This window comes from Cervus canadensis, chromosome 23 (genome assembly GCF_019320065.1).
Source record: "Cervus canadensis isolate Bull #8, Minnesota chromosome 23, ASM1932006v1, whole genome shotgun sequence".
Lineage (NCBI taxonomy): Eukaryota > Metazoa > Chordata > Mammalia > Artiodactyla > Cervidae > Cervus > Cervus canadensis.
In genome coordinates this window covers 40,840,270-40,984,448 of record NC_057408.1, presented here as the reverse complement: position 1 = coordinate 40,984,448, position 144,179 = coordinate 40,840,270, and the positions used below count along the sequence as shown (strand labels likewise).

The window sequence follows — 144,179 nt, the reverse complement described above, 5'->3', positions numbered from 1 at the left end:
CCAGGGGAACTTCCCAACCTAGGGATTGAACCCAGGTCTTGTGCATTGCAGGTGGATTCTTTTCCAGTTGAGACACAAGGGAAGACCGATAAAACACCCTTTTATAGTAAATTCTTTATTAAAAAGAGAGACACATAAACACTCTACTCTGATATCCCCAGTTCAAGGCTGTATAAATGGTGCTATCTATCTGAATTTTTCATCTCAATAAATTCTGTGCCAAATATCTCTTTGTTTCCTTCTTTTATCATCTATTATCCTCTATTCTAAAAACAATTGACAATTTACTAAGCACTTTCTGTGTATTCATTCTCCAATATTAGTTTCCTCCTTTTCCAAATGCTTACTAAATTACAATATAAAAGGCTCTCTAATCTTTTTCTTCTGAGCTTACATTTGAAAGTGTGCATGTGTATGTGTGTGTGCGCATGCACATGTCTGCACACATGTGCCCGCACATGCATACACATGCGTGTGCCTTCAATTTTTCCCAGCATCAGTGTCTTGTCCAACTCGTGGGCTCTTTGCATCACGTGGCCAAAGTACTGGAGCTTCAGCTTCAGCATCAGTCCTTCCAATAAATATTCAGGGCTGATTTCCTTTAGGACTGATGGTTTGATCTCCTTGCAGTCCAAGAGACTCGCAAGAATGTTCTCCAACACCACAACAGGAAAGCATCAATTCTTCAGCACTCAATCTTCTTTATGGTCCAACTCTCACATCCATACATGACTACTGGAAAAACCATAGCTTTGACTATACGGATCTTTGTTGGCAAAGTGATGTCTCTGCTTTTTAATACACTTGTCTAGGTTTGTCACAGCTTTCCTTCCAAGGAGCAAGTGTTTTTTTAATTTCATGGTTGCAGTCACTGTCTGCAGTTTTTATATATACATATTTTGTATTGCGTGCTTAGTCATATCCGATTCTTTGCAACCCCATTTACTGTAGCCCACTGGTCTCCTCTATCCATGAAATTTTCCAGGCAAGATACTGGAGTAGGGTGCTATTTCCTACTCTAGGGGATCCTCTGAACCCAGGGATCAAACCCATGTCTTTTGTGTCTCCTGCATTAACAAGCAGATTCTTTTTTTTTTTTTTAGCAAGCAGATTCTTTACCACTTGCCCCACCTGGGAAGCCTTAGAGCCCAAGAAAATAAAGTCTGTCACCGTTATCACTTTCTCCCCTTCTATTTGACATGAAGTGATGGGACCAGATGCCTTGATCTTAATTTTTTGAATGCTGAGTTTCAAGCCAGCTTTTTCACTCTCCTCTTTCACCCTCATCAAGAGGTTCTTTAGTTCCTCTTCAATTTCTGCCATTAGAGTGGTATCATCTGTATATCTGAAGCTGTTGATATTTCTCCCTGGCAATCTTGATTCCAGCTTGTGAGTCATCCAGCCTGGCATTTTGCAAGATGTACTTTGTATAGAAGTAAAACAAGCAAGGTGACAATATACAGCCTTGACGTATTCCTTCCCCAACTTTGAACCAGTCCATTGTGCCACGCATGGTTCTAACTGTTGTTCTTGACCTGCATACAGTTTTCTCAGGAGGCAGGTAAGGTGGTCTGGTATTCCCACCTCTTTAAGAATTTTCCACAGTTTGCTGTGATCCACATTCAAAGGCTTTAGTGTAGTCAATGAAGCAGAAATAGATGTTTTTCTGGAATTCCCTTGATTTCACTATGATCCTATGAATGTTGGCAATTTGATCTCTGATCCCTCTGCCTTTTCTAAACCCAGCTTCTATATGTGGAAGTTCTGGTTCACATACTGCTGAAGCCTAGCTTGAAGGATTTTGAGCATAACCTTACTAGTATGTGAAATGAATGCAATTGTATGGTAGTTTGAACATTCTTTGGTATTACCTTTTTTGGGATTGGCATGAAGACTGACCTTTTCCACCACCTCCATTGCTCCAATACTAATACTAGTACACAAGATCCTTCACCTGGGTTTCTGGAATAACCTCCTAGATGGAATGTCTGTTGCTCTTCTCTCTCTCTAAAGTCTATTTTCCACATTGCAATGTAAGGAGTCCTTTGAAAATGAAAGTCAAATCTCATCATCACTGTTTACAACCCTGCAATATTTTTTTCATGTAACAGAATAAAAGTTAAATTACTCATGATGCCTTTAAGGTGGCCCCACATCATCTGTCCCGTGCACTATCTCCTTTCCCTCAAATCTATGTAAGGAATTTCTGCTTTAAGATATTTGCCTGTGTATTTCCTCCATCTAAGATGTTCCTCCAGCAGATATCTGCATGGACAACTCCCTTTCTATCTCAAAGCTTGGACTCAAAAATCATGTGTTCAGTACGTTTATCCTGATCATCTATTTAACTCCCCACTCTTAAATTACTCTTGTCCTGCTCTAATTTTTCCACACACTTAACACTTTCTTATGTATACAATTTATTTATTATTTTTTATACTTATCTTCTCACCCACTAGACTATAAATTCCAATAACCCAGGGATTTTTTGTACTGTTTGTTTACTCCTTTGTCTGTTTATCCCAAATGCCTAATATAGTGCCTAGCAGATGGCGGGAACTGAAGGTTTGCTGAATGAATAGATATGAAAATAACTACCCTTTCTCAAGCTCTAGCTTTCTAGATGGAATACATATGGTTGATCACATTAAGCCTACTTTCCAACATGAATAATTTTTTATGATTCTCCTCCAGATTTTCTCCATATTCTCAGAAGCTTATATGTTATGTATCCAAATGAAGTTTGGCACTTCAATAATGTCTGTAGTCTGAGGGTAGAAGAATATTCACAATGAAATTTGCCAACTATTCTTCCATATTTATCACAGAATTCCTACTGCATTTCTGATATTATTCCAAGAACTAGAGACAAATTTGTCCCAGAAGAAGAAACAATAAACCTGAGCTCTTTATTCAATGACAAATACACCTGGCTTCTGATAACCATATGATTTTAATGGCAGACTATTTGTTCTCTAGTAAAACATCTCCCTGACCTCGCCATGGATTCTTTCTGCTAGACTATGAAACCCTATGGTTTTATATACAATAGAATCTAGAGTAATTATCTACCAGCTTCATACATCACTCCACATTAGTACCATTTGTGCTTCAAAAGGACACATGACCCTTTTCTGTGGCTTTTCTTATTGCCAATGAGAAACAGCTAGAGTATTCTGGAAGATATACAAGGAACTCATTTGCTACTTGAGGGTAACGTGTTAAAGAACTGAATGTGACCAAGTTTCAGAGTTAATAACAGCTGAGAAAATGAAGCCTTGAATCTACCATGTTTACCTTGATGCCACCTTACTCTCATCTATCAAAATTTTTAAAAACATTCTTTTTTTTATTTGGTGGGCAGGTGGGTAGAGGCATGGGAGGGTGGTAGAGTTTTTTATTTTCATATTCTTGGTCTTTTCATGTATCATAGAGTATGATGCCTTGGCAGCAGAATTTGACTATAAATTTCTGTTTACTTGGCTAAAGTGACATGTTGGTTTTCCCCGTTAAGATTTTACAAGAGATCTTCTCAGAGATAGCAGCTAGAGCACAACTCCTTTTGCCTTTTCTGTCTCCAAGGGATTTCCTGACCCAGGGATTGAACACGAGTCTCTTATGTCTCCTGCGTCAGCAGGAGGGTTCTTTACCACTAGCACCAATGGGATGAGGTCAAAATATCAACATTAACAAGAAACAGGAAGAAATTAATTCCAACTCTTATGAATGACTTTGAGAGGTTCAAGACTTCAATGGAGGAAGTAACTGTAGATGTGGTGAGAATGAGAAGTGGTGCCTCAAAGTGTGATTGAATTGCTGCAATCTGGTGATAAAACTTGGATGAAAAATTAGTTTCTTATGGATAAGCAAAGAAAGCAGTTCCCTGAGATGCGATCTACTCCTTGTGACGATGCTGTGAAGATTGATGAAATGCCAACAGAGGATATAGAATATTCCATAAACTTAGTTAATAAAGCAGCGACAGGGTTTGAGAGGACAGACCACAATTTTGACAGTAGTTTTACTGTGGGTAAAATACTGTAACCAAGCTCCAAGTTATGGCTATGGTATAATAAAACATTATATTGAAACTATAGTTCTTTCTAGGATGTCAGGCAATACTGCAAAGAAGAAAAGCCTTTTGAGATGTATTTTAAAGATTAATAAAGAATTTGTCAGACTGAGAAATGAGGTGAGGGTTGGGGGAAAGAAAACCCAACAGAATGAAACCACATGAGCACAGTCATAGAGGAATGAAAAGGCTCAGCAACTGGAGAAAAGGTTAAGTAGTCCAGTGGAGCACATGTTAGTCATGTCTGACTCTTGGCAATTATATAGACTGAAGCCCGCCAGGCTCCTCTATCCATGGAATTCTCCAGGCAAGAATAGTGGAGTGGGTAGCCATTCCTTTCTCCAGGGAATCTTTGGAAGTGATGAGAGAAGAGAGGAAGATTTTGGTCAGATATTTAGACTTGAGATAGCAAGTGAAGAAAACTCTTCTAGCCAGTAACCTGCCCCCTCATTGGTCTAGAGAAATACAACTTCGTGTAAGCAAATGTATGGGGCCTGTGTAGGCAGTTCATTTATGTATTATATTATGCTAATGGTAAGATTCCAAGTTGTCAGTCTCAACTCATTTTCCTCAGGATGGGACCACAAGACAACCCAGAAGGATTCCGGTGCCGTTTTCAGCACTACCTCTGTTACATTGGGACTCTAAGACTGTTTGCATAAATAGCTCTCTTTCTCAGCCATCCTATGTGTTCTTCCTTACAAAAGATGTACGTGTGATATTTATTGTCCTACAGGAGATATCTGAACCCATTCGACTAATTTATGACTTATCTAACAGACTGAAAGACCCGAACACCCCTGCACACAGACCTTTGGTACACCTGTTGTGTTGGTTCTTGTTTCCAGCTGTTATGAGAGGATCGCCTTTCCCTATGAAGTTTATCCCGCACCCCAGCTATGCCTAGAACACCCAGAATTCTCAGGATGTCTCCTGCATGTTCCTGAAAGCGCTCAACTGACATCTGCCATTTTCTTCCTCTCCTCGCTGACCCCCTCAGGTGTTGCTTGCTCCAGGTATAAGCCACTTTTACATTATGATCATCACCTTCTGCCATGTGCGACTGTCTCCTCGTGGAATCCTCAACCTGTGCAGTCTACAGTGCATTCTGTAAAGAAGAGGTGTCACACTCTTCTTTCCTACCGGGAGCCATGTTTTAGGTTGCCAGTAATAGGTTTTAGTGAAGATATCATTTCAGTTTTACATTCAACCCCTCCTTTTCCAATAGAATCGGGTATGCATCAGAATGTCAAGAGACAGATCGATGTATGAACAACATGGTGTATTCATGATTGTTTCTGCTTCTCTGACAGTCAGTGCTTTGTTTCCTAGACCAAACTTGTCCTCCTGTCTCTCTTCATGGGTGAGAACCTCTCCTAGGTAGCTCATCAGTCCCTCATGCATCTCTAAATTTCTGATGAGCCTATACAGACATAATGAAGCCAGAGGCACATAACTGGGTGAGAGAAAGGGAACTTTACTTGCACTTCAGTTCACGCCTCTACATGTCAGCAGCCATTGTTTGTGAGGAAGTGCCACAAAAGGAGAGATATATAGTTGTATATTTATTCATTGAAATTACCAAATGCTAAAAGAGCTTTCTATGAAAAAAAATGCTTTAAAAGCTCTAAAGTGAAAGCAAATCATTTTATTTATTTCCTCTTAGCATCTTTTCAAGGTAAAAGGAGAAGGGGGTGGCAGAGGATGAGATGTTTAAATAGCATCACCGACTCAATGGACATGAGTTTGAGCGAACTCCAGGAGACAGTGAAGGACAGGGAAGCCTGGCGTGCTGCAATTCATGGGGTCACAAAGAGTTGGAGACAACTTAGCAACTAAACAACAACAGCATCTTTTGAAACGTGTTTCAAAAATATTCAAGTGGAGTTGTTTACAAAAGACACAGAGATAATAAGTATGAGGTCAGGAGAGGAAGTAGAGGCCTCAAGTACTGGAATGGGACCAGCATGGCACAGCCCAGGAGCAAAGCTTGTCCTGGGAGTGAAGCGCTCTTGAGAACCGGATGGTATGGGTCACTCAGAGTTCTTCCTGCCTTGCCCATGCCTGAGACTGGGGGGGACTTTGGTACAAAAACCTTCACCTTTGAAAGATGTTATAATGCATCATTAATTTGATGTCCCTCCATAATAAAGGGTTTCCCTGGTGGCTCAGGGGGTAGAGAATCTGCCTGCAATGCAGGAGACCCAGGTTTGATCCCTGAGTCAGGAAGATCCCCTGGAGAAGGAACTGGCAACCCACTCCAGTATTCTTGCCTGGAAATCCCATGGACAGAGGAGCCTGGCTGGCTACAGTCCACGGGGTCACAAAGAGTTGAACGTGACTGAGCAACTAACACATTCACCATTAGAAAAGAGGATGACATTCTTTTTTCCTCTCACCAAGACTACTGTATCATGGGATCCAACCCTCTTCAGTGGGAGACGGGGCATTGACTGGGCAAGGGAAGTGGTCCACTTGGCATCACCAGATCTGCTCAGGAACACTTTCAGGAAATCCTCCAAGAAATCTCAGAAATGCTTGAGGGTTCAAAGAGTGGTTTGTTCGCAATTGAGGGCTGGGTGTGTATTAGCAGATGGGTGCCCTGTCTGATGAAAGATCAATTTCAATTAAAAGGACCAGATCTATTTATCCACCCCTTTTCCCCACAGCCTGTCCTTTATTGCCTCTCTACGATTTTGTTTATCAGTTTTAGTACAACCATAACCTTTGGCAGGTTTCCTGGGTGGGTCACAACCTCCTTAGGAAAGTCTCTGAACAGATCGTACTGAAAAGCGCATCATTGCCCTTAGTGCTTCTTCAGTTCACTATGAACTCTACCATCAGACAAAAGTTCCTCACCAGCTACAGAAACCAAATTTGGGATTTTATGAATGCAGCAACAGCTTTTTGTCCTTATATACTGCATCCAGGCCAAATCAGTTCAATGAGCTCTTAATTGGCTTCCGAGCAGTGCCTGAACCACATCATCTTGAGTCATAAGGAGTCTAGCGTGTCAAGATTCTTATTCAAGTGACTCCAATCTTTCCTTATCTCTTTCAACTTCTTTCACACTTTCACTCCTCCCCCATCCATCCATTTTTCGCAGCAGGTTTTCAAGAGTGCTAACCTTCTCAGAACTGCATCTCACACCATGAAAACATTAGCCTACTTAACTTTTTTTCTCTCCCTTTTCTCAACCTGCCTCTTTTCAAGGACCCAACACGCCTAATCTCAGCAGAGCCTCTCCACCCCGCCTACTGCCCAACCCAGAGTCAGAGCACAGGTTGCTGCACGCTCTGGGCTTCTCCTCCTCCCACCATCCCTCTCCACCCACCGCCCCTGTCCCCCTCCCCGCCCAGTCTACACCTGGAGGCGATCCCCTGCTCTCCCAAGCTACTTAGACCATTATCTTCACTGCCCATCCTGAGAGCCAGTTTTACTGCTCATTGTTCACTAGAGGGAAAAAAAAAAAAGCAAAAACCACTGAGACAGCACCCAAGTAACTTTGAGAAGGCAGTTGAGGAGGAATACAGATGCTCTAGACAGTCACTTTCATTTCTTTTTTTTTAAAACCATAACTCATCACAAGAAATAGTACATAAAATATAGTTTATATAGTGATCCAGTTGTTGTTCAGTTGTTAAGTCCTATCCGACTCTTTGTGACCCCAGGACTGAAGCCTGCCAGGCTCCTCTGTCTGGAGCTCACATTCACATCTATCGAGGTGGTGATGCTAGATAACCATCTCATCCTCTGTCGCCTTTTTCTCCTCCTACTTTCAATCTTTCCCAGCATTAGGGTCTTTTCCAATGAGTTGGCTCTTTGCATCAGATGGCCAAAGTATTGGAGCTTTAGCATCAGTCCTTCCAATGAATATTCAGAACTGATTTCCTTTAGGATGGACTGGTTGGATCTCCTTGCAGTCCAAGGGCCTCTCAAGAGTCTTCTCCAGCACCACAGTTCGAAAGCATCAGTTCTTCAGCGCTCAACCTTCTTTATAGTCTAGCTCTCACATCCATATCCAGTACATACACATATACTGAAGAATTTATAAAGTAATACAACACACAAAAGGAAAGAATAGAATATACCAAGTATATCATCAAGCACAGGATTAATTTACATCAATTCAATCACATATTTTAAAAAACTGGAAACTTACATGGTATGTGCATAATGTTTATTATATTCTGTACATTTCTGTGTTATAATGATAATATTTGACACTTATTCAGTACTTGTTCTATGCTTGGCACATATATTAAATCATGAAATCCTTCTAACACTATGAGGCAGACACCAATATCAGACTTACTTTAGCAATAAGGAAACAGGCGCAGAAAGGTGAAAGAACCTTCCCAGGGTCGCAGGGGTTGAAAATCAACAGACTAGGATTTGAAACCAGGCTGCTACACTCTGGGACAAGCGCTCTATCCTCCTACACTAAACATGTGTAACTTTATGTCACTATGTAGGGCTATGTTCACAAAACAAAGTATATTGATGTTGATGGGTAATTTAAGGGTTTTTTTGGAGGTTATTATCAATGTGATTTTGGTTCCATCCACTTACTTTACAATAATCTAACTCCTTGCAAGAAGAAATTCATAATGGAATAAATTGATGTTAAGAATTAATATAGTGTTTCTAGTTAAATATAAAGCAGTTTTAGTAAACTACATTTCTAAATCTCAGGGCAGATTAATATTATGAATAAAATACAAAAATAGTAATTAACCAGTGCATCTTTCTATTATTCTTTTAAATAAAAGGGGTAAAATTTACATTAATGCTATCATTTTCAATCGAATAGCAAATAAAAACCTACCTCTAAAAAACATAACTATGTGCTAATGACCAGGCAATCTTAACATCATAAACCTTGGAAAACTGAACAATTCCAACTTCTATCATTAACAGAATGAAAACAATAATGGAATTTTTTTGCTATTTTATCAATAATAATTTTAACAATTATTAGCTAAATTTTCCATTCTTTTTATAACTGTGAAGATAATATAACTCTTTCGCTTCCTTTAATTCTAGGAATGCCTAAGGTCTATCTTTATCCATCATCTGAATTGTCACGATCAGTCAGTTCAGTTCAGTTCAGTCGCTCAGTCAAGTCCAACTCTTTGTAACCCCATGGACTGCAGCATGCCAGGCCTCCTTGTCCATCACCAACTCCCAGAGTTTACCCAAACTCATGTCCATTGAGTCGGTGATGCCATCCAACCATCTCACCCTCTGTCGTCCCTTTCTCCTCCCGCTTTCAATCTTTCTCAGCATCAGGGTCTTTTCAAATGAGTCAGCTCTTCACATCAGGTAGCCAAAGTATTGGAGTTTCAGCTTCGACATCAGTCCTTCCAATGAATACTCAGGGCTGATCTCCTATAGGATGGAGTGGTTGGATCTCCTTGCAGTCAGACTGCAAGGGACTCTCAAGAGTCTTCTCCAACACCACAGTTCAAAAGCATCAATTCTTCAGTGCTCAGCTTTCTTTACAGTCCAACTCTCACATTCATACATGACCACTGGAAAAACCATAGCCTTGACTAGGCGGACCTTTGTTGACAAAGTCTCTGCTTTTTAATATGCTGTCTAAGTCGGTCATAACTTTCCTGCCAAGGAGTAAGCATCTTTGAATTTCATGGCTGCAGTCACCATCTGCAGTGATGTTGGAGCCCAAAAAAATAAACTCTGTCACTGTTTCTGATGTTTCCCCATCTATTTGCCATGAAGTGATGGGGCCAGATGCCATGATCTTAGTTTTCTGAATGTTGAGTTTTAAGCCAACTTTTTCACTCTCCTCTTTCACTTTCATCAAGAGGCTCTTTAGTTCTTTTTCACTTTCTGCCATAAGGGTGGTGTCATCTGCATATCTGAGGTTATTGTCATTTTTCCCAGCAATCTTGATTCCAGCTTGTGCTTCATCCAGCCCAGCATTTCTCATGATGTACTCTGCATATAAGTTAAATAAGCAGGGTGACAATATACAGCCCTGACATACTCCTTTTCCTGTTTGGAACCAGTCTGTTGCTCCATGTCCAGTTCTAACTGTTGCTTCCTGTCTTGCATACAGATTTCTCAAGAGGTAGGGAAGGTAGTCTGGTATTCCCATCTCTTTCAGAATTTTCCACAGTTTATTGTGATCCACACAGTCAAAGGCTTTGGCATAGTCAATAAAGCAGAAGTAGATGTTTTTCTGGAACTCTCTGGCTTTTTCGATGATCCAACGGATAATGGCAATTTGATCTCTGGTTCCTCGGCCTTTTCTAAATCCAGCTTGAACATCTGGAAGTTCACTGTTCATGTACTGTTGAAGCCTGGCTTGGAGAATTTTGAGCATTACTTTACTAGCGTATGAGATGAGTGCAATTGTGTGGTAGTTTGAGCATTCTTTGGCATTGCCTTTCTTAGGGATTGGAATGAAAACTGACCTTTTCCAGTCCTGTGGCCACTGATGAGTTTTCCAAATTTGCTGGCATATTGACAGCATCATCTTTTAGGATCTGAAATAGCTCAACTGGAATTCCATCACCTCCACTAGCTTTGTTCATAGTGATGCTTCCTAAGGCCCACTTGACTTCACATTCCAGGATGTCTGGCTCTAGATGAGTGATCACACCATCGTGATTATCTGGGTCGTAAAGATCTTTTTTTGTACAGTTCTTCTGTGTATTCTTGCCACCTCTTCTTAATATCTTCTGCTTCTGTTAGGTCCCTACCATTTCTGTCCTTTATTGAGCCCATCTTTGCATGAAATGTTCCCTTGGTATCTCTAATTTTCTTGAAGAGATCTCTAGTCTTTCCCATTCTATTGTTTTCCTCTATTTCTTTGCACTGATCACTGAGGAAGGCTTTCTTATCTCTCCTTGCTATTCTTTGGAACTCTGAATTCAAATGGGTATATCTTTCCTTTTCTCCTTTGCTTTTCTCTTCTCTTCTCAGCTATTTGTAAGGCCTCCTCAGACAGCCAGTTTGCTTTTTTGCATTTCTCTTTCTTGGGGATGGTCTTGATCCCTGTCTCCTGTACAGTGTCACGAACTTCCGTTCATAGTTCATCAGGCTCTCTGTCTATCAGATCTAGTCCCTTAAATCTATTTCTCACTTCCACTAATTTCAATCTTATATCTCAGTGGTATTTTTTCAGTCAATAAAAATGGATCAAATTATGAAATCTTACATTGACAGGCTAGGCTGGTGTAGAAAAAAGCATTAAAAGAGTCTAAGACCTGAGGTAACCTTGGACAAGTCTTTCTTGCTGTCTCAGGCCCTCATGTGTCTTTTGTGAACTGAAGAGGTAGAGCAGGCAATAATCACAGTTGTTCCCAAAGATGTGATTATTCTAAAAATATATTGAGTTCATACTGTATGATAAGTACTGTGGCATAAAATAATAATAGTTTACAACTACACAGGATAGAAAAGTTTACTACACAAATTACACATAACCTTAACCTTGCAGCTTCACTTAATGCAATTCCAAAGTTCCCTCTCTCTTAAATTTATAACAAAATGTACTTATTATAAAAATATTTCTTTCATAGAATCATAAACTATTAGAATTAGAAGAAACCTCCTTGTACCCGGTACAACATAACATTTCTTTGTGGGAAAGAACTTTGCCACCCAGAAATATGTCAGCCTCATTCAAGGTATGACTTAAAAATGAGTGGTAGAAGGGCTTAATAAATAATCATAATTTTCCTTAAATATTTCCAAGGAAAACTCACTTTTAATACCACACAAATTTAAATAGGACTTTTAAAATACAGTTTATCTTCTAAATGTTTCCATGTCTTTGAAGTATGTGAAATGCTTTGTTTTCAAAACTAAGTTCTACATTGGACCATAATTAGAAAGTTGGTGGTTATAATTTCCAAAATCATTGTAAATTCCACTTCCATTATCTCCACTTCCACAGTTGGCTTAACCACATCTAGAGCCCACCCTGGTTGCCAAATCCAGGACCTCCATCACCATATCTTCCTCTTCCTCCCCATAACCAGAGAGATCTCCAAAATTACCACCTCCAGGTCCTCCTCCATAACCATGACAGCCATGTTCCTAGTAATCTTTGTAAGAGTGTTCATTGTGTAGTCACTAAATCGTGTCTGATTCTTTTGCGATGCCATGGACCATAGCCCACCAGGCTCCTCTGTCCATGGGATTTTCCAGGCAAGAATATGGGTGTAGGTTGCCATTTTCCTCTCCATGTAAGAGTACAGAAGCATTCCTTCTTCGATAATGTTTCAAACGACAAGTGAAACCTTTTTCAAGGTTTTTCTCAAAGTTTTGAAAAACTATTAACCAGGAATTTGGTGTAATGGAACATAACATTATTCCTTTAAAAATGTTAAATGTGTATGTAGAGTTAAGAAGCGGTTATAGGGAAAAAACCTAAATTCTATCTGAGTAATGTAAGTTGTTACAGAGAATAATGAGTATGCCTGTGAAGTTATATTAATTGGTCACACCCACCAGAAAAGAAAGTCTGAGTTCTTGCTGAGAACATACATTTATAAGACTTACTAATCTAGCAAAATAATATTAATATAAAGCCCCTGTGACAAATGGTAAGATAATAAGATAGCAACAGACATGAAATAATAGTCAAACCCACAAATTTGATTCTAATTCACCATGTACATCTCCTCAGGCTGAGTGAGATAACATTTACAGTTATGGTCAGAGCTGGGAGGTACAGCTCTAAAGGGACAAATATGGAGTTAGGCAATAAAAGAAAGTCCATTCCGTTTCTAGCAGTGTCCCTGTTGAGTCCATTGTCTCTACTGAGTCCATTCGGTTTTCAGCAGTTTCTCTACTGAGTTCATCATTTCTGTTGAGTCCATTCTGCTTCTAGTAGAGTCTCTATTGAGTCCATTATCTCTGCTGGGTCCATTCAGTTTTTAATAGTGTCTCTATTGAATTCATCCTCTCTGTTGAGTCCATTCAGTTTCTAGTAGTGTTTCTATTTCATTTTAAAATTAGAGTACTATTTAAATCAAATATTCACCCCAACTTAGAGAATCCGATGACCATACATCACCACTTGGTCCTGAGACTGCTTTCAGGATGGGGTCTGGGAGACTCAAGCGTGTATCAAACTCAATTTATCAACCATCAAAGTCTGAAAAGTCACAACCTAGCCAAGATTCCACAAATACCATCTTGATATATTAATAACCCCTAGTAAGCAACAAGCTCTTAATAAAGTTATCTACGCAGTTAAGTTGAAAAGATGGGTAAACTCTTTGACTCATTGCTAAAAAGAATCAGCTGACTCTAGACATAACTCAACCACTGGAGCACTCACATCTTTCAGAAAGTTTTGATAGCCTTTCATTTTAAGTGCAATACACCTTGAAATTCAGAGATAGTTAAATAAACTATGTATAAGATCCTTAAAAAGAAAGATGCTTTTAAAAATGGTGAACGATTCATTTCATTATGCCTGCAAAAGTAGTGAATGTTCATTTAAAATACACTTTAACTTTAGGAGTTAAGGAGGTTTTCAGTACTTTCATTAACTCTGAAAGTCTTTTGGTCTGCTATCTCTATTGCAGTAAAATACATGTAGCAGATAATCACACAGAATTTTATACTCAGTTTTTATTTTCAGTGCTTATATTCTATTACTAATTGTGAATATAAAACAATATTGGACTTCCCTGGTGGTCCAGTGCTTAAGAATCTGCATGCCAATGCAGGGAACACGGGTTCGATCCCTGATCCAGGAAGATCTGACATGCCACAGGGCAACTGAACTCATACACCACAACGTCTCAGCCTGCGCTCTGGAGCCTGTGAGCCACAAGTACTGAGCCTGCGTGTCCTAGAGCCTGTGCTCTGTAACAAGAGAAGCCACCGCAATGAGAAGCTTGCACACGGCCAACAGAGAGGAGCCCCCAGCTCACCGCAATCTGAGAAAGCCCACGTAGCAACAAGACCCAGCGGAGCTAAAAATAAAACAACTAAATTAAATTTAAAAAATACTACTAGAGACTATTTCAATAAATCTATTAAGTTTTGAACTTTGGAAAGCTTAAAACTATTTAATGTTTTTGTATCAAACATGTGGTTTAAGAAGGTAATTCAAGCATCAGGCTGAAGAGCAACTGAGAGGAAATCTAACCATATTTCCAATTTCTGTAATTTAAAAAAAATTTTTTTGTTTCATTCATTTTTTTTTGCATTCATATTGAAGACCATATTGCTTACCAGGGTCAATAATGTTTTATTTGAAACACTAACAACTTTCTGTAAATTTATGAGAAAAGCAAACTCATCACAAAAAAAGGAATTTATATCTTCTTATATAGTTACTCTCTCCAATATTTGTCAGGTTGTTGTGTAATATTTTGTGCTTGATACAGCATTGAGTGCCTAGATGCAGGCACTCAATAAATACTAGTGGAATAAATGAAAGCATAATATTAAATTCTCAAAAACTCTTGTGGGTACTGTTTTTTACCTTGTGGGTAAAAAAAAAAAGGAATATTAGGGGACTACTCAGGGTTTCCCAGGTAGAACCTGCTTGCCAATGCAGGAGACATAAGAGACAGGGGTTCGATCCCTGTATCAGGAAGTTCCCCTGGAGGAGGGCATGCAACCCACTCCAGTATTCCTGCCTGGAGGATCCCATGGACAGAGGAGCCTGGTGGGTTACAGTCCACAGGGTCACAAAGAGTCAGACATGACTGAAGTGACATAGTATGCAAGCGAGCGATTACTCATTATTTGTTTTAAAATAAACATGACTTAGGCTCACTCATGTTAACAGTTTAACGGTCAGTGGTTCTGAGTGGTTTCTGTTTTTAAAGTAGTTCTCCTTTTAAATATTTATATAGTTTGCATTTATATAAAAGCTTTTTATTGGATTGTAATATCACTAATGAATATCTGCCAAGAAAATACTCAATTACTGAAATTACAATTAATTTTATTTGTATTTCATTAATTTTATGAAGATAGTTTTATATTATTTGAAATATTTTATACATATGTGAAAATTTGAACTAATTTTTGGAATTACCACTGTTTAGCTAATAAATGGAGAATATATAAATTGGGGGTCTATCTACTTAGTCTACAGTGATGGGAAAATATAAGCTATCAGAGGTTCCTTGCAATAACTTTAGCCTGTCACATTCCTGGCTTGCAGAATATGACTTAAAGCAAAGTGACTCCACTGACTTAAAGGAAAATAGATAATACAAATATAAAATAATACTGTCATTTTTTTCCACAAGGGCACCATGCTCTTTGAACTGTGACCTCCATATGGATATGCTGACTAACATTGAGCATAGCATATGACATATAATCAGAACACAACCCAAGTTTATTGCATGAGTAAATTATTGAATTTCATTCACTGGCAGGCATCTATATATTCATTATCCATCACTCTCTCAAAATATTCCACTGACGGAACATTTTTTTTTTGTTTTAATAATTGATGGATATTCTTATGCCAAGTATTTGTTGGGATCTGAGTGTGGGGGGAAGAGGGACATTTTGAGGTGCAGGTGGAATCCTGGCTGGCTCACGGACCATAGCATGCTGTGGGTGTGGCCCTCTTTGTACCACCTGCCTCATCAAACAGAAGGCTTCTGGGATATACTCTCTTTAAAGAGAAAGTGACTACTGGAGGTCAAACCTCATTTTATGAAACATCCCATCATGGAGGAACCCCGACCCTAGCAGGTTTTATAAGTAAGGTCTCATTCAATGCCAAAAAGCCCCTATTTCTAGAATTAGGAAGAAAGACCTGTGGAAATTTCACAATGGAATATCTAGCCCCGTGAGACTATTTCTAAATCCAGAAGTCCTGACAATAAACAAAAGACAATGAGAGAAAAAGAATCTTCAGTATAGTGTGAGGAGTTTATAGCAAAGACATAGACACCAACATACATACAGGCTGAGGTCATCCATCCTCCAGAAAGAAGATACAAAACAGATAAGCAACCGTATTAATGGTTAAACAAATGTTTGTAGAGGAAAACCCAGCATTTAAGAGAGTTGTTTTAGACCCTGATTGTATAAATAAAATGGGCATGAAACTTTCCCATCCAGAGTCTCATCCCCAGCTTGCATGGAGGAGAAGCAACTTATCACAGGGCATCTTAAGATGCTTCACAGATGAGTAACATAAACCAACTGTTGAACAAACACCAGAAAGTATTGCTGGGCCTTCAGAAAAATAATTCTGATGTGGGCTGATGTGAGCAAGTGGGTGATGATTGCATAGACACCTGCTAGGGTGTGTCCCAATGAGGCAATGATGGAGGGAGGGGAGAATGATAACCCACGTGGCATGCCATCCCTGTAGGGCCTTTTGCAACCCACTCTGTGGCAGAAAGAGCTTCCCTGGTGGCTCAGTGGTAAAAAATCTGCCTGCTAATGCGGGACACTTGGGTTCAATCCCTGGGTCAGGAAGATCCCCTGGAGAAGGAAATGGTATCCCACTCCAGTATTCTTATCTGCGAAATTTCAAGGAAAGAGGAGTCTGGGGTTACAAAAGAGTTGGGCATGACAGCAACTAAACAACAGCTGCAAGAGAAAAAGGAAGTTCACCCATGTGTCCTCTTGGAGTAAACAAAACATAGCCAGTTACAGCAAAGCTAACCCAAACAACAATCACTTGTCAAATCCTGTCTCTTTCAGCTGTCTAGGCTTTGGTTCATTGTGACTTTGGCATAATCAGTTCCCTCTAAGATGATGCATTTCTCCTACCCCTACATTCCCTCTTCATCTTACAGACATCCTTCACATCCCATCAGTATTCATCTCAAATGCTAACTCCTCTGTGAAGATACCTCTCATTCTTTAAAGCAGATGAGTGTTTGCATCATTCTTTACCATGAAGCCACCAGGGAACTGACTCCAAAGTTTGTCTTCTTTGCAATTTCAGGCAATTTCTCATTAACAGAAACACCAGTTGGCATCCGGTCCCATCACTTCATGGCAAATAGATGGGGAAACAGTGACTGACTTTATTTTGGGGGACTCCAAAATCACTGCAGATGGTGATTGCAGCCATGAAATTCAAAGACACCTTCTCCTTGGAAGAAAAGCTATGACCAACCTAGACAGCATATTAAAAAGCAGAGACACTACTTTGTCAACAAAGGTCCATCTAGTCAAAGCTATGGTTTTTCCAGTAGTCATGTATGGATGTGAGAGTTGGACTATGAAGAAATCTGAGCACAGAAGAATTGATGCTTTTGAACTGTGGTGTTGGAGAAGACTCTTGAAAGTCCCTTGGACTGCAAAGAGATCCAACCAGTCCATCCTAAAGGAAATCAGTCCTGGGTGTTCATCGGAAGGACTGATGCTGAAACTGAAACTCCAATACTTTGGCCACCTGATGCGAAGAACTGACTCATTGGAAAAGACCCTGATGCTGGGAAAGATTGAGGGCAGGAGGAGAAGGGGACGACAGAGGATGAGATGGTTGCATGGCATCACCGACTCGATGCACATGAGTTTGGGTGAACTCCAGGAGTTGGTGATAGACAGGGAGGCCTGGCATGCTGCAGTTCATGGGGTTGCAAAGAGTCGGACACGACTGAGCGACTGAACTGAACAGAAACACCAGAACCTTCTCCACTGCTGAAAATGTCAGAAACTGGCAATAACAACTTAAATCAGGGAATACTCCCGGGATCATTGAGTCTCTATTCATTTGTGTAACAGTTGTGATGTCTACACCAAGACAATATAGGAATAAAATCCTTAATAAGTAAGCTTCTATATCAGAGGCTCTCAAATTTTAAGGCACATACAAGCCACTTTGGACACAAATTAAAAATATCATTATCTGGCTCCCCCTCTCTAGAAATACAATTTAGTAAATACAATAACCTGAGAATCAACATTTTAAGGACATTTTGAGGCACAGTTTTCTATGTATTCTTCACTTAATTTGCAGAGAATCAAACTTAACACCTCTGAATGGAAGTAAATATGTTTAATGGTAAAAACTTTAATAATATCTTGTAGTTATTCTCTGATATGATTAGTCCAAGATAAAGAGTTGGTGATGTGACATTGACACAATTTCTGATAGGACTCAGCATTTCTCTTATGCTTACTTCACAATCAATAGCTCTGAATGGATGCAGATTTTTCTTGGGTGTTCTTCTCACTGACTCTAAGATCACAGTTCTGTGACTCATAATGTACTAGTTTGACTGCTTGGATGTGCAGTTCCAAGGGTTAGTCATCAGCATTTCATATTAACTAGTTAATTATATCATGAAATTTTGATGAGGTCTGCAGTTGCTTGAGTTGAAAAATGCTCCCATGAACCAGAAGCATGTTTTAAAAACCTGTTCCCAGGTTTCTTGTTATGTTTGTCATAATTGCCAAAAAATATGCACTGCTCACTGACTGCAACAGCAATTCACTTTGGAAATCTCCCGTGGTATAAAAATAAAAATAAAAAAAATTAAAAAAAAATAAAAATAAAAATAAAGAAATCACTGCTTGAGATCAAGTGATGAAAAAATGAATACAGAAGATACTAATTTCTTTTCAAGATATGATAGAAGTAATTGTGGGATGAGTCTAGAAAAATGTTGTAACAAGAATGGCAGCATTTCTTTTTTTTTTAATTAATTAATTTATTTGGCTGTGCCAGGTCTCAGCTGCAGCATGCAACATGCAGACTCTTAGTTGCAGCATGTGGGATCTACTTCCCTGACCAGGAATTGAACCCAGACCGTCAGCATTGGGAGTACAGTTTTAGCCACTGGACCACCAGGGAAGTCCCCAGAATTTCTTTAAAATAGGGCTTTTGAATTCAACTTAACCTAAAATGTTTATTGGGTATTTATGGGGTCCCAGGCAACAATGGGGAAGCAGAAGTAAAAAGATGAGCTCCCCAACTTTCAGTTCAGTTCAGTTGCTCATTTTTCAAATTGTGATATATGTGCATCTTTATTGACTACAAAATCTAGCACTGGATCTAATAACTACCGTAACTTCAAAATAGTGATGAGCATCAGTCAGTCAGTTTGGTCACTCAATTGTGTCTGATTCTTTATGACCCCATGGACTGCAGAACACCAGGCCTCCCTGTCCATCACCAACTCCCCGAGTTTACTCAAACTCAAGTCCATCGAGTCAGTGATGCCATCCAACCATCTCATCCTGTGCCGTCTTCAATCTTTCCCAGCATCAGAGGTCTTTCACAATGAATCATTTCTTCGCATGAGGTGGCCAGAGCCTTGGAGTTTCAGCTTCAGCATCAGTTCTTTCAATGAATATTCAGGACTGATTTCCTTTAGGATGAACTGGTTGGATCTCCTTGCTGTCCAGTTCAGTTCAGTCACTCAGTCATATCCAACTCTTTGAGACCCCATGAATCACAGCACACCAGGCCTCCCTGTCCATCACCAACTCCCAGAGTCCACCCAAACCCATGTCCATCGAGTCAGTGATGCCATCCAGCCATCTCATCCTCTGTCGTCCCCTTCTCCTCCTGCCCCCAATCCTTCCCAGCATTAGGGTCTTTTCCAATGAGTCAACTCTTCACATGAGGTGGCCAAAGTATTGGAGTTTCAGCTTCAACATCAGTCCTTCCAATGAACACCCAGGACTGATCTCCTTTAGGATGGACTGATTGGATCTTCTTGCAGTCCAAGGGACTCTCAAGAGTCTTCTCCAACACCTTGTCGTCCAAATGACTCTCAAAAGTCTTCTCCAACACCACAGTTCAAAAGCATCAATTCTTTGGCACTCAGCTTTCTTTATAATCCAACTCTCACATCCATACATGACTACTGGAAAAACCATAGCTTTGACTAGATGGACCTTTGTTGGCAAAGTAAAGTCTCTGCTTTTTAACATGCTGTCTAGGTTGGTCATAGCTTTTCTTCCAAGGAGCAAGCATCTTTGAATTTCATGGCTGCAGTCACCATCTGCAATGATTTTGGAACCCAAAAAATAAAGTCTGCCACTGTTTCCATTGCTTCCCCATCTATTTGCCATGAAGTGATGGGACCAGATGCCATGATCTTAGTTTTCTGAATGTTGAGTTTTAAGCCAACTTTTTTTACTCTTCTCTTTCACTTTTATCAAGAGGTTCTTTAGTTCTTCTTCCCTTTCTGTCATTAAGGTGGTGTCATCTGCATATCTGAGGTTATTGATATTTCTCCCAGCAATCTTGATTCCAGCTTGTGCTTCATCCAGCCCAGGGTTTCTCATGATGTATTCTGCATGTAAGTTAAATAAGCAGGGTGACAATATACAGCCTTGATGTACTCCTTTCCTGACTTGGAACCAGTCTGTTGTTCCATGTCCAGTTCTAACTATTGCTTCCTGACCTACATACAGACTTCTCAAGAGGCAGGTGAAGTGATCTGGTATTCCCCTCTCTTCAAGAATTTCCCACAGTTTGTTGCGGTCCACACATTCAAAGGCTTTGGCATAGTCAATAAAGCAGAAATAGACGTTTTTCTGGAACTCTCTTGCTTTTTTGATGATCCTATGGGTGTTGGCAATTTGATCTCTGGTTCCTCTGCCTTTTCTAAACCGAGCTTGAACATTTGGAAGTTCACTGTTCATGTACTGTTGAAGCCTGGTTTGGAGAATTTTGAGCATTACTTTGCTAGTGTGTGAGATGAGTGCAATTGTGTGGTAGCTTAAGCATTCTTTGGCTTGACTTTCTTTGGGATTGAAATTAAAACTGACCTTTTCCAGTCCTGTGGCCACTGCTGAGTTTACCAAATTTGCTGGCATATTGAGTGAAGCACTTTCATAGCATCATCTTTTAGGATTTGAAATAACTCAACTGGAATTCCATCACCTCCACTAGCTTTGTTCCCCAACTTTAAGGAGATTTTAATTTCTCAAGATGCATGTACATAATATCTTGAGTACAACTCATACCGTCATAAACACCAGTTCTTGTGACCACCCCTAAGATTTGCAAAATTGTTCCACTTCTAACATTTAAATTCTAATGGGAAAGTTTTAGGACCACAACCTTCTATTCTTCCATTAATCTTATTCCTTTGCTCCTAATAGACATGTCTTTGATTTCATTGAGACCTCCAGATCCTTATACCCTGCATTTCTCCAAAACTATCAGAATGGTTCCCATTTTCATGGCTAGAACAATCCAGGGGTGAGGACTGAGAGTAAAATCACACAAATACATGTAAACTTGCAATTTTGAGACCTGTAAGGGAGGAGGTGTATGAGGGCCCTCCAGACTCCTTACAAATAGAAGGTGGTACAAGGTGAGACTGAAGAGTGACCAAGTGTCAGACAACTCAGGACCTTCCACCCTAAACTAAGAACTTCTGTTCCCTTTTATGATAAAAGCCATTGAGCATATTTGTAGGTTTGGTTTTTGCTCTTGAAAATACTTTTCCTTGCACTCATGTAGTAAAGAGATTGGAAGCTGGTCCAAATGGATGCAGATCTATTAGGAAGCCACAATGATAATAATCCAGGTGAGGGAACATTATCTCATACCTAAGATAGTGATGGTCAAGATGGAGAGAAGGGAAGGAAATTGAAAGATATTTTGGTTGTGAAGTCAAAAGAATTTGGTGACAGATCAGACGTGGAAGGTTACAGAAGAAAATGGTGTCAGTAACATCTCCTGGGCTTCAGTCTTAAATAACTGAATAGAGATAGATGGTGGTCTTATTAAGCTTGGGCAATGGATGCTGGTCAAAGTGAGAAAACAACGTGAATTTTCAACATTCTGAAATTGAGCTATATTTGAAACTTCCAAGAGGAGATGTCTAGTGGGTATTTGGTTACATAGGTCTGGAGTTCAGAGTAAAATAGGGCGGGAGGTTTTTATTGCATGAAATCACTCTAGAGATTACCAATAAGGAAAAGAAACATAGGACCAAGCTTAATGAAATATTGCAACCAGTGGGTTGAATTCAGAGAATAGAAATTGTTGCATAAAAGCGCAGGTATATTGAATGCTTTTGTTAATTTGTCAAATCACCTTCCCAAAACATTTACCAACTGGAGCTTCCGCTTTCACTCAAGGAGTTGATTTCCCATTTTTCTATTTCCTCCCCAACAATGGTGTTATCATTTGATTATCATTTGTTAGAATTTGATTTTGTTATCAAATGCTAATCTGACCGGTAAGATATTTTTACTTGTTTTTGTTGTCATTATTATTTATATATCTAATTCTGACTAAGATTGAGTAACTTCTGCCTATGAATCATTTTATGTCCTTTTTAAGTGAAAGATCTGTTTATGTAGTTTGCCTATTTTAGGAGGGGTTGTCAACTTTTCCTCACAGATTTGCAAGAGTTCATTACATACTATGGGAACTGAAATTTGCTACACATAAAACACATTTTTTTCTAGCTTAACTCTTTTTTTCTTTGCACATGCTATTTGCTATGCTCATGTTTTAATTTTTATATTGCTAAAATTCATGAATCCTTTACTCTTAAGGTTTAGATCGACATCCCCCAATTTAAGGTATTAATTTTTACTCAGTTCTTTTCCTCTATGATTAGCTTCCTTTATGTTTAAATGCTTTCTCCATCTGGAATTTTTTCTGAGGCAGGATAATTTTGTTCTAAGTGGCTGGCCACTTGCCTCAACACCATCTTTTAAATTATGCACAGACTTCTTAATGATCTGAGAAGCCATTTGTATTCTGGACCAGAGATCTTTATTAACTATATGTTAAATCTCTTCTGAAATTCTTAATCTATTTCATTGATCTTTTTATTCATTTTCAATCCCCAAAAGTGTTCACTACTGTAGTGCTGTACTTAATAGCTTGTCGGGCTCAGTTGGTGAAGAATCCGCCTGCAATGCAGGAGACCTGGCTTCGATTCCTGAGTTGGGAACTGCTGCTGGAGAAGGGATAGGCTACCCACTCCAGTATTCTTGGGCTTCTCTGGTGGCTCAGCTGTTAAAGAATCTGCCTGCAATGCGGGAGGCCTAGGTTGGATCTCTGGGGTTGGGAAAATCCCCTGGAGAAGGGAAATGCTACCCACTCCAGTATTCTGGCCTGGAGGATTCCATGGACTGTATAGTCTATGGGGTCACAAAGAGTCAGACACAACTGAGCAACTTTCACTTTCACTTCACTTTCAAGGTTTGACTTCATTCATTACTATACTTTATATATACTAGAATTTGTCAAATTCCACAAAAAAAAAGAGTCTTTTTATCATTGTTTTTCTGCACAAAAACAGGGTGTGTCTTTCCGGCACTTCATGTCCTCTTTATGTCCCTCAGGAAAGCATTAAAGTTTTCATCATGTAGATTCTGCACATTCTTCTCTGCTTCATTATGAGGTAGTTTACATTTATAGTTGCTACTAAAAACTAGTATATTATATTCCTAACTGATAATTGTTTAGATTATTGAATTTTGTTATTAATTAGGTACTCAGCCACCTGAATAAATTCTCTTGCTCTTTGCATTAATTTTTAAATTGATTCTCTTGGAATCAATGTATACTTTATGAATAGTGATAATTTTAACTCCCTTCCAATACTATTTGGCTATTAGTTCCAGAAAATATTATATAATAGTGGGATCATTTTCATGATTAAAAAAATGTGTTTTGGGACTTCTCTGCTGGTCCAGTGGCTGGGACTCCATGCCTCCAATGCAGAGGACCTGGATTCAGTCCCTGGTCTGGGAACTAGATCCCACATGCTGCAACTAAAGATCCCACACGCCCCAGCAAAGATTGGAAATCCTGCAACTAAGATCCTGTGCACTCACAATAAATAAAAATATATTTCTAAAAATGTGTTTAGCATTTGATGTCAAGAATAAATGGCAGACTTTTGTATGATACATTATTTTTATAAAGTTAATGATCATTCCATTTCTTTATTTTTCATTCTCTGACTTTAGAACAGGTGATAAATTACATCAAGCTTTTTATTTTTTTAATTTTTTTTAATTTTTTTTTTACATCAAGCTTTTTAAAGCATTTGTGGAAGTTATTTTTTGAGTTGTTACAATAGTTAAATATTGCAATAGATTTTTCTAACTTTGTACCATCTTACCATCTTTGTACCATCTTACATTCATAAAGAGAATTTCAACTGGTTATGACATTCTTTTAATGTGCCCCTCAAATTTGTATGTTAATATATTATTTCAAACTTCAGCAATTTTAGCAGTGAATAATATTTTCCCATTTGGTTTTGTTGTTGTATTGCTTTTTGTTTTTGTTGTCTTTGTCTAACTTATTTTCAGAATCATATATTTAAAATCTGTCAATGACTAAAAATATAAATTAAAATCTCTTAGTTCTACGCTTTCCTTTGCATTTTTTCTTTTGAGCATGTTATGCTATTTTACTTGATGCAACAGTGTTCATGATAATGATATCTTCACCACATTTAATTATTGTCTCCTTTAAAAATGTCTTTATTTTAAATTATGTCAATAATATTTATTGTTACTCCTGCTTTTTGTTTTGTGTATATTGGTGCTAAAATGATTTTGAAAACTGAACATTAAAAATACGATATTTTCTGGAGTTTAAAATGCCCCAAATAAAATTTTCCTCATTTGTCTCCTAAAATGCTCTTTATTACTGTTCTTCATTGCCATTGGATCCAAATAAGAATCAAATATTGTGTGGAGTTTTGATGTCCTTCAATATGCCAGCAAATTTGGAAAACTTAGCAGTGGCCACAGGACTGGAAAAGGTCAGTTTTAATTCTAATGCCAAATTCAAAATTAGGAAAGGAGTACATCAAGGCTGTATATTGTCACCCTGCTTATTTAACTAGCTTATCTGCAGAGAACATCATGTGAAATGCTGGGCTGGATGAAACACAACTGGGAATCAAGACTGCCAGGAGAAATATCAATAACCTCAGATATGCAGATGACACCACCCTTACGGCAGAAAGTGAAGAGGAACTAAAGAGCCTCTTGATGAAGGTGAAAGAGGAGAGTGAAGAAGTTGGCTCAAAACTCAACATTCAAAAAACTAAGATCATGGCATCCAGTTCCATCACTTCATGGCAAATAGATGGGGAAACAATGGAAACAATGACAGACTTTATTTTCTTGGGCTTCAAAATCACTGCAGATGGTGACTGCAGCCATGAAATTAAAAGATGCTTAATCCTTGGAAGAAAAGCAATGACAAACCTTGACAGCATACTAAAAAGCAGAGATATTACTTTACCTGCAAAGATCCATCTAGTCAAAGCTATGGTTTTTCCAGTAGTCACATACGGATGTGAGAGTTGGATTATAAAGAAAGCTGAGTGCCAAAGAATTGATGCTTTTGAACTGTGGTGCTGGAGAAGACTCACGAGAGACCCTGAGACAGCAAAGAGATCAAACCAGTCAATCCTAAAGGAAATCAGTCCTGAATATTCATTGGAAGGACTGATGCTGAAGCTGAAACTCCAATACTTTGGTCACCTGATGTGAAGAGCCTATTCAATGGAAAAGACCCTGATGCTGGGAAAGACTGAAGGCAGGAAAAGAAGGGGATGCTAGAGGATGAGATGGTTGGATGGCATCACTGACTCAATGGACATGAGTTTGAGCAAACTCCAGGAGATGGTGAAGGACAGGGAAGCCTAGCATGCTGCAGTTCATGGTGTCAAAAGAGTCAGACACGATTGAGTGACTGAACAATAATAAATCTAGCATAACCACCCACTATATTTTATGTATCATAACATTGGCATTTTTTAAAAGCTCAGGTGTTTTTTAATATAGAATATTCCCAAACTGAGATTTTCCTGATTGTTTTCTCGTTTGGAGATTCAGGTTAAGCATTTTGGACAGGACTATTACATGGGTGACATTATATAGTTTTGACTGCATCATGCAAAGAGCTGCATATTTTCAGCTTCTGCCACTGTAAACAATGCTTAGTTTTATTGACTGGTGAGATGATGTGATATATTGAGACCGTGTAAATACCTGGTTTCCCAGCAAAGCTTCACTCAGTAATATTAACATCCACTGATGATCTTTACCTGAATCACTTAGTATCTTACTAAGCGCAACATTAAAATTTTCTAATTCTACTTTTTTTTCTATATTTATTAGCTGACAATCTCCTCAAAAGAAGACCTTACCATCAGCACCATCATCCCTTCTGAGCAACACTGTGGACTCGCATATTCTTTTTTATTCAGTGTATCATTGTTCATTAACAACATTATTCTTTTTGATGCTTTTTGGTTCAAGGACACTAAAACTGATTATATAGCAGGGATCTTTGCTATTAGGAGATATATACGATAATATTTAGAAATGAAGTGTTGTAATATATGCAACTTTCAAATTATTCAAAATACACAAATATGCAAAATATACCAAGAAGATATTTGCTCACAATGAGAGAGCTAATGTGCCAAAATATTAACAGATTTGAAGTCTGGATAAATGTTTGAATTTTTTTAAGTAGAAGAGGGGAAAAAAACACAAACAAAATGTTAAAAACTGATCAGTTCTTACACCAAACCTCAGATAGGTTTTTTTTCCTTCCATTGCACCCAATTTCAAAAGGAGGGAGGTGGTGCTCTCCAGTCCCCATCGCCTATTCCTCCATCTTCATTAAATCTATCATTCAATACTGTCTATTTTACTCCATCATACATCCATTTCCTTTTTCCTTTCCCTGAAACCACACTATTTCAGGTTTATTACCCAAACCATTATGATGACCTCCAAATTTATCTTTCTGTCTCTATTATCTCTTCTCTATCATTTACCATGAAGCTTCCAGGACAAATTCCTCAAGCACAGCTTTGACTAGGTAAATACTGGTTCTTTGTCTGCAGTATAATACCATGCAAATTCCTCAACAGGGCATTCAAAGTCCTTCACATTCTGCCAGTTCATCAACCCTGCTACCTTCAACCTAAATAATATACTTAGATCTAATCTGACTCTTGTTTAGCCTGAAAAATACATATCCCTTTTACCTTCTTTGCCATCTACATCTCCATTTGTTGAGAAGGTAGTCATCCTAAAAATTTCAAAATCTACCATTTCCATGAAATGTTCTCCAGTTTCCTTAGTGTGGAAATTATTTCCCTTTTGCAGGACTCAGAACACTCACTATACACTTTCCCTACCGCACATACATCAGAGTGGCTTGAAATAGAGAGAAGCCTTATCATCCCTGTGGGAGCCAGTCAAGATTGTAGCCTTCTTAAAGACAGAAACTTCTATTATCCATTTTCACCTCTCCTATAAACTAGTACAGTTCCTAGTAGGGCTCAAGAATGTTGATGGGATTGATTTTTTTAAACTGCAGTCAAATAACTGTTTCTGAAAATGGTAAAGAAAAATTTTTACCATCTCATAGGCTATACACTCACCCTTAAATGGAAAATATTCTAGATAGCTATCAATGAACATATGTTGCGGTATCATCATCATCAAAAGCAGTCTCCCAAAATGAAAGGCAATGGTGGAAAACACTAAAACCATTGAGGCTGACTGCATTTTGTTTGTACCAGATATAGTAAGTTGGAGACACAAATTTGTTTCCAAGAGGTTGCAATATTAAGACCTTTTGACCTGGGAGGAAATATGCTTACTGCAGTTTCCAGAGAAGAGACATGGCATAAGGTACGCAATGCTGCAGAAAGAATATTCTGGAAAATGAATACAAAACTGACTAGAGAGAAGAAAGCAGAAGTGCAATTAGAGGTATGGCCTGGCAATGCCAGGTGAAAAGGGCCAGGAAGGGAGTTATGACAGCAACAATAAAGACAGAAAGGCACAGATGCAAATTTAAAGTGTTAATATAACAAGAGTTGATTTAGGTAAGCTACAGAAAAAAGAAGAAATCAAGAATTTTGTATCATAAACATGTAGGTTCCCAAAGTACCTTGTGTGCATTTCTATTTAACATGTTGGTAGAAAAAAAAAAATCTGTTTTATTTCTCATCCCAGCTCATTTGGAGCCACTTAAGGGCAGAAACCATGTTGCACCCATCTTTGTTAACTCCAGTCCTCAGTCTAGGCACATGCGTGTGTGTACGCATGCGTGCCAAGTTGCTTTAGTCATGTACGACTCTCTGAGATGACTCCCTGAGAGAAGACCAAAGAAAAAAAATGTCATAGAACTAAACTGATGACAATTTATTACAGGTAAAAGGGAGGACTGAACTTGTACATGAAGTTCAAAAGAGTACCCTGCAGTGGTACCTAATACACACATGTGTGAGTTGGAGAGTCACCCAGAAGGGAGTAGTAATACTTTTGTTTCAGTATAGATGAAATCTAGAAAGATGGTAGTGATGAACCCATTTGCAGGGCAGCAATGAAAATGCAGAAACTGGAGGCACAGTGGGGGACGGAGAGAATGGGATGAACTTGGAGAGTAGCATTGAAAGATATGTCTTTATTTTTAAAGACGCATGCTGAATTACGTAGGAACAAAATCTCATGATGACAGAGATTTTCTTCATGGTAATTTAGCAATAAAATGGATGAAGTAAATATGGCAAACTGTGAACTGTTAAATCCAAATGATGGCTACATAACTACTCAGCTCTGCTGCTCTACAGGGAACATAGCCATAGACAATACATAAGCCAATGAGCATGGCTGTATCCCAGCTATGGGTGACATCTTTAAGAACAGAGTTCAAAATTATTTTCTAAGTTCCACCTAGCACAATACTGAATATGCAGTCATGCAGTGGATGTTCAATGAGAAATTTTTTTTTAAGTTTGGGTCTTCCCTGGTGGTGCAGTGGATAAAGAATCTGCCTGCCAATGCAGGAGACATGGGTTCCATCCCTTGTCTGGGAAGATTCCACACGTTGCAGAGTGTCTGAACCCATATGCCACAATTACCGAAGCCTGCATGCTCTAGAGCCAGGAAGCCGCAAGTACTGCGCCCACGTGCTGCAACTACTGAAGTCCGCACCTAGAGCTTTTGCTCCAGGACAAAAGAAACTAGAGAAAGCAGCAATAAAGACCCAGTAGAGCCAAAAAAATTTTTTAATTACTTTAATTTTAAAAAAGAATTGACAATAGCAATCTCTTCACCACTCTTATTGTAAGATATTTCAGTAGGATCCAGTGTTTTCAGAGTCACATAGGATTCCCCTGCTAACGAATAATCTTTCCATATAGAGAAAACCACATAAAGATGTGATGATGTTGGACTCTCATTCTAGAACTGACTAGAGAAAAATGAAAAGTCTCCTTATATCTGATTTAAAGGAAAGGAAGAAGAGTTAGACTGTAGACTATTTTGATGAATTTAAAAAGTCCTTCTGAAAATATAAAGCTAAAACTATAATTGATTATAAAGATGTATCTTTTCCTCAATGATTAATTGCTTTAATTTTGGTGGTTATTTTCAGTCTTCCTGATTTCTGTTCATAATCTCCAGATTAATCTTCTGAATTCTCCTAAAATCAACTAATGTATTAATGAATCATATTTCGTATTACAAAATACAATCTATCCATCTGGTGCAGGAGTCAGCAAAATTTTCTGTAAAGGGCCAGAAAAGTAATTATTTTATGCTTTGCAGGCTACACGGTCTCTGTCATAACCACTCAGCTCTGCTGTTCTAGAGGGAACATAGCCATAGACAATACGTAAACCAATGAAAACGGTTGTGTCCCAATAAAATAACAAGCTAGTGAGCCAGATTTGGCCCATGGCTATAATTTGCCAACACCTACCTGTCGTTATTTTTAATTTTATTACAACAATTCTCAACTATACAGAAAGCAAAGAGAAAACCATAAGCCATCACTTAGATTCAACAGTTCACATTTTGCCATATTCACTTCATCCATTTTATTGCTGAATTACCATGAAGAAAATTTCTGTCATCATGAGATTTTGTTCCTATATAATTCAGCATGCATCTTTAAAAAGAAAGACATACCTTTCAGTGCTACTCTCCCAATTCATCCCATCCTCTCCTTCCCCAACTGTGTCCACAATGTCTGTGTTTCCACTGCTGCCCTGCAAATAGGTTCATCAGTACCATCTTTCTAAATTCCACATATATGCATTCATATATGATATTTGTTTTTCTCTTTCTGACTTACTTCACTGTGTATAATAGGTTTTAGGTTCATCCACTTCATTGTAACTGACTCAGATATGTTTTTTTATGACTGAGTAATACTCCATTGCATATAGGTACCACAACTTCTTTACCCATTCATCTGTCGATGGGCATCTAGGCTGCTTCCATGGCTGATTCATGTTGCTGCACGGCAGAAACCAGCACAATATTGTAAAGCAATTATCCTCCAATTAAAATTAAACAAATTTAATAAAAAACAGATACATTAATAAATATATTAATACATAGAGATATAATTATAATTAGCTAATTGGTATCAATTGCATAATCAATTGTATAATTTTATATAATTACAAAATATCATAACAATAAATTAATCAATATAACAAATTATTAAGATATACATGACTAATAAAATTTATAATTCCTTAACAGCCTATTTTTAAATTTTTCCAAATATCCCCAAAGTTATTTCTAGAGTTGTTTTGTTCATATCAGGAATCCAGTTAAGGATCAGGCATTGCATTTGACTATTATATACAAAAAGAAGTCTCATTTAACCAAATGCTGACTCCATCCCCCAGACTTTTTATGTGACTCATTGAGGAATAGTCTGATTTTAAACAACTTGAGCAAGATCTAGACTCAATACCTCTCATAGGAACACTAACATAGAGGCAAACACAAAAAGTTTTGTTTCTATTATCCTTAACATTTCTCTCAATTTCTTCTCCATTTTTAAGATTTTTAAAAATATCTTTCACCTGTTTTTTAAAACAATTTCTAGAGCTCATTAATGTAATTTAGATATATATGGCACGAGAGGCTCACATATAATATAAAAACATATTCCAAAGGGTTTCTCTGGAATGTATGAGTCCACCATGTAAATGAAGGGGGACAGAACAGTCGCTTACATGAGGCTTAAGAAATTCTAGATCAGTAGAATCCATCAGCTTCTGTGGAAAATGCTGATCACTTTGTCTTTCAGGAAGGTACTACAATATCCCAAGTTGTGAAAAAAAATAAAGAAATGCAGACACTTGGGATGACATTCTTGGGTGTGCAATGCCTTAGAAAAGAACAAAATCCTTTCCCCCAAGAATTTTGATCCTTGTGAGAAAATCTGTCCATTTTACCAGAAAACACCAGGAAAAAAACAAGACAGAAAAATCACCCCAGGTTTCATTAAATTCCCGTGAAGTAAGAACTGCTGGGATGTAAGTGGAAGTGCACATACTGAACATTGTTCATAGTAGAATCAGAATGTAACGAGACCAGGAAGATTAAGCAACCTTGTGCAGCACAGTTACGTCTTAGAGGGGTGAGAGTTACAGATAAGGGGACTGGAAGAAATGCTTGAGGAAACATGACCACAGAAATGAGAGTTGTGTGCTGTTGCCTCTGTTTTAGTTTCCTAGCTCATTGGCATTAGGAAATATGATCAGCAAGGAGTCAAATATAAGGGACTTGGCAACTGAGATAATAGGAAAAGAATCAAATGTGCTGAATGGAAAAGCAGAAAGCTAGAGTTCCCTCAGTTGAGAAAAAGAATAGGGTAGATTTCATTAGAAAGAGCTGAATTGATAAACAACAGGAATTAGGCTTAGGATAATTAGATAGAAGATAATAAAAACAACGATGCTCTAACCTCTTTGCACTGGGGCAACATGGTAACCACTGGCCGTATGTGGCTGAGTTTCTCTGGTGGCTCATGGGTAAAAAATCCACCTGCCAGTATAGGAGACGTGGGTTTGATCCTTGGGTTGGGAAGATCCCTTGGCGAAGGCAATGGCAACCCACTCCAGTATTCTTGCCTGGGAAATCCCATGGACAGAGAAGCCTGGCAGGCTACAGCCCATGGGGTCATAAAAGAGTCGGACACAATTTAGGAACTAAACAAGAAAAAATGGCCTCGTGCAGTTATTTAAATTTAAAGTTAAAAATTTAGTTTCTGAGTTGTTTCAATTGCTCAATAACCACATATGGTTAGTGGCTAGCATAATGGATCCACAGATCCACAATCGATTCAAGTGTTCTCCCAGATAGAGAACATTTCCACATTTCAGGAAGTTGTCTATTGAACAACACTGCTTTAAGGACATTAAGATGAGTAGGGAAAAAAAGGTAGAGAAGGAGATGAAGGAGGAGGAATGGTGTGATTCATAACCTCCCTTCTCCTAATGTCACTAGCTCTCATGTGACAATTAAGACAATCATTGCTCTGCAATATCCAGGTTCTCCCACACCTCCTCTCCAGAAAGCTCCTGGAGACACTGCTGCCTTACAGATGCTCCAGTTGGTTGGGATTGTGGAGCAAGTCACTGAGTTAGGGGTGGAGCCAGGGTTGGGTGTGGGGAAGAGTCATTCCATGGATGAAGAGGACCAGTGTACATCTTAGCACCATGCCCAGAATTCAAGGTGGAAAGAACATTCACTTGTCACTGGGAGGCTTGTAAATGTAGATCCTTCCATCTCCCATGCCCAGTGAGTCTTCAGCCATTTGTGGTCAGACTTTCCTACTACTAATACATTGCTCAGACTAAATCATAGGTCGATAGTTACATTATATCCTACTTGACTAATGAGAAAGTTGATCCAATTATTCACATCAACCAATTCCTATCATAAGTATTCTTATTCACTTTTTTTTTTTTTACCATTTATGCTAGTAAATATAGGCAGCCTATCTTCTCCTTCTAAGCTCCATGATGAAGAGCATGACATTTCCAAACCATTGAGGAGTAATCTTTTTAGCCACACACCTGTAATGAAATGACAGCATTCTGGAGAACCTCTGACCCTCAGAGATACTCTTCCTTTCTGGGATAATTCTTAACATCTTTTTGACCATAATCAACATCTTACCAGATAGATCTCTTGGTCCAGACTGCTACTTCCAGCTCCATAGACTTCCTGCCACTCACAATATTCATACTAGACATTGCCAGGTGAAGAGGAGATTACCCTTAGAACACTAAAGGCTTTCCTGCGACAGTTCACTATTTATTTTCACAGACTTCAGGGCTCCATTCAGTTTCCTATTTGCATGTGTGGGCAGCTTTTTCTCCAGTGTATTCCCTATGCTCTAATTGGCTCACTATACAGATTCTTGGCTCTGTGCTTGGGACTCATCACTGACTTTTAACCCACCTCTCCTGAAGAACAGCTTTCTGTGTTTCTATTAGTATTTCAGGCTCTGACCCTCACTTTTAAAATTATCACCGAGATTTTAATTGGTGGTTTTTATTGTTTATGTTTAATCTTCCCTAGTGATATTTTACATTTTATTTTACTCCATTTGCAAAGGACAGAACCTTAAAGAGAGAGAAATAATTGGGGAAAGAAGACATTCATTTAGAGAGACAATAGAGACGTCCCTGGACTTTGGCTAATCACTTAAAGGGAACTGTGATTTATTCCAGGAACCTTAAAATTGTAAGTATATACGTTTTGTTTGTTTGAATGAATGCTTAAAAAAAAAAAATCCTCACTCCTAACATTAGCAGAGTTTCTGTCTCTTAAAAATAGTTCAGAAAATGACTGTTTCCTAACGTCCACTGAAATGGAAAGTTTATAATGTTCTACTGTGACCTGAAGGTCTGGCAATGAACATGGGTCACATAATCCTCTTTGAATAGTATAAACATTCAGACTCCACTTCCCTTTTCAATATGGGAAGAAGTTGAACAACCTGTAAAGAGAGCCTAGGGTGAAAAACCCCTATCCATTGTACAGTTCTTCACACTTCTGATCATTCTAAATGCCTGCCACTGGAAACCCTCACTAAAGGAGTGAATCTTCCATGCCCCACAGAAAGCTGCCTTTCAGCTGGAAGAGGGTGTGTCCCTAAGTTTTTACCTGCGAGCAATGATGATCCTGTTAAGCATTTCAGGGAGACCAGCCCAAGTTTTTAGGGTGGGGATCTAAACAGGTTATACGTACCTTCAGACCTGCTCCCAGAGAAGGCAGAAACACCTCAAAGCCTGCATGTAAGAACATCTACTGAGAAATTATTTTTAAGCAGACACCAGCTGAGTGGGGGGAAGAGAAAGAACAGAGAAGCAAAAACAAAACTCCCTTGATCTTGGATGTAAGAGAACCCAGCAGCGATGAACTGGCCCTTCTTCGGAGCAGCTGTGGTGCTGTTCATTTTCCTGGTAAGTGAATCCTGTTAAAAACTTTCCATCATCGTTCTCATTGTAAACAAGAGAGAACTTTTAGGAAAATGTTATTTTGTGTTATTTCTAACCTAAACCCATTAAAAGTTTAGGTTAATGATAAGGTGATTTTTATGGACTAGATTTTTTAATAGTGTTTCTCTCCTTAATTGAAGACTCCAAGGTCATATTAGTGCATCAGTGTCAACTCACCATATCACATCTCTGACATCGAAGTCATTGCCAAGTCACCGGGGAAACACTGAACTTAGGAAAGTCAGATCACTACTTAATAGCATTCTGTTCAAATTCTCCTTTGCAGGTGGGCTTTGAAAACTAATCTCACAGATGTATCGATTTTTAATCCAGGCATTTTCCCATACTTTTGGTATCTTTGCTGGTAGATTCACTATAATTTTTAAAATGTAAAAGTAGGATCCCTATAAATTAACACCATAGCTGTTTGTAACTGGCTTCACCACCCAAACAGTCTCATCGGTTCTGTATGTGGTTGGGGATTCATATCCACTAATATCAGAAGCCCCACACTTCTAAACTGTAATTTTATTTAAAACATTTATTTAATTTCAAAAAGAATGGCAGTATGGGAGATTTATAAATGACATAGTAGGTGAGGGAATGGCTATAATTAAGGAATAAGTATAATTATTATGATAATGGTTCTTACTACTAGAAAGTCAGTAATGACCACGAGACTAAAGTTGCACATTTGATGATCAGAGAAACTATAACAAAATACTTTATTACTGCAACCCTACACTTTATTAGTCTTCTCACTTTAGAGACAACTTCTAAGTACAGCACTAGTGTGTTGCATCAGCTTCTCTTGTGTTGAAAAATTGAAAATTGTAGTCTCTCTCACAATAATGTTAATATAATATAAAGAGGAAAGTGCCAGGTAAATCGTGTCTTCCAATTTTGGCAGGATGTAGTGCTGTGGTGAATATTTGTCTCTACTTGCTTCATTTTTGAACTGGATTGTTGGGTGTCTACAGTAACAAGTGAGATCTTTGATTCAACATATGCTGGTTAACTTGAATTCACTTTATTAATTGAGAGGCCATAACCAGTGGGTTTATTAATAAATGAGCATCAGTAAGTGGTAGTTATATAGTTCCAAACTGCCCTTCAAACATTAGCCTTATTCCAGGGACTTGATACTGAGAATCTCGTAATTTGGGACATGGCAGGGATTAATGAGCACCACACAGTATGGCATTTGAACATAGGAGTGTTTGTTAACTATGAAATAAGAAAATACTTTTAATTTCATATAAATTTGATCTGATTCAGGTCCATTATAGTATCAGTTGATTAAAGTTTATTCGGATGCTTATGTATCTTCATTGAATCTATAAGATGCCTTTTTAAATTTTTATGATTATTTCTAATTAATTACATCCTATAAAATTCCTTTAAACAGCCATTTGTATCTAGTCATTCTTCAGTACAGCATATCATTTTATCAAACCCATGTATTTTCCTGTAACTTTCTCTCTTTGTAGAGAGAGTTCTGGGCCTTTGTCCTTTATTTTCTGAGTCTGGATAGTTTTTGCCTGTTTGCATGTGAATCATTTGTTTGTCTTTTGCCATATTTTACTTTGGAATCAATCATAAGTTCTCATACACATTAGGAAAATTATTTCTTGAAGAACTTATTTTATAAAGAATTGAAATCTTCCATTTAAAATAACTTTTTTTAAAAAATTTCACTTTCTAAGGTTTAGAAAAATCACAAGTTATTTTTACTACTGATTTTACCAGATGATCTGGATAAATATCCTTTGGAGTTATCCAATCTATTTTTGCTTTAAAATACTTTTTCTGAACGTGAACCAGCACGATATCAAACTTTTCTGCTAGCCTTATTCTGAATGTTTGCTTTTACCAATTTAAAAAAAAGAAAAGAAATCTATGTAAAGTCTTTATATTCTCTGCTCAAAATTGGTAAGTGAAAATTACATTAAGGAGCATATTTGGGCAATTTTGAAAACTTTTAAGACATTTAAACTGATACTATCTTTGATGCAAACCCACTGAGAGCCCGACAACCATATACTTAACAAGTATGCTGTGTAATCTGCTCAATGTTCCTTTAAGTTTTAAGACTACAAATCAGCGGGTTCAATCAAGGAGAATAAAGCTGAAGAAACTTCTTATGGAGGCCAAGCTTGCCACACGACTATTCCATTATCTAGGCAAGGTGCCTGAACAGACACTAGCTTACAGCTGTTATAACATTGCAGGCCAAAGAAATGTTATTAACGCTACATTTATTTTTCTTTCTTTCTTTTTGTTTCCATGAGTTTGGTGTGTATATGTGTGGCTAGCAAGGGGCTGGAGGTGGTTAGAATGAATTCTACACCAGAAAACAAGGCTAACTTTACATCAAATATAAGAAATCTCTCTGAGTGGCTGTAACTGTGGTAGAAGGGATGACATGGTGACTGTGAAAAAGCAAAGTAGAACCAGTAGAATTTTATAGTTCTGTTGATTTCTAAAACTCACTTTGCAACTTCACCAGGTCCAATCGATCAACTCAAATCAATACAGATATCAAGGTGTCTTTTTCTATAAAAGTCAACTTCTGCAGCATACACTCAAAGAACAAATACACCCATCTTTACTACCAAGAATGATTGATTTCTTCAGTTGATCATATCAGCCTCACTTCTCCTCTTTCCACAGTTAATACTTCCATTAAAAAAAACTTCTTCTGACCACCAGATAAACTAATTCTATAGTTTGAACTTAGCTGAAATTATTAAGTTGTTGAAATTATTATGCAGTTGTTTTTAGAGTATTTCTCAAGCCCAGAGCTAAAATATAATATATACTTTATTACATAGTTCATCAACTTATGTGAACCAGAATCTTAAATTTCCATAATTGTGTTTATTGATGCCTAAAGCAAGAGCTAACGAATTAGTACAGACACAACAGAAGAGAAGCAAAAGAGAGGGTTTTAGGCTTTCTTGTGCTCATATTATAGTGATACATATTACAGATATCAGAATTTCAGTAAAATATTTTCTAGAAGATGGAAGCAGCATTTCTGTTTACCTGTTAATTCAAATGTATAAATTGTATTTAAGCAAAGTCATGATGCTCTTAAAAGCTTTGGAATTTCACAGCAGATTTAAGATCAGCCTGTTCTTTAACTTTTATGAGAATAAAGAGTACAAATTTGTCATCATTTAATTGGCTTGAGTTGCTACAGAGTAAAATCATTTGCTGTGTCTGATTGAGGTGACAGAAAAACCTAAAGAACTAGGAAATGCTAACTGGAAAAATCTGATGACTTGGCTGCTAAAGGACAAGATTCACCAACTTAACAAGGCTCATAAATCTAGAAAAATAACACTGTCTATTCCCAGAGCATTGTATTTCTGATAACTCTTCTGCTACATATTCTTCAAGGACGTTGTTGTTGGCTATCTCCGTGTCCTAACAGACACGACATTGTCCTGACACTGGAAGCAGGATGGGCACTTAGTACCGCAGTTAGACTTACCGTGCTCCCCACAGTGAGGGAGCACCCTTCCAGAGCACTGGGTCATGTCACTCTCGCTGGCTATGCTTGGCATGCGATGACCTCTAATGGACTTAGGCAAGTCAAAGTGGTTCAAATGCCACCGGTTGCTGATCTCAGTTGGTCTACAAGCATGGAGCACAGCCTTGGCTAATAAACAACCACAGCTTCACAAATTAAGCACTGCCTGCTGCTCATAAAACTACCTGGCTGTAAGTTATTCGAGGGCAGGTTCTGTCTCTAAGTCACTTTTGTATCCTTCATAGTGCCTTGCACCAGTGCAAGATTGCTCAGTAGACGTCTAATTCACAAAGAAGAGGTGTCAATAGGGAATTTTAAGGTGGTTTCTATTTTCTCCCCGCTGCACACACACTCCAAATAATCATGAGGGTATTACACATGAAAACAGTCGTGATGAATTTTTCTGTTACTTTCATGATGCATCATACATTTACATTTTATCTAAGGCTTGTCATAATATTTCTAGGGCTTAGATCCTTCAAAAGTCTTAATAATAAAGCCTTGGTTTCACACATCAGATATGTATTTGTCAAAGAAATAAATAAACCAATCAACAAATAAGAAGAAGGACCTACCAACGTGCTGTCGACTCCAGCTATGGTCGAAGTAATACAAAGGAAAGACAAAACAGGAGGTTTTTTTAAAAGAAGCAATTTATCATATTTTGGCTTTATCTCAGGTTCATTCTTATACATAACAGTTAGACACAAAATGTGATGCTTTAAAAACTGTCATGTGACTGTTGAAGATTAACACAATTATTAAATGCAAGAAGTTGTCCTTATAAAAACTACTTATTACTTTCAAGACCATTTTTACTATATGTAAAGAAATGTAAACCTCGACGTCAAAAGAAAAAAAAATGAGCTTAATTAGAATCATTGAAATTAGCATGCAATTTTGTGTCTGTGGCTTTTAAATATATATATGTATGAATTGGCTCCTAAAATAGAGATGCAGGGAAGGTTCATTGAGGATGTGCTTTAAGTGAATTATTCACTGCTTTCTTAGAATATTTGAATTGGAAAGGGCTTTAGTCTCATATACAGAAGAGGAAACTGAGGCACCAAATGGCTAAGTGACTCACCCCAACACCCATATGCAGTGGGCAAAAGAGCTGAGATGTACTCAGCTTGACCAGTCTTCATTACCTAAGTGCATCTCCATCATGGTCTCCACGGAACACATCCCCAACACATCTCATAAACCAAACTAGTCCCCTGCTGCTGCTGCTGCTAAGTCGCTTCAGTTGTGTCCGACTCTGTTCGACCCCATAGATGGCAGCCCACTAGGCTCCCCCACCCCTGGGACTCTCCAGGCAAGAACACTGGAGTGGGTTGCCATTTCCTTCTCCTAGTTTTCCCCAAATAACCTTATCCTTGTTCTAGAGACAAAGTCTAAATTATTCAGGATAGTGTCCTTCAATTTACCTCTTCAACCAAGTGACTTTCATCTCCAACATGTCTCCCTCTCCAAAACTATTTCCTTGCACACTATTAGTAATCTAATTCTACTATCACATCTTTCTAACTTTTTTTTTGATCACCAAATTCCTTGGGAAAGTGATCATTTTCATGTCCTTTTTCCCATCTTATTCCCCAATTTCTTTCAGTCAGAAAGAGCCTGTTCCATCCAACTGAAGCATCCTATTCAAAGTCCTAGAAAACCTCAGATTTCTTCAGGAATCACTCTGTTCAGCTATTTTATATCATCTGATATGGTTCATGCCCCATCTGTCTTTCAGTTTTCCCTTCCTTTGACATCCTTGATTTTGCATGACATTTTCTTCCTGTTTTTTCAGCCATTTCTTTTTCTCCTTTTCATTTCTTATTTTTTGTCATTGTTCCCAGTTACATAGATGTAGGAATTCCCATGTTTTATTCTCATCCCCAGGCTGTTTCTTGGCTGTGTTCTTGAGGGATTTCAAATTCTCCCATGATTTCAACTAAGCAAACTGAGCAGTTATTCCTCCACATGTCAGGCCTGAAGCACCATTGTTCACCGTGCTGATGTGCTTTTCAAATAGCTAAGCATCTTCACCCAGGCCCTTCTCCGGCATCTTAAACTTGCCGTGTTCTAACCTGCTAAATTCTGCTATGCCCGTGCTCCGGATCTGCCTGTTTAAAACTGCCGTCACCTGAAATTCTTCCCTCTCTTGACTCCCACGTCCCATTGGTTCTCAAGCCCTGTCAGTTTCACCCTTGCAGTATCTCTCCCTTAATCTTTTCTGGTCTGTTCCCACTGCTCCTGTTCAGCTCTGCATCTCCGGCCTAATTTGATGTAAACACTCACTGCTGGTGGCCTGTAATCACTGCCTCTTCCCTGTGGTTGGCCTAATCTTTTAAACCTGCAATTTTATCATGCCTTTCCCAAGATCAAAAAATTTCAATATTTTCCTACTGCACACAGAGATTTATTGTTAACATTGAAAAGGTAACTATATATATTTAGTCTACCCCTGTCATTTCACAAATGAGAAAACTAAGCTAAGAGAATTCAGCAAGTACACTGAAAGTTCTCTGACCCTATGAAGTACTCTGTTTATTTCATTATTTTGCCTTTGAAAGTCCAAGAATGACAATTTCAGGGTTTGGTTTTTTTTTTTCCCCTGGACTCTGAGCAAATCACAGTGAGATTATGTTCACAAAACATAATTTTAAGCAGACTTGGCAGTTTTTTAATTACTAATCCAGTTGAGAGCCTGGCTCTGTGGTGAAACTTGCTTGATCTTCTGCCTGAGTTGCTACTCATGGGAAAAAGAATGACCCAGCTTCATAAAGTTGGAAGGTTTCTTAGTCATCTGGCATAGTTCTCCAAAACAAACAGCAAGCACTGACACCTTGGTGTGGTAAGGGAAGCGCAAGACAGATAGCTAATGCATACACAATTCTGTAACTGTGAAGAAATGGCTCCCAGACAAATAAGATACCCCCACACCCAAGTTCCACACCTACAAATTAGAGGAAAAAGTGTTCATGAGTTCACAGGTAGCAAGAAATACATACCTGCACTAACATCATTTCAATTCGGTGCCCAAGAGGGACTCTACAACAACAACTCAGTTACTTGTCCAAAGTAACTTGGACCATTTGGGTCATTTATTTTTCTTTCTCCTCCCACCCCATGCATAGCATTACTGTTATTGCTGTTATCATTGTATATAAGCATTCCTATTAATAATTCACAAGGATATTATGAGATTAGATTAAAATCAGAATTATTTTGAATTCTCAAAGTTGTAATAATGTCAATTCTTCATAGTATATTTTACTTAGAAATTTACATGGAATAGCCATCTTATATTACACATGCCACAAACACAAATTTAGGCTGAATTGTTTTGGATTGTGAGTGCGTGCTCAGTCACTCAGTCATGTCCAACTCTCTGTGACCAGCCAGGCTCCTCTCTCCATGGGGTTTTCCAGGCAAGAATACTGGATGGGGTTGCCATTTCCTCCTCCAGGGGATCTTCCCAACCCAGGGATCAAACCCCTGTCTCCTGTGTCTCCTGCATTGGCAGGCAGATGCTTTTGTATTTAGCTCTAAATTAATACCCAAACCTCAATTGCTTCATCTGTAAAATGGAAAGAATTATAGTATTGACCACATATACTACTGAAGACTGAGTGCATGGATTTCTCTAAACACATTTTCCAATATTTAGTTATCATTCAGTAAATTGTAATGGTGATTAATGATAATGATTAACATTTGATACCATGAGTATATAATTTCTATAATAAAAACATAATCTCTTTATACTACTGATATTAACCATTATGAATTATGGAAATTTTTTAAAAATATGTACTTGGAGACTAAAATTTTATTTTTATTTAAGGGTGAAATTGAAAGTGACTATAAAAAGTAATTATTATATTTTGAAATTACTATTGTTAGTATTTTTTAAAATACAAACTATAATTTTCTTTTATCAGTGGTCCAGATAAAGTCTAATTATGACAACATCTCTCATAATTAGCAATTCTGGAAAGAAAAAAACAGAAGTTAAAATTTTCTTATTTAGGGGTGAATAAAAACTAAGAGTGTATACCACCTTTAACTAATTCTAAGTTAAATTTAATAAATGTAGATAAATCCTTCAAATTCACACCTAATTTTTTGATATTTTACAATGTCTTTAGTATATTGATATAGTAGACTTAATATATAAATGTGTGTTTTTAGAAATGCCTTTGTCTTTAGAAAAAAATAATTTAAATTATATACATAATTTTACACTACAAATTATATATAAAGATCAAGGCCAGAGCTGAAATTAGGGAGAGTTCTGTTTGACTAGTTCATTTGTTTGACAGGGAAATTGTTTAATGCAGGAGAAAAGATTAATGAAAGTTGCGTACACAGCAATTTGTCCCTACAGTCCTGTAATTTATTTTCATTGCTGTGGAAGGATGCATTTATATCATCTGTTTTGTTTAATGCCAGCAATAAAACATCAAATATGAACTCATTTTTACATAAAGAAAATTGTTTTGATTTCAGCACTTTTATTCTCATATTTCAAAGCAAATTAAAGATTTATCATCTTAAGATTTTCAAGAATACTCAAAAATCTTCCATCTAGAATTGGACTGTGAAAAAGCAAATTCCAAAGTTTTCCAGATATTTTCTGCTCTATATGCTTTCTTTACTTCAGCTTTTCTTTCCTATTTCCATTTGTGGCTAGTCAGATGCCAAAACTATAGTCAAATATTTTAGTATCATTACGTACTATTGAAATCACTAAATACCATCCAAGTGCTTTCAACTCTTCAGACATAAGATTTACTAAGAGATCTTGAGTTCCCAACCCTCATTCTCCCCGGGTTCTAGTTTCAAATATCCTAGCTCATATGATTACAAGTATCTGTACAGGCTAAGAATGAAAAAGAAGTTAACAATAAAAAGCAATGAAAAGAAGAGCAAAATTGAAAGGTAAAAACCAAACATAAAAGAATCCTTAGTATTGTCCTCAGACCTTGAGAGAGAAACCAAATTCACCTGTTAATGACCCACAAGACTGTTTTTTTTTTTCAAGCAGTGGGATAACATGCATTGTAGAGCATTCAATTAAAAATTAACTATTATGATTATCTTATTTTTTATAGGTGGTGCTGGAAGTTAACAGTGAATTTAGAATCCAGGTAATATATAGCAAATTAATTTTTTTCCAAATTAAAAGTGAAAAAATATAGTTTGGGAGAAGTAATATATTTTCCAATAAAAATTTATCCTTTATAAGTAAAGTTAATGTTATGCTAAAATTAATGGATTATCAAAATTACCAATTATTCCAACTAAACATCCTCTCTTTCTGACACTGTTCTAACCCCTAACATCTCCAATGGAATGTGAATTATGAATAAATTATATTTATTAATAGATACTATTACTTTGTCCTGCCCACCCAAGGTCAGAGATTATAACACTAAAAATGGCACCATCAAGTGGCTTTCCACCAGGAGGCAAAAGCGTGAGTGGATTAAGTTTGCTGCAGCCTGCCGTGAAGGTGAGGACAACTCAAAGAGGAACCCGATCGCCAAAGTGAGTATCAACCCCAAAGCAAAAAACCGAACATCAGAACGGACAGAGTTAAAATTTCAAAACAGCCTATCTTTGAAATATTTTATGAGCATATCTCACTGAGAAGTTATGATACAGAACACAACTATAGCTATTCAGATTATAAAAATTGAAGCCATCAAAAGTGTAAATTAAGAAATTTAGCCACTTGGGTAGACAGTTGAACACTGACTCATCACATTAGTGAAATTAATATACACAATCATGTGTCACCCTAAACTCTAGACGAAAAAATATAGTGATTTAAACAATGAATTTAATGTTCAGCACATTCACAGGGACCATTTAAATGTGTGCTCTTTCTGCCTCATGATCTCCTAGAATTGACTTTGTACTTTTAGCTTTCTATGAACAATCACAATGTACCCTCTTGCACATTCTCTTTTCCCTTCATTTTCCCTTTTTTCCTTTTGTAAACACCCAGTCACATGCACATGTGCACATACACACACACATGGAAACATCTCCACACACAGATTCACACATACAAACATATATGCATACATACACACAGATTTACACAGAGATTCCCCCATAAGATTGCTTACAATCATACAATTTTTAATTTCAAAGAGATCCCTGGTTTCCATAAAATTTATTTGGAATGGTCTCTTTGATTTTTCTGCTAATACCACCTCCTATTTTCAGAATTAAAACCTTCTACAATAGAGTTGGATAACTCTCTCTTGTCACCTACATAAATCCACTTAAAACTTTCTTCCAAAACTTTACATTTAAAAAAACATTTAATCAAAAGATCAAAGTTATGTAATAACATTGAGAAACTCCTGAAGAGGGTAAGGAGTTCCCTACTGGCCTCAACATTAGCACAGACATTAAAAATAATATGATCCATCTTAAATGTTGAATGAGTGAATGCATGAATGATAACTATACAGATTTAGATTTATGAGAGTGATATTTTACTTTTTTCTTATTTGGTAGAAACTAAAATTGAATTTCTTCTATTACATTGTCATTTACTGCTGAAAATACTAGAGCTGTAATTATTCCACTTATCCAGGAAAATAATTCCTATTTCCAACATTTCTCAAAAGATAACAGGATAACTCACATTCAACAATTCTCAAGAACGATAGTTATTACATCAAACAGTTGTACTCTTGATTTCCTCTCTGTAATGTGCTCTCTTTGCAGATTCACTCAGATTGCGCTGCAAACCAGCATGTTACATACCGCATCTCTGGAGTAGGAATTGATCAACCACCTTACGGAATCTTTGTTATTAATCAAAAAACTGGTGAAATTAATATAACATCCATAGTTGATCGAGAGGTCACCCCTTTTTTCATTGTAAGTGCATGAATGTGTGTGTTCGGGCCTATATTACTTTTGAAATATGTTCAGTTCAGATCATATTTATTTGATTTCAAGAGTCTCAATATTGGGCATTTTTGGTTGTCTCTTATTTCATGGGCATTCAATGACCTGACAGAAACAAAAGGTTAAGAGAAAGAGGAGTGTTTGCTTAACAGCCTTAGCAAAAGGGCTAACCTCTCGTCAGTTCCCGTGTCAAGCTAGGTGTTTGTCAAGAAGGGCAAGCGCCTAACTTGCTTCTCTTTCTTTAATTCAGTTGAGAATATCAGTTCCTCTTCACTCCAATGCCAAATGGTGATTTCTGGAACTCCAGATGGAGCCTTTCCTGAGTGAACGTACTTGATGATAAATTCACATTGCTCAACTCCCCTGAGCTCAGAGTGTGCCTTGGAGAAACTTTAACTCACCCTTAATCTCACTCTATTCTTTACAGTCACCGTGACAAAACTTCAAACTCTCAACCTCATTTCCACTTTATGCAGTTGACCTGATGACCCGCTTCATTAAAAAGTTTGAGGCCTTCCATCACAAACTCCCATAATTAATTCTCTCTCCTCCAGTTCAGAAATGTTCTGAATTAAATCCAAAAAAAAAAAAAAAATGATCGATTTTCTGCTTTTTCCCAATGAATTATCCCAAGAGCTAGCTATTTTCCCATAATTATCTGTCCAAGAACCTTAATCAATTTACTTTGTTTTTTCATCTCTCTTCTGACTGCTCCATTGGCTGCTAATCGATTTCCATCTATCACTAGGGTCAACACTTGTTAATACTTGAAAAACAAAAATAGAGAAATTTTAATATCTTTCTTTGATCTTGTAACCTCTCCAATTCAAACCCCATAATTTTCCAAAATGCCTTCAAATAGTAATCTCTGCTTGCAGGTTTTCACTCATACTGCTTGTCTGTAATGCCTCAAACTACTTTAATTCCTTAGTCTACTATTCCATATCGGGTATTCCTGCCTTGTCTCCCACAATGTTTCCCTGAAAATTCTAAAAGCCAGCCTATTAGCTTCTCTTGAAACACATGCCTTTTTATATGAAACACAGTAAGTTCCCTATGGGCTTCCCACATAGTGCTAGTGGTAAAGACCCACCTGCCCCTGCAGGAGATGTAAGAGAGGCAGATTCGATCCCTGGGTCAGGAAGATCCCCTGGCAGAGGGCATGGCAACCCAACTCCAGTATTCTTGCCTGGATAATCCCATGGACAGAGGAGCCCAGTGGGCTACAGTCCATGACGTCACAAAGAGTTGGACACGACTGAAGTGACTGAGCATGCACATACGCACAGTAAATTCCCTACATACCAACGAGTTTCATTCTGGGAATGCATTCGTAAGTCCTGCAAAGTTAGCCTAGGTACCCAACTAATACAATTGGCTATGTAGTACTGTACTGGGATAGATTGATAATACATTTGCATCTTTAAAAGTTTGCAACTTGAAGGTTCATATGTAGGGGACTTACTATATATCACACAGGCAAAATAGTATACAATACACTTATGTAACACCCAATAAGTGAAGCTGGTATGCTGCAGTCCATGGGGTCACAAAGAGTCGGACATGACTAAACGAATGAACAACAACAACAAATAATAATATAAACACCCACATAGCCCTCACTTATCCCATGAATGCTATATTTCTTTGAAGCCCCTGTGTGACTCTCCTTTGAAATAATCTCAAACTCCATAACCCCTATTCCTAATTCCAAGCAATGAGTTTTTGCCACTTCACTTCCTTCCTCACATGAATCCTTTTCCTTGGAACACCCTGTCAATTATCTGCTTCACCTGTTGAAATTTTCTTTGAAGATCTCTCAATCATTACATCCTCCTATGAAGTCATAGCTATTTTGTTCTTCCTTTACATAACTTATCATGTTACCTTTTCTCAAATGGGATTTTGACTTTGTGTTTGCCTCCCCTTCTAAGTACTGCTTGTGCCTACCTTTGAGTAGGAAATCATATGTCTCACTGTTCTTTTAGTTTCCCACAATACCTAAGCATAATGCTCAGAGAAAGCGAGAACTTAATAATTACGGGTTGCACCATGTAATTATTCCTCTTTTTTCTCCTAGATCTATTGTCGAGCTCTGAATTCACTGGGCCAAGATTTAGAGAAACCTCTTGAGCTTAGAGTCAGGGTTTTGGATATAAATGACAACCCTCCAGTATTTTCTATGTCTACTTTTGTAGGAGAAATAGAAGAAAATTCTAATGCAAGTAAGTAGTCTACTTTGTTAAGTAAACAAGACTATTGGGTTTCCAGATCTGTTTCTTAACAGCCAGGCATCTAGAGGCTAAACTCTGTCAAGATACTACATCACAAATGTGAAAGATAAGTTTGGAGAAGCATGTAGAACAGAAAAGCATGAAGAAGGCTCCATCATGGCTTTCCCTTCAACCATGGAAGCAGCTCCAACTGTCATACACAAGAAGCAATGCTAACGAAATGGGAGGAATTTGCTCACACACCACCTCTGTAGTAGATTCCTAAGGAAAAATTCCAAAAGTATTTTGCACAGTGATGACAGAGGCACTGGGAAGAGAATTCAGCCTCCCAGTCTGACTACTATGAGGATGTCCATGGTGACTCAAACAGAAAAGAATCTGCCTGCAAGGCAGGAGACCTGGGTTCAGTCCCTGGGTAGGGAAGATCCCCTGGAGAAGGGGATGGCTACCCACTCCAGTATTCTTGACTGGAAAATTCCATAGACAGAGGAGGCTAGCAGGCTATAGGTTCATGGGGTCGCAAAGAGTCAGATATGACTGAGTGACTAACACACACACACACGGACTACTTGAAGGGGAATCTTATCCACTTCTATTCATACTGCTTTTAAAAAATTTTTTAACTACTTTAAAGTAACTCACAGAAATCACCTCCAGACAATCTATTTGGTGTTCATAATCTTAAAGAGCTTTTTAGGCAAAGAAATACAAAACACCTACAACGCGGGAGACCTGGGTTTGACCCCTGGGTTGGGAAGATCCCCTGGAGAAGGGAACGGCTCCCCACTCCAGTATTCTGGCCTGGAGGATTTCATGGACAGAGGAGCCTGGAGGGCCACAGTCCGTGGAGTCGCAAAGAGTTGGACATGACTGAGTGACTTTTACTAAATACAAAGCAAGCATTTTCCCCTTCTTATATATGATTTAATAAATATACATTTTGTTTGCTTTTTAGTCAAGGCACCGATTTTATGTATTTGAAATGTATTTTAAACCTAATCCTGTTTGGTCCTCCATGTGGATTTAAAGGTGACCATGTCAAGGGATGCCAGTGGAAGGGCACCAGAAAATCTAGAAACTAGATCCAGTACTTACTCTCAAGAGCTTTCATAATCTAAACGTGCAATTACTTCCTTATGGATTACTGTTAAAAGCAATATTTTAACTGCCAAATATTCAGTCCCTTGTGCAGATAGTGTATTAATTGCTTAGGGTACCACTGAAGATTGTCCTAAATATATTAAAAAACAGCAGAGACACTGTCTCATTTAAATTTAAAACTTCAACTAACCATAGTACTTTTAAGGAGTATAATTTCTTGTAAATTCAAATAATTCTTACACTTTAATTTTTATTTGTTAAAATATTATACCTATATTTTAAACTTTTAAAAATACTACTATAAGAAGGTTTGCTATAAAAATTTCACAAAATATGAGTAAAAATGGAATAAAATGCTTTCTTTGCTCTCCTTTGTACCATTCTTCAGAGGCAAATAGAATCACTAGTTACTTAGGTACATACTTTCTATAATCATGTAGATATATATAAACATATTTTCAAAGAAGGAACAAATGTGACCATATTTTACATACTAATCTACAGTGTGAATTTTTAAATATATTTTGAACACATTTTCATATTAGGAAATACAGGTTTCATCATTTCTTTTTAAGAGTTTCATGAGATTTTATTATATGAATGCACCATAATTAATGAAATAATTGCCTCTGAAAAACACTTAAAAATGATGAAATAAATCCACACAGATATTGGGAGAGAGAGAGAGAGGGACAGGAGCTGATAGTTTGTGTCTAAAGACAAATTGTGCTTGAAATAGAGTTGAGTATAGAAAAGTCTAGTTTATGAATGCTGGCAGCTCTTCACATTCTCCAGCATTCTTCATCAAAACTACCAATAAGATTATTGGAAAAGGTGAAGAACGGGTGCAGTATGTAATTAAACATGCATCTCTTTAAACCTACTAGACACCTAGTACTTTACTAGAGACCATGCAAACTAGAATAATAAAATATATTTACTGAATGCACATTATTCAATAGGAACTTCACATAATTTTATTTCATATAGCTATTTAATTCTTTCATGAATTCAGTGAGGACAATCCAATTTCATCCCCATTTATAGATGTAGAAACTGAGGCCAAGATCACATAGCTAAAAAGTACTATAGTTGGGAGAGTTAGTCTGTCCTTATATCACTTTGTTTCACCATAGAAGCCTTTTAAAAAAATAATTACACTAGAATAAGAAATGTAAAAGCAGAGGAAAATATTTCCTTGTTTTCTAAATATCAGTAATGTCTAAAGTTCCTGGTAAAATGTGATCTTTTCATCAAGACAAAGGTATTGAAAGGAGCTAAAATATTGATATGTTGAAGCAATAGAAAAGGAAAGTGGTGGAGTTCCCATTACATGGACTAACTAACCATAACACTTTGTTGGAAAAGCAATATACTATATTACAACAAAAATGCAAATTGTCCATTTGCAATCAATCTTTCTTGATTTCTAGATACACTGGTGATGGTACTCAACGCTACTGATGCAGATGAACCAAATAATTTGAACTCAAAAATAGCCTTCAAGATCATAAGACAAGAACCTTCAGATTCACCAATGTTTATCATCAACAGATACACTGGAGAAATTCGAACAATGAATAATTTTCTAGACAGAGAGGTAATTTTTGTTCTTTTGAGTGGGTTGTAGTCTCAATGGAACTGATTCTAAAAGCAAGAGTTCTAAGCAGAAGAAATGAAAAAGAAAACAATAGTTTAAAATTTTAATTACATAACCTTTTCACATAATGGGAATGACATAAGAAATATTTGTGAGATGAAAAAAATAAGAATTCTTCAAATAGATTTTATACTCATTTCTCATTTAATCTTACTGGATTTGTCTCAATTTGAGAAAACTACATTCTAAAAGTACATAAAAATACACAAGGTAGACGTAAAAGCTCTATTTTCTCTATTTTTCTATATTTTTTCTAAGTTTGTTCTACAATGAAATAAATTTAAGAAACAATTGCTGTAATGTCCCCCATCTTCGTGAGTCACAATGGAGGTGAACACAATAGAAGCCCCAAGAATTTTTACAGGTTAAGAAACTTGCTTATCTTTCTTTTTTTGTTTTGTTTGTTTGCTTATCTTTCTTTAATCTATCCTATCGTAGAGTCATTTGACAAGAGAATTCTTTTTTCCCTTTTCTCTTCCTATATCTCACATACTGATAGCCCACTGATTACTTTGGGAAATGACTCACAGAATCAGAAGGATGGAGAGGAATTCAGTAATATTCAGACCAGTCTAGTCACTTGCAAATAAAAAATAATTACTGATTTTTACCAAGTTGAACCATGTTTTTCTCCAGATATATGCCCAGGAGTGGGATTGCTAATCATACGGCAGCTCTAGTTTTAGTTTCTTAAGGAACTTCCATATTTTTTTTCATAGTAGCTGCAGCAATTTACATTCCCACCAACAATATAGGAGGGTTCCCTTTTCTCTATACCCTCTCCAGCATTTATTGTGTGTAGATTTTTTGATGACAGCTATTTTGGCTGGTGTGAGGTAATATCTCATTGTAGTTCTGATTTGCATCTCTAATAATTTGATTTGCATCTTTAAGTGATGTTAAGCGTCTTTCCATGTACTTTTTGGCCATCTGATGTCTTCCTTGAAGATATGTCTACTTAGGTCTTCTGCCCATTTTTTGATTGGTTGTTTGTTTTTTCATATATGGAGCTACATGGGCTGTTTATAAATTTTAGAAACAAATCCCTTGTTGTTCAAATCGTTTGCAAATATTTTCTCCCAGTCTCTAGGTTGTCTTTTCATTTTGTTTATGGTTTCCTTAGCCATGCAAAAGCTTTTGAATTTATTTAGCTTTCACTTGTTTATTTTTTTTAATTTATTTTTCTATTGAAGGATAATTGCTTTACAGAATTTTGTTGTTTTCTGTCAAACCTCAACATGAATCAGCCACAGGTATACATATATCCCCTCCCTTCTGAACCTCCCTCCCATCTCCCTCCCCACCCCACCCCCTAGGTTGATACAGAGTCCCTGTGTGAGTTTCCTGAGCCACACAGCATATTCCCGCTGGCTATCTATTTTACATATGGTAATGTAAGCTTCCATGTTACTCTTCTCATACATTTCACCCACTCCTCCCCTCGCCCCATGTCCATAAGTCTATTGTCTGTTTTTCCATCAATGTCCTGTTATTTTTGTTTTTATTTCCATTACTCTAAGAGATGGCTCAGAAAAAAATATTGCCGAAATTTATATCAAAGACTGTTCTGCCTATAGTTTCCTTGAAGAGTTTTCTAGTATCCAGTCTTACATTTAAATCTTTAATCTATTTTGTGTATCATGTTATTTTTGTGTATGATGTTAACGAATGTTCTAGTTTCATTTTTTACATGTAGCTGTCCAGTTTTCTCAGCACTGAACACCTCTTAATATTGAAGAGACTGTCTTTCCTCCATTGTAAAGTCTTGTTTCTTTTGTTGTAGATTAACTGATCTTAGGTGCATGGGTTTACTTTGGGTTTCTATATTGTTCCATTGATCTATGTTTCTATTTTTGTATCAGTTACATGCTGTTTTGATGACTGTACCTTTGTAGTATAGTCTGAGGTCAGGGAGTCTAATTTTCCTAGCTCCATTTTTGTCAAGAGAGCATTGGCTTTTCAGGATCTTTTGTGTCACCATACAACTTTTAAGATTTTTTGTTCTTGTTTTGTGAAAAACACCACTGGTAATTTGGTAGGAATTGCATTGAATTTGTAGATTCCCTTAGGTAGTGCAGTCATTTTGACAATATTGATTCTTCCAATTCAAGAACATGGTATATACTTCCATCTGTTTGTGTCATCTTTGATTTCTTTCATCAGCATCTTATAGTTTTCAGAGTACAGGTCTTTTGTCTCCTTAGGTAGGTTTATCCCCAGGTATTTTATTCTTTTTGATGTAATGAGAAATAAAATTGTTTAATTTCTCTCTCTGAGCCTTCATTGTGAGAGTATAGATTTCATTGTGAGAGCAACAGATTTCTGTGTATTAATTTTGTATCCTGCAACTTTACCAAATACGCTGATGAGCTCCAGCTTTCTGGTAGCATCTTTGGGATTTTCTATATATAGTATCATGTCATCTGCAAATAGTGACAGTTTTACTTTTTCTTCCCCAATTTGGATTTAGTTTATTTCATTTTCTCTGATTGTTGTGGCTAGGACTTCCAAAACTATGCTGAGTAAAGGTAGCAAGAGTGGATATCCTTGTCTTGTTCCTTTGTTCCTGATCTTAGAGGAAATATTTTCTAGCTTTTCACCACTGAGTAGGATTTTAGTTGTAGGTTTATCATATTTGGCCTTTATTATGTTGAGGTATGTTCCTTCTATGCTCACTTTATGAAGAGATTTATCATAAATGGGTGTCGAATTTTGTCAAAAGCTTTTCTTTTTGATGATGATGACAATGAAGATGATCATATGTTTTTATTCTTCAATTTGTTGATGTGATGTATCACACTGATTGATTTGCAGGACTGAAAAATCTTTGCATCTCTGGGATAAATCCCTTTTGATCATGGGGTATAATCTTCTTAATGTATTATTGGATTTGGATTGCTAGTATTTTGTTGAGGATTTTTGTGTCTATTTTCATCAGTGATATGGGCCTATAATTTTCTTTTTTGTGGTACTTTGATTTTTGTAACAGGATGATGGTGGCCTCATAGAATAAGTTTGGGAATATTCCTTCCCCTGCAATTTTTTTGAATAGTTTCAAAAGAATAGGTGTTAACTCTTCTCTAAATGTTTGATAGAATTCACTGGCAAAGCCACCTGATGCTTTATTTGTTGGGAGTTTTAAAATCACAGTTTCAATTTTAGTACTTGTGACTAGTCTGTTCATATTTTCTGTTTCTTCCTGGTTCAGTCTTGGGAGATTGTACCTTTATAAGAACTTGTCCATTTATTCCAGGTTGTCCATTTTATGGTGTACAGTTGCTTGTAGTAGTTTCTCATGATTTCTGTGGTGTCCATTGTTACTTCTCTTTTTTCATATCTAATCTTATTAATTTGAGGCCTCTCCCTTTTTTTCAGAGCAGATATTCTTAACCTGAGATTTGTGGAGAGCCCTCAAGACATCTCTAATTATGAATCCTCTAAAATTATATCAACTTTGAGTGAGGATACACACAAACATATATTTAGAAAAGGCTTCATGGCTTTTACCAGCTTCTAAAAATTGAAGCACCGTTGAATAGAATCAAGAAAATAGATCATCACTAACTGTACTGCCACATCCTGCCACTCCCCAGAAATGCAAACATTTGCTATCTCTTTATTCTACTTGCACATTCAAGGGCTAATAATTTAGGTACAGAATTTTCATTCTATAAATCCCTGGTAAACGATCTCTCCCCTCCTAACAATTTTGGTCTGCTTCGCCCTTTATATTATTTTTCAACATATAATAAGGAATGAGGGCTTTTAAAATTTTTGCTTCTTTTAAATAATGCTAGATAGGCATTGTTGGAAATAGAAGTGGCAGCTTCATATCGATTCATGTGAGATTTGTGAATTTTCAACATTCTGTGTTACTTCTATCTTCATCATAGATTTATGCAAATGTTGAGCCAACATTTTAAAAGATCTTTGTACAAAACAAAATAAGAACTGTCTACATCAACTGTGATATTGTTTGTTGTGTCTTTTTAGCAATATGGCCAGTACTCTCTAGCTGTAAGAGGCTCAGACCGAGATGGTGGGGCAGATGGTATGTCAGCAGAGTGTGAATGCAACATTAAAATCCTCGATGTCAATGATAACATCCCATACATGGAACAGCCAACAGTAAGTATTAGTCCTTGAATTTTTTTAAATTATTTATTTGGCTGCACCTGGTCTTAGTTGCAGCATGTGGGAATTAATACCCTGACCATGGATTGAACCTGGACCCCTGCATTAGAAGCTTTCAGTCTTAGCCACTGGACCACCAGGGAAGTCCCAAAGTTTGGGGTCTCTATGGGGGGGGGGGTCACCATGCAGCATGTGGGATCTTAGTTCCCCAGCCAGGGATCAAACCCCCACCCTCTGCACTGGAAGACGGAGTCTCAGCCACTGGACCACCAGCAAAGTCCAGTCTTTGAATTTAATAACTTTAATTTCTTTAACTTCTAAAATTTGTTCTAACAATTCTATTTAGAGATGTACATGTTAGTTATTTTTAAGTCATAACACAAAGGTACACACATATTTCATCTCGTGTTTGTTTATATAATACATATGAAAAAAACCCATATTTGAACAATGAAAAGTCAGACCACAAACATGGATCCCCTTTCTATATCATGAATAACTATAAACATTCTATATAAAACTAGTAGAATTCTCTTTCTTACATAGTTTGTGCTAAAATATTTTTACTTCTTGTTTCAGTATTCCATAAGCATTGAAGAAAACGCTCTGAATTCAAATTTGCTCGAGATTAGAGTAATAGACTTGGATGAGGAGTTCTCAGCTAACTGGATGGCAGTCATTTTTTTCATCTCTGGAAATGAGGGGAATTGGTTTGAAATAGAAATGAATGAAAGAACAAATGTGGGAATTTTAAAGGTTGTTAAGGTATGGTATCCTATTATAGTATATCCTATCCAATATTTTCTTTTCTTGGCTCTTTTTCAAAGTGGTAATCTTAAAATGATGTTAACACTTCACAAACTTGAGTGGGCAAAAGAATAAAAATTACTGTGTTTTAGGGTTATATATGATATAGAGCCTTTTATAGAGAGTTTTTCTGCTTATATCATTTCATAAAAATAGGCACTGAAGTTTTTACTTGAAACTCTTTCCTATCAATACAATATTCCCTCATGGATCATATAAAGGGAAAGCATTTTTAAACATAAATCTTGTTTTATGCTTGCAACAATAATTAATTAATCCTTTCAGTTTGAAGAATTTTATTTTTAACCAGATTCAACATGGCCTAAAAAAGGTGTCCCTGTCAATACTGTACATCAATTATTATTCACTAACAATATTCATCATATGAATTAAAACTTGTTAGTTTATCCAGAGTTTTTTTACAAAATTAAAATTAGACTACAGTCCATGGAATTCTCCAGGCCAGAATACTGGAGTGGGTAGCCGTGCCCACCTCCAGGTGATCTTCCCAACCCAGGGATGGAACCCATATCTCCCACATTGCAGGTGGATTCTTTACCAGCCTAGACACCAGCGAAGCCCAAGAATACTGGAAAGGGTAGCCTATCCCTTCTCCAACAGATCTTCCCAACCCAGGAATCAATCCAAGGTCTCCTGCATTGCAGGCAGATTCTTTACCAGCTGAGCTACAGGGAAGCCCACTGTACTTGCAGGATTATCAAATTCTCATCTCACATTGGCTGCTGACCCAGGCTTATTACAGGCATACATACACTAGAGATTTGGTCCATATCATAGAAATTTGGTCCCAGTCAACAGAGTTCTTCCGTGTCTCCACTACATTATTTATCCACCAATTTAACTGCAGTAGAATTTTCTCTGAGATTCAGAGGAAAAATGTCTGACTCCCAGGGGGTTGACAGTGAAAGTTTCACCCTGTGTTGTTAGACTTGTCAGTCAATTTTTTAAAATCTGCAACAGCTGTGCATGGATTGTGTCTGATGCACACAACACGTATTCCTCATGGTAAAATGCAATCCTCTTTTAACTATTTCCTTCCTTCAAAATTGCCCTGGGAAATGAACTCCTGAGGAATTGCATCCCTATAGGAACGTGTGATCATTTGTCTCATATGTCTTCATAAATGTCACCATACCTAGAGCCTCCATTCACTTAGTCATTGTGCACATGCCTTAGCTTATGCTCTACAGTATCCCTGCAAATTAGGCTCTATGCCCACATTACAAATAAATACACTGAGGTTCAGAGAGAGTTTGTAACCTGCTCAGTTCTCATCTCTAGTAAGTGCGACAACTGACACTCAAACCTCGGCTTCTCTAGCTATTAAGTTCACATTCTTTTTTCCACTATCCTACCTAGACTTCCATGCTGGGAAAACTGAGTCCTAATCTATTACACCCCAAACTATGATGTTACTGTAGAAAATCAATTTCTCTATCTGGCCTCAATATCTCTATCTGTAAAATGGGAATAATGTTGATTTTTCTCCCAGATGTGTGTGACATCATGTATCAATTCTTTTTAGGATTATATGCATGTAATAAGTGCATAGAGGTTCCCTGGTAGGTCAGTCAGTAAACAATTTGTCTGCAGTGCAGGAGACCCAGGTTCGATCCCTAGGTCAGGCAGATCCCCCTGGAGAAGGAAATGGCAATCTACTCCAGTACTTTTGCCTGGAAAATCCTATGGACAGAGGAGCCTGGTGGGCTACATTCCATGGGGTCGCAAGAGTTGGACATGACTTAGTGACTAAACCAGCACAATAAGTGCATATGATGTGTATCTATACATAATTTTATAACCATTCTTGGAGTTGCAAATTGAGATAATATTAGAGCAAAGACTGAAAATTTTAGCTAATTGGAGAGCTCAATGTGTGAATTGATGGTCATCTAATCTACTCTTGTGAAAATTTAGAAAAATGTAGTTGGTATTTATGTGCATACTGCATAGCTGTGGATTATATGAGTAGTGGATTTTGACATCATCTTTCATAATGAAAATTACTTTTTGATAATTTTATAATGTAAAATGAATTTTTTCCTAGATATATTGAATAAACTATAGATTTCTTATTATTTATATATTATATTCTATTATTTGATTTAGTGAAAGAAATCACATATACAAAATAAAATTTCTTATAAATAGTTCTTTATGGATAAAATCAGTCAAATGATTGAGACTAGATATATTTGGCCCATTCTTTGTAATAAATAGAGCTATTTTCTGAGAAACGTGAAATGATAGCAACTAGCATAAGCTCTCTTTGCACTACAAAATCAATGGATTTGACCGTCTGTATTATTTTAAATTTTTTAATTTGGTGGTCAGTTAGAACTCACATATTTTTAACTTTTTCAACAAAGGATCTAAGACAACTGGATTTTTTTCTTACTGTATTTCATGTGTTTGTATTGAATTGAACATAAAGTAAGAATAGACTGTGTATTTATATGTATTTATATTTTATTAGAGAAAAAGATATGAGAATTTCTTTTGCCTCTAATCAAAGAATTTCTCTTTCCTCTAGAATGCTTTTTTTCCTTCTAGTAAAACCATTTCACTTTGTATTTTCTAGCCCCTAGATTTTGAAGCTATGAATAATCTGCAACTTAGTCTTGGTGTTAGAAATAAAGCTGAATTTCATCAATCAATTATGTCTCAATATAAACTCACAGCAACTGCAGTCTCTGTGACCGTGTTAAACGTAATTGAAGGCTCAGTGTTCCGTCCAGGTTCAAAGACATTTGTAGTAAATAGTAATATGGGACAGAACTATAAAATAGGGGACTACGTAGCTTTGGATCTCGACACAGGTCGGCCTTCAACAACTGTTAGGTAAGACTGACTTTTTCCAACTAATTTTCACCACATATTGAACTGTATCTGAATTAAAATAGTTATCACTATTTTTGAAATTCAATCAGATAACATACAAACTGGTGAACTGTTACTTAATTTAGAGTGTTACTTAATTTACTTAATTTAACTTAATTAAGTTACTTAATTTAAAGCATAAATATCTGTGAAAAATGTAAGACGGAAAGTGTGAAGGTTTAAAATGTGAAAATAATTGTATCTTGAAAGTTTGACACTCCTGTGTTTATATATTTTATTGATCAGTTAGCTGATTTCCACATATCATGGTATTCCCCTTAGAAGATTTGATGGATTGATTTTCCCATTGCAAATCCACCCATTGAAATCAATTAGATTTAGCTAACTCGTATCAGTTACTTTCTTACTTTAATCAGCACTTAATATTGGTCAACAATAACCTTGATATGAAAAAGCTGGTTATATTAAGGAAAAAGTCATGCTTTGTATTTTTTTTAACTCTACATATCTGAATGTTTCTACTTGATCATGAAAAATCACTGTATTATATGTGCACACGTATTTTGAAAAGTGTCTGTAGTCAAGAACAATGGTGGGATGGAAAGACCTCACAAATGAGTTTTAAAAGTTTTTGCTCTGTAGTCACCTCACTCCATACGAGTATTATAGCTCTTACCACACTGTGCCATTACTGTTTGTTTGTTGGTTTTTAATGTTATTGGAATATAGTTGCTTAAGGCTTCCCAGGTGGCTCAGTGGTAAAGAATCCAGTTGCCAATTCAGGAGAAGCAAGAGACGTGGGTTCAATTCCTGGGTTGGGAAGATCCCCGGGAGGAGGGCATGGCAACCCACATTCTCGCCGCAATGGAGAATTCCGTGGACAGAGGAGTCTGGTAGGCTACAGTCCATGGAGTCGGAAAGAGCTGGACATGACTGAGCGACTGAGCCGGAGCTGGAGCATAGTTGCTTTCCAGTGTTGTGTTAACTTCTACAGCAAAGCGACTCAGCTAAACATATACATATATCCCTTCATTTTTGGATTTCCTCCCCACAGGTCACCACAGAGTACTGCCTAGAGTTCCCTGAGCTACACAGTAGCTTCTCATTAGTTACCCATTTTATACATGGTATCAATAGAGTATATATGTCAGCTCCAATCTCCTAATTCACCATACCCCTCCTTCCACCTTGGTATCCATACATCTGTTCTCTATATCTGTCTCTATTTCTGCTTTATAAATAGATCATCTACACCAAATTTTTTCAGATTCCACATACAGGCATTACTATCTACGGTCTTTGCACCACCATTGCTGATAAGCTCTCTTGTACTCCACAGACGTGAGTTCACTGAGGGAAGACTACACCTCTGCCTCCGACTCCTTTCTAAGTTCTATTCCCACCATTTAGCACAATGCCTGACACAGACAGTTATCTAACCAATGTATGTCTAACAAACATATAAATGGAAGGAAAACTTCAAAGATGAGGAGAGGAAAAGAATAGAGAATAGGATAGAGGTGCAAGACAAGGACGGAGTTTGGAATCCACAAGAAATTCTGTAAATTCACTGTGTATATAGGAAGGGAGTGGAAATAGGAAAGGGATGAAAGACAAGCTCTGAAGAAATAACTTCTTTGGTAAAAGAAAAGTTTAGAATTAGCAGCAGTCCAAGAAGTTCCACTATCTGGGTTGTCCAGGACAGTTCTGATGCTACCAAAATCAAATGAAAATGAGGCTGCAAGTATCAAGGGATTGTACAGACATCCAAGTGGGTATAACAGACATTCCATCACAAGTGGTTGCTTAATTCTTTTTCTTAAATTTAAATCCCCATCCTTTTCTGAATGTCCTCAGACAAAGTTTCTAATGATTGAAAATTATATTCAGGGGTTATATCTACTGGCAGGAAACATGTTTTAAAATCAAAACCATCACCTCACACCAGTTAGAAAGGCCATCATCCAAAAATCTACAAACAATAAATGCTAGAGAGGGTATAGAGAGAAGGGAACCCTCCTACATTCCCTTCTGTTGGTGGGAATGTAAACTGATACAGACAGATGGAGAACAGTATGGAGATTTCCTTTTAAAAAAATCTAGGAATAAAGCTACCATTTGACCCAGCAGTCTCACTACTGGGCACATACCCTGAAAAAACCATAATTCAAAAAGACACATGTACCCTAATGTTCACTGCAGCACTATTTACAATAACTAGGGCATGGAAGATGTCCATTGACAGATGAATGGATAAAATGTGGTACCTATATACAATGGAATATTCAGCTCAGTTCAGTTCAGTAGCTCAGTTGTGTCCAACTCTTTGCGACCCCATGAACCACAGCACGCCAGGCCTTCCTGTCCATCACCAACTCCCGGAGTTCACCCAAACCCATGTCTGTCGAGTCGGTGATGCCATCCAACCATCTCATCCTCTGTCATCCCCTTCTCCTCCTGCCCTCAATCTTCTTTTCAAATGAGTCAGCTCTTCACATCAGGTGGCCAAAGTATTAGAGTTTCAGCTTCAACATCACTCCTTCCACTGAACACCCAGGACTGATCTCCTTTAGGATGGACTATTACTCATAAAAAGGAATGACTGAGTCAGTTCTAGTGAGGGTGGATGAACCTAGAGCTTATTATACAGAGTGAAGTCAGAAAGGGAAAAACAAATACTGTATATTAATGCAAATCTATGGAATCTAGAAAAATGGTACTGACGAGCCAATTTGCAGGTAGGAATAGAGACACAGACACAGAGAACAGACTTGTGGACACAGCAGGGGAAGGAGAGGGTGGGATGAATTGTGAGAGAAGCATTGAAACATATACATTACCATATGTAAAATAGATAGCTAACACAGGGAGCTCTGTGAAAACCTAGATGGGTGGGACAGGATGGGGGGGTGGAAGGGAAGTCTAAGAGGGAAGGAATATATGTATGCTTATGGCTGATTCACATTGGATGGCAGCAGAAACCAGCACAACATTGTAAAGCAATTATCCTTCAAAAAAATCAAAATCAATCTCTTGCTCTCTCTACATAACTAACATTAATTTGTACCACTGTCTTTCAAAAACAGATACGTAATGGGAAGAAATCCAGCTGACCTGATCGCTATTGACTCAAAAACAGCAGTAATTACTTTGAGAAATAAAGTTACTATGGAACAATACAAAATACTTCAGGGAAAATACCAAGGAACAATTCTATCTATAGATGGTAAGAAATCAGCTTATTTTTTTCCCTTCTCATGGAATTTGTGTATACAGTTATATTATATAGACATGGAACTTATATATACATATACATTCAGAAACTAAAATTTTAATTATTGTATTTTGAAGTACCCTTTTTCCAACAAAAATTATCACACTGGGCATTACAGAATCAAATCCTGAATGATACAAGAGACATTATAATTTATGGTTAGGACCGTGAGCTCTGAAATGAAACTGGATTGGTATATTGTACTGTCATTTACTAGCTACAGATTTTAGAGAAGTTATTTAACCCATTTATCCCTCACATTTTTCTTCCATAAAATGGGACAGTAACATTATGGATTTAGAAGTACTTAAGGAGTTATTAAGTACTTCCCTAGTGGCTCAGACAGTAAAGAATCTGCCTGCAATGTGGGAGACCTGGGTTCGATCCCAGGGTGGGGAAGATCCCCTGGAGAAGGGCATGGCAACCCACTCCAGTATTTGTGCCAGGAGAATTCCATGGGCAGAGGAGCCCAGTGAGCTATAGTCCATGGGGTTGCAAAGAGTCAGACATGACTGAGCAACTAACACTTTCACTTTCAAGGAGTTATTACAGTAAAGTGCTAGACAAGTGCTGACTTTGAATAAATGTTAGTTCCTATTAATGTCGGTAATTGAAAATTTTTAATTATATTGTAGAATTATTTTCAAATAGACACAAAGCCAAGCTAGCTTAACTTTATATGATCCTTAGTTGATGTACAACTTCATGTAAGCAATTTGGAATTAGCAAATTTATTACTTTTCAAGATGAACAGCTTTAAATTAGGTTAGATCACTAGGAGGAAAGTTCCTCAAAGCTGATTCTAAGCAATATTTGCTGTGTCAGCTTCTCATTATTCATCTGTCTCTTTCTTCTCTTTTTCTTTCAATTGTCCTAAAATGGGATTGACAATTTCCACTTGCTTCACGGATTAAAAAGAAATAAAGGAGCACTTCTTTAAAGTCATTCATTAATTCAGAATTTTTACCAAGTTATGCTGGTCTTTTTCACAATCAGTCAAAATAAATGTAGTTTTTAAAATGTGTATTACAAATAGAAATGTTTATTCCATCCACAGATAAGCTTATTTCAGTGCCGAAATTGTCTTAAGCAATTGCTAGGTTACTCCTTTTCTTACACCCAAAATCAAGCTTAATTGGACACATGAAGGAGAAATTGAAACTTAAGCTTACCAAAACTGTAGGTTTATGGCAAGTAGGGAACAATACCTTTGTCATTAAAAAATACAGTTTTCTGGGGTAAACATTGGATCTGATGATAACAATAAAAATAACAAAAACAGTAACAATAGAATTGTTGTACTCTAACACAACAATAACAATAGAATCAGCTTAGCTTGACTGAAATGACATGGACTTTGATATCAGATAGATTAGGATGTGGGCTTCTCAGGTGGTGCAGTGGCCAAGAATCTGCTTGCCAATGCAGGAGACTCGAGAGATGTGGGTTCAATCGCTGGGTCAAGAAGATCCCCTGGAGTAGAAAATGGCAACCTGCTCCAGAATTCTTGCCTGGAAAATTCCATGGACAGAGGAGCCTGGTGGGCATTGCAAAGAATCGGACACAATAGAGCACACGCGCACACACACACAGACTAGGACGTAAGCCTATCTCTATTATGTACCTGCAGGAATTCCTTTATTCATTTATTCAGAAACTAGGTATTGAATTCTAACCAAATGTTAGCCACTGTGCCAGATTCTAGAGTGACAATGATGAACAAAGTCTGACAACAAAACTTAGATCTATAAAATAGAGATAATAATCCAGCTCACGGGGTCTCAGGAGTCTGACACAATTTAGCAACTGAACAACAATAATAGTAACTTGCTGAAACCAGCAGCAAGTATGGAGCCATTAAGTTGAAACAAATCACAAATATCTCTCCTCTTCTGTTTAGCCAACAAAGACAATAATTTACTGAAACTTCGAAGGACAAGAAGAAAGCAAATTTGAAATATCTGATAGTGAAATAAAAGTTCTTCACTTTATTAATAATGAAAATCCATCCCCCACCTCCAACAGTGCCAAATTCTCCCTCCTATGGGTTGTTTGAACTGACAGTTGTGAGTTTGAGGATATGATGTTTTATTAGTAGGTGATTTCTATACAAATGACAGACCAACCTGCTCAAAGTCTGTTGGTTTTGTCATCCTATAAAAGGAAAAAAAACAAAAACTGAAGATGAAAGACAGTAAAACAGCAAATAAAATATAGAGAAGTGTGCAACACATAGTCTAGAAATGTCTCCACACTGACTTATAACACACTGCTGACCAACACATAACGTGTTTACTGTGTATGTTTCTCAACACATGGAACAGTTTTTCTCAAGCACTAATATTTACTCATAATGATTTGACTGAAAAACTGAGTCGCAGACAAAAGACAATATGGGGGGTTACTGAATTGGTAGGAATTAAGACACTGAAATAAGTATTTATGCAAAGAGAAAATAGTTTCGTATCATCCAACAATTATTAAACTAAATGTATAAAATAATTCTTTCATTTTAAACTCTGTTACAGATGCTCTTCAAAGAACTTGTACTGGTACAATTATTATCAACCTTGAAAATGGTGGCTGGAAAACCGATCGTCCAAATTTGAATGGAAGTACTACCAGTGAAAATGGCCTTACTTCTGGCGATGTTACCACTAATGGCGATGTAGTTGGTGTCGGTATTACCAAAAATACTTTCACTGTTGGTGGCACAAATGATTATAATGTAGGTTCACCTAATGTTTATCAGCCACTAGGAGATAATGTACATTTTGGTCCTGCGGGCATTGGACTACTCATCATGGGATTCTTGGTCCTAGGATGTAAGTATTTGAACAGTCCTGTTTTTATGTGTCCCTCCAAAAAAACTAGGGAGGCAATTAGTTTCTGTCCCTTTGATGAAACATATTCTATACATTCTTATTTTGTGCAATTATCAAGAAATTTCTGTTTGATGTTGGGTTTATGACATGAAAAAAAATCAGTTTTGATTTCTTAGAGTGCAGTAGAGGATAAAAACTATTTTGCATTGAGTCTCAATGTAATAGGGAAGTACCCTAACAGGCTTCCCTGGTGGCTCAGTTGGTTAAGAATTCCCCTGCAATGCAGGAGACTGCCTGAAATGCAAGAGACTTGAGTTTGATCCCTGGGTGGGGAAGATTCCCTGGGAAGGAAACGGCAACCCACTCCAGTATTCTGGCCTGAGAAATCCCATGGACAGAGGAGCCTGGTGGGCTATAGTCTGTGGGGTTACAACAGTCGAACACAATGACTAAACCACCACCAACCACCACCATAACAGACAGATTCAAACTGCTGTTTGAGTGAAGAAGACAGTAAGAAACAATTGATTGCAACAATCAGAAAAGGCTACATGGAGCAAGCAAACTCTGAGTTGGGTTTTAACAGATGAATAGGAGCTAGCCTAGGACAAGAAAAGGGGAACACAATACAAAAAGAAGAAAAAAACATCCATGTGCACAATCCCAAAAGAATGAGAGTACAAGTAATCTCAATCAAGGACTCCAGCAGAGAAGAAATAAAGGATGTGTCTGACAGTGGGACGAGAGTTGATACTACAAACATAGGGAGGGGTTAGCCTTGAGGGGATTTCACTTCACTTCAGTTCATTCGCTCAGTCGTGTCCAACCCTTTGTGCCCCCATGAAGTGCAGCACGCCACGCTTCCCTGTCCATCACCAACTCCCGCAGCTTGCTCAAACTCATGTCCTTCGAGTCGGTGATGCCATCCCACCATCTCATCCTCTGTCATCCCCGTCTCCTCCTGCCTTCAATCTTTCCCAGCATCAGGGTCTTTTCCAGTGAGTCAGTTCTTCGCATCAGGTGGCCAGAGTTTGGAGCTCCAGCTTCAGCGTCAGTCCTTCCAATGAATATTCAGGACTGATCTCCTTTAGGATGGACTGGTTGGATCTCTTGCTGTCCAAGGGACTCTCAAGAGTCTTCTCCAACACCACAGTTCAAAAGCTATGCTAAAGCTGTGGAGTCTAAGAAAAGGAGAGCCAAAGAGAAGAAGGGGTAAATAAACTCCAGCTTCTAAATTCAATTGTCTGAGTCTTTCCAAGGTTACCCAACTTTTCTGAGCCTTGCTTTTTTTTTAGTATCTATTTTTTAATTTTTATTTTTTAAATCATGAAGGTATGATAACACATTTACAGGAGACTTGGAAAACACAGAACAAAGTTACACATAGTTCCACTATATATTACAATATTTTTAAATAGATAAGATTCTTATTTGGAGTTTCAATATCGAACTCTCCAGGCCTCGCTTTTGCCTTCTGTGAAATAATAAGACTTACTTTACAACAACACTTTGATAATGAAAAAGAAGTATCACGCATGGGAGCAATTAGAAATAGACCACAGGTTTCCCTGGTGGCTCAGTGGTAAAGAATCTGCCTGCCAATGCAGGAGACATGTGTTCAAGCCCTGATCTGGGAAGATCTCACATGCTCCCGAGACATGAAGCCACAGCTATTGAGCCTGTTCTCCAGTGCCTGGGAGCTTCAACTACTGTGTCCACAAGCCCCAACTACTGAAGCCTGTGGGCCTAGAGCCCGTATTCAACCACAAGAGAAGCCACAGCAGTGAAAAGCCCACACGCCACAGCTAAAGAGTAGCCCCCAATTGCCACAACTGGAGAAAAGCCCATGCATGCAGCAGTAAAAACCCAATAAAAAAGCCAAAAATAATAAATAATTAAGCAAAAAAATTAATTAAAAAAATTTTAAAAAGAGAGAGATCACATCCTATGGTCACTAGAGAGGACCTAGTCAAGGATCTAGATATGAGGGTGCAATGTTCAATGGATTCTCCAAGCAGTCTTTAACATTGCTTTAGAGGATGATAGAGTGGAAATGAGCCAAATGTTACAATCTCTGAGGAATATTTCTCCTTTAATACTTTCCTAAGTAATGACAGGGGGAAAAAAAACTCATCTGTTTTAACAGTATAATACCATCTGTCATCAGAATACTCTGTAACAAGTAAAAATTGACTGTAGTCTGAAGCTCACATTGATTTTGTTATCTCACCAATATTCAGTTTGTTTTCTGAACCTTTCATAATTATGTTAGAATCAAGTGGAGTTAAATTAGGGATTCAAATTTAATCATCAGGGTAGGTTGTTTTGTTTTAGTATGGTCCCACTGTTAATCCCAGTATTCCTGTCTTTTCCCCATCAGTGGTCCCGTTCTTGCTGATCTGCTGTGACTGTGGAGGCACCCCTAGCGGCAGGGCTGGCTTCGAGCCTGTTCCTGAATGTTCCGACGGAGCAATCCACTCGTGGGCCGTGGAAGGTGCACAGGCCGATCCTGGGGTAAGTGCTCACCAATAACAGGCGGCCCCTTCACAGTCTTCAAAACTCTTGAACCAAGACACAGGGAATCACTCACAGTCTAGACTGTTCTTTGTTCTGAGAGAGCCGAGAGGGAGAACGAAGAGAAATCAAAGGTGCGTCAAAATTGGATGACAGCAGCCAAGAAAGCCTTTCTCAATGAGGTTCACATTATTTTTAGTACTTTTTTTTAATGTCTCAGATAATTTGAGAACAAGCCCACTGTATAACCATTGAAAGAAAAGAATCATTACAAATGGGAAAATGTTTCCTGTCCTTTAGGCTCTGACCAATATTGGTGTACCATGCATACCAGCCACCAATGCAAATGTAATTGAGTATGTTGACAACTCAGGTAAGAAAAAATTTTTTTAAGTTTTAACAATTCATTTACTAAGAAGGAACTCTGTTCTCTGTCTTTGTATACCTTACTACTTCCCAACCATCTTATCTTTACAATTGTCCCTATCATTCTTTTTTAGATGACTAATTTGCAAATTAAATGATAAAGAAAAACCTACAGTAATTATTATTCTTTTAAGCTGTATTTTTTTAAATCTTCCATAATCATCAGAAAGTACACAGGAGATGACTGGGATTTCTGTAAATAGAGAAGTACAAAAGTCAATTTTGGTTGAGATTCTTTTGTTTAATAGAACAATTGTTATTTATTAAAAACTACTCATTTGAACTTAAAAACAACCCTATTAAATAGATGTATGCTCATTTACTGAGGCTGGCCTCTGCCTCTACAATTCACAAAATCAGTCTAATAAAAAGAGCAATTAATTTTAAAAACTCATATTTTGAAAATAATTGTACCATCTTGCTTCTTTTCAAGGTAAATAAATATTACGGATTCTGTTTTTTTCAGTCTTTTTCAAACTTGTGATCATGACCTTTCCACTTTGAACTCTTCAAAATGGAAAAGACATAGAATGTTTATAACTTACAGAACTGGACCACATTCAAAACGAGGGAAATGCTAGTGTTTAAACTTATTTCTACCCCTGCGGCATCCATTTTTGTTAATGACACCAATACCTTCCACCTCAAAAGCAGAAACTCATTGTTGACTCTCATAGCTTCCTATTCATTGACACCCAATCAGTTCTCAAGACTTGACAAATCTTCAAACCCACAAGGATTTATTTATGCATTTAGTCCCTTATTAAATCTACAAACCTTGAGCAAAACACAATGAACAGCACCAGAATAAGAAGTACGAAAAGCTGTACCTAAACTCAAGAGCTTTAAAATATGAAAGCCATGGGACTGTTCCATTGTCAACACTCTCTGTCCATGGCACTTGCATAGTCTAGGCCACCCTTTTATCTTATCTATCTGGAATACTATAACAGACTTCCACTCACCCCTCACATTCAAATGCAAATCCCAGAGTCTCCAGGCAAGCCTTTTCCCTTACCATAGCCATGTTCTCTTCTCTGAAAGCCTTGGAGTGCCTGTGTTAGAGTCTAATATATATACACTGAGTCATGGGGTCCCATGGGGTCACAAAGAGTCGGACATGACTGACATACATAACAATACAACAAATAATTACTGAATTAACAAACTGGTTAATAATATTATTTTGAACTCAATGTCATATTTATAATCTCCTTTATTTATGTATTACCTTCATTTTATTTCTTTGCTCACTCACAACTGCATACCTAAATGAAGAAATTATACATTAGAGTAAGTTACTAATTTTTAGTTTACAATGCACTAGAGAAAATATAGTTTACTGGATTTAAAATACAGTTTACTGGGAAGTAAAATTTAATTTGATCAACACTTTTAGGAGTTTACACAAATGAGTATGGTGGCAGAGAAATGCAAGATCTGGGAGGAGGAGAAAGAACAACAGGATTTGAACTAACAGAAGGAGTTAAAATGTCAGGAGGACCTGAGATATGTCAAGAATATCCTGGAACACTAAGAAGAAATTCTATGAGGGAATGTAGAGAAGGCGGGCTGAATATGAACTTCATGGAAAGTTACTTCTGCCAGGTAAGCTCTCTGTCCCCATGCCTTCTTTCCATCCTGCACCCATATGTTTACCCCATGCTCAGTAGCTCCGTGATGCCCAACTCTACGACCCTTGGACCGTAACCCACGAGGTTCCTCTGTCCAAGGGAATTTTCAGGCAAGAATACTGGAGTGGGTTGCAATTTCCTCCTACAGGGCATCTTCCTGACCCAGGGACTGAACCCATCTCCTGTGTCTCCTGCACTGCAGGTGGATTCTCCACCACTGAGCCATCAAGGAAGCCCCATCTCTACCCCAGACCCCTACCGTTTTCAACAAGGGTATGGTGGGCATCTCCTAACTAGGTTCCCAGCCTCTGGTCTTTAGATATAGATGCTGGCAATCTATACTCCAGTTGAATAACATTTTTAAAATTCTGACTTGAGCACTTTACTCCCCTGCTTTAAAATAGCCAGTGGCTCCCACCTCTGATTTGTCTATGGAATGAAATCCAAAATTCCTTCACATAGCCGTTAACCAACTGACCTCTGCCCTCACACCTCCAGTTACTCCTTACCAACAACCCCACTTGCCCAGCGCCTCTGCCTTATTCACACTGGCCCACTCCCCTCCATGTCTTTTTTCATGCTGTGCTTGTCCTGGAATGCTTCTGTCTGATCATCTCTCTTATCAACCCCCACTCATCTTTCAATCCACTTCAAACATTTCCACCTTTCTGAAATTGTTAACTGTGCATCCTCTCATCCAAAATAGGATTGATGTTTCTGTAGGTGTATTTCTGTAGTACTTTGTACGTTTTATGGAATGTTCCATTGCTAAAATCTGTTAGTCACATGCCCATGTCCATACACGCTCTACATTATGTTGCTGGTACCTGGCTCAGTTTCAAGCACAGGGTAAAGAAGTAATGCAGTAAGAGTAACGGAAATTTTAAAAAGGGGATATATATATTATATTTATATACATTATATATATTATATATAATATTATATAACATATTATATAATAAATATATTAATTATATTTTATATTTTATATATTAATATATTAATTAATAATTAATATAATTAATTACTATATTAATATAATAAATATATTATATTATATATAAACACACATTATATATAAACACATTAGATATATATAATATTATATATTCTACATTATACATTAATATATTAATTGATATTAATTAATTATTAATATATATTTAATATATAATTATTTTAATATATATTATATATATATATAAAGACATATAACTGATTCCCTTTGCTATACAGCTGAAACTAACAAAGTACTGTAATGCAACAATACTCCAATAAAAAATTTTTTAAAAAGAAAGAGTAGGCCCAAGAGCCATAGTATACTTCTAGGACATTCTAAGAACCAGAGAGAACTAATTTTGCTATCTCCAGGTAGAGACAGAATTGCCCTTAGTTATACTACTTCTTAGGACTCTTAAACCTTCAAAAATTTCTTACCTCTGAGACTGTCTCTCATACATTTATGTCCTTATACATCCTGGCCTAAAACACCTTCATTAACTCTCCTAATCAGAAAAACAGTGAAAAAGTCGCTCAGTCGTGTCTGACTCTATGCGCCCCCATGGGCTGTAGTCCGCCAGGCTCCTCTGTCCGTGGGATTTTCCAGGCAAGAATAGTGGATTGGTTGCCATTTCCTTCTCCAGAGAAGCTTCCTGACCCAGGGATAGAACCCAGTGGCTGATATTTTGAACTGAAATACCAGTAAAAAAATCTTTCAAATAGTAGCAAATAATAAAAGGACTGTTGCTGAAATCCATAGGCAGACTTCTTATCCATGTCCCTACACATGAATATTATTTTCATGAAAAGTACAATTTCTGCCACAAAACTTTTGCACTTATAGCTCCTTCTGTCCAGAACCCTCTCTCTCTACTTTACTCTCCCGGTGACTTTATTCCAGTTTCTGAACAAACACCACTTTATGAGATGCTTTCCCTGACCACTCTGTCTGAAAGACAAACCCCATCTCTCTCTATTCCTTTACTCTGCACCTTCTGACAGATACCTTTACGTGTTATTTTCTGGTTCATCCTACTGAAATGTAAGCCCTATGAGAAAGGGACTTTACCTGGTTTTGCTCATTACTTTATTGCCAACTTCCTAATCGAGTGTCTGGCAAACAGTAAGGACTCGAAACATAATTTTGAATTGAAATGGCACAATGAGTTGGTTTGCTAGGTGTTTCTGTTTAACCTGAAAGTTTGTAATCTAATATTGCAGACAAGAGAGATGAAATAAAAGCACACACGTCTGTGGGCTTTCACTTTGACTTGACAGAGGTTCCATTTTTAAGAACTGTCTTTGGTCACCTTCGATTTTGAACCTCAAAGTAGCATAGACCCAGAGTCAAACTCTCCTCTTATCTTGCTTTACAAACCACATGGAAATAAATCACCATATTCACTTCATCTGAAGGAGGACAAGTGCCATCCCAAATGAACTCAAATCAACTATAAACTACGTCTTTTAAGCAAATCCAAAAAATACACAATTCTGGCATACTTTAAGTTCTATGTTTTTAAGTATGTCCTTCTAACTTGGTTGCAAAATAATTCATTTTATTCTTTTCGTGATTTTGTGTCCAAAGTGCACCAACATGAAAAAGTCCATCTAAATATCAAAATAAATGATCAAAATTACGGTTAGAGTCATTTCTAACCAAACTCTTTCAAGTAATTACATAATGACTTCTAAAAAGTCTGTGCAGAAGGAAATGGAAGCCCATTCCAGTATCTTTGCCTGGGAAATCCCATGGAGAGAGGCGCCTGGTGGGCTACAGTCCATGGGGTCGCCAAGAGTCAGACACGACTTAGCAACTAAACAACAAGGGTCTCTGGAAGATGTGAGAATTTTGCTTTATGTGTAGTTTTCTGGTAAAGCCCTGGAAGAAGAAATAAAGCTAAAGACCTCTATTACTGTTAAAAATGTATTCATCATTCCATTTTCTCTTTCCTCTACAAATTCAGAAAGCATATGCCTATGCGGATGAAGAGGAAGGACGCCCATCCAACGACTGCCTGCTCATCTATGATATTGAAGGTGCAGGCTCCCCTGCGGGGTCTGTGGGCTGTTGTAGCTTCATTGGAGAAGACTTGGATGACAGCTTCTTGGACACACTGGGGCCGAAGTTTAAGAAGTTGGCGGACATCAGCCTGGGAAAAGACGTTGAACCATTTCCAGACTCTGATCCCTCTTGGCCACCCGACAGCACTGAGCCGGTCTGCCCTCCGCAGGGAACAGAGCCCATTGGTAGTGGACACCCACCCATCTCCCCACGTTTCGGCACCACCACCGTCATCTCTGAGAACACCTACCCCTCGGGACCTGGGGTACAGCATCCCACGCCAATTCCTGATCCTCTGGGCTATGGTAATGTCACCGTGACCGAGTCTTACACCTCCTCGGGCACTCTGAAGCCCTCTGTCCACATTCACGATAACCGACACGCATCAAACGTGGTGGTGACGGAGCGGGTAGTCGGTCCAATCTCCGGTGCCGACTTGCAGGGGATGTTAGAGATGCCTGACTTGAGAGATGGGTCAAACGTGATAGTGACAGAAAGGGTCATAGCACCAAGTTCAAGTCTGCCCACCACTCTGACCATCCCTGACCCTAGGCAGTCTTCGAATGTAGTAGTGACGGAAAGAGTGATCCAGCCAACCTCCGGCATAGTGGGCAATCTGAGCATGCACCCTGAGTTATCGAACACCCACAACGTGATTGTGACAGAGAGGGTAGTTTCCGGCTCCGGCATCTCGGGCAGCAGCGGCCTGCTGGGCAGTGCTGGTGGAGGAGGTGGTGGCGGCATCGGGCTGGGCAGCCTAGGAGGTGGCGGGGGCCTGAGTAGCAGCTTAGGGGGCACAGCCACCATCGGCCACTTGCGGGGTTCCTCTGAGCATCACTTTAGCAACACCCTCGGTTCCGCATCCCCTACCACAACTCGGAGTCGAATCACAAAGTACAGTACAGTTCAATATACCAAGTAGCCAGGGACCCCAGCATGCTTTTTTCGCCATCATTGTGATTTAGGTTTAATTCCCATCAGCACAATACTAACAGTGTGATTTAGGATGCACAAACACGTGCTAAGAAAATTGTGACACACGGTGAGACACCACAGTGAGAAAAATCGATGGAAACAGTGTCATTGGGCAAGAGCTCCCCTGAGCCTTTGTAACTTTTTTTTTTTGTATATTAATACTAAGGCAATCATGACCATGAACTAAAACTTGAGACAGGGGCTTCTTTGTGCTGGTAGGGTCTTTTGTGCTTTTGTGCTTTTGTGTGGCCTCCAGCACGTGGAACAAAACACTGACCTTAAGATGGCAATGGTCATCATTCTCCTTGCTTGGTTTTGAAATTTCATATAGCTCAGGCAATATTTTTAAAAAACTAAACATGCAATATACACTCAAGTATGTGGGAAGAATTTGAAATGTGCCCCAAATGCCTGGTCTGGTCAGTGTCACAGAGGATATAAATAAAAACTCAACCACATATTTAGACCAGGGTTAACCATTAAAGAGGGCTTCCCTCACAGCTCAGTGGGGGAAGAATCTGCCTGCAATGCAGGAGACCTGGGTTCGATCCTGGGTCAGGAAGATCCCCGGAGAAGGGAATGGCAACCCACTCCAGTATTCTTGCCTGGAAAAATCCCATGGACAGAGGAGACAGGTGTGCTACAGCCCATGGGGTCACAAAAAATCTGATACAACTGAGCTACTAACACTTTCACTTTCACTTTAGCCATTAAAGAATAAAAACCTGGCTACACATCCAAGTCCACAAGTGGCCAACCACTCCCACCTTAATAAGGGCACTAGATGAAACAAACCTCAAATTAGGAAATGTTTCCTGGGAGGGAAATTCCCTAAGAGAGTGGCAGCCGAGTGAGACTGACTAGGCGCTGAACTGGCGCTGTGTGAGCCTGGATCCCGCGCTGGAGCTTCAGCTGCAATTCCTATTGAGTCAAGGACTTCTCTGATTCTAGTTTGTGTTTAGTGGTAGATGCAATAGTGAGGAATATTGTATACTGGTGAGGTTGCAGGGCATCACACTCATTTCTCCCTTTACCACTGTGACTCTGACCTAATAAAGGAGAACTTACCAGGTGTTCTTCTCAGACTGAAGCAAGTAACGCTTGACACGGTTGTCATCACTAGTGGTAAATTATCTTCCAAAGAAGCAGATGGGAACCGCATTGCATTTTCAGACTGTGTTTTTAGTGTTATTCCTTTATATTTCCAGCTCTTTATTACACATTTTCTACATTAAAGGATTTGGGAGGAGCTGTGAGAAAAAGCCTGCAGTATAGTTATGCTTTGGGGAGATTATTTGAAGGGGATCTACAAAAATTGTTTTTAGAAAATGTAAAATGTTTAATGGGGGGAGCTAGAATGTCTCAGTAAAGTAATACCATACTACTGGTTTTAACTGAGTTTCGTACTTTTTAAAACAACCCTCTGCTGCTATTTTGAAGAGATCAACTAGGAACTCTTAACAGAGTTGATGATATTGTGTTAACATGAGTGAAGTTGTACTAGACAAGCCATTTTCTTACTCTATTCCACCCTCAAACTGAATTTTCTCACTAGCCTCAATTTTACATTCCTGATTTGCCATAAGCTCCTGGATTATCGATGCTCCAATTTATAAATAGTTTCCAAATTATATATTGTGATATATTTTTATAACTTCAAAATTTTAGTAATGTGCTATTTATGATAAGTCATTTCTGTGAATTTGCTATATAGTGTTACCTGGTTAAAAATCTCTGAATAGAATCAAAGCATTCTTGGAGGTAAATTTACTGTTGTATGGTAGAGGCATTTTTTTCTCTTTTCTAAATTCAGTGTTAATATGTGCTCACTAATGTGAAACTAGATATGACAAAAATCTTTTAAGGATTAGTCTGCCCCAATTACTCAATTTTCCAGAGTGTTATAAGATCAAAGAATAGTTATTGGACTTTGAACACTTGTCAAAGGGGGGTTGTGAGTGAATTATTTTACCCAGAGCTATTTTGCTCTATGTTACAGCAAATGGTATCAGTATTTTCAAATCCACAATATACATCATATATTGACTCTGTAGACTATGTAAAATTTTGATAGTCTTTAGCATGCCAAAATGCAGAGGTGTAAATAAAATCATTCACAGGGAGTCTTTCTTTTATTTCTCTCATTTAGAGGTTCCATTAATAATGGGTAATCTTTCCAGAAATAAAGCATACTTGAGTATGCCTGGATCCAGGAGTTTGAAGAAATAAAAATAATTATTAATTAATTGCTAGTATTTGTCACTTTGATATGACATATCATACAGAAGTGTTTTCTTAAGACTCCTGATATCTTCCAGATGCATTTTTTAGATAATCTAACAAATGCCAGAGTGACTATCCTTAATAACTTTTGTTATTAAGATCCACTAGTTACATAAAATCATGGGAGATACAAGAGAAAAATGGCAGTATTAGTCATCAATCTTCCTAGGAAGATAATTTCAAAATAAAATTTTTTTTTCAGGATTACACATTGATGTTCTAATTTTTTATCCCTAAATTTTAAAATTACCTTTTTAAGACAGCAACCATTCTAAGTCATTTAAAGGCATGTAATTTTTTTTTAAATGATCAGCCTTTAGGAAGAATTTAATCCTTCTCTTTAGATGCTTTACTCTAATTCATATACCTTGTATCATTCCACAGATGTAAAGATATGAAAATATCTTTATAAGTGAATAGTCATATTTCAAACCCATATTGCAAGCTGAGTCTCAGATCAGCTGGCTCCTAACAAAAGAGAAAGAATAAAGAGTTATTTATATGTTATGTATATATAGTTTGAAAATAAAGTGTTTAATATTTACAAAACATCCTACTCTCCAAAAATGTAGTCCTCAGAGACAAAAATTAGTGTACTACAAATACTTTATTATTTAATATCAATCAAAATACCATTTTGAGCTAATTTTGACATTGAATTTCAAATATATCTGCTAGATAGTATTAGCTTGCCTGATATAACAATATTTGCACTGAAAAATTTATAGAAAAAGTATCTATTTGGGGTTATTTATAGGCCTTCACCTGGACATCTGCTCTACATTTTTATATAAAGTTTTTAGCCTCATAATCTTTATTCAATGTACTATTCTGACACAATTTTAACTATATAGCTTCAAAAATTACATATTTACTCTGGATGTTTCCAGTTGCTACATACACAATTCATTTCTAATTTTATACCAATATTTGAATGTAAGTCAGGGTATAACATATATGACAGCCTTTGACTTTAGCAGGATTTAAAGGTGTTGTAATCTTGGCTAAAACGGCCCTCACTTTTTCAGAAAAACGTATGAAACCCAGAACAAACTTTTGAAGGTATTGCCACATTTCCTCGTGCCTATTTAATCAATTCTAACTTCTGAGGGACTCCTGGTGTTTGCAAGACTTATTCCACATTGTATTAGAATCCACGGGTCCATGAAAGAGAATTTGTCTTCCAGTTCTAAGTTCTTCAAATCATGTTAGGATGAAAGCATAAGCGGATCAATATGTTCTCCATCAAATAATTTTAAAACAATGAATAAGCTATTGTTTAGTTGTCTATACTCCTCCATTTTGTTATATTTGAATTACTAAACACTTTATCATCAAGCTGTACTTAGTCTAACTTATTTTTCTTTTGCTATTTTACAACTAGTTTTAAACTCTAATATTCATCTTGGGTAATGTTTACAACAAGGTGCTTTTCTTCCATTTTCAGTATAAATATTTGGGGATTATTTGGGTCCTAATTCCTTGCATGGTCATCTGTTGGCTATTTTAGGTTGGTTTGTAATTTCTAAAGAGTTATGTTTACAGCAATAAAATGATTCATATGCCTTCATTATCTTTTCTGAATTGCAAGGTGGGGATGGGTTTCAACATATAAAGAATAATTAGGAGTTATCAAATCTAGTTATTATTTGCAGTCCATATAAGGGAAGAAATGATTTTATTTTCATGCTGTTAAATTTTTTTATTTTTGATTTCCTAATTCATTTCTTCTCATGTTTATTAAGGAACCCTCTCTCTAGAATGCTACTCAGTTATGTCAGAACACAGCCTTAAGCAGCCTCATGTAAATAAGCCAATGATTAATAACTTGCATTTTAAGCTTTTATTTGATACTTTCAGCATCTTTGTTTTCACCTTTTTCTCTTTCATACTCTGCTTTTTTGGTACACCAGCATTTTATATCTTTTAAGTGGATTTTCTTATTTACTACCTTTATTATCATATCATCTTTATTGGGGTACATCTCCTTTTCACTCTCCAGTGCCACTTTCAGAACATTATCATCTTCCCCTTTCAGACACATGGGATCTGTTTATCTTCCCCTCCCTTTCTTCTCCTTGTGCTATTTTACTGACCTCTTAATAACACTCCCACTTTTACTAAAGACTCTTGTACTCTAGCCCACTGTCTTCCACGGCCTCTCCAACTCCATGGATGAGGCACTCGGTACCCCCGCATTCTCAGCTCCTACACCTCCATTCCCCCAGTTTCCTCAGTCATTTGCTTCCTCATCATAACCCAGCATGGCAGGACCTCAAATGCCTCTCTTTCAATTTCTCCCTATCCTTGTAGCTCACTTGCTGACAAATTCCGATTGTTGCAATTCCTCCACTTCATTACTCTTTGGACTCCCACCACTTTCTCAGCATCTGTCAGCTTCACTTCCCTCCTTGTCTAAACAAACTTCTTGAGTCCAACTGCTGTTACCGCTTGGACCATACCTTTGACCACCTTGCCCTGACCCTCCTCCTTTCAAATCCCAAATCTTTCACACCCACATGTTTGTCTGCACACAAACAGCTAAACAAATGATTCAAGTGAGTTGACTTTTTTCATTTTAAATACTCGATTTCAAATTTCATATTAACAGCAAATGCTTCCCTAGTCCTATCTGATTCTTTGGTAGACTTCCCATCTCATTATACTAGATTATTATTTCATACCTGCTCTATCCTCAACACTCTCACACCTCCTCCTCCCTCTTTATTCTCAGTTGATGAGCTAACCCTATTGTTCATGAGAAAATAAAAATCATAAATCTCAAATCCACTCATCTTTCTCTAAAAGCCTGCACAGCCACCCACATTTAGACCCATATTCTCCCCTTGCTGTATTACAATGGAGTTAGTGTCCTACTCATGGAAAAAGACAATTCCCCATCTGAGTTCAAGGACTTTGCTCCTTCCCTCTTTCTTCTTCTCTCTCTTTCTCCCCACCCCCATAACTTTGCCATCTGCACCCCTCCCTGTGGCTGCTGTCTCATTTTTTATCTATTTCACCAAATTTCTCAAGACTTATATGCATGTGCTTTCCTTTCTTTCCCATGTCCCACGAGACATCAGTGCTCACCCATCAGTCCATCAGAATGGCCCTTGTCAAATCTAAGATCTATACATTGCCAAATATAAGGCCTACTTTTCTGTCGGTCTTTCTTAACCGTTGGCAAGAATCTGAAAAAAAGAGTAACTGCTCTCTCTCCCTTGAAAGACTGTTCTTTTTTGGCTTATATAACACCATCCTCTAAGGAGGATACTCTTTTTTTAAATAAATTTATTTATTTTTAATTGACGGACAATTGCTTTACAATATTGTGTTGGTTTCTGCCATACATCAACATGAATCAGTCATAGGCATTTGTCCCCTCCCTCTTGAAAATCCCTAGGGAGGATACTCTTTTACATAAGATAATTGAGGCATGGCTAGTTATAAGACAATATTTGAGCAGACACCTGAAGAACACTCGGGGACAAGCCATATGGCTATCTAGGCATTGGGCATTTCAGGCCAAGGGGACAGCAAAGTTGTAAGCACTCTGAGGTAGGCATGTGCTTGGGGGATTCAAGGAAGAAGAAGAAGAGACCTGCATGTGGAGTGAAAGAAGGAAAGCAATGAGAAATGAAGTCTGAGAGGTACCAGGGGTAGGATGGAGTTTAACCTCACGGGACATTGTAAGAATTCTGACTTCCTCAGTGACATGCAGAGCCACTGGAAAGCCTGGACAGAGGAGTACTCTGATCAGGCTTGTATTTTCAAAAGATCACCTGTTGCCAGCTCTTCCATGCGTACGTGTGTGCTAAGTTGCTTCAGTTGTGTCCAACTCTTGGTGATCCCATGGAGTCCAATTATTTGGTTTGACCAAACAATTTGGTAGCAAAACAAGTGACAAAAATAGACCAAAAGCCCTAAACAGTTTAACAGCAACATGCAAAAAGAAACTGGAAAAGGGGCACTGAGCAGTAAATTAAAATCCCACTATAAAGAATCTTGAAAGAACTCAAGCACAATAAATATAAATGGAGAATACTGGCCAAAAATTTTGAACAAATGCCAGTTTCTCAGCACGAACTTAGTGACTGAGTTCAAATAATACAAACTCCAGCTGACTCTGGGAGGCTTACTTTTTCTAGTTTTACAAACAAAGCTTAATTATGCCAGACTTGGGATATCGCAGTCTGTTCTGTGCCTGTGTCCTAGCCATCCTTACATAAAATCTAGGGACGAAATCCCCTGCCTCTAGAGCCTTCCTGCGACTGCTCAAAATCTCAGGCTATAATCCTTATCAAAGTTCCTATCTGGGACTTTCCTGTGGTCCAATGGTTAAGAATCTGCCTAGTAATGCAGGGGACATGGGTTCAATCCCTGGTCCAAGAAGATCCCACATGCCATGGTGCAAGTAGGCCAGAGAGCCACAACTACTGAAGCCCATGCACCTAGAGCCCACACTCCACGGCAAGAGAAGCCACTGCCATGAGAAGCCCGAGCACTGCAACTAGAAAAAGCCTGAACTGGAGAAAGCCCATAGCAATGAAGATCCAACCCAGCCATAAATATATAAATAAATAAAAGTTCCTATCCGGTTGGACCCAGAATGTGATTGGTCACATTTTTCAAAGGAAAATACTTTGCTGCATTCAAATTAATAGATACTTCTTTCCAAATGTATGCCTGTTTTCTGCTTGATAAATTACTCCCCCAGGCTTCTCGGTTTATTTTGATCATGTTTTCAATTGGTTTCACCCAGAAGTAGACCCTAAGATAGGATGTGAGGGTAATCTGGAGGGAAAGGATGGATAAGCAGGAACCACAGGTAGTAAATGGTGAGATGAAAGAGGGACGGGAAAGCAGGCAATAAAAGCCAGGGATCATCATGGACAACTGAAGCTCAGCACTTCTGGGAAGGGAAAATCCCTCCTGGGGAAAACCCTGGGAGCTGGCGTGGTATTTGCACCATAAAGATAAACTGTCCTAGGAATGAGGGCAATATATGCAGAGGGTACTGAAAAGATCTGTCACAAACACTGGTACCCTCTATAGAGCACTCTCTGATAAAATATGTGACATGAAACCTCAGAATTTTCTGATTTGACAGGCCTTTCTTGAACATTCCACTGTCAATAAGAATGATCATGAGTTAATATATCAACAGAGTGGATAATGAAATCCAATGGAGTAAAATAGGAAAGTCTTCAGGTCTCCCTTGTCATTAACTTGTACCTTTATGATATTATATCATTTATATTAATTAGATGCTTGTCCCTGTAAAGTGTATAGACATATAATCATTCTCTTATAATACATGACTTAGCTTTACTGTTACCCATTTAGGAGTGACCTTGATAGATAATCAGTTTTGATGTTTACTCACTGCCAAAAACAAGGGCTATGAGTCATTTAAATTCATCATTTTCTGTGTACATAGTCCCAGCACTCTAACAACTTATTTCTAACGACAACATGACCATTTACTCTGTTTCAAAGATATATTCTTCCACTTAGCTTATTGAAAAACATACATTGAAATTTCTATTGTCATTATTTGAATATGGAAGCAATTAAATAACAAGTCTTGAATTAATGTGTGATGCAGAGAGATCAGCACAGTGACAAGCAGAAACTCAATAATTATTTTCTGGATACACGAATAAATGCAATTCATTCACACTTCAGTCTTTCTAAAATCCATTCTCGTCTTGACAGTCTGTATGAGAACTGAGACCCTAGATTACATCACAGAGCATATCAAATTCCACTGTTCTCAACAGAAATTCTCTTTTGAAATTATTCTTTGGCATGATGATATCTCATGAGGGACAATATAATTCAATTTGTTAGATTGTAAAATGTACCTTTACCTTAAAAGGTAAGATTTGATGGAAAGATTAGATATATAAAAATTTAGACCTTACTAGTGGGTAGTTAAAATTAAGTGGTTAATGAAAGAAAAATAGTTTATTTCCAAATATAAATATTTTTCAAATATCTGAAAAATGAGTCCAAAAAACTGCAATGAGAATGTTGCTTTCTTCATATGACAAAGATCATGATAACAATAGAGAAGTACTCTGAGAATCCTATGAGATCAACAAATCATATCAATGATCAACTGACAGGTGAAATCAAATATATGTAGAAGTTCATACCTTTTCATATGCTATCCTCTGGGAGAAAAAATAAAGGTATTTCTTTCACACGGGAAGAATATTTTATTAGAGACCCCTGCTGCTTAGGTGAAGAGCATGTCAAAATATCTATCCATCTTTGCTCTCTATTAATGATCAATAAACAATTTGATGGTTGGTACCTTAAATGCTAGGACAAGTAGAGGACACCTGGAGAGAGAATATTAACTTTACAGTTATCTTACCATGGAAAAAAAACCCCCCCAGTACAAACTCATTAGTTAATATTCTACTTTATAGATTGTCTTCTATAAACATGATTATTGAACATCTATCACCAGGAAAACTGATCTATTTTCAATATAAAAACAAAAATAAATGTGACCCTAGAAAACACAGGTGTAAACTGCAATGGAGAACTCAGGCCAAGTTAGGTAATTTATAGGTCCTATTTGGGTAACTGTCTGGCTTGACTTCTCTTTGCAATACTCATTATTAACAACCCAAAAGCTCTCCCTCTAAAACATTATTATTTGCAAAGTAAGAATAATGAGCCATATTTTTAAGACATAATGAATTTTTAAAACTATTAAAACCAAGGTGAGGATTAAAAACTAACTATATAGAACAAAATTTTAAACACAGATACAAAATGGTTAGAAATTAATGTGTTATAACCTAGAGTAGCAAGCAATAAGAAAATCATATTTAATATCTAACACTAAAAACTGAATACTAGTTTATAGAAAAAACAGTTTATACCTACACTTAATGCCAAAAATTTTAATAAATGTCAAATCCATTAAAGATATAGACACTCTATAAATTACGAAAGAAAGAATACCACTCAAAGAGAATGCACTGAGTGCTAGTGTTTCTATAAAAATATATCTAATTTAATGTCCTAAAATCTACAAGGGGAGGAAATAGGTAAGGAATCTGCTATTTATAGAGATAAATTAACTCACTCATGGAAACAAACCCAGTTTATAAAATTTCTGGAATTTGAACCATATCTAAATTTTTTACCCATTTCAAAATGCCACACTGGCATAGCACATTGACATTAACTGTAAATAGGTAATTCTATGAGCATGACAAATAAGATGCTATAATTAGAGATAAGGTACCTGAAATAAATAAAATAAAAATATATTTTAACTTCTACGCAGTAAAAACTAACACAGGTGATAAAAGTGAAGACAATGAAGATTTCCAATTAATGATAGTTGAGTCAAGATATTTTTATGCTACTCAACGCTATGAAATAAAGTAACAATAAATAAAGTAATAGTTGAAAATAACAATCTACCTTCAAAAGCCTACATACACACGTGCAATGTCCACTAAGTTACACTGAAACGTGGACCAAAACTAGGAAGTTCTAGTTTTGAGGCAGTAGATATTCCTCTAGGTCTCTTGTGAAGATTTCTCTAAAAATAAATGACACAGCCTTTCAAGATTTAGTGATGTAGGCAGGCTAAAGATTCATAAGAGAACATTTTTACAGGAATTCCATATCACTGGTCAGTAGGTGAGTCAAAGCTGAAAGGCAGACTCCTTAAAGACGTCACCTTTACTTTCTGACTCCATAGAAATGAGGGAGGCAGGAAGAGAACACTACAGCACATTCAAGGTAACCCAGAGACCTATTCAGCTAAACTTCATGAGAAAACTTCTTACAGCAGCAATAGGGAACTAAGAGATAGCAGGATTCTTTATAACTGCCTATTCAGTGTAAAAATATAATCATTTTCAATTGCAAAATTAAAACATACCCAAGAGAAACTCAAAAGAGAAAAAAAAATAGCTGAAAATAATTGCAACACATATGACAGAGGTTAATTTTCCTTACATGTGAAGAGTGTTTATAAATCCATAATTAAGACCTCAGTGACACAATAGGAAAAAGGAAGCAAACTTTTCACAGAAAAAGAAACACTAAAAGCCAGTAGCCCTTCCCTCCCAAGAAGAGGTGCTCATCTTACCATATTAGAAAAATGTCCATGTTTTCCTGCTGCCATTTTGGGTTATCCATAGGCCCTGGTTAATTACGCTGGTTCAGTGACTCCTAAATTTCAGCCTGCAACTCCAGAATTACCTAGAAAGTTTGTTAAGAATAAATGATTCTAGCTTCCACCTCCAGAGATTCTGATTCAGTAAATCTGGGGTCCAGAAACCTGCATTTGTTTTGTACTGGACCAAATGATTTTGGTGCAAGTAGTTCAAGAAATATATTTATAAAAGCACTGCCTAGCTTTTGACTTCCCTGGATCTGGATTTCTTCCAAAACAACCTGAGCCCAGATCTCATTCAGAGTCTGCGTGGTGCTGAACCAACAGCATCAAAGGTCAACTACATACACATTACAACTTTGCCAAAGAGGGGCACGGCCAGTGCCATCAAAGTAGCCAGAGTGACATAAGTAACGACCACATCGTGGGACAGCTGCCGCTGCTATAATGATCCGGAGTCAGGGGGTGAACGACAATGACATCTGTGGGGAGAAGTATGCAGTAAGTATATGTCTCCTGCATTGGCAGGTGGGTTCTTTACCACCAGCGCCACCTGGGAAGCCCATGCAATAAGCATGTAAGTAATAATTAACACAGAGCTAGAAGCCACGCTATTCTTTCTGCCCTTGTTTGGAATACATCCCACACCAAGGACATGAAGTCACAGAGAACCAACAAGGCACTTCTGTCTGTGGCTAAGTATGATTTTAGGGTGTAAACTAACATCATCCTTATGGTACTAACGTAACTCTTTAGGAAACTGATGTTTAACTCCGTGATGTCGAACACCCACTAAATAACCTGGTTTGCCAGCACCCTGGTTGTCATACATAAACTGGTTTTAATGAGGAGACAGGTTGTTTATCTTCAATGCCATTATCTCAAAGTGAACAGACATGTATTCAGAGTAACTGCTCTAGGTCAAAACCAAAACAGCTTTGTTTACCTTTTGCCCATCTCCCCAGGCCCATGCTAATGAAAACCCTTTTGCTTGAGTCAACTCTAGAACCTACTTGCCTCTAGCATTTGACACAGTTTGGGACCATAAATATTTTTTAAATTTCCTTTCCTTTAAAACCGGTTTTCAAGAAATTAAGCTTCCCTTAGATACTTAAATCATATCCACCAGTAATCCTAAACTATAATTTCATGTAAAACTTTTGCCCTAACATCATTTTCATAGTATCTTTGCCTGTAGAGATGTCTTTCTTTTTTGTTTCCAAAAAGAATTTGTACTGGAATGTATTGAATTAGCTGTTCTCTGTAGCATTATTTTTTAAAATCATATTAAAGTGCTCTCTATGTGTTAGGAGAGTATGACATTTGGGATGAAAATATACTATGACTTTGGAAGCAGGAAGAGACAATATTATAGAAGCACAAGAACAGTAATTAAATATCAAATGCACCCCTGAAATTCAATGTACACTTTCATATGAGGAAATGAAATACAACCAGTTTGATTTCAAACATAAATAATAGGGCACGCTTAACTTGAAAATTTCCATTTACAGAGTTAACTGGTAAACTCAATAGTTTGTTCAACTCTATAACATAGAAAGGCTGATTCATGTTGATATATGGCAGAAACCAACAAAATATTTTAAGAAATTAACCTCCAATTAAAACTAAATTTCAATTAAAAAAAAAAACTGACTGTGGTCAAAGTTGTACACATCGGTAAATATACAAAAAAATTTATTTACTTATACACATGAAATGACTAAATTTTTCAGTATGTGAATTATACCTCAATAAACCTCTCATTTAAAAAGAAAGGTAACGTTCAGCTGTCAACTTTTTTCTATTTTGCATTCACATATCTACCATTACTGAAAAGTGGCTTTAAAGTGTTAGTCACTCAGTCGTCCAACTCTTTGCAATTCCATGGACTGTAGCCCACCAGCTCCTCTGTCCATGGGATTTCCCAGGAAAAATACTGGAGTGTGTAGCTATTCTCTTCTCTAGGGGATCTTCCCAACCCAGGGATCGAACCCATGTCTCCTGCATTGCAAGCAGATTTGTTACTGTCTGAGCCACAATGTAGTCCTTATTTCTATTGCTTATTGTTTCTTTTCTTTGAAATTCACCCTGTGAATAGCAATTCAGATAGAAAATTCTGTATTTCAGAAGAAATCAATCAATGGTATAAACAAAAGAAGGAAATCCTTGTAAAATATCTCCATACGACACAGCAAGGGAAAAGTATAATTTTCCCCTTGTGAAAAACAATAACTCATAGGGATCTAAACTTGTTTCATTAATTTGCTTAGGCAAATTAAATTATTATGATTCAATATTAACTAATACAAATTCCTTTAACTGGCTAAACAATGGTCAGTTTTCGTATGATAATCTTAGTATAATACACCATTAGAGGTTACCTCAGAGCCTGCTTGGAAGTTGTTATAGAAATAAAACCATCATGATAGCCACTGACTTCTCCCTGATCCTTTAGTTCCTCCTTAAACTCTGACTGACCCAACGTTCAGAACCATAAATCCCTGCTGGCTTCTCCCATTCGCTACTGTTCTGTAGTGACTCCCACTGCAATCCAAGATTTTCCACATTTATTCCTGCCTCTTGACCCAGAGCATGGTACTGGAAGCAGTGAAGCTCCCATAACTCTCTACCATCCTCTCATATTCTCCTTTTGATGCGGACACCAAAAAAGAAATAGTATATGGGCCATGATAAACTGGTGGCACATAGAAAGAAGATGTCAGTCATATATTTTTTAAGCCTGAGATTCCATTTTATTTGAAACACTTTATTTTCTTCTCCTGTGTTTTTACAATTAAAATTCAAGCAATATTGCACATTACATTTCCACAAGACACAAACCATCTCCAGAGCTGTTGGTGGTAAGTTTCTAGGGATGGAAATAATGCCACAGTTAGCCGAGGAATAACCCCACTCACTGACAGTGCAAATTCTCATTGTCCTTCTTTATTGCAAGCTAAGTCAAATCCTTCATACAAAAATAAAAACAAGGTCATAGTGTAATTATAGCCAACGAAAAGGTCTCTGGGAAGCTGGATTGGAGAGAACCATTTCTCACCACCCTTTCTCTTAGAAATAATCTCAAGCAGCAGCGCCATTTGTACCTTTGATACTCAGAAAAACAGAGGGGAAAATGCTGTGCATTCCAAAAGCCCCAAGCTCACTGGCACCATTGAGAGAGGATATATCTCAAAGAGTGAAAAATAATTTAATGCTGTTCTGATATAGCTATAAAAGAAAATTTCTCTATGGTAGATACAATTGTCAGATTTCAAACCTCCGGACAAAAATTCATGCAAATGAAGAAGGATGAAAGCTCAGTTGGATATAAAAACGTTACAAGAGAATGCTTTCAATGCTTATTTACTCAAGCATAGGTTTCCATAATTCTTGGTTTAAAGACTAATCTAGCATACAATTAAACAGTTGGTTAATATCCACCCCATAAAGGTATGTGCATTAGTCTTACACATCCTGAACAGCCGCTCAAAAATGTATTTTAAAACACAATCCACACACCTGCTTTATCAGGTCATCTTATATATACTTGAATTAGGCAGATATAGGTTGTTCAGTGGTAAATTCTCACCTGCCACATGGGAGGTCCGGATTCCTTTTCTGGCCTATGCAGCCACAGTGTCCCCTGTTTAGGGGCTTCCCCGGTGGCTCTGATGGTAAAGAATCTGCCCACAATGCAGCAGACCTGAGTTTGACCCCTGGGTCTGGAAGATCCCCTGGAGAAGGCATGGCAACCCACTCCAGTATTCTTGCCTGGAGAATCCCATGGACAGAGGAGCCTGGAGGGCTGCAGTCCACGGGGTCGCAAAGAGTCAGACATGACCAAGTGACTAACACACACCTAAATATATAGGTTAGCTTAGGCAGATACATCCAAATACTGTCTCTTTGTAACAATTCACTTTTTAACGTTGCTTAAGTATAATTTCCTGCTCTCTGTCTCACAAATACCTTTAACATATCACTCATTTCTCTTCACTTTAGAATACTATGCCAGCCCTCCAACTGCCTAGATTCTATCCTATGCTTCCAAAAATACTAAACTAAGGTTCTCAAAGGACTAAGTGTTATTTGGAATACATTCCACGAGTAGGAATTGCTTCTGCATTGTTACTGAAGACAAGACACAGTCTCCCTTTAAAATTCTTCAACAATACCTACTAGCAATTAGAGAACGTTTAACATTTTCTTTTTATGTTGTGAAAGTTGATGCCAGCCAGCAATTTTTTATGAGAAAACTATACCTATTCTAAACCCAGACAAAGAAAGGAGAAGAAAGAAATGAAAAAGGGAAAATGATTTTCAGAAATAACCAGATGTTGCTCTGCTCTTTTCCCCTTCAATTCTTAGATACATCTTTATGAGGACTTAAAAGGTGTTCCTCAGCCATATTATGCACTTTTTTTATCAGCAGAAATGCCATGAGGAATAAACATACTCTGTACTGTGGTTACCTTAGAACAATTTAATTAATGTTATACCACACTGATTTGACCGTATGCTAAGAAGATGCTAAAATGTGCAAACAAATATTCTAGTGAACTCAAGAGTTTCTTTGTCTTAACTTTATCTTTAGAAGATCTTTAAAATTGAAGAATGTAACTCAACAACAGGACTTTTTAAGGAGCGAGGGAAGAATCACTAAAATTAAGACATGAGAATTCCATTATTCTGTCTGTCTCCCTACTTAGGCCTGGTACCTTTTCACAATGTCCTCTGCTCAAAGTGTCCGTCCTTGAAGTTGGCTCTGTAGTGAACATGTGCATGTGTATATGTGTGTGTGAGTATATGTAATTTTGCTTTTACAATGTTGGCAGTAAGAAGAAGCCTACTAATTTCATTCAGCATGATGACAGGCCCTAGCATTTTAATTATTTTTCATGTTGTGAGTAATTTATTATTCACTGGGTATCTTCCCTGTAAATCTTGTCCGCACTCTGTAGGATTTTTCTTTGGTGTCCAACAAAGGGTTTCATTGCAATAAGAATCAAGGTGTGTCTATGCTGTTACCCAGAACCCAGGCAATGCCAGTCCTTCGGGCCAGCCCAGAAGTTCGGGGTGGGGAAACAGAGTCATTATAGAACATCTTCATCCCTTGGCTCAGACAGCAGCAGAGTCATCACCCAGGCCCTCCTCGAAGGACATTTCAAAGCACATTTTCCAGAGCCGAATTCAGGACAAGGACCAGACTCAAATCAGATCTCACTGCCCGTGCAAGAAAGACCCGGAGGAATGGACTGGCTCCTTTTCAGGAACATTTGCCTTTTGATCATTTTAATGGTAAGTAGAATCTAAAGGCCTGGGAAAGAAGTGCAGACCCGAGGCCTTGCCTCCTGTGTCAGCTGTTGGACTTTCTACCTGGGATTTGCTCCATTTTTAAACCTCTTCCTGCCAAGGGAGTTCTGTGCATCCAGCCTCTGGGACTTCAAAGGACTCTCCATGGTAGACAAATGCAATAGAGAAGCAGGGTGAGAATCTGGTTGAATTAGACCTAAATGACATCAGAGACAGACTCTAATTCAGATAGATTACTGGAATATTTATATAATTTATAATCAGAAATGAAATTATTTTTCTATTTTCTTTTACTTAGACTTAAATCAGACCGATTGCTGTCAAAATTCTCAATGCAAATGGGCTCTAGGGAAGTAAAGTCGATCAACCCCATTTCTTTTAAACAGTTATTTCCCTGCGAGTTTGTTTCAATGTGGAGGAATGTTAACTATGTCAGGATTGCCCTGCAATTACTTATAAAATATTTAAGTCATAGGAATTTTTTCCTCAGAAATGACTAAAGAAAAATGAATGCCATGAAGAGAAACCCTTTCTGGAATTATTAAGGCATTCCTACAGTCCAGGAAGGGAACAATTACATGATCTATGTCTTCAATGTAAATACGGCATTTTGGATATTATACTACTTTCCTCCAATCCTCATAACACATAGTGAGTATTCTAGCCTTCAGAGAGGTTGTTGCTGTTGTTTTCTAGTCGCTAAGTCGTGTCTGACTCATCTGCAACCCTATGGATTGTAGCCCACCAGGCTCCTCTGTCCATGGGATTGCCCAGACAAGCATACTGGAGTGTGTTGCCATTTCCTTCTGCAGGGGATCTTCCCAACCCAGGGATCAAACCCGCATCTCCCTCATTGGCAGGTGTATTTTTTATCACTGAACCACTAGGGAGGCCCATTTGAAAGAGATTAGGCAGCTCCTAACGCCAGATCCTTAGAGAAACAAAGATCAGGTTAGTTAATTCACCAAACAATTGTTAATTCAACTAGAAAAGTCTATTTGAGAATAAAATAAGATAAGTTAAATTAGACTAGACTTAAATCTATTAACGGTTACGTGACAGACCAATTCGTCAAAACAGTTAAAAAATAAGTGGAAAGATAGAAGAGAATTGTTGGAAATTGTAGGGGTTTTTTTCCCAAGCAAATAAAGCCAAATACCTATAGTTGGCTGCACCTCAGTCTCCCAGGACTGTCAGCAGTGGTGCTGCAATGTAAGCTTGCTAAATGATTTCCACCCTATTTTCAGGCAGTGGTGTTACATGAGACTCATGTGAATGTCAGCTCAAAAGGGCAGAAGGCAGCCAAGCGGGGAAGATAAGGAATCGTTGTACAGTTGGTCTGGCAGGCACTGTCCTTCCGCAGTTCATGTTTCTATGAACTTCAAAAGTGGTGCAGGAGCCTGACACTGCCAAAGGGCACACAGTCCAAGCTTGGAAGGCAACAGTGGTAGGACATTCCATTCTCTGAGCTTGGAAGACAGAGTACGAAATGACAATTTTTGAAAAATATGTGTAAACTGAAAAACTCCAAATAGAATTGCAATGCCCTGCTGTAATGATCACTGTTAATTTATTCCACTAAAGGAAGAGGGAACATTCTGACTTAACCTTTAACAGAAATCAAGAATCATCAGTATGACCTCTTGTTACACTTCTGTGGGTTATCTGCATATTTTGACTCAGAAAAACTTTTTGTTTCTGTAAGAAAAACTGATTGCATGTATCAAGATTTTAAAGGTGACTTTTGAGCACTAAATTTTGCCTCCTATTCCTCTATGCACAGCATGTTTTATGACAATATTGTTAACTGAAGAGTTTGTTTTTCTTCTCTTGATCTTGAAAGAGTATTATATTCCAGATTCTCAGGATCTCTTTTTGGTAGTATTGATTTATTATTCTTAGTAATTTTGGAGTTTTTGATACTAAATTCCTCCCAGCATGCCTGTGTGCTAAGTCACTTCAGTTATGTCCGACTCTTTGTGACCCTAAGGACAGTAGCCCACCAGGCTCTTCTGTCCATGGGATTCTGCAGGCAAGAATACTGGAGTGGGTTTCCATGCCCTCCTCCAAGGGATCTTCCTGACCCAGGGATCAAATTCGCCTCTTCTGTGGCTCCTGCACTGCAGGTGAATTCCTTACTGTTGAACCACCAGGGACACCTGGATTTCTCCCTACTCCCCACTAAAGCATTTGTGTCTTACATTTCTTAATAATGGTGATAGACTTAAAGACTTGCATTTCTAATAGATCCCTTAACGTATCAATTAATAACTTCTAGAATTGGGAAATAGAAACTTCTAGCATGTTTCAACATTGGAATAAATGCAAGAAATGTTTAAGGACAATCAGTACAATATTATAGATGCTGTGGAAAAAAGGCATGCCTACTTGTCTTTCGGGCTTCCCAGTGGCTCAGTGGTAAGCAAAATGAAAGTGTTAGTCGCTCATTCATTTCCGACTCTTTGCAACCCAATGAATTGTATTCAGATTCTTTACCATCTGAACCACTAGGGAAGCCCCAATGGTAAAGCATACACTTGCAGTGCAAGAGACTTGGGTTTGATCCCTGGGCCAGGAAGATTCCTTGGAGGAAGAAATGGTACCCCATTCCAGTATTCTTGCCTGGGAAATCCCATGGACAGAGGAGCCTGGTGGGTTACAGTCCATGGGGTCACAAAGAGCTGGACACGACTTAGTGACTAAACAACAACAAATTATCTTTCATTTCCTGAACCTGAACTCTGACCTTTTTTCACGAACGAAATCAAAGGCTTTCTGGAGCATCACTGCAGCTTACCCTAACGAGGGTGTGGCAGCCTCTCAGTTGTCTCAGTGACAACTATCCCTCAACCACAAAAAGTACTTTAAGCAAGATTTTGACTGACAACCTATAAAAGGTACCCCCAAACTCAACGCTACAAGAGGGTGTTTCATTATACCACAGGAGTCCTTTGGCATCTTCTTTCTAAGGATGCTGCTCATCATGTACTTCTACTATAAAACAAATCAGAGTGGTAAGGTGCAATCAACACTGAACTGAGACTCAGAAGCCCCAGGGCTGAGTCACAGCTTCCCCTCAAAGGGGCTGCGTACCTTTGGCCAAGGCACCCAACCTCACAAGGCCTCACTGTGCCCCACATCTGGACACACAGTTCTTCCAGTGCAGAAACTCTGCAAATCGTAACTGGCTCCTGAATATTATTTTCATAACTTTGGTTGTAGAATCTAAAGCTGGAAGTCATGCTATGAATTACATAAGTTTTTTTTTTTATTCTGAATTATATGTTTTATTGGACTTCTCTGTAGCTCAGATGGTAAAGAATCTGCCTGCATTGCAGGAGGCCCGGGTTCAATCCCTGGGTCAGGAAGATCCTCTGGAGAAGGGAATGGCAACCCACTCCAGTATTCTTGCCTGGAGAATCCCATGGACAGAGAAGCCTGGTGGTTACAGTCCCTGGGGTCACAAAGAGTCAGACACGACTGAGCTAATAACACTACTACTACTGCTATAGGTTTTATTAGGAAGGAATCACCTTAAGGCAGGGCAGTTATTAGCTGTGAGAGGATATATTTTATCAAGTTGATAAAATCATTAAAAACAGCTACATAGCTTTTATCAGATAAGAATTTCCATACACCTATGGTGATCTTTTGTGCTATATATAAGATGTAAACATTACAATCAAACATTCTGGTTCTTGGAAAGCAAATAAGATTGGTGGCAAAGCATATAGATACTACCTCACTGTAAGCTGAAAACAAGCATCAAGATTTTAAAATATATTTAGAACTAACTTGTCAAAACTCTCACTTAAAACAATGCTATTCTGATATGTGGAACAGAATTTTGTTTTTATTTATATAATTGACAGGAAAATTTCTAGAAGTATAGGCTAGAAGGGAAAAAAAATACCCTTATCTGATTTGGTTTTTTACTTGTATTAAACAGAATACCCTAGACAGCCTTAAATGACTGGTATTAGTACTGCTTGTTGTAGAGCATTAAAAAATGTCTTCATCACACCAAAGCTTACATAGAAGCAAACCTCATCTTTATTATTTTTTGTTAATATAAATGGCTAAGAAATTATAAATTTTAACCCCCCCAGTGGGAAAAAATGTATTTTTGCCTTCATATACCTACAGACTTCATGATGAACTAAAAAAATAAATGTTCCATTCTAAGATACATCAGGGCTTCCCTGGTGGTTCAGTGGTAAAGAGTCTGCCTGCAATGCAGGAGATGCAGGTTCTATGTTGGGAAGATTCTGTAGAAGGGAATGGTAACCCGCTCCAGCATTCTGCCTGGGAAACCCCATGAACAGAGGAGCCTAGCAGACTACAGTCCACAGGGTCGCAAAGAGTGGGTGGGACATGACTGAGTGACTAAACAACAACAGGATATATCTCTATTACCCTAGCATAACCTACAATTTTAATAGCCTTCTAAATAATATCTCCCTGTAGAGTGTAGCATAAAAGTCCTACTCTCAAAATATTTCATAGCTCTTGAGACTCTATGATGCTCTCCCTCTTTCAAAGATATTTCTCTTTTTTAGAGAACTTCTGGATCCTGAGTATACAGTTCTTATGACTCTTGTTATACTTAAGCATTCAGGGAAGAATCCTTGTAAAGCAATGAACCTGTTGTTTGAGCTGCAGTGATATTTCCTTTTCTTTCCCACTTGGGATTGAGGTTGGGATTCTTCACTCACAGAGAGTAGCTCTGATGACAGGGTTGTCAGAGAAAGACTGGAGTGAAACCTTCAGATATTACCTGCCTGAGAAATGTTTGTCCTGCCTTTCTACAGAGAAAATTATATGGCTTCCAAACGAAAATGCCACTACTTAATATACCTTCAATTACAAACAAAAGTGGTATAATTAGGCTTGAACTTGGCATCTCCCTCTGAGAACAGCAATTGCTTTCCTCAATTATTTTTACAAGTGTTATTGAGGGGAGAACTGCTTATTAATAAATTGGTCCTGGGTGTGCAAATGACTTCGAAAACTGACTTCAAAAAGATACGTTATGCAGGTGAAAAATAGCCTTGTTCTGTGGCTACGACTTGAAATACACTCAGTATGAAAGAGAGTAATATGTATTTCAACACTGCAATCCACACATGTAATGACTTAGATTCTCCATATCATATATAAAATCATCATATTCCCTCTAGTAGAAAGTATTTTAAAAGAAAACTAGACCCAGAAAAAACTTCAACAACTTGCCAAAAATTAGATGGCTAGAGAATATTATATATCCTATTATTCTTCCTAGAATATACACATCATAAAAGGTTGGAACTTGTACACAAAAGATAGTGCCTGTCATATAATATTTTGTCGATAAAAATTTGTGAATGAATGCATGGGTTTAATTTCTAATTTATCTTTCTTACCAAGTCACTTTACCATATTTCCTACCTATACACAACAGGCAACTTCAATGGGGCGGTGAGTTTCAAACTGAGTTTGAGGGTTAAAAATTGAGACAACCAAGGGGTTGGTCTCTGGTATCAGCTCTGTCACTGCCATCCCATTTCACCACCTTCCACTAGCAAAACATCTTACAGGTAACAAAGTTATTTCACACACATAACAAAAACCCTGAAAGATAAATAGAGATATCCTCATTTTATAAATAAAATTGGGGGGCATAAATGACTCATAAATGTACCATAAGGGGTACAGTGGAATTTGAACCCAATATCACATGTCCCAAACTCAACCTACAGTTCCAAAATGGACTCCTTTCCCGAAATGAGCCGACGCTGTATCCTGCACATGCTTCTTTTACAATGTGTATGATATTCCAGTATCTTTTATCATCTGTTTTCCTCCCTCTTTTTTTTTTAATTTATATATTTTATTTTATTTTATTTTATTTTATTAGTTGGAGGCTAATTACTTCACAACATTTCAGTGGGTTCTGTCATACATTGATATGAATCAGCCATAGATTTACATGTATTCCCCATCCCGATCCCCCCTCCCACCTCCCTCTCCACCCGATTCCTCTGGGTCTTCCCAGTGCACCAGGCCCGAGCACTTGTCTCATGCATCCCACCTGGGCTGGTGATCTGTTTCACCATAGATAGTATACATGCTGCTCTTTTGAAACATCCCACCCTCACCTTCTCCCACAGAGTTCAAAAGTCTGTTCTGTATTTCTGTGTCTCTTTTTCTGTTTTGCATATAGGGTTATCATTACCATCTTTCTAAATTCCATATATATGTGTTAGTATGCTGTAATGTTCTTTATCTTTCTGGCTTACTTCACTCTGTATAATGGGCTCCAGTTTCATCCATCTCATTAGGACTGATTCAAATGAATTCTTTTTAACGGCTGATTAATATTCCATGGTGTATATGTACCACAGCTTCCTTATCCATTCATCTGCTGATGGGCATCTAGGTTGCTTCCATGTCCTGGCTATTATAAACAGTGCTGCGATGAACATTGGGGTGCACGTGTCTCTTTCAGATCTGGTTTCTTCAGTGTGTATGCCCAGAAGTGGGATTGCTGGGTCATATGGCAGTTCTATTTCCAGTTTTTTAAGAAATCTCCACACTGTTTTCCATAGCGGCTGTTTTCCTCCCTCTTCTAACCTGTGAGCTCTTTACCCCATCTGAGTCTTCATCATATTCTTGGAGATTAGCATAGGCACATACATTTTAGTTTCCTTGGCATTTTTACATTGCTAGAAAAGGTCCTATTCAGGTTACTAAAGTTAATACCATTTATTGTAAGGACCTCCAGAGAAAAAAAGGAAGACAGGAAACTCATCAACTGGGGCACAGAGACTGGGAGTGGCATTTCTGGGTCATATGATAGTTCTAGTTTTGGTTTTCTGAGAAACTTCCACATTATGCTCCACTGTGGCTGAACCAGTGTACACTTCTATTAACAGTATACTAAGGTCCCCTTTCCTCCATATCCTCACCAACATTTGTTATTTGTGGTCTTTTTAATGATAGTCATTCTGACAGGTGTTACTTGATATCTCATTATGGTTTTAATTTGCATTTCTCATTTCATCATGATTAATGATACTGCACATTTTTTCAAGTACCTGTTGGCCACATGAATGTCCTTTGGATAAGTGTCTATTCAGGTCTTCTGCCATTTTTCAATTGGGTTTTGGTTTTTTTGTTTGTTGATGTTGCCTTGAGTGAGCTATTTACATATTTTGGATCTTGACTCATAGGTCATATCATTTACAAATGTTTTCTCCCATTTTAGTACTTGTCTTTTCATTTTGCTGATGGGTTCTTTGGCATCAAATGACTGCAACTTTTGGATTCTACTGGCTACATTTAAAAAGTAGTGTAACAGTTTTATTTCAAAATATCAACATTTACAATATTCTTAAATTCCATCCTTTACAGCTATCTAAACTCATGATGAAATTTTTCAGATGTCTTAGGTTGTTTTCCACTGTATCCACCCTAGTTTCTGCCTACTTAAAAGTCTGCAAGGTTAATGCTGGATGTGTGTGGTATGAAAACACCCACTGGAGGATGGACCCAAAGCACTGATTTTTTTGTTTAATTAATTGCCTAATTAATTAATTTAATTATTTATTTAATAAATTAAAAGATTAGGTTAAATTTTTTAGAAAATTTTGAAGAAGTACATCATTTTTCAAAAAACATTAAGGCCACATAAGCAAAAATTTCTGAAGATTTCTGTACGACAGTATTAGGAGTAGTTCAACATAAACATCAATATTCTCCCAGTCAGAAGAATAATTATGTGACAGCAAGGTTTAAGCAAAACCAGGGCAATTTGGCAAAATAATATCAGGTGATTCAAGAGACGCTTTAGGCATTGAGTAAATGAGTTGTTAAAAGATAAACTAAAATATATTAAAATTTTAGAATTTATTTGAACAAAAACTGATTCAAATCAGGCATAACCAAACTGTAAGCAGTTAGCAACACTCTGCCCACAGAGGCTGGGGGAAAGCTTTTATAGAGAAAAAGCAAAGTAAGGAAATTACTGATGCTGCAGTCGAAAGCCTGGGATTTCCCAGGTGGCTCAGTGAATGAAGACCTGCAATGCAGGAGATGCAAGAGGCACAGGTTCGATCCCTGGGAAGATCCCCTGGTGGAGGGCATGGCAACCCACTCCAGCAGTCTTGCCTGGAGCATCCCATGGACAAAGGAGCCTGGGGGGCTACAGTCCACGGAGTTGCAAAGAGCTGGACAGGACTGAAGCAAGGGAACACACCCACAAACACAGCCTAAAACCGAGCAGGCTATTTGTGAACAGCTATCCTCGAGGCATTTACAGGCTTAGAGTTTGGTTTGCTTGCCTCAACACCAGAGCATCAGAGCCACCGCAGTTTAATAGCCTCCTGCTTAATTCATTTAACAAAAAGAGTTAGTAATTTGGATCCATCCTCCAGCAGGTGTTTTCATACCACACACATCCAATATTAACCTGGCAGACTTTTAAGTAGGCAGAAACTAGGGTGGATACAGTGGAAAATTACTGCCACATCACTCACTGAGTTATGAGCAGAACCCCGCTAGGACTCACTCTCACTACCTTCCAGTTAAAATTAGGTTACTGGGTTGATTATAACTCAGACAGGAAGCAGCATACTGAGGCTAGCATGATTCTCAATCAAACCTAAGACAACATTAGGTAGGACGAGAGGAATAGGTGGAAGAGAATATCAAAGGAGAGAGAAAGAAGGAGGAGAAGCAGAGGAGAGAGAGAAGAGAGACAAGGGGGAAGTGAAGATGAGGACAGAGAGCTTCTTAGTAACTGTGGGCTTACATGCTGAGCTCACCGAGCATCTGACATCCACCAAGACCACCCTTAACCTCTCACTAGAGGACAGCACTTGAGAATCGCATGTCAGTTTCATCTCCAGCTCTAAATCACAGAATCTGTCAGTTCTCTGTTATCCTAATATCCTGATACCCTGAATGGAAGACATCTATTAAAGTGGTACATAAGGCAACCTTCAAAATATACAATGTCTCTATGTATTCACTGACATGGAACTTTACCCCAATAATCAGTGCAAAAACCAAATTATCAAATGGCATGTTATAATATGATTTCTTTTTGGTTAAAAAAAATTACAACTTGTATATGTGTTAAAAAAAAAATATCCTGGAAGAATTTCTCCAAATATTAACCATGGTGATTTCCAAGTAGTGGGATACTGTGTGATTTTTTTACTTTCTTAGACCTTCCAGAATCATCTATTTTTCTAACAAAAAGAATACCTAACTCCCAAAAAGCAATATTCAAAAAAAAAAAAAAAACCTACTTATTTATTTATTTGGCTATGTTGGGTCTGAGTTGCAATACTTTGGATCTTCGTTGTGTCCAGGGGCTTAGTTGCCCTGCAGCATGAGATCTTAGTTCCCTGACCAGGGATCGAACCTGCATCCTTTGCATTGGAAGGTGGATTCTTAACCACTGGACCACCAGGGAAGTCCCCAAAAGGCAATATTAATTACAAAATAAGACATCTTATGCAACCAATTAAAACCATCTTCTGTTCAATAATAAACTTTCTTCCCAGGTCTAGATAGTTTACTATGTCTAATAAAAGTATCATGAGTGAGAAAGTAAGTTAAAAGGAAATACTGGGCCCTACTGTCAAATTTCTCCTCCGTATTTTACCCTCTCTGGACTCAGCTGTCATTCCAAATCCCCACCCTACCCTCCCTCTTACCCCCCCATCTCACACCTGCAAAATCTGCTCTGCGCCCCTCCACCAGTCCCAGGCTCTCTGTCTCAGTTCACTGACTCTCTGGGGTTCACAGTCGTGTCTGATCCCCTCCCTGCATCTCTGCTATGTTCTTGACAACAAACCCCCAAACCAGAATAGCCCTCGTATTCTTTGTCCACCCACTCCCAGACTGTCAAGTACAGCTAGAAAAGACACAGAACAAATGCACAATGAGGGAATAATCATTTCAAGAATGCTAGGTGGGCCGGCGGCTCCTCTCTGACTTGGGCTTGTTGGACTGGCTTCCTGTTACCTCCCCTCTGGCAGCTTCCAGAGGTCTTTGACAGTCTCTTCTAGCCCTCCCCACACCTGCTCACTCCAACTGTTCAGAACTATGAAGTAGGTATGTGTGTAATTTTCCTCCAATTACACCTCCAAATGATTTTCTCTCTTCATTGTATTCTTTTGACCCTCTGTTTCAGAAGAAGAAACAGTCTTCCTCCTATCTGGTCTCTTTCACCCACAGCTCTGATTCAGCCATTCCTATTCTCTCAATCAGGGCTTCCCTGGTGGCTCAGTGGTAAACAGTCCAACTGCCAAAGCAGGAGACATGAGTTCTATCCCTGGGTTGGAAAGATCCCACGGAGAAGGGAATGGCAACTCACTCCAGTATTCTTGCCTCGGAAATCCCGTGAACAGGGGAGCCTGGAGGGCTCCAGTCCATGGTGTCTCAAACAGTTGGACACAACTGAGTGACTAAAGAACAACAGAATTTTCTCAGTCACAGTCGTAACCACCTTTGATTTCTTCCCCCTCCATTTCCTTTCTCTTCCTATCACTCTTTCTCCACAATCCCATTTCCTCTCCCTGTAGACTATATATTTGATCATGGTGTCCCAAAACATGACTTGATCTAGTTAAATCCTCACGGCATCTCACACTTTTAAAATATCTGAACTTGAAAATGTAATCTATAATTGCTATTTCCATTTTTCTCAATAACTTATTTCTTGAATCCTATAATTTGATTTATGCCCCTGGGAAAAGTTAGCAAAGACTGACTACTTTAGATCCCATGATGTCCTCATTCCCATTCTCCTTGTCCTTGCTATGGCACGTAAACCACTAAATATTCCCTCTTTGTCTAACTTATCACCCCAGTCCACTCACTCTGCCCGCTCTTTGGCTACTTCTCCTTCACCTACTTATTCAACTTCTTTTACTTTCTGAACTACACATCCTCTCCAGCCCTCCACTGCAAGGACCATAACCCCTACCCCTTCTTAGCATTCTCACACTAACAGAATCTGCTGTACACACAGTCCTGATCCCTTGACCTCTCTTTTCTGTTAGTCTCTGGGTGCCCTCTGTTTTCAGACTTCTTCCTTCTGACCTCTGCACAAATACAAGCGGTTCCCATTAGATTCCGATCCCTGCCTACTTCCTTTATATTAAACTGTTTCAAGACATAGCTTCAATTCCTTCAACTTTAAACAGCACTCCTGTTTGGGTAAATTCTACTTCTATAGGTGGCATACTTGGTAAAGAATCTGCCTGCCAATTCAGGAGATTCAAGAGATATGGGTTCAATCCCTGGGTTGGGGAGATTCCCTGGAGAAGGCAACCGCTACCCACTCCAGTACTCTTGCCTTGGAGTATCCCACGGACAGAGGAGTTTGGTGGGCTACAGTCCATGGGGTTGCAAAGAGTCGGATGCAACTGAGCACACGCACACATATAGCTTTTATATCTATTCCAAATTTCAGAAACCCATTGAAAACAAATAAAACAAACTTAGGTCACCATCTCCCTGCAGTGATAATCTCCTGCTGATTTTCTGTTTCTATTAATAGTACCTCAATTCTCCAAGAAAGCCTCGCTCACCTTCCTCTCTTCTTCCTCACATGATTCCTCACAGAATCATGTGACTCTTCCTCTCTCCTGCCCCGCAGCCCACAAGCTTCCATCCTCTCCCCTTCCCAGTGCCACCTCAGCACCGATGTTCATGTTCTATGCCTTACCTAAGCAACTGCTATCTAAGGCTGTCAACTTCAAGTGCTTTCTCCTTGTAATCTCCTCTTTGTATCAATGACGTGTTTTAAAAATCATGTTCTCATCACTCCCAGTCTCTTACCCAATAAAGTCTAGACTCTTGAGTCTGGCATATAAAACTTCATGATCTAGCTCCAAGCTCACATCTAAGCCTTGTCACCCAACAGTCCTCATGATTTCCTCTAATTCCTCAAGTCCCTTGGACTGCAAGGAGATCCAACCAGGCCATCCTAAAGGAGATCAGTCTTGGGTGTTCATTGGAAGGACTGATGTTGAAGCTGAAACTCCAATACTTTGGCCACCTGATCCAAAGAGCTGACTTATTTGAAAAGACCCTGATGCTTGCAAAGATTGAGGGCAGGAGGAGAAGGGGACAACAGAGATGGTTGGATGGTGTCACCGACTCAATGGACATGGGTTGGGGTAGACTCTGGCAGTTGGTGATGGACAGGGAGGCCTGGCATGCTGCAGTTCATGGGGTCGCAAACAGTCGGACATGACTGAGTGACTGAACTGAACTGACTGAATATTATTTACCATTTACAGAACATCCTCTAAAACTTAGTGCCTTTACAACTGTACTTGTGATTTCCTCTTGCGAAAATTTTCTTCCCCATCAATTCCTCTTATCAAAGCAGGTTCATCCTGAAGACCCTTTCAATGGCCTCCTCTCCTATGAGTCTTTCCCAGGATTCACCTTGATAACTTGAGTGGTCCACTCTGTCCTTTCACTGAGCCCATCAGTATCTTTGTTGAAGTATGTATCCTAACCTGCCTTGCTTTAAGTTAAAAGTTTGTCTTCCCTGAAAGTTAAGCCTTTAGAGGGCCAAAAGCCTGTATTATTCATTTTGCATTACCCATGTTTATTCCATATTATTAACAAAATAGTATTTAACAAATGAATTAATGAAAACTCTGTCAATGCTTTTCTGGTATGGCTTCCTTTAAATTATGAAAATTTATGCTTATATTTTACCTTCCGTAACAGGTGGTGCTGGAAGTAAACAGTGAATTTGTTGTTGAGGTAATGTATAATAAAACTATTTTTCAATTTAAAATCAAAAGAAAAACTGAATTTTGTAATGCATCATATATCAAAAATCAGAAACCATAACAGTTGAGATAAAAGATGAGAAAGAACTTCTTCCAAGTTGAAATAGCAATGGTAAAACCTATATTCCCCAATAGCCATGCATTTAGCCATGGTTTGTGACAGCTCAGAGTAGTAACTCCTACTTATCAAACGATGCCGTCAGCTTATCTATACATTTTCCAACCTAAATCAAAGAAAAAGAAGCAACGTTACATATAAGAGTGGGAAGAGGATTTTTTGACAGTTACATCAGCAAGAAGATAACAGACAGTAAATCAATGAGTAAAAGATACAAAAGTAAAAAATATGTAATCACAACTAAACAAAACAACAGAGAATCTAGTGCAGATTCTTAGAGCAGGAGTCAGGATATAAAGCTACTGTCCTCTATCTCCAGCAGGACTTTATTTCAGTAGTTAAATTTCCATTTTGAGGATCTCAAACCTTTGGAAAAAAAATTAGTTTTCTAATCTCTGTTGCAAACAGGGGAACATTTGTATCAAATGGAAGTTGCATCAAAATGGGGAGAAAATGAAAAATTCTTTGATTCTTGAAAGAATTTAAGAATTCTTTGATTCTTGAAATTCACTGATTTCTTTCCCCAAAGTGGTAATTAAATAAAGTCTTGATTAAAGCAAACACACTTATCCACATCTTGATAAATATATTAGGAGTTACTGCTAAAAATCTCTACACATAAGTACACATGTATACAAACACTTAGGTAGTAATATTTCTAAATTCTTTTCTTCTTTATTTATTTTTAAGTGAAGGATAATTGTTTTATGATATTGTGTTGGTTTCTGCCATACATCAACATGAATCAGCCACAGGTACTATACATATGTCCCCTCCCTTTTTGAGCCTGCCTCTCACCTCCCATGTAAATTCTTTAACTATAAAATTCTTAAATATCCTCCAACAATAGCAACATAAGACTACAGATAAAAACATATAGCAAGCAAAGATATAAACAGACAATGCTGAGAAGCCATCTAGACGTCCATGGGATTACTGCAGGTACCATCAACTCAGCTAAAATATCCCTCTAATCCTGCGCTAATCTATTTGGATGCCTAGCCAGGGCAGTGTCCTTATCAAGAGAGGAGAAAAATCCCTTCCCTCTCTTAGCTGAGCACACTCACCAACACAAAGCTCTTTTCACAGGGGATATACTCACAAGGAACACTACAGTTTTTACACTCTGGAGACCAGGAATCCTGGTCACAGCAGAGTGAAGGGTGAGATGGGCAGGACTCCTCACTTGGCAAGGACAGATTGAGGAAAGAAAAACCACACCTGTTACCCATTAGAACATACTATAAGCTCCATACAAAGCTAAGAAAATTTGTTTCACTAGAATCCTATAGTTAGAAAGAGATCATTCCAAGAGAAGTTGCTAAGTCAAGGTGACCAGGCTGTGTCCATCCAGAGTTATGAAATAGTAAACACTTTCTTTGTTCCTCAAATTCAATACCATTGCTTCCTCTGGGTGCACCTTACAGTGTTGAATAAATGTCCTTACTGAGTAAAACTGCTCTAACACTGTGCAAAATGGGAATGCTTTTTGCTTAAGGTGAAGGAATTGGACGTGGAAAATGGCACCGCAAAATGGCAAACAGTCAGAAGACAGAAGCGGGAATGGATCAAGTTTGCTGCGGCCTGTCGAGAAGGAGAAGATAACTCCAAGAGGAATCCGATTGCCAGAGTAAGTGATGAAACAAACAGGAGGAGGCTGTGCTGATAACAAAGGCTTCTGGAGGCAGGAAAGGCCCCAGACGTGTTGAGGACTTGCAGCCTCCAGGACACCATAGTGACTTAGGAAGATGGGTGATGTGGAGTAATTTGTTCACATTGTTGAGACACTGTTTTGAATATCACAGTCTGGGAGCTGATAATACAAAGCAGAGGGTCTTTGAGTGATCCGGGGAAATCTGGATCTCCTGCATAACTGAGCTTTATCTGTTGGTTTGCATTCTGTGTACTGTCACATGTCTACGTTATAGGAGGGGTATGCATGATGTATGCAATAGTCTTATAATACAAAATCAAAGGTTTACAGTATTGATTAATTCCCCCCAAGTCAGGATAGTGTCAAAAGTTTCCACTAGATTTCCTGTGTGAAGTCACTTCCATCGTGTCTGACTCTGCGACCCTATGTGCTGTAGCCTGCCAGGCTCCTCTGTCCATGGGATTTCCCAGGCAAGAATACTAGAGTGGGTTGCCATTTGCTTCTCCAGAGGATCTTCCTGACCCAGGAATTGAACCCACATCTCGAGTTTCCTGAACTGGGAGGCGGGTTCTTTACTACTAGCACCACCTGGGAAGGTTTACAGTATTGATTAATCCCTTCCAAGACAGGACAGGGTCAAAAACTTCCACTAGATTCCTACATCCAGAAATTAATTAAGAGAGTCTTAAAAAGTACTCTAAATACTGGCAATCAGTAAGGAAGGAGAGTGAAGAAAAGAATATATAATAAATTGATTCGTGAAGGAGGGGACCCGCATTAACAGCCTCATTAGCGCTTTCTGGATATCTTGGCCCTGCCCTCATGGTGAAATCAACAGTACAGTGATCTACCAGAATTCTCTCCTTAAATATTACATATATGCATTGCTTAAATGTATATAGAAAGTTTTACATATATAGTAAGCATCCCACTGATATCAAAGATGTAACCTCACCTCAAGAAAAGAGATTATTTTCTCTCAGAAGTTTTCAAATTCTTGGAAATTTTTGGAAAGCTTTAAATTGTTACCATTTCAACTCACAGTTACAGCTTTCTGTTATCCCATTTGTGTGATATCTTGTGTCAGTCGCTCAGTCGTGTCCGACTCTTTGTGACGCCATGGACTATAGCTACCAGGCTCCTCTGTCCATGACATTTCCCAGGCAAGAATACTGGAGTGGATTGCCATTTCCTTTTCTTCTCTTTTTATTCACACTTGGGGGATTTCCTGGATTCTCACTTATATAAATAAGATCTTTAGATTAAGGCAAGCTAATCCAAGTTGTATTTTCAGCTGTCATTGTTTAAGTGTGGATATTTGGGCAAGAAATCTTAGTATTTTACTGGGTGTTCTCATCTTCAATATACAAGTGAGATTTCAAAATTGAAATATCTTTGTTTAAATTTATGAGTAGCGTATACAAAACTACTCAAAACTTACATGGCAGAATATTTGTCACAAAATCTGTTTGGCAAATGAGTGATACAGTAGGCTTCAACTGATAAAATTATTGCCAATATCTCTAAACACTGTATTTCTCTTCTGGCTTTCCTAATTTATTGGTAATTTTGATTAAATCTCTAACTAAAGTCTAGACTGTTGTATTAATGTGAAACACCTTTTTAAAAAACAGTAGAGATGGTGCTTTCTTCTCTCAAATTCTTTCTCCAGGAGCAAAGAGAACCAGAAAATTAAAGAATGTTTTCATAATAACAAGTGTAGCATCAAGCACATTAAGTGCCATATGCCAGGAATTGGGGTGAAGTGAGGAGGGGTGAGGTGACTATGTGCTACCTCATACAATCACCAGAGTAAACCTAGGGTATAGGTGGTATTAGCAAACCCAGGATATACGCAGTATTATTAATATCTCATTATCGGTTGGTGCTTGGCAAAGCTAAGTGAATTTTCCAAAGTTACACAGGCATAAGTCATGGCTCCAGCTTTTGGTTCAAAGCCCACCTAACTACAAAGTCCATTCCCTTCTCGGTCCACTGCACTCGGCAGATTAAGACCTGCTTTAAATTAAATCACACTTCTGGCCATTTTCTTCATAGATTCGATCAGACTGTGAAGTGAATCAGAAGATTACATACCGCATCTCTGGGGCAGGAATTGATCGACCGCCCTATGGAGTGTTCACCATTAACCCTCGGACGGGGGAAATTAACATCACTTCAGTGGTGGACCGAGAAATAACACCACTTTTCTTGGTAAGTCACAGCAGTGCTCTGAGTTATGCATTTTTTTTTTTCTTTAAAAAATAGCATCTCAGGACCAATGCTTACTTTTGATAAAATACAGTAAGTCAAAATCAAATAAATGACTTAAAAATATAAATTTACAGTTCAGAATTCTCTCATGTGTTACATTATGTATGTGATCAAATATCTTGATAAAATTTAAATCACTAGATTGTAATACAGTCTGAATTTACCAGGAAAATTGTTGCTTTGCACACTACCTGATATATTTTCAGGCTTTTGCTTAACTTCCTTTGGTGAAAACAGTGTTTTGGTTTTTTTTTTTTTCAACTTTCCACAGATTTATTGCCGGGCCCTGAATTCACGGGGTGAAGACTTAGAAAGGCCTCTTGAGCTTCGAGTCAAAGTTATGGACATAAATGATAACCCCCCAGTCTTTACACAAAATGTGTACACAGCCAGCATTGAAGAAAACAGCGATGCAAGTAAGTGGAGTGACATGCCTTCACTGCGTTACACCATCTATTTGTCTTGGTCAAAAGCTTTAGTAGATTGAAATACAGGCAATTTCAATATCAGAAAAAGCCAAATTTGTATTTGAAAATGGAAAGTAATTTTTTTTTAATTGTATTAAACAATTTTTAAAGTTTTTTAAAAATACATTTGCAGAAACGTGAGACAATGCCAACCATGTCACTAAATTCCATTGTGATATAGTTCATTTTTTATTTTTAAAAAATGTGACTTATGTAAACATAATGAGTTTATTGTTGTCACTTTAAATAAATTAATAAGTACATTTTAAAACAAAGATTATTGATTTTTTAAAGATTCCTATATTTTGCTAATTTGCCACCTAGTCGTTTAAGGAGTATAAGTACTTTATAAATGGCAAAGGATTTTATAGAAGGAAACCACCATCATCTTTGTAATCAGCAGTGAAGCGGAAAGTCATGGTACTATATTCTCATGGAAAACTAGAACAAGCGAATTCAGGAGAAGGCAAACTACTCTTTCTTCCTATGCCTGATGATTTGCAGAACTGATTCTAACAGACTCCCAAACCTTCTTCGCCTCCGTCTTCATTTCTAGACACCCTGGTGGTAAAGCTAAGTGCCACAGATGCAGATGAAGACAATCATCTGAATTCTAAAATTGCCTATAAGATCGTGTCTCAGGAGCCAGCGGGCTCACCAATGTTCATCATGAACAGGTACACTGGAGAAGTGCGCACGACGTCCAATTTCCTCGACAGAGAGGTAAAGCCTGCTGTGAATGAATTTTTAAAAATAAGGAATTCAGTTTTGAAGAGACAAAGATGAAATGATTCATGTGTGCCCATGCCTTTTTCGTGTAAAGGAGAAGAGTAAAAATAGTCCAGCCATTACTTTTCAATGAAAATGATGAAAAGAAAAAAATATTGTATTGAAAGATGACAGAAAATTATAAAAGAAAATGGAATAATCAGAATGTGTTGGATTGTATTCCAAACTAGGTCAGAGTCTTAAAATTCTCTTTCATCTTAAGCAACACAGCATGTATAACCTCCTCGTGAGGGGCTCAGATCGGGATGGAGCTACAGATGGACTGTCTTCAGAGTGTGACTGCAGAATCAAGGTTTTAGACGTCAACGATAATTTCCCCACTTTGGAGAAAACTTCTGTGAGTCGTTACTCTTCTATCCCTTTTTTCCCCATAAGGGTTGATAACAGATTTACTTTCCTGCTAGTTTGTGAACCTGGTTCTATGACACATATGCTGCTGTGCTGTGTGAAGTTGTGTCCAACTCTTTGCAACCCCGTGGACTGTAGCCCACCAGGCTCCTCTGTCCACGGGGTTATGACACGTGTAGACGTACTCAACTTTCTCGCTGTATAAACTTTGGAACTTCTTACATATAATCATATACAAGACCCGCTGGAGAAGGAATAGACTACCCACTCCGTATCTTGGGGGCTTCCCTGGTGACTCAGCTGGTAAAGAATCCACCTGCAATGCGAGAGACCTGGGTTTGATCCTTGGGTTGGGAAGATCCCCTGGAGAAGGTAATGGCTACTCCAGTATTCTGGCCTGGAGAATTCCATGGACTATACAGTCCATGGGTCACAAAGAGTCGGACACGACTGAGTGACTTTCACGTTCACTGAATAGTACGTATGCCTTTGAGTCACTATTCTGTGTAAATCTCTTCTTTGGCAGCAATGAACTATCTCCCCCATACTCTACTCACAGAAATGCAGAAATTTATGAACATAACTCTGGGAATCATGTAACAACGTTGATGTATTTTTCTATGCCTGATGATTTGCTGAATCAATTCCAGAAAAGTCCCAAACATTCCAACTTCCATATTCATAAAGAGGCACACAATTGAAAACAGTAGGGCCAAACCTGGCTCACTGCCTGTTTTGGTTAAAATTAAAATGTTTTATTGGGCCACGACTGTCCTGTGTTGTCTGTGGCTGCTTTGATCTTAACAACAGCAGAGATGAGTAACCGACACAAACTCTCTGGTCCACAAAGTCTAATATAATTACCATCCCACCCTTTACTTAAAAGGAATAACTAACTTAAGCAAAATTTAAAATAAGCAAGAAAAATAAAATGAAGTGCCTGTTTGACCTTGATTCCACGTGCAGCACAAGAAAATCAGTTTTATTATCTTGTAATCATTTTATTCTTTTATTTCTGATAGAACAGATGGCTGATGCAAAAATCATTGGCATAGTCTGTTGTTAGCACTTCAAATAATAATTATGATAAGTCAATCTCTTTCCTTTTGAAAATGCATTGATTATAAAACTGATCTATGCCATTTCAGTACTCAGCGAGTATCGAAGAGAATTGTTTAAGTTCGGAACTGATCCGATTTCAAGCAATTGATCTTGACGAAGAAGGCACTGACAACTGGTTGGCAAAATATTTAATTCTTTCTGGAAATGATGGGAATTGGTTTGATATTCAAACAGACCCACAAACCAACGAAGGCATTTTGAAAGTCGTCAAGGTACAGTATGGGATCTGCAATATTTGCTTTCCAAGAAGGGCTAAAATACTGAGAGAGAGAATGTCTCTGTAACAAATATACCATAACCTTGCATACTACTTGTGTGGACAAGTATCCTGAGTTAGTGGACTATATCAGTTCAGCAATGCAGTGTTTATTACTAAGAGAAATAAGAAGTCTGTTTTGTTCTCACAGTGCCCAACATCTAGTTAAGAAAATAAGGCAGGTACTTCCAAACTAGGTAATAATATGAGTTAAAAACCAAACACATAGTAGATGCTATGGTATTAGGCATAAACTGGAGTGGGTCGCCATGCCCTCCTACAGAGGATCTCCCCGACCCAGGGATCAAATCCGTGTCTCTTACATCTCCTGCGTTGGTAGGCAGGTTCTTTACCACTAGCACCATCTGGGAAGCCCCAGTGAATAGCCAGATGGGTGAATATGAAATAGGTACTAACAGATAAGATCTTTCTGAGCAAGAGGTGGTTGAAAGAGTTTCAGTCATGGAATCAGGTTTAAGACTTTATAACTGAGATTGTTAACGTGGGTAACAAAATGCACAAACACACAGGTGAGAAGGCAAAAGGCGTGTTCAGGCATGATGAGCAGTTCTGTGGGGCTGTTTGCAGAGTATTCATGGAGAAAAGTGATGAGATGCAAGAACACATATTAAGAACTTTGAGTACTGGACTGTAGGGTTTGACTTTTTTTCTTATAGATTAATTTTTCTTGAACTACTTTATGCTTTATGGACAACAATAAAATCTAAAAATACAAATAAAACTACAGACCAATAAGATTCAAATTAGCATTAATGAAATAAGTGAAATCAATTTTTCACAAACAAAATTACCACTAACAACATAAACAGAACTTATAGCTATGAAAACATATACTAGTAGACCTATGTATGTATTTATTTTAGCATGCAGTGTGAACTGTGATTATTCAGTTGTTACTACTTTTCTCTATTCCAGTTACTGTGATACTTTTTTGCAGACAGTAGATTAGGAAGCCATTTAGCCCTTATCTGAGGCAAACATATTGTTTATATATTGAATTTTTTTCTGTCCTTTTTGCAACTGTTTGGAGAAATTAAAGTATTACTACTTTACCACAAAATACAACCACTAGCACAGAAATCATGCAGTGTATCAAATTACAGGCAGTCATCAAAAACATGGAAAACATCTGTATGTGCTTTTTAAATTGCCATTCAAATCAATATACGACATTTCAAAATTCCTTAAGAGAAAACAAAGACTCCAAGAATACGCAATGAACTTCCTGTTTGAGAAACATGGCTCTGGGCCAGAGATCAGCAAACAGCAGCCAAATCTGACCAGCCACTTTTTTGCCAATAAAGTTTTACTGAAACACAACCACACACATTCATTCATATATTTCCTATGGCTGTTTCCACACTCCATTGGCTGAACTGAATGCTCAACACGGAAACTGTATCTGACCTCCAAAGCCTAAAATATTTATATCTTCCCTTAACCAAAAAAATTCACCAACCCTATTTATACACCAAGAAAAGCTTTGGGGTATATTTTTAAATAGCCATAACATTATAAGCTTAACTCCAGAAAGATGAAAGAAAATAATTATTATATTGATGAAGTCTTGAAGTTAGGAACCTGATCTAAAGTGAATGAAGTCAAAATACAAATTAAGGAACAAACAGGAGCCACCGCCAAATGTGACATGAATAGAAAGAGAGAGGAGGTTGCCTGTCACCTCATCAAATTCTGAATATTTAGTCACATTTCTTACCAGGGATCAGAATTTGTTCTACCTTGCATCTTAGTTAAAAATCAAGATCTAGACATGTCATGAAATTCTTACCTATCTTCTTACCACCTTTATCACTGTCTTTGTATATTACTTGCAATATATAACTTTTTTTGCTTTTAATCTGCCTCCTAAACTACTAAAATAAGAGCAAAAAAAAAAAAATCTTTGAGCACAACTTGACCTAAATATCTTTCCATCCCTTGAACCTAGTCCCGTGTTCAGAAGATAGTAGCAGCTCACCAAACTTTGAGAGTAATGATGATGCCACTTACTGAAACTGCTGCTCTCACCGAAACAGGAGGCACTGAGCTTGAATGCAGAGTTCATCATTTCTACAAAATTAGAAAAATGAAAAAGAAAACACGTTCATCACTCAGGCAGTGCACTATCTATGACATGCATAATGTTTTCTGTGACAGCTAAAACTTTTTTAAAGATCTACTTACATTATTGCAAAAAAGAAAAAAAAAAAACTACTGGAAATTCAATTTCATGAAAGATTGGTCAAGGTAGTATTAGATATGGTGTAAACAAAGTATGTATATTTTTTCAGAATGATAACTTCCCAAGTTTCTTACAAAGAGCAGAAAACAATATGCTTTAAAACATCAAAATAATGTAGGAGGGCTAATGAAATTTAAAATATTGATATGTGTGCCCTGATGCTGGAGAAAGATTGAAGACAGAAGGAGAAGGGGATGACAGAGGATGAGATGGTTGAATGGCATCACCAATTCAATGGGCATGAGTTTGAGTAAGCTCTGGGAGTTGGTGACGGACAGGGAAGCCTGGCGGGCTGCAGTCCATGGGGTCGCAAAGAGTCGGACACAACTGAGCGACTGAACTGAACTGAATATGTGTGCTAGCACACAGCCAAAAGAGCTATGTATGTAGAGGATGTATGTGCAATTTTCCAAGATTTGGCATTTGGAATGAGGTCACTAATGTCCTCTGGGACTCTCTCCATATTCACTCAAGCTATCACTTAACCTCGTAGAAACTGACGTCTAAGTCACAAGCTTTTGACTAAGATTTCTAGAACCCTTTCCTTAGTCTGAGGACATTACAAATAATCCAGTTCAACCCAAATTTGAGAAATGAAGGGTGCCAGGAATATGAATCAGACATGGTCCCAGTTCTCCAGGAACTATCCCACTTTATAACCATCACACTTATAAATCACTCTTAAGGATTTTCTGAGCAGAAAATCCTAACAGATTCATCCTCATGGTTTTCCCTTTGTTCTGGAAACCGTGTTCCTTTCAGGACTGTGGTATCCTTAGTTTAGCAAACCTTTTTCTCTTTTTCCCCACCAGCTCTCACTATTGCCCATAATTAATTAACCCCATTTCTTGGGTATGGAAGCCTGGAAGTCCTACCCTCCTTAGGATTGGCCCCTGTGGTATACCTGAACAAGAGAAAGACCTCTAAGAAAGTGAAAAATCTCTTTGTCAATAATAATTTTTTTTGGTATTTATGAACACATATGTATAGATAACAAAGAATATAAATAGATGGGGGAGTATGCACACATTCACTTGAACATCAAGAAGAAAAGCAAAATACTATCCAATTGGAATTCTAACAAAGAAATATTGGTTGTGTATTTTTATAATAACCCTAATCAAGATTTATTACACACGTGCTGACCCTGTTCCCGCATGGCACATGGCAAAGACTCCACCTGCCAATACGAAAGAGGCAAGAGACGTGGGTTTGATCCCTGGGTCGGGAAGATTCACTGGAAGAAGAAATGGCAACCCACTCCAGTATTCTTGCCTGGAAAATTTCATGGACAGAGGAGCCTGGTGAGCTACAGCCCATGGGGTCACAAAGAGTCAGACACGACTGAGCACGCGAGCAAGCAGTCTCTGGACACCAGTTATTGGGTTATATTATGTGTATAAAGGCTCTATGCATATTATCTCAATCATCACAACTAAGGGAAGAAAATATTATGATTCCTTTTTTTATAGAAAGTGAAACAAAACCAAAGAGGAAAACTAATTTGTCTAAGTTCACCTAGGCAGCAAATGACAAAGACAAGTTCCAACCAGATCTCTCTGATTCCAAACTCATACTTAACTGCCACCTCTTTGCCCGACAGTGTAATCCGGGACCAGTAAACCAAGTTTTAGGAAAGAACAAGCATCTGAAGATTTTTCCCTCTATTGATCTCTGTAAGATCTTTCCCGACTGTGTGTGCCCTGCTGGTCTCTTCCAAACACATCTGTACCAGAAAATGTCAATTCCTGGGAATTTCAGCAATTGAAATCCCAAATCTCAAGGGTTTTAGCTGAATTTTAAGTGAGGCATGTTGAGCCAGCCCCAAACAAGAACCCTAGTAAATTCCTGTGAATATTTTTATCTTACTACCTCCTGTGAAGAATTTAACCAAAATCTAGAAGAACATTCATGAGGTTATGGAATTTCCCCGAGAAGCAGAGATTCTTCTAAGGTTCTTGCTGATGGTACTTATGTCTTATCTTCTGTTATTGGTAAATGTGTTGCAATTATGTTTATCTTAGCTCCCAGAGCACTTCTAACAGCACCCAGTACTCCCTTTTCTACAACTGTTTTTTTTACAAATGGAGAAAATGGATCTCTTCCAGTTGAAAATTCATTTTTTAGCCCACAATTCATTTCAGCTCTGTGCTGAATCATTGTTGGTGACTTCTCATGTCACCACATCAGTCATTCTGGATTAAAAGATTCTATTCATCTTTTATCCAAAGAACCCATCTCAAAGGTGACTTTTCTCATTTGAATGTGCCCTATGAAGGAGTCTTCTTGTTCACCAGACTCAGCCCAATTAAATTATAGTTGAGGGCTCTAATAGTCTATAATAGCTATAGACTATAATAGTCACAAATTCTCCTTTAGAAGTTGTTTGCATCATTTTTCAAAATTACAGGTTCAATTACATCATATATACTGGCTTCTAGGTTCTCTGATTATACTTCCAAGATATTCTCAGATAGGCATTCTACAAGAGACATGGCTAGTATTTATTCATTTAATAACTGTAAATATTTTTTTTCATTCTAAGTTTTACATATTATTTTTCATAAGCACCTCATTTGGAAAGAAGGATCATCTTTCATTTTAGGGTTTTATGTAGGAAGTTCGAAACTAGAGTCCAACTTAAAGTCACAGGCCTAAATGATTCATGTACCATGCACCGGATTATGCCAAAAGATAAAGGAAATAACATGTCTGATATACGTAAATGAAAGTGAAAGTGTTAGCCGATCAATCGTGTCTAACTCTTTGTGACCCTATGGACTGTAGCCCACCAGGTCCTCTGTTCATGGAATTCTCCAGGCAAGAATACTGGAGTGAGTTGCCATGCCCTTCTCCAGGGGAGCTTCCTGACCCAGGGATCAAACCAGGGTCTCCTGCACTGCAGGCAGATTCTTTACCATCTGAGACACCGGGGAAGCCCATGATATGCATAATGCGGTAACAAACAAAATTTGATCGGTTCAAGAGCAGAACTGCATAGCTCCTGGCCTAGTTATTCTAGTGTACTGCTTTTTTAATCTTGACTTCTATCAAGAAAGTCTTTTTGCTGTTTCAGAGCTTGTTTTGTTTTTTTTTTAACTTTCTATCATTTCAGACGCTGGATTATGAACAAGTGCCTAATATTCATCTTAGCATTGGAGTTAAAAACCAAGCTGAGTTTCACCACTCGGTTGCCTCTCAATTCCGAATGCACTCAACCCCTGTGAGAATTCAGGTTGTTAATGTGAGAGAAGGACCCGCATTTCATCCAAATTCTATGACATTCAGTGTGCGAGAAGGACTGAAAGGAAATTCCTTATTGAATTTTGTGCTTGGCACATACACAGCTATAGATTTGGATACAGGAAATCCTGCAACAAATGTCAGGTACTGCAGATATTTTGCTCGTGTTAAAGAGAGAAAGCTCAGCTCTTCCTATATTAATTCACTAGAAGGTACTAGTGTATGAGGGTTGAAGTACTTTTGAAGTTTTGCTTTACTTTTTCTCTTCGTTTTAGAAGACAACTGCAGTATTAACTTTATTTCAGAATTTTAATAGTGCTTTAGAGGCAATAAGGACTCCAATGGGTTAAAGGAGTAATTGCGTCCAGCGGGCAATTGTAAGATCAAAGAGCCACCTACAGATACTCTGTGAATCTCTCTGACCTTTTGCGCCTGGCTATACTACCCTGGCCCCAAGATGACTAAGCTATATTATAAACAATAAGACATCATAAAAGATGAGTCACTTTTTTTTCTTAAAAGCTGTGTTATCTAATGACTTTGGGTCTAATTTCAATCTCCTACTTGACCTAAAATGAAAAAGAAAAAAAAAGAAGAGGCTGAAACATAGATGTTTCAGAAATTTGATGAATCTTAAGAGAATCAGAACCGAAAAAATAGAAAGGTAGGTATTAAGGTCACTAGATACACAGATTATATATGAGTTAGATTTATGTAAGATATCCTGGAAAATAACTATAGTGAAATATACAAGTATTCTCTATATCTTTTCCTTCCAATATTTTTGGAATGAACAAAGTCTATTGACCTATAAATTACTTTTGACATAAAAATTTTTGATTAATTAGCTAATAAATTGGTAGGCAACAAAAATTATGAAGTCTATCAGAGGAAAGAATGTGCCAGATAAGTGTCTTGGACGTTTGAATTTATGCCTGGTACAGAGAACAGATGTTCTATCAATAAGGTCAAAAGCTTTGAATCCATTATATGTAAAAAAAAAAAAAAAAATCCACATACATAGGCAGACTAGATGATACCACAACCCCTAACAGGCCAACAATGAGGGGCTCTGAAACCAATTTGCATTAAAATCTAAGAAAAAAATATATCACATGTGAAAATGAATAAAGCACATTCTCACATTCTTTCAATAGACACTGCTATGATTTTATAAACAACCCTGAAATAATTTCATACATTCTATTAACAATTATATTAAGAGCCAGAAGAGTAACAATTATGAGATTATAAAATTCTGTTGTGAATCTGTACATAAATATGTTCAATACTGGAATTTTATTCTCTATATATTTTATAAACTGACTCAGTTGTCACTATAAAGCATGCAAATACCATTTATAAGATTAACACATTGTACAGCTTAAAATGATTAACTTTTATATAAGCAAATAATGAATGTATTTATCTAAAAACAGGTATATCATAGGACATGATGCAGGCAACTGGTTAAAAATAGATTCAAGGACTGGAGAGATACAATTTTCTAGGGAATTTGATAAGAAGTCAAAATATATTATCAATGGGATATACACAGCAGAGATCCTGGCTATAGATGGTAAGAAAATTTATTGTCAATTCTTAATAAAAGTATTACTATTACATTCAGTAAAAGTAATATTCTTTTTTTTTTTCATTTATTTTTATTAGTTGGAGGCTAATTACTTTACAATATTGTAGCGGTTTTGCCATACATTGACACGAATCAGCCATGGATTTACATGTGTTCCCCATCCCGATGCCCCCTCCCGCCTCCCTCCCCATCCCATCCCTCTGTGTCTTCCCAGTGCACCAGCCCTGAGCGCTTGTCTCATGCATCCAACCTGGGACAAGTAATATTCTAATGTTGATACGAGATTGACTCAAATCCAACATACAGTTTATTGGTGTCTTTAAGACTTATAGAGAGTTCTAAATACCTTAGATCAAGGACTGAGTTCAGTATCCTTATAATCATAATTTACATTTAAGTCATAATTTATTTCACCTATTTACAAAAAAAATTGTATGTGATTTACAGTGTGAAGCATAAAAGTTAAAATATATAAATAAAATTCAGTTTCTGCTTTCGACCTCATCTCTTGAGACAATTGATCAGCTTGTAGAGTTTGTCAGAAATGTTTACTTAAGTAAGTGCTACAAAGTGCGCTCAAAATTCACCAGCAGGTAAGGCAGTGTCCCAAAGTGTATAGTTATTTCAGAACCACTAAAATTGAGCTACAGTAAGAGGCCTGTGTGAGTATTGTTGTCCAAAGAAACTTGGTCTTTCTTGAAGACCAAGAAAGCACAAGGTTTTTCCAAATATAAGATTCAAATTACATTCGTAAGGGCAGATGCACTGAAGTAACTTGTAATTGAGCAGTTCCTCACGTGGGAAAATCTATTAAGCATTCCCCTTGGTGAGTAGCAACAGGAATTTGTTTGTTTAGGAACAGTTAATGATTCTCCAGAACAAAGGCTACTACTGCTATTTCCTAGCAGTAGCTAGGAAACCAGCCACTATGAAACAAAACAACAGAGAAAGGCCAGTAACCAGGAAAGAAGGGAGACGATAGATGTCTCAAGAACATACCTAATAGAAGATAGATATTGCAGGATTGCATTGTTTATACCTGAAATTTACAGTAGCCAAACAAACAGAAAGATAAACAGTCAGTACAGGATTGAAAGAGAAACCACGGTAATACCCAAACAATTACAGTCCATACATTCTGGTCTTCATCCTATGAGTGTCACTTTCAGCATCTGCGTGAGTTATATAAATATTATAGCCCTATTTGTTATCAGTATTCTGAAAATGAATTCTAGCCAGGTTGATCACAGCCAATGGGTCATACGAGAAAATCCAATTCTAGTTCAAAAACTAGAATAAAAAATTAGTCAAGTAAATAAAAAGAAAACGACATGAAAATGTACCCACAGAAACCTAAAAACAAGGGCCATTGTTGATTCTCCTAAGCCAAGTATCCGCACTGGCACAAGCCTTCCAGATAGCTGGAATAAGTTTGCTCAAGGATGCTTGGCCAGTAGGTAAAGAAGCAGAGCTCTGCCTACAGCAGACGCGACAAGGAGCAGATGCTGTCGACAGTAGCTTCAGCTGTGGTTTGCCACAGAAAGTGAAAGTCGCTCAGCCGTGTCTGACTCTTTATGACCCCATGGACTATACAGTCCGTGGAATTCTCCTGGTCAGAACACTGGAGTGGGTAGCCTTTCCCTTCTCCAGGGGATCTTCCTAACCCAGAGGATGAGAGAACAATACAGCACATAATCTAATCTGCAGGATAATCTAGTGTCTCTCTAATGAACCTAAATCTAGAATAGAAAGTCAACTCCCAAATCGGGTATAAGAATACACTGTACAAAACCATATACAGCATGAATAGGCTCCTGGTTTGTTATCATTCGAGTAACTAAATGACTCTACCATTTAGGCATACAGAAGACATCTTTAAAAGACATTTATTAACTTCACAAAGAGTGACCTAGCCAAATACCTAGAGATGATAATGTTCTGACTCACAAATGAAAATACTAAGACTCTCTGCAAGTAAAAAACAAAACAGTTCTTTATTCAACATAAAGTATAAAAGTAGACTAAAAGCCCAGACTCCCATTTCTTGGTCCTCTGTCCCTTCGAATAACATACTAACTCCAAATTTGTTTCAAAGGGGTTAGGAAAAAAGCAAATATATTTATATTTGTTTTCAGAAGTACCATTTCAGAGAGAAACAGTGTCTATCTAATGGATAGATCTAAACAGTGAAACAGGAAAAAAGAAATAAACAATTATTTAACTTCAATTGCAGTTATTTCCACAAACACCAGACTCAATAAGTACCCAGAATGAAAGGCTCTAAACTGGACTACAGGGGTCTCCTTTGGGGAGATACGGTAGACTAGAAAGCAGTAAACCTTCTCTGAGAAAGGACGCTGAATTTTGCATTCTGAGATACGTAGCTGAATGAAACAGGGATGAAAAACATTTTAGGAAGAGTGACTAGAAGGCACAAGTGTTTGGTTTAGGAAAGAATGAGTTCAAAGAACTAAAAAGAAGCCAGTGTGTCTGGAAGGTACTGAGCAAAGGCAAGAGTGGCTTCAGGAGATTTAAGCAGGCAGGATCCTATCACGCACCATCTCAGGAGTCAAGTCATACTATTCCTCTATGCTGTGGCATCATCATGGGATATGAGAAAGAATTTTCTCCCCATCACCATTCACCCCAACACCCTATATGTCTTGCTGTTTCAGATGGCTCTGTAAAAACGGCCACCGGAACCATATGTATCGAAGTTCCTGATGTCAACGATTACTGCCCAGTCATTGTTGCTGAGAGAGAAAACATCTGCATTGCCTCTCCCTCCATCCTCATCTCTGCTGCAGACGTTAACAGTCACTCTTATGGGTCTCCCTTTACCTTCTGTGTTGTTAATGAACCCCCAGGGACAGCGAACATTTGGGATATCAGATCAGTAAATGGTAAGTAGAATGCAAATTTGCTTATACTCTAAGGCCAAAAGCAAAAGCAATTACCAAGTAATTAGTCAAGTCACATAATAATACTTTCTAACTCTATTTCCACCAAAAGTGTAAAGAGTCCATAATAGTATGCGTGTTTATGATAACTGTTGCTGCTTTAAAATAAAGGCCTCACATTGATAAAAATAGAGATATAATTTCAGGCATCTTAACAATTTACATACCTTGGGTTCTTTTTCCTGAGATGTTAGATGTATAATAGAAAATGAAATGTTTTGAGACAATTTCATTCTGGACATGTGCATACTAACTCACTTCAGTCGCGTCCAACTCTTTGCAACCCTGTGGACTATACAGACTGTAGCCCGCCAGGCTCCTCTTTCCATGGGATTCTCCAGGCAAGAATACTAGAGAGGGTTGCCATTTCCTCCTCCAGGGGATCTTCCCAACCCAGGGATCAAACCCGCGTCTCTTACATCTCCTGCATTGGCCGGCGGGTTCTTTACCACCTGGTAAAGTGCCACTTGGGAAGCCCCCATTGTGGCCACAATAGCTCCCTCATCAGACATTCATTTGGAGAAACAGGAGAGACATTGTGGGTAGGGTGGTAAGATGGTGGTCAGAGTTCAAGGTAAGAGGAAAAATCCACCTTTCTGAGGACACCAAGCTTTTCCATTCATCCTAAAATGATGCCAGAAAAAAAAAAAAATGCCACCATTAAGGACTTGGAGGAAATTAGGTAACCTGTTTTCACCATAAAACCTTTTAGCCCTTTTGCACAAAATCACCTTAATATTTTTAAAAGCTAAGCAATTCCATTAAAATCAAGATAACTCTAAATTCATCGTTCCCTACAAAATTCAATATGTTATTCTTAAATAATTGCTAACTACTTTTTCTTCATTCATATCCTAGATTTTATGAGGAAAAACAAGAAAAAATATTCAACATGAGATATTTATATCATAGATTTGTCAGTAAAAAATATAGTCTTATTGGAAAGAATATTCTTATGGGTCTATTTACATGCTGGTCTTGAAGAAAAGAAAAAATCCCATTTAGCAGGTTGGGGCCATGACTTATTTGACTCTTATTTTGAGCTCAGGTTACATTTTGGTAGACACAGCCACTTATTACATAGCTAACTGAAAGCAATAACCCATAATAGTAATAATTAACAATAATAATAATTGAGTGTTAAGGATTCACCAATTACTATTCATGATTTAGGAGTAAATCACTTCTAAGGCCTCCTCAGGTTGATAAATTTCAACATGTTTTAAGCAATGGTTTCTATAAAAATCAATAGATAATCACAGCACAAAGAATTAGTAAAATAATAGTTTTGGGAATAATTTTAAATGTTAAGACAGTGATTTTGAATAAGAGATGCGCAGTCTTCATGAGGGTATTTGGAAGCTGTCATCCCAAATAGAAAACTTCCAATATTTCCTTTCAGCTCAATATTCTTCATTCATTGGATAAATATCCACTGAGTGCATATTATATGCCAAGTATTGTTGCTCTGGAAATAAGCATCACAAGTGTTAATTTTTAAAAACTGACAATGTATTCTATGACGAGCATGAAAAAAGGTCAGATCATAAGTTAATCATGGGTATTAGGAAGAGTTACTCCCCAAGAAATTTTTTAATTTTTCCTGTATATTCGAGGACAGTCACTGGACAATTTTTGTGTTACTTTCAGGTATACAACAAAGTGATTCAGTTAAACATACAAATATAACCATTCTTTTCCAAATTCTTTTTCCATATGGATTTTTACAGAGTATTGAGTAGAGTTCCCTCTACTATACAGTACCACCTTATTTTTTATCTATTTTATATATTTTGGTATCTATCTGTTAATCCCCAATTCCTAATTTATCCCCCCCATCTCCCCTTTGGTAATCAAAGTTTGTTTTCTATGTTTGTGAGTCTATTTCTGTTTTGTGAATAAATTCATCTGTATCATCTTCTTAGATTTCACATATAAGCTATATCATATGATATTTTTCTTTCTCTGTCTGACTTCACTTAGTATTATAATCTCTAGGTCTGTTCATGTTGCTGCAATATGACTTCAATTCTTTTCTATGACTGTGTAATATTCCATTATATATATATGTACCCCCATCTTTAATTTATTTTCTCTCTTGCTTTTCAGCTACCTCTGCAATCCTGAAAGCTGAGCAGACTTTATATTCTGGATACTATGAAATCCCAATCCTAGTAAAGGACAGTTTTAACAGAGCATGCGAATTGCCGCAGATCATAGAGTTAAGGGCCTGTGACTGTGACATCAACCACATGTGCTTGTACCCGGGTACCACAGACATCAGTACCGGGGATGGTAGCTCTGTCACCAGTGTATCTGTCACTGACGACCAAACTGAGGCTTCAAATGTTGGTATGGGATCAACAGGGATTGGCATGATCACTACGGGCATCTTACTGCTGCTTCGTAAGTACTGGATTAAATCCCTCTTTTCAGCAGTTCTTCAAATTAAGAATGTAATCAGGTTCACTGGAATGGTCATTTCTTTTTGGTACCTATGGCAATGTTTGTGGAAATCTGGAAATAAGCAATGGGACTGATATGGGCATGTTACTTGTTCAATAATGGTAAGTAAGAATATTCACTGGAAGGACTAATGCTGAAGCTGAAACTCCAATATTCTGGCCACCTGACGTGAAGAGTCAACTCACTGGAAAAGACCCTGATGGTGGGAAAGACTGAGGGTAGGAGGAGAAGGGGAAGAGAGAGGATAGATGGTTGGATGGCATCACCAACTCAATGGACATGAGTTTGAGCAAACTCTGGGAGATAGTGAAGGACAGGCAAGCCTGGTGTGCTGCAGTCCATGGGGTCCCAAAGAGTAGGACACAACTGAGTGACTGAACAACAACAACAACAAAAAAAAAAGTCCAGGGTTAGTGAGGGTCAAAAAGATGGGAAACATGCAAGCCTCTAAGTATAGTATTTCTGCTGTTGTTCAGTAGCTCAGTCATGTCCGGTAACAGAGCAGAGCATAATGCAATCCCATCATGACAATTTCAGCAGAGTCCTTTAAGAGCAGAAAGGAAGTAATTAAGTCTAAATGGGAAAGTTGGGGAAGTCCTGATGGAGAAAGTGACTTTGAGCTGAAGATCTTAGAAGAAGCATGGTGTGTGGGGAAATCCAGAAAAGCAGTCTAGAACATAGGAAAAGCACACACATAAACACACATGTATAAACGTGCACACATGTACATAGGGGACTAGGAAACATAAAACTGGATTTGAATCCTGGGTCTGCCAATAACCAGTTTGGAGTCTTAGATTAGCAGGAAGAAAGAACCTTTGCCTCATCAGGTAAAACTGTCCAGTTTACCTGATCTTAAGTGATTAGCGGATTTGTATTTATAAACACAGATATGTATACTCAATCCTTAATGTTATTCGATCAGTTGTGTCTGACTCTTTGTAATCCCATGGACTGTAGCCTACCAGGCTCCTGGGTCCATGGGATTTCCCAGGCAAGAATACTGGAGTGAGTTGCCATTTCCTTTTCCTGGGGATCTTTCCAACCCAGAGATCGAACTTGGGTCTCCTGCACTGCAGGCATATTCTTTACCATCTGAGCCACCAAGGAAGCCCCACTCAATCCTTCAGGGGAAATTAATGAATTACATTTGTATTCTTCCCTCTAGCTCTGAATATCATGGCGCATTTTCCCAAAAGTGATGCATTTGATGACTTCCTAAATTGAGCGATGCGTGTTAACCCTTCCTTCCCACTTTCTTGGGCAGTGGCACCGCTCTTGCTGCTCCTGTGCTGCTGCTGCAAACGAAAACAGCCAGAAGGGCTGGGGACGAGTTTTGCTCCTGTGCCTGAGGGGGGAGAAGGAGTGGTGCAATCCTGGAGAATAGAAGGGGCCCATCCCGAGGACAGGGTGAGTGGATTCGTCAGGTTCCACAGAAGCTCAGTGTTTCAGTGGGATTCAGCGTGTCCTGTTAATTATACACTGCACAAAGTTGAAAATACATCATTTTTGAAATGTTTAACATACGCACTTCCCTGGTCCAGTGGCTAAAACTCTGTGCTTCCCATGCAGGGGGCCTGGGTTCAATCCCTGGTCAGGGATCTAGATCCCACATGACACAACTAAAGGTCTCATGTGCTACAACTAAGACCGGTGCAGCCAAAATAAGTAATTAAATATATATTTTTCAATGTTTAACATAAAACACTTATTTAAAATCCTTTTTTTTTCTTTTCAGGATGTGTCCAACATATGTGTACCAATGACAGCCACTAATACCCAGGACCGTATGGACTCCTCTGGTCAGTGGATATCAAAATCTGTTTTCCTTTTTAAAATTTGCAAATTGCTCAACCAGACAAATCTCATGTATAAGTACCTTACCAAAACTCAGCACATCTGTCATTTTCCTTGGAGGACAGTATAAGTGGAGGGAAAGTTACATATTTGAAGTGGTGACTTTATTTTTCTGTCTTAAACTACTGGCAGTGAAGAACAATGTAGCAATTCAAAGGGCAAAGTCTGGAACCGGAATGCTTAAGTTTGATTCCCAGCTCTGCCACTTGTTAGTAATTAAGTCCTTGAGTAAGACACTTCACCTCTCTGGGCCTCAATTTCCTTCTTTGAAACTGAATTTATAATAGTACCTACTTAAAAGTGTTGCTATGAGTAAATGATCATACATATATATACATATGATATATTATATGTATATATATATTATATATTATATGTATAGTATATGTTATATATATTATAGGCATAGTATGCAATTATGTATGTGTAGTGTACATATTATATATGTGTGATACATAATATGTATCATATATGTTACATATATCATATACCAATGTATGTATATGTGCTGTGTGTATATATGTATATCACAAAATATACATTAGAATAGTGCCTTGCACAGTAACTGCTACCATTATTTGTAAAACAAGAAGTTCAGAAAAAAAGAAAAAACGAAGCAGCAAATATGTTCTCCTAAGAATACACTGAAGGGGACAATAGAGGATGAGAGGTTGGATGGCATCATGGACTTGATGGACAGGAGTTTGAGCAAGCTCTGGGAGTTGGTGATGGCCAGGGAAGCCTGGCGTGCTGCAGTCCATGGAGTTGCAAAGAGTTGGACACGACTGAGCGACTGAGCTGAAATAAGGAACTTTTGCCTCACCACTCTTATTCTCTCCTAATTTATCAAGTCCAAGACACACCCTAAAATACTGGAAAAATACCCTGCACTGGGCAATAACTGAACAAAGTAGAGAGGCTGCCCAGTTTTAGAGCGGGCTTGTGATTTCTCAGTGATGATTTCTGAGTATCCCAAGCCAGACTCTGGCTGCGAGAGCCTAAGGGGACTGAACACTCCTATGGAAGCCCACTCCCCATCCAGCACCAGGGTGAATGAGGACCCTGAGTTTCAGTTTCTGCAAACGCATGGCTGGCCTTGCTCTGGAGGGCTCACGAGTGAGTGCAAGTCTTCTCAGCCAGGCCGGGGGAGCTTGCCAGAGGCAGCCAGAGAAGGGACTAGTGCGGGCAAAAGGGAGGCCCTGGTCCTCTGGCCTCTTCTGCACCTTCAAGTCTTTGGGATGCAGGTTCCCAAAAGGTGACAAAGCCACGCCTGATACCTGGCTCTCTCTGTACTGTTTATTTAGTTTTATTTTTATCAGCAAGCCTGAAGATTATTGATATAGTTGGAATTGCTCCTATACTAGCGTTCCAGAGCCTTCCCTTTGTTGGGGAGAAGGGGTGCTGGTGTTGCTGACAGTGTTTACGTGGGTAAACAATGCAGATGACTCTAGCACCGTTGAACCCCCTCTCCTTTCAGAAATCTACACTAACACCTACGCAGGTGGAGGAACAGTTGAAGGGGGTGTCTCAGGAGTGGAGCTCAATACCGGTCTGGGGGCGGCCGCTGGGCTGGCTGCCGGGGGAGCAGCGGGCACCGTGGGGAGGAGGAGCTCGGCGGTGGGCATCCAGCGGGACTATGGGGACACCGGCCTGAACCTGGCTTTCCTGGACAGCTATTTCTCTGAGGTAACTTCCCTGCACACAGCTCCACAAAATAGTCTTGAGACTGAATAATAATAATAACAATGGCGGTAGAGTCTTCTGAAATATATTCAGGGACTCTTAACTCTACCCCAATCCTGAATAAAAAAATATTTCTCTGAGGTAATTCCCCTGCATACAGTTCCACAAAATAGTCTTGAGACTGAATAATAATAATAATGGCAGCAGAGTCTTCTGAAATATATTCAGCGACTCTTAATACTATCCCAGTCCTGAATAAAAAAATATTTCTCTGAGGTAATTCCCCTGCACACAGTTCAACAATATTATCATTCACTCTTGAGACTGCATAATAATAACAATGGCAGTAGATTCTTTTCTGAGATATATTCAGTTACTTTTAACTCTATCCCAATCTTGAATAAAAAATATTTCACTTTTCCTTAAAATACAAAAAGCCAACTTACTGAAACATGTCATATCCAATACATAATACATCTGACTACTGTGAAAAAGGCTAGTATCTCATCATTTTCCATTTCCCTTCTGCTATTTTCCTGTATTCTGTTTCTTTCTGGTGTTCCCACATTGTTTCCCACAGCAAAGAGCAAAGAGAATCCCGATCAAGGAAAACTGTGTGTTCATGTGTGTTCTTCACGGTGTCCTTTCACTCCTGCAGATATCTCCAACAGAAAGGAGAAAAAATAAATCAAGAGCCAGAATTAGGGAAGAAAGAGAGCAGAAACTGAGAAATAGGGCCTCACCAAGATTTGATGACAGATTAGGGCCTGGAACCCAGGTCTCCTCATCTCTACCCAGGGCCCCAGGCACTGTGTCCCTCACTAGGGGCGAGGATCATGGGTCTATGAGCATGCCAGGAGGAAAGACGCAAGGCACTGGGATGGCCTAAGAGGGTAGCACAAAGGATAAACAGAGGATTTATTTAAATTATCTTGAGAATTCCTATTTAGTACCTTTATTTCTTTTATTTAGTAGTCCATTTTATCTCATATTCTAATTAGCCCATTTTACTCCTTATGTGGCAACAAGTGAGTGTCACCACTGCTCTTAACAAAAAATGCTAAATATGTTGTAAGTTGTATCTTAAAATTGCTGATTACCAATACCACTATAGACAGTTATTTAAATGAGTCATCCATACCACTCCAGTACATTTGGCAAATGGGCACAAATTACATACATGTCATAGAAGTGTCCTAGAAATTATATTCAAAGAATCATTCATAAAAGTCACACTAATATTTAACAAACTTTGTCATTCCTGTCAAAATTGCACTGGGCTTTTTTTTTTTCCCCCACTTGGTTTCAATTGGTGTTTTATGGGACCGAGAAAATCAAAGTGCATTCTTCTTTCCTTGGGCAGTGAGGTCATGCCAAACATTTTAGCGTTTTTTTAACACTAAAACGTGGCACTGAACTTCAAGCAGTGAGAACCAGCCTTTCCCTCTGCAAGGTAAAACCTCTGCAGAGTGGTATCCATGCTTCTTTCCAGTCACTTTTTTGCACCACCACCACCCAGCCCAGCAGCTAACTTGTGCTGCAGGCAAGAGAAGGCTGTCCCCTTCCTAGTCATGTAAAATATTCAACAGCAAAGTTTTAAGGTGCTACCAAACTCATGAGTAATTAATTTCAAGACCTAAAGTCATTTACTTTTCAAGGTAGGATTTAGGGCCTTCCATGGTGGTCCAGTGGCTAAGACTCCTCACTCCCAATGTGGGAGGGCCTGGGTTTGATCCCTGGTTGGGGAACTAGATCCGACATACCACAACTAAAAATCCTGCTTGCCACAACTAAGAACTGGCACAGCCAAATAAATAAATAGAAATTTTTTTTAAGAAACGGTAGGGATGTAGACTCTGGTACAGACTGTAGGGAAAGCAGCATGATGCAGTCGAGAAAAGACAGGTGGATTTGACGTTGTGTCGGACAACTATTTACGTCTTGGGCATGACATTCACCTTCTCTGGGCTTGTGGTTACCTTATTTATAAAAGAAAGAAAGGGTCAGATTATATCAAGGGATTTTGGATGGTGTTGGGCAGGTCCTGTGGGATTTCATGGAAACCACCAAAGGCTATAGCAGTTGAGGCAAATAGGGAAGGGAACCACCAGGTCTCTGCTCCCATCCCACCCCTTTAAACAAAGAAGTTCTCATTTTATCACTTCTACATGTTGGAGTCATGCCTAGGATTTCATTTAAGGTGTCTGTCATTAAAAAAAAATTTTTAATCACAGTAGATAACTCCCTCCTGATAACATAACTCCAAAAACACCCCAGTTCTCTTCATCTAGGCCACATAAAATAAGCCTCTGAAACATAGAGCTATGTACACCTCTAGATGCTTTTATTTCAAATTGATCAAATATCTCTTCTTAAATAATGTTTTGCACATAACTAAATATGTTATTATTTTAGACCACCTCAGAAACAAAAGACTATGCACATTGATCTCCTTTCAGAATTCCATTATTTAGAAATACGGCAATCAATCAGGGTATCTCATCTTAGATCATATGTCTTTAAGGTATTGTTGTTCTTCTCCAATTATTTTATAGAGAAAAGAAACTCTAATTGTCTGTTTTTCTTCCAATTTTAGAAAGCATATGCTTATGCAGGAGAAGATGAAGGCCGCCCCGCAAACGATTGTTTGCTCATTTATGACCACGAAGGAGTAGGGTCTCCTGTGGGCTCCATTGGTTGTTGCAGTTGGATTGTGGATGATTTAGATGAAAGCTACATGGAAACTTTAGATCCGAAATTTAAGACTCTTGCTGAGATCTGCTTAAACACAGAAATTGACCCATTTCCCTCACAGCAGTCCTGTATCCCCATCAGCACTGATCTCCCTTTACTTGGACCAAACTACTTTGTTAATGAATCTTCAGGAATGACTGTCTCAGAGGCTGAATTCCAAGAAGAAATGGCAATACCTGAACCCGTGATGCACGGGGATATTGTAGTGACCGAGACTTACACTACTGCTGATCCATGCGTGCAACCCACTGCGACTGTCTTTGATCCTCAGCTTGCACCCAATGTTGTAGTAACGGAAACAGTAATGGCACCTGTCTACGAGGTTCAAGGGAATATTTGTGTCCCTGCTGAGTTAGCCAACACACACAACGTAATCTATGCTGAGAGAGTGGTGTCTAGTCCTGGTAGGCCTGACGTGAGCAGCAGTAGCATGAGTGATGGTTGTAGGGGACCTGTGATGAGTGGTGGCATTTTGGTAGGGCCAGAAATTCAAGTGACACAAATGGTGAGTCCAGACATTCGCATAAGCCAAACTATTGGTTCCACATCCCCAGTGACGTCTCGACACAGAGTCACACGGTACAGTAACATACATTACTCCCAACAGTAAGTGTTTTATGGTCAATACTCTCTATGGAGACCATGCACCTTGCAATCACCAACATGTCCATCAAAGATGCTCAGTGTACCATATTTAACATTTTAAGTCAACAACTGTTCAAAAATTCTAAATTCAGTGAGATTCTTTGGTTATATCTTTTGGGGCATAATATGGCTAAGCACTTTAGACAAGCCTTTAATTTTTTTTTCTGATTTTAAATTATGTGCCAAAAAAACTTAAAGAAAATGTTACATCCTTTGATACTGTCTAATAAATAGCACATAATTCATACAGTGAATCTTAAGGACTTCAGGCCTGTAAAACTGGTCATATAAACCAAGATGCTCTTGTTCTTGAATGTTGCATAGAAAAGCCTTGTCTGCATTCACTAGCCATGTTAACTTTTAAAGACATATTTCTATTTAAAGCTTTTAAGTGGAAAGAATGAATTAAATGTATACTTTTGAAGGGAAATTGAAAAAGAAGACAGAATCTATCAATAGAGATCTAAAGTCACTTGTCTAGTCAAATGGTTTCTCAAGATATGCAATGATTGGGGCATGCTTAATATAATACAGGGAAAGAGCTTCTTAGCTGAATGTGTCACTGAAAATGGTCCATCAAAAGGAATTATATACATATATAGATATGCATATATTCATATCAATATGGATGAATTCTTATTGCACTTTATTGATTTATATCATCAACTGTAAATTAATTTAGACTAGCAGAAATATAATTATGACAACATGACAACAGAAACAGTTTCCAGGAGAAGTATTGGAGATTTTACTCCTTAGAGAACAATTTTTTCCCTGCTTTTGTTAATTATGTCAGAAAACCATATGCAATGTGCTTTAATCAGTTTCACTGACCTGAGTCATAGACTATTCCTTTGGCAACCAGATAGCCTCTAAAAGCACCTCTGTAATTATGCATACATTCAATAATATTTACTTGGAAGCTTCTCTGTGTTGAGTGCTGGTCTTGACTCTGAATGTTAGTTGAAGACAACTGGCACGATTCCTGTCTTCAAAAAGCTTCTAATTGATTTCTAGACTTAAAACTCTGGGAATATCGCTTTGAGTTCCTACCAAAAATAATTAACAAAATATTTAATTCCATTACCAAGTTGTGTTTCTCTTTTTAATGCTACTAGTAATGTTGAATAAATAAAATGGAAACCCATGCACAGATTGCTTATTCTTAGTAGGCATCAAGTTGTCCTGAGAAAAAGAAATTCTAGCGAGATAGTTTTATTTAATTCTGTAAAATATGTAAACTATATAATAGTAAGTATAATGATGTGACTAGTAAGATAATATAAATGGAATAAATTTACTTTCAGGGCTTATTTTCTTCTGGAAGGAAATATCTGTAGTGCTTCTTGCTTAATATTTTTATAAGTAAAAGTGTTGAAGAATTTAGGGCATCTCACAATCTCTTGTCCAGTTCTCTCATTTTATAGAAAAATTTTCTGTGATCTATCCCACTATCAATATGTAAAGATTTAATGGTGCTTTGAAAAGAGAAACCCCACTTCTGGTGGATGCATTCCCCCATACTACCCATGGAAATGAGACCAAAACCATTTCATTTTTTCTCTCAACATTATCAGTGGAGAGGAAATTCTCCATCATTCTAGGTATCAATCATATGTGACTCAAGCCTCTGAAACTGGCATGTTAAAAACATCATCTCAAACAAAATAAAAGGCATAAAGCAAGATTTCTTCTGCTTAAGAGAGTACTGATATAGCTAGGAGATAAAGATGACATAGCATTTATGTTAACATTTGAAAATGAACCCAGGAGTCCATGAAATGAGATTTAATAAACAAATACAATAGAATGTAGTTTGAGTTATATCTCCTGCCCCATAGAGTGAATAAATGGGTTCTCTTAGAAAAGTCTTATCAGGTGAAGGGAAAAGAAGACATTGACAAGACAGAATTTATAAACTTCTTTCAGAAAAACATTCTTTTAAAATATTCCCTCTTTTGGATTAGATCCTTCTGATTGCAATATATTACTGAACATAATAATGTTTTATATATGTCTTCAATAAAAAATATGTGATAAGAAAATATATGTTTTGTTTTCTCTTTGGTACATGCGGTATTCCATACACAAATACACATTTGGAAAACTGTTTCCCATTTTGTTACTAGGTGATTATCATCTTTATCATTATGTGCACAATACAGGAACATGAATCCACTTATAAACCAAAATTCAGAATAATGTATTTATCAGTGGTAGAATTTCTCAATAGCATCATTATTTTACAAGTAAATGGCTCATTACAAACTAACAAATCAATTGAATAAGATCCCGAAGTTGTTCTAGACATTGTATAAATTATAAAACACCATCTCTTCTCACTGTATTTAAACTTAGCAATATAGGGCTGGCTTCCCTGGTGGTACAGTCGATAAGAGCCCCCAATGCAGGGTACACGGGTTCCACCCCTGGTCCAGGAAGACTCCCACGCTGTGGAGCGACTAAAGCCCGTGGGCCACAACTAGAGCCCGTGTGCTGCAATTTCTGAAGCTTGCACTTAGACCCTGTGATCTGCAACAAGAGAAGCCACCACAACAAGAAGCCCTCTCACCGCCGTGAGGAGTGATCCCCGCTCGCCGCCAACTAGAGACGAGCAACAAAGACGCAGCACAATGAAGAAATGAGTAAAGATTCAACCTCTAAAATTATTTTAAAAGTTATCAGTATTATTTCTGTACCAGAGGTATCAGTTTCTGTTGAAATAAGAAAAGGATAATTAATTTCAATTATTTTTTAAAGGCTCCTTGAAGATGGTGACGCCTGAGGTAGACCAAGTAGAATTCTGTCTGACAGTGGTTCCGAAAGTATCAAAGTCAGAAATACAGGATAATACTCAGAAAGCAGTAACAGTGAAACATAATTTAAAATGTCTGAAGCAAAATATGAATTATCATATAGTCAGCCATTTTATATAATGCTTGCCATACGAATTACTCGAAATTATATGTTATTGAATTCTTTTTTTTAATTAATTATTTTAATTGGAGGCTAATTACTTTACAATATTGTGGTGGTTTTTGCCACACATTGACATGAATCAGCCACGGGTGTACATGTTATGTGGGCTTAAGTAAATAGCAGAGTTAAAATTCAACCACAGAACAGCCTAACCTCAAAAACCTTATTATTAGTACTCATCAAATTCTTCCAACTTAATTCTAGAAGGACATATGGGAGGCAGATGGCAGAGGATCTTGAATCCCATTACAGTTTTGGATTTAACTTTGTAGAAAGTGGCTCAGACGGTTAAGAATCTGCCTGTAATGCAGAAGACCTGGGTTCAACACCTGGATCAGGAAGAGCCCCTGGAGAAGGAAATGGCAACCCACTTCAGTATTCCTGCCTGGAGAATTCCATGGACCAAGGAGTCTGGCAGGCTACAGTCCATGGTCACAAAGAGTCGGACACGACTAAGCGACTAACACTTTCACTTTTCATAGAAAATGAGGGTCCCAGTGAAAATTTCTGTGCTAATGAGTGGCCAGGTCCTATTTCATGAGATGACACTGGGGCAGGCCTCAGAAATCTCATGATGCGTTACATGCTGTGCTGTTGATCATATGATAAAGAGACACCCCCGTGGCCAGCTCACTAAGGCAGAGAGCCCAGTATGGTGTCAGGATCTTCCAAAAAGCCAGCGTTCCAAGCTGAGCTTGCTGGCCCCAAAGCCTGGAGATGGTCTGCACACCGCTGAGGTGGGCAAGTCCATGCTGCATTGTCTAAAACAACTCCAGTCAACCAATCTCTATGATAATTGAAGGTAGTGTGCATTGCATGGCCCTGCCCTATTTCACTACTTCAGGTGAGGCAGATGGGCTATTTCAGGTTCTAGAGTAGGGCATGCTTTCTCATAGCTGTCACTCTGCCCCACCCTGGCTCCTTAACTGGAAACCCTCTTCCCTCGCTTCATCTGCTCAACTTCTTCCTTCTCATCTCTCAACACCCACTTCAAGCATTGTCACTTCCCAGGAGCATTTCTTGATATCTCTTCCTATTGACCCAACCTACTTGCATGGCTACTTTTCTACTCCCTTCAGCAACTAAGATACTATATTTTTCCTATGCCTGCCAGTCTGTGAGCCCCCTGAGAATAAGGACAATTTTATTATTTCTGTTGGAGAAGGAACTGGCAACCCACTGCAGTATTCCTGCCTGGAGAATCCCATGGACAGAAGAGCCTGGAGCGTTAGAGTCCATGGGATCGCAAAGAGTTGGACACAACTGAGAGACTAGCACACACATCATTTCTGCATCTCCAGCATCAGCAGAATGTCTAGTCTAGCACATGCACACATTACTTTTGGAAGCGAAGAATACAGTCAAGTTCTCTCAAGCACCTAAAAGGAAGTGCCTATATTTAATCATAATATATTTCTCAAAAGTGAAAGTTGCTCAGTCGTGTCCAACTCTATGTGACCCTATGGACTATACAGTCCATGGAATTCTCCAGGCCAGAATACTGGAGTGGGTAGCTTTTCCCTTCTCCAGGGGATCTTCCCAACCCAGGGATGGAACCCAGGTCTCCTGCATTGAGGGCGGATTCTTTACCAGCTGAGCCACAAGGGAAGTCCAAGAATACTGGAGTGGGTAGCCTATCGCTTCTCCAGAAGATCTTTCTGACCTAGGAATCAAACCGGAGTCTCCTGCATTGCAGGCGGATTCTTTACCAACTATCAAGGAAGCCCATGTTTCTCAAAACAACCATGAAAACCAAATAAATGAACCCTAAACATTACACCGACTAAACATGTTACACGAAAAAAATCCCATTCCCAGAAAGCCAATACTTCTTGTTCAGCAGTGTTGCCTCCAGACAACAGCCATTTGAATGACCTTTGAAAGGTTTGTGTAAATGCCACCCTTAGCAGGAAGACACAAATATAAACTCACGAAGACAATTACATTTTGGGAGAAATTCGCCATTTTACACAAGAGTAATAAAGTCATTGAAAGCAACCTCATGTGCTTTCTGAAAGAAGTTATGAGACAGATGAATAACATATTAATAAATTCTAATATGTTACAGAGAAGATGTATCTGGGAAATGTATTTCCTTGAAGACCTTAAAAGTGAGTGATGGTGAAGCACACCTGAAAGGTGGCCACCAGGAAACAACTGGTTTTAAAGCAATGACGGCAGACTTGTTTTTTTCTAGAGTATAAAGGTATTCTAGTTTAGCACCATGATTCTGTGATTGTATTCTGAATTTTTCTATTATAGTCCTCTTCTTCAATTTGATTTTCCCACATTATCATGAACATCATTCTTTCAAATTCCGCAAAATATTCATAAATTTGTACACACACACTTCTAACCATTCCCTGAATCCCAAAGAACTAAGCTGATTCCAATTTTTGCTGTTAACAAAGCTTCGATGAACATTTACATATATACACATACATACATACACACGTACATAATCACAGGAGCACATACTTATGTTGAAATATTTCTATAGACTAGACTCTTTAAAAAGAGGTTGCCATATCAAAGATACATGCAAATAATTTTTTTAGTTTTCCTAAATTTCCCTCTCAAAAAAGTGTATCAATTTACACTCCTGCCAACAGTTTTTAATAGGACTTCTTAACCACAAACTTAATAATTGCTAATCAGCTGATTTAATCAGTTTTTAAAGTTTTAATAATCTAGCAAGAATTATGATTACCTGATGTATACCCATCATCTGCACACATGCTGACAATCAATAAATATGAGTTCATTGAATCATAGAATGAGCCATTAAATTATTATAAATTACCATACGCTTAGATATATTTCTAGTCTATCCTTTATTACACTGACATATTAGTCAAGTATGCTGATAATCCTGACTATCGTTACAGGTGTATGACATTGTTTTTACTATGCTTATGATATCTAGGTGTAGTCCCCATCCATTACTTAATTTCTTTTTAATTATTTTGACACTTCTGATGCACTCAATTTTGAAAAAAACAATAAACTTAATGGAATTTTGATTGAAAATAAAATTAAATTGAATTTATAGATGAATAACTTTGAGGCTTTCAAAATTAGCATTAATCTAATGCTTTTGCCTTTTCTGGTGTGATATTTTACATAGGATGAATATTTCAGAAAAAATGTAAAACTTCTGGAAATTTGAGACTGTTAATAATAAGATTACTTTTCATTATTGCCATTGATTGATTGACAGTTTTTATTTTCTTTCAAAACCATTTCTTCTATTTCTTATGTGTAAGTTCAGTAACCAAAAAAAGAAAAGAAAATCATACAGTAGAGGGTAAAATAAAGTTCCCAATAGTAAGATAAAAGTTCTTTACTTGTCATCATAATATATTTCACAAAACAACTATGAAAACCAAACAAACAGACCCTAAACAATACATTGCTAAACATGTTACATGGAAATTCCCAGAAAGCTAACACTTATTGTCACTAAACATGGTAAATTTTCTTGAATGTGACCATGTGTCCATGTATAAGTGGTTGTTGCAATATTTTAAACATGGACTAAATATTAAATACAGATGATGATAATTAATTTGCTCTTTAAATTCTATTTCAGCTTATTTGAAATAAAAATAAGAGCAAAAAAACAGAACTTGTATGAGGAAAGAATTATTGGTGGAGATCTGCCAGAACTTTTATGGATTGTTGTGAAAAGTGAATAAGCAAGAGATTTCATCTTAACATTTTCAAAAAAAATAATAAAATTAAGTGCAGAAAAAATAAAGGAAAAGACAATAAAAGCCAGTCCAATAATGATGCAAATAAAGTCTCCTTTCCAGATAAAGGTTGTGATTGGTACTGAACTGTCGGCATGAAGGTACCAGGTGCTGCTAATACAGAGTGCTTGTCCATTACTCACAGGCAGGCTGAATTGTGCAAAAGAAAAGTAATGCAAGGATACCAGCACACAATGTGGAGAAAGCGAGTCAAATTGAGTGGGAAAAATGAAAGTCGAGGACTACCTGTATTTACTGTTGTTGACACAAAGGATCAACCTTAAGTATTGAAAATGTTTTTCTTAAACAGAAGACCACACTCAGGTTAGAAATCCTACAGCTGAGTTTCCCTGTGATTAGTAAGATAACTGAGTTAAAGGTAAGAGAGATGCTGAGTGTGTGTTTAATAGAGGCAGTGAGTGTGTGTGGTGAGTGATGATGAGGTGTTAGTACAAAAGTCACAGCGTTTACATGTGATCAGCATAAATATTGGTTGACTGGGAAGTCTTGCTTATGTATTTAACAAGGAGGTACTGATAGGGTGGAAACTTTGGTACCAGTGAGGCATAACCACCACGTATGGGAAATCTGAAACCTTTACAACTCGTAGATAAAGAGTTGTAAAGAAAGAAGAGTGAAAGAACAAATATTATGCACCAAGCAGCATGGTAATTACTTTTCAAAAATTTTCTCATTTAATCTACTCTATGATCTTCCTTTTCAAGATGAAGTAAAGTAAGAAAAAGAAAAATGATATGGGAGCCATTGTGACCTATTTCCAATGCTCATTCATTCATTTACTAAAAATGTCTTTTTCTTAGTTGCTCAATCCTATTCAACTGTTTGTGACCCTATGGACTGTAGTCCACCAGGCTCCTCTATCCATGGGATTTCCCAGGCAAGAATACTGAAGTGGGTTGCCATTTCTTTCTCCAGGGGATCTTCCCGATCCAGGGACTGAACCCAGGTCTCCTGCATTGCAGGCAGATTCTTTACCATCTAAGCCACCAGGGAAGCCCTACTCAATCCTTTAGAGGAAACTAATGCTGTGTTACATTTGTATTTATCCCTCTAGTTCTAACTATAACCTGGATCTTCTACATTGCAGGCAGATTCTTTACCATCTAGGCCACCAGGGCCTATGGGCTGAGTGCTAGGAATAGAGAGGTTGAATTAGGGTCTTTGCCATTAAGGCCCTCACAGTCAAATGCAGGAAGTAGTAAGAGTTAAAATACAGTATGACATGGGACTTCCTTGGCCATCCAGTGATTAAGACTTTGACTTCCAATGCAAGGGGTGCAGGTTCAATTCTTGATTGAGGAGCTAAAGATCCCACATGCCTCACGGGCAAAAAAACACAACATAAAACAGAAGTAAGATGGTAAAAAACTCAATAAAGACTTTAAAAATGGTCCACATCCAAAAAAAAAAAATTAAAGAAAAAAAATAGTATAACAAGTGTTTCATAAGGGGTATGAATGTGAGGACTAAAGGGGAAAGAGAAGGGTGCCAGCTGAGTAGAGTCAAGAAAGGCTTCTCCTAAAAAAAAAAAAAAAAAAAGAAAGGCTTCTCCTAAGAAATGACCTTTGAGCTGAGTCTGGCAGGACCACAGGAAATAGCCAAGTAAAGAAATGGGAATGGCATTCCAGGTCAATAGAACAGAATGGGGGAGAGACACGGGGTGGGGTCGGGGTGGGGGACATGAAGAAAGAGACGTGCTTTTTCTGAAACCTGAAACTAGTTTACTAAGGCTGGGAATGAAGGAAGATGCTTGCACAAACGAGAAGTCAGAGGCCTAAATATGTACGACAGCCTAAGGAATTTTAATTTTAATCCGAAAGTCAGAGTGAAGTGAAAGTTGCTCAGTTGAGTCTGACTCTTTGCGACCCATGAACTGTAGCCCACCAGGCTCCTCTCTCCATGGGATTCTCCAGGCAAGAATACTGGAGTGGGTTGCCATTTCCTTCTCCAGGGGATCTTCCCCTCCCATAGATCGAACCCATGTCTCCTGCATTGCAGGCAGACTCTAACGTATGAGCCACCCAGGGCTTTTTCAAGTTAGAAAGTTAAGGAGAAACTTTCTCTAAAGAAAGTTAAAAAGAGCCATTAAAATATTTAAAGAACAGTGACAGTGGAATCACTTGTGGAGTTTGCACTGGAGTAGACGGGAGGACCCACTCCAGTGTTCTTGCCTGGAGAATCCCAGGGACGGCGGAGCCCAGTGGGCTGCCGTCTATGGGGTCACACAGAGTCGGACATGACTGAAGCGACTTAGCGGCAGCAGCAGCAGCAGACAGGAGGAGGAGGAGGCTGTCGGAGAGGGGATAGAGGAAGCTCCTTCAATGAAACAAGGCAGTGAGGGCCTGCTTGGAGCTTCCTCTGCACATCCTGATCCTGGGGCTAGCTGAGTAATTCAAAATCCTATTTGAATTTGTGCATTTCACAACATCAGCCAGGGTGGCAACCAGTTATGCCAGCTCTCCCCCAAAGATGGCACTATAAGCTAAAGACATCGAGTCCATCAAGGCCTTGGAAATGGGGCAGCTCTCCCTGGAGAACCATCTGTAGAAGGAGCAGAACATGGACACAAGACTAAGCCTTTCACCTTGAGAATAACATGTTTTCTACATTTACAAGGAATAGAAATGAAATCAAAGCAAAGTCAGTATTAGGAGTTGAAGCCTTTTTTTTTTTTTTTGCTATTAGTGCACCATTGATTACTTTCCTTACTCTTGTTGTTGTTCAGTAAGCCGTGTCTGTCTGTTTGCAACCCCATGGCCTGCAGCACCCCAGGCTTCCCTGTCCTTCACTGTCTCCTGGAGTTTGCTCAAACTCATGTCCGTTGAGTCCTTGATGCCATCCAACCATCTCATCCTCTGTTGCCCCCTTCTCCTGCTGTCTATAAATAATGTGTTAGCCCTGATCTATTCTATGTACATATAACCCTACAACCAAAGTAATGGGTTACAGTTTTCTAAGAAAGTACCAAATTATCATCTAACAATTTAAACCCTGGAAAACGTCTCTTCCCACAAAAAAGTCACGAGAAAGTCTGAACCGCAATGCGCACCGGCACGCCCAGGTAGCACCTGTGGGCTGACTGACAGAACTAGGTTAGCCATCCATCAGAAAGGATCCTCAGATTTATGTATGTGCTTTAGAGAGAAAAAAAAAATTCCCAATAAAAACAGGACAGACAAGACCTGACATAATGATAGTAAATCCCATCCCATGATGGCACTTATTACTTACCTTTGTTCTGAATTTCAAGAAATTTGAGATTTTTACACCACCCAGAATGCATTAAACCCTGACTAATCTTTCACAATTGGTAGATTTCAAGCAAGTTCTCGCCTATTCCCTGTTACTTTCTATTTCCACAGTTTCAAACCAATGTTTTGCCCTCTCACCCTGCCTCCCTCAACTTAGAGCATTTACATCTTCTGCCTCACCTGCACTGAGATACTGAGAGAAGATACTGTGATAAATAACATTGAAAAATAAAGACAAAATGTTCAGCTCTTGAAGAGAGAGAATGGAAGACCCGGACCCGTGAGCAAACCTGGCCTCTATAGTCATTGCCTTCACAACAGTTACAGGCTGAAGTGCAAACCCCAGACAAGTGTCACAGGCTAACAAGATTCATTAACTGTTTCTGACGGCTGTTTTCTATTCACACAGAGCATAATCTTCATGTTCATACAGAGCAGAATCAAGATGCTTCCAATCAACTGCTAAAATCGAGCAGTACTTTTGGACCAAACCACACAGCAAGCGCTAAAACAGTTAACTGGAATCTTAACACTTTCCCACCCCTTGCAGTTTCATAAAATTTATCAGTGAAAAACAACTGATTATCTATAGAAATGGAAAAAAAAAAAAAAAGGTTAAATTCTTTACCATATTCTGGTAATCAACTAGTTTAGGGAGTAAACGCGTTCCTCTCTGTCTTCAGATTTTCTGACGGGAGGCTCTGAGGAGTCATGTTTCCTGCTAAGAGGAAGCAAGCATGAGAAGCAGAGAGAGACCAGGAACTAGAGGGAACAGGACACATACCCTCCACTGACTCCGGCCTCTCCCAGTCTCTCTCTCCAAGTCAACAGTTCCTTTCTGCCTGCACCACAGGCTTCCTCAGACAGGAGGATCCAGGTCAGGAGGGCATCAGACTCCTCCCGAATTCCTCCCTCCATGCTTCTCCCTCCTCTAGAGAGAGAAGAAGGGAGGCAAGCAAAGACCACAGAAAATCCCACTGGCTTAGCAATTATGGTTTCTCGGGAATTGAAAGGGATGTCCTTTCTCTGAAGATAAGGGTGTGTTCAGCTCACTGCATGTTTTGGCAAAGTACTTGACAAGACAGAAAAGTATGTAGCTTAACAGGAAAAGAAGGGCTGAAAAATAGTACCTGAAATTGAAGCCACTAAGCTCCATGACAGACTGATTAGCAGGGATAACTTAGAAAACATCCATCATGTTGTCAGCTGGAAAATCTGGGCAAAATGAACATTGCTTTACATTGAGTTTTGAAATCTGGAATAACTGGTGATTCTTAGGGTTGAGTACAATAATTAACAGTGACCATACCTCCTGGATTTCTAAGATGGGTTCATATTTATGACCAGTTCTTTTAGTCTTAACTTAAAATCATATGTCTGTTGCCCCCTTATGTACCCATTCTTTTTAGATAAACTGAGTTTTAGAAAATACAGTCGCTCTTGTAGGCATTCATTAAATATCTGTCAATTTCACATGACCAATTAGTCATGTAAAAACATTCACAGCATGAATTGAATTAGCTCAATTCTTTCCAAGCCTATGGATACACTTTGATCCAAGACTCCACAATTATCTCATTAATCTTTGTATCTCAAGGCTTAAATTGTGCCTGGTACATTAGACTCAATAAATATAAATAAATATATAACACATATGTGGAATGTATACTCATTGACTGAATTATCCTTATTCAGTCAATAAGGATAATTCAGTCAATTCTTAACAATCAAAATTGTGTCTTCTAGTAGCTGTAGGTTATGGGAGGATCTATGTTTCTAAAAGAAAAATCATGAAGAGATATTATTAAATTTCTACATTCCAAGGTTTGCAGCTCTCCTAACAGGTCTGAGAATTCTATTCATATTTGGATTCAGTTCTTGGACAAGTCATTTAAATTTGTCAACATACTTTTCTTATTTTTAAAATTAGAGAATTGGATTAAACCAGTGTTTTTTATAGGGCTTCCCAGGTGGCACTAATGGTAAAGGATCCGCCTGCCAGCACAGGAGACACAAGAGACTCAAGTTCAAGCCCTGGATCGAGAAGATCCCCTGGAGGATGAAATGGCACATACTCCAGTATTCCTGCCTGGAAAATCCCATGGACAAAAGAGCCTGGTGAGCTACAGTCCATGGGGTCGCAAAGAGTCAGACACGACTGAGCACTGACACAGTGTTTTTAATACTGCAGGTCACACTCCCCCAATAAGGAGTCATGACGTCAATTTAGCACACCTGTCTAGACAAATATTTTTATGGAACTAGATAGAACATAAAAGAAAAGGAAATAGGAGAGTATACCACACAGAGCCAGAGTACACATTTATATATCTATGTATTGGTTGTTGACATAACTCTATTTTTGTCCATGGTTAAAAGAAGTTTGAATACCACTAGACTAGATCATCTTAAGCTTCTTTAATTTCAAATGTTTGAATTTTAGGAATAGATTTAAGGAGAAACAAGAAGGGCTTTAGTAGGAGGAATGGGGGAGTAAGAGTGACAGATAGAGGACAATGCCTCTTGGAGCAGAACAAAAGTTGTGTTGGTGAGAGATGCTTCAGTCCCTTTAATATTATTCACATCACCTGAAGATAAGCAGTAGGTAAATCTTTTTATAGAATACCTCTTCCTGGAGAGCACTGGGAAAGTCAAGTCATCAAATCCCTGGAGGACTAGAGTTTGTAAAATGAGGACTCAGCGATCCTCAGTGACCAAAAGCCTATTATAGTGGTTACTAAGGAAAGGTGTGTGCGTGCTGTCTCTTAGTCATCTCTGACTCTGCGACCCCAGGGACTGTAGCCCATGAGTCTCCTGAATATCCTGCATTGGCAGGCGGATTCTTTACCACTGACTGAGCCACCTGGGAAGCCGGAAGAAAGATCATGTATATTCAAAGCTATTGTTTTTCCAGTAGTCATTTAAGAGTTGGTCCATAAAGAAGGCTGAGCACAGAAGAACTGATACTTTTGAATTATGGCGCTGGAGAAGACTCTTGAGAGTCCCTTGAACTGCAAGGAGATCACACGAGTAAATCCTAAAGGAAATCAGTCCTGAATATTCATTGGAAGGACTGTTGCTGAAGCTGAAGTTCCAATATTTTGGCCACCTGATGTGAAGAGCTGACTCACTGGAAAAGACCCTGATGCTGGGGAAGATTGTAGGCAAGAGATGGGAGCGATGGAGGATGAGATGGTTAGATAGTATCACCGACTCAATGGAAATGAGTTTGAGCAAACTCCAGGAGATAGTAGAGGACAGAGGAACGGGTGTGTTGCAGTCCATGGGGTCACAAAGAATCGTACACAACTTAATGAATAAACAACAAGGGAAAGACAGTTCAACTACATGGAAGAAAGAAAGGCTCCATGTAGGTTTTAGGTATATCCTATCTTCATTCATTTAAACTGAACCTAGCAAACCCTACTATGACTATCTTTGCTTTGATCTTCCGCTTTTGGAGTACGATATAGCTTGCCATTTGTAGATGATGAAACAGGTACCCATAAGTCCTGCCCACTGCGGTCCTGTCAACCTTACTTGGATACGGGATTGGTGCCCAGTCTTCACCACTGAGGAACCAGGGAGTGACAGGCGAGTCCCTTGCCTCTCTGGGCTTCACAGGCATCACCTTCAAAATGTCAATTTCCTGGACAACACATATTTCTGGGTATAAAATTGCCCCGATAGCATCTGCTCTCACTTAGCAAGATAATCCCTATAGATACTAAGTCCTTCCCTAAAAGGAGAGTAACCTGAGGCACTCCAGGCACTTGTTCAAGAAGAAACCAGTTTCAGAGAATCCCCTTTGTGAGTAAAGCCCCAGGTATGCAATTTCTAGGGTGTTTTATGGTCAACTGAGAAAATTAGGAATGAAGGCTCTTGGAGAGCAATGAACTGTTGTTCCCGAGGGATAAGTTTTCTGAAAGAAACTTCACAATTCCTTGAGATTTTGTGTTACCCCTCCCCTTTCTGCATGCTCCCCTTCTTAGTGGACCGAAGCGGGGTGGTCAGACTCAGTGCATCCACTTCCACATGCTCACTCCCCCCTCCACACACACAGAAGCTTGCTTTTCCTCAAGTTCTAGCAGAATGGGTTTTAATTAAGTCCCAATAAATACTGAGCAATTTTATTAATTGGATCTTCTTTTAAGAGTGAAAAAAAAATTGGGAGAGGGGGCAATTACATTTTAGAGTGAAAATATAGAACATAAAATTTCCTCTGATAAACAGAGTAACACAAATTTCAGATCTACACTTTACCCAGAGGTAGTATGAAAAGGGAAAATTAATGGAAAGAAAAGAAAGAATGGGTTGGGGATGGGGCACTGCTGAAGGAGCAGGAAGTAAAAGGATGAGAGGGAGGGAGAGGGAATAATAATTAGGAATGGAAACAGCAAGCTACATCCAGACAGGCAAACTGGAAGGGCGATGTGCCTCGAAAGGCAGTCAGGAGCGGATGCTGGGTTCCCTAGCCCCAAGGAGCCTGCCACACTCTGGAACCTCACACACACACACACACACACACACACACACCCCTCCACACAACACACACAAACACACACACACACCTCCCACTCCTCCACCCCAACTTCTCCACCCCCTCACCCCCGGTCCAGCCACGGTGAGATCTCTGACCTCCTCGCCAGGAAGCTGACACAGGACAGAGAAGAGATAATCCTTGTTCTAGGATAGACAGTCATTTCCTGGTTTGGAGCTTGTTAAACTGATTAGTTGCCTATTCTTATTCCTAATTTGTACTCCATCTCCATTTTTGTTGTTTTTCTCATCTTAGTCAAAAATGGCAACCTCTTTGACTTTTATTATGACTGCGTCTCCCTTAGACCTGACTGCGAGCATAACAAGAACTTTTTCAGGCACTGAAAGGTGCCCACAGTCTGACTGGGAATCTCTGACCCTGGTCTCAGACTTTCTCCCAGGATTCCCGGATCTGTTCTTTCAGAGCAACACTCAGAGGCATGATTCCTAATGCACGTTTTGCTCACACTTTCAATTCAACAAGCACTTATTATCTGTCATGGACAGGTGAGGCATGGGGGCTACAAAGAGGTACCAGCCACAGCTCCACCCTTGCAAATGCTACAGACTAGTAAGAGGGATCAACACGTAAGCAAACATTTCAGGATAATCTTTAAGAAATTCCTACCCATGTGTTTCCCCATTGGCTCAGGGGTAAAGAATCCACTCACCAATGCAGGAGACATGGGTTTGAGAGAGGAGAGATCAGGCAGAGAGGAGAGATCCCTTGGAGAAGGAAATAGCAATCCAATCCAGTATTCCTGCCTGGAGAATCCCATGGAGAGAAGAGCCTATCAGGCTACAGTCCATGGGGTCACAAAAGAGTCAGATACAACTGAGCAACTAAACAACAACAAGCCATGTGTGGGAATGCAGACCCAGAGCACAGGCTAGTTTGGGAGATAGAAGATGGTGTCTGGAGAAGATGAATCCTCAGCTATTAATAGATTATATATATGCATGTATATGTATATGTATATATACTACTCTTCTTTGTCCATTCACCTTTTTTAATATTTATTTTTATTTATTTATTTGGCCATGCCTGGTCTTAGTTGCAGCATGTGGGATCTAGTTCCCTGACCACAGATCGAACCTAGGCCCCCTGCATTGGGAGCAGAGTCTAAGTCCCTATTCATTCATCTTTAATGGACATAGTTTGCCTCCATATGTTGGCAACTGTAAATAACGCTGCTATGTAGCTTTTTGAATCAATGTTTTTGTTTTTGTTTTCAGATAAATACCCAGGAGTGGAATTGCTGGGTCATATGGTAGCTCTATTTTTAGTTTTTTGAGAAACCCCCATACTGTTTTTCACAGTGACTGTACCAAATTATGTTCCAATCAACAGTGTATAAGGGTTCCCTTTTCTCCACATCCTCTCCAACATTTGTTGTGTTCTTTATGAACATAGCCATTCTGACAGGTGTGAGGTGATTATTTCATTGTAATTTTGACTAGCATTTCCCTGATGACTAGTGAAATTGAATATCTTTTCACATACCTGTTGGCCATCCACATGTCCTCTTTGGAAAAATGTCTATTAACGTCTTCTGTCCATTTTTTAATTGAGTTGTTTCCTTTGATGTTCAGTTGTATGAACTGTTATATATTCTGGATATTAACCCCTTAGCAAGTATTTTCTCCCATTCAGCGGGTTGTCTTTTTGTTTTGTTGAGGGTTTCCTTTGCTATGCAAAACTTTTTAAGTCTAATGAGGTCTCATTTGTTTATTTTTATTTTATTTCCTTTGCTTTAGGAGATAGACTCCCCAAAATATTGCTTGTGTCCTGGGGTATTCTATGTTTTCTTCTAGGATCTTTATAGTTTCTGGCCCTTCTCTTAGGTCTTCAACCCATTTTTAATTTAGTTTTATATATGGGATGAGAAAATGTTCTAATTTCATTCTTTTACATTATCGCGGTCCAGTTTTCCCACAATATTCTTGTTGATCATTCTTAATTGGCTGGTGGGGACATATATTTTTCTTCCATACAGACCTTAAGCTTTTTTTAATCTTTCTCCACCTCCATCATTCACATAGACTTTGGATCAAGTCTGAGAACTGCATTGAGAATTTATCTCTGAGGAATTGAAATAGTAATTCATTTCATCCTGGAACACATTAATATCTTTCTATTTTCTTAAGTCTTATTTTATGCCCTTCATTAATAGTCTTCTAATCATTCATAAGAAAGTTACTGCAAATATTTTACAGTTTTTCACTGAATCTGAATGGATTTTTATCTCACTTTCTAGGTCCTTTTTTACTACTAGGGTAAAAAAAAAAATGTTACTAACTTATTATATAAAAATC

General features: G+C 38.1%; 2 protein-coding genes and 1 long non-coding RNA gene across 3 annotated transcripts; 2 read left to right on the top strand and 1 right to left on the bottom strand.

Annotated features, from left to right (window-relative positions):
- Window positions 1-33,275: 33,275 nt before the first annotated feature.
- On the top strand, window positions 33,276-76,121 carry DSG1 (desmoglein 1). The gene is made up of 16 exons (XM_043443821.1): window positions 33,276-33,532; window positions 34,122-34,254; window positions 42,940-42,975; window positions 43,244-43,375; window positions 44,573-44,728; window positions 46,839-46,983; window positions 49,527-49,693; window positions 53,747-53,881; window positions 54,467-54,652; window positions 57,297-57,556; window positions 60,643-60,782; window positions 63,359-63,655; window positions 66,036-66,169; window positions 66,470-66,542; window positions 67,995-68,203; window positions 71,196-76,121. The coding sequence occupies exons 2-16, from the start codon at window positions 34,207-34,209 to the stop codon at window positions 72,213-72,215; spliced, it is 3,138 nt and encodes a 1,045-aa protein (XP_043299756.1). The 5' UTR covers window positions 33,276-33,532; window positions 34,122-34,206; the 3' UTR covers window positions 72,216-76,121.
- LOC122425447 lies at window positions 66,152-138,100 on the bottom strand. The gene is made up of 6 exons (XR_006264853.1): window positions 137,953-138,100; window positions 109,888-109,947; window positions 82,680-82,792; window positions 67,827-67,863; window positions 66,709-66,788; window positions 66,152-66,265 (listed from the first exon to the last, which is right to left on the bottom strand). It is a non-coding gene; the product is annotated as an uncharacterized LOC122425447 (long non-coding RNA).
- DSG4 (desmoglein 4) lies at window positions 87,856-127,575 on the top strand. The gene is made up of 16 exons (XM_043443822.1): window positions 87,856-88,007; window positions 100,764-100,799; window positions 102,445-102,576; window positions 104,659-104,814; window positions 105,146-105,290; window positions 105,898-106,064; window positions 106,333-106,467; window positions 107,627-107,812; window positions 113,235-113,506; window positions 114,802-114,941; window positions 117,632-117,859; window positions 120,026-120,322; window positions 121,650-121,792; window positions 122,121-122,184; window positions 123,717-123,925; window positions 126,519-127,575. The coding sequence occupies exons 1-16, from the start codon at window positions 87,960-87,962 to the stop codon at window positions 127,284-127,286; spliced, it is 3,126 nt and encodes a 1,041-aa protein (XP_043299757.1). The 5' UTR covers window positions 87,856-87,959; the 3' UTR covers window positions 127,287-127,575.
- Window positions 138,101-144,179: the final 6,079 nt, after the last annotated feature.

What these genes read in the sequence shown, in the direction of transcription:
- DSG4 (XM_043443822.1), top strand. Translation starts at nt 87,960, where the DNA reads ATGGACTGGCTCCTTTTCAGGAACATTTGCCTTTTGATCATTTTAATG. An exon ending in AGAGGAATCCGATTGCCAGA is followed by an intron (nt 102,577 to 104,658) that starts GTAAGTGATGAA and finishes TTTTCTTCATAG; the next exon opens with ATTCGATCAGACTGTGAAGT. An exon ending in TGAAGAAAACAGCGATGCAA is followed by an intron (nt 105,291 to 105,897) that starts GTAAGTGGAGTG and finishes CTTCATTTCTAG; the next exon opens with ACACCCTGGTGGTAAAGCTA.
- DSG1 (XM_043443821.1), top strand. Translation starts at nt 34,207, where the DNA reads ATGAACTGGCCCTTCTTCGGAGCAGCTGTGGTGCTGTTCATTTTCCTG. An exon ending in ACAGTGAATTTAGAATCCAG is followed by an intron (nt 42,976 to 43,243) that starts GTAATATATAGC and finishes TGCCCACCCAAG; the next exon opens with GTCAGAGATTATAACACTAA. An exon ending in GTGCACAGGCCGATCCTGGG is followed by an intron (nt 66,170 to 66,469) that starts GTAAGTGCTCAC and finishes CCTGTCCTTTAG; the next exon opens with GCTCTGACCAATATTGGTGT.